The 142,925-nt window shown below is 33.1% G+C and overlaps 15 protein-coding genes, 2 non-coding genes and 1 pseudogene across 20 annotated transcripts in view; 10 read left to right on the forward strand and 8 right to left on the reverse strand.

Moving 5' to 3' along the window:
- Positions 1–2,507: 2,507 nt before the first annotated feature.
- Positions 2,508–2,990, forward strand: LOC148569691 (uncharacterized). Its single transcript, XM_088508514.1, has one exon. The coding sequence runs from the start codon at positions 2,511–2,513 to the stop codon at positions 2,988–2,990; it is 480 nt and encodes a 159-aa protein (XP_088364640.1). The 5' UTR covers positions 2,508–2,510.
- Positions 2,991–12,876: 9,886 nt separating this feature from the next.
- On the forward strand, positions 12,877–17,455 carry PYD2 (pyrimidine 2). The gene is made up of 13 exons (XM_016331750.3): positions 12,877–13,109; positions 13,204–13,377; positions 14,109–14,160; positions 14,614–14,883; positions 15,009–15,220; positions 15,394–15,514; positions 15,639–15,726; positions 15,807–15,885; positions 16,052–16,139; positions 16,235–16,275; positions 16,382–16,434; positions 16,691–16,847; positions 17,076–17,455. Exons 1-13 carry the CDS (start codon positions 13,026–13,028, stop codon positions 17,265–17,267), a joined length of 1,611 nt encoding a protein of 536 aa, XP_016187236.1. The 5' UTR covers positions 12,877–13,025; the 3' UTR covers positions 17,268–17,455.
- Positions 17,456–17,505: 50 nt separating this feature from the next.
- LOC107632328 (uncharacterized) lies at positions 17,506–18,999 on the reverse strand. Its single transcript, XM_088508119.1, has 3 exons — positions 18,835–18,999; positions 18,209–18,481; positions 17,506–17,632 (listed from the first exon to the last, which is right to left on the reverse strand). Exons 1-3 carry the CDS (start codon positions 18,847–18,849, stop codon positions 17,570–17,572), a joined length of 351 nt encoding a protein of 116 aa, XP_088364245.1. The 5' UTR covers positions 18,850–18,999; the 3' UTR covers positions 17,506–17,569.
- Positions 19,000–22,325: 3,326 nt separating this feature from the next.
- On the forward strand, positions 22,326–23,122 carry LOC107629059 (RNA-binding (RRM/RBD/RNP motifs) family protein). The gene has a single exon (XM_016331748.3). It carries the CDS (start codon positions 22,421–22,423, stop codon positions 22,793–22,795), a length of 375 nt encoding a protein of 124 aa, XP_016187234.1. The 5' UTR covers positions 22,326–22,420; the 3' UTR covers positions 22,796–23,122.
- Positions 23,123–23,948: 826 nt separating this feature from the next.
- CPK17 (calcium-dependent protein kinase 17) lies at positions 23,949–26,441 on the reverse strand. The gene is made up of 8 exons (XM_016336021.3): positions 25,654–26,441; positions 25,334–25,477; positions 25,088–25,240; positions 24,901–25,016; positions 24,627–24,794; positions 24,402–24,529; positions 24,213–24,312; positions 23,949–24,106 (listed from the first exon to the last, which is right to left on the reverse strand). The coding sequence occupies exons 1-8, from the start codon at positions 26,345–26,347 to the stop codon at positions 24,005–24,007; spliced, it is 1,605 nt and encodes a 534-aa protein (XP_016191507.1). The 5' UTR covers positions 26,348–26,441; the 3' UTR covers positions 23,949–24,004.
- A 1,344-nt stretch (positions 26,442–27,785) lies between these two features.
- Positions 27,786–27,857, forward strand: TRNAP-AGG (transfer RNA proline (anticodon AGG)). Its single transcript has one exon. It is a non-coding gene; the product is annotated as a tRNA-Pro (tRNA).
- A 95-nt stretch (positions 27,858–27,952) lies between these two features.
- Positions 27,953–30,763, reverse strand: LOC107629057 (rhodanese-like domain-containing protein / PPIC-type PPIASE domain-containing protein). Its single transcript, XM_016331746.3, has 8 exons — positions 30,316–30,763; positions 30,102–30,218; positions 29,875–29,966; positions 29,268–29,368; positions 29,038–29,148; positions 28,762–28,870; positions 28,294–28,344; positions 27,953–28,172 (listed from the first exon to the last, which is right to left on the reverse strand). Exons 1-8 carry the CDS (start codon positions 30,575–30,577, stop codon positions 28,092–28,094), a joined length of 924 nt encoding a protein of 307 aa, XP_016187232.1. The 5' UTR covers positions 30,578–30,763; the 3' UTR covers positions 27,953–28,091.
- Positions 30,764–31,572: 809 nt separating this feature from the next.
- LOC107629056 (protein CLT1, chloroplastic) lies at positions 31,573–36,460 on the reverse strand. Its single transcript, XM_016331744.3, has 10 exons — positions 35,765–36,460; positions 35,109–35,254; positions 34,847–34,884; positions 34,429–34,544; positions 34,093–34,192; positions 33,966–34,001; positions 33,669–33,719; positions 33,430–33,553; positions 32,724–32,849; positions 31,573–32,255 (listed from the first exon to the last, which is right to left on the reverse strand). The coding sequence occupies exons 1-10, from the start codon at positions 36,232–36,234 to the stop codon at positions 32,089–32,091; spliced, it is 1,374 nt and encodes a 457-aa protein (XP_016187230.1). The 5' UTR covers positions 36,235–36,460; the 3' UTR covers positions 31,573–32,088.
- Positions 36,461–43,296: 6,836 nt separating this feature from the next.
- On the forward strand, positions 43,297–44,706 carry LOC107632325 (uncharacterized). 2 transcript variants are annotated; one of them, XM_021117509.2, is made up of 4 exons: positions 43,297–43,405; positions 43,508–43,626; positions 44,088–44,369; positions 44,558–44,706. In XM_021117509.2, exons 1-3 carry the CDS (start codon positions 43,391–43,393, stop codon positions 44,326–44,328), a joined length of 375 nt encoding a protein of 124 aa, XP_020973168.1. In that variant the 5' UTR covers positions 43,297–43,390; the 3' UTR covers positions 44,329–44,369; positions 44,558–44,706. The 2 variants fall into 2 exon arrangements, with proteins under 2 accessions (XP_020973168.1, XP_088366086.1); XM_088509960.1 differs by lacking the exon at positions 44,558–44,706 and having other exon boundaries at positions 44,088–44,506.
- An 18,024-nt stretch (positions 44,707–62,730) lies between these two features.
- Positions 62,731–65,268, forward strand: LOC107629055 (pentatricopeptide repeat-containing protein At1g71210, mitochondrial). Its single transcript, XM_088508120.1, has one exon. It carries the CDS (start codon positions 62,738–62,740, stop codon positions 64,997–64,999), a length of 2,262 nt encoding a protein of 753 aa, XP_088364246.1. The 5' UTR covers positions 62,731–62,737; the 3' UTR covers positions 65,000–65,268.
- Positions 65,269–79,278: 14,010 nt separating this feature from the next.
- LOC148569692 (cysteine proteinase inhibitor-like) lies at positions 79,279–80,916 on the forward strand (annotated as a pseudogene). Its single transcript, XR_015907061.1, has 2 exons — positions 79,279–80,301; positions 80,579–80,916. The product of XR_015907061.1 is annotated as a cysteine proteinase inhibitor-like (transcript).
- Positions 79,477–79,780, reverse strand: LOC148569693 (signal recognition particle RNA). Its single transcript, XR_015908593.1, has one exon.
- A 6,779-nt stretch (positions 80,917–87,695) lies between the features above and the next one.
- On the reverse strand, positions 87,696–90,502 carry LOC107629054 (uncharacterized). The gene is made up of 6 exons (XM_016331737.3): positions 90,206–90,502; positions 89,841–89,913; positions 89,655–89,748; positions 88,972–89,088; positions 88,828–88,885; positions 87,696–88,709 (listed from the first exon to the last, which is right to left on the reverse strand). Exons 1-6 carry the CDS (start codon positions 90,236–90,238, stop codon positions 88,164–88,166), a joined length of 921 nt encoding a protein of 306 aa, XP_016187223.1. The 5' UTR covers positions 90,239–90,502; the 3' UTR covers positions 87,696–88,163.
- An 8,333-nt stretch (positions 90,503–98,835) lies between these two features.
- On the forward strand, positions 98,836–102,294 carry LOC107629053 (uncharacterized). Its single transcript, XM_016331736.3, has 2 exons — positions 98,836–99,051; positions 100,218–102,294. The coding sequence occupies exon 2, from the start codon at positions 100,239–100,241 to the stop codon at positions 102,186–102,188; it is 1,950 nt and encodes a 649-aa protein (XP_016187222.1). The 5' UTR covers positions 98,836–99,051; positions 100,218–100,238; the 3' UTR covers positions 102,189–102,294.
- Positions 102,295–104,359: 2,065 nt separating this feature from the next.
- LOC107629051 (uncharacterized) lies at positions 104,360–107,260 on the forward strand. The gene is made up of 2 exons (XM_016331735.3): positions 104,360–104,598; positions 105,171–107,260. Exon 2 carries the CDS (start codon positions 105,192–105,194, stop codon positions 107,133–107,135), a length of 1,944 nt encoding a protein of 647 aa, XP_016187221.1. The 5' UTR covers positions 104,360–104,598; positions 105,171–105,191; the 3' UTR covers positions 107,136–107,260.
- A 718-nt stretch (positions 107,261–107,978) lies between these two features.
- LOC107629050 (Tryptophan/tyrosine permease) lies at positions 107,979–113,038 on the forward strand. The gene is made up of 14 exons (XM_016331734.3): positions 107,979–108,472; positions 108,866–108,906; positions 109,221–109,313; positions 109,529–109,603; positions 109,907–109,956; positions 110,300–110,389; positions 110,530–110,586; positions 110,807–110,876; positions 111,117–111,218; positions 111,288–111,340; positions 111,546–111,684; positions 111,797–111,881; positions 112,331–112,459; positions 112,694–113,038. Exons 1-14 carry the CDS (start codon positions 108,181–108,183, stop codon positions 112,876–112,878), a joined length of 1,461 nt encoding a protein of 486 aa, XP_016187220.1. The 5' UTR covers positions 107,979–108,180; the 3' UTR covers positions 112,879–113,038.
- Positions 113,039–133,703: 20,665 nt separating this feature from the next.
- LOC107629049 (putative E3 ubiquitin-protein ligase RHC1A) lies at positions 133,704–136,174 on the reverse strand. 2 transcript variants are annotated; one of them, XM_088508121.1, is made up of 2 exons: positions 136,019–136,174; positions 133,704–134,876 (listed from the first exon to the last, which is right to left on the reverse strand). In XM_088508121.1, exon 2 carries the CDS (start codon positions 134,823–134,825, stop codon positions 133,920–133,922), a length of 906 nt encoding a protein of 301 aa, XP_088364247.1. In that variant the 5' UTR covers positions 134,826–134,876; positions 136,019–136,174; the 3' UTR covers positions 133,704–133,919. The 2 variants fall into 2 exon arrangements, with proteins under 2 accessions (XP_088364247.1, XP_016187219.1); XM_016331733.3 differs by having other exon boundaries at positions 133,704–134,873; positions 136,019–136,142.
- A 4,435-nt stretch (positions 136,175–140,609) lies between these two features.
- LOC107629048 (elongation factor 1-beta) overlaps positions 140,610–142,925 on the reverse strand; it is a 2,373-nt gene continuing 57 nt past the window's right edge. Inside the window, exons 1-6 of the mRNA XM_016331732.3 lie at positions 142,366–142,925; positions 142,147–142,263; positions 141,945–142,017; positions 141,362–141,476; positions 141,044–141,157; positions 140,610–140,945 (exon numbers count right to left, since the gene is read on the reverse strand). The exon at positions 142,366–142,925 is cut by the window's right edge and continues 57 nt beyond it. Of these exons, the coding sequence (XP_016187218.1) occupies positions 140,782–140,945; positions 141,044–141,157; positions 141,362–141,476; positions 141,945–142,017; positions 142,147–142,263; positions 142,366–142,451 (669 nt within the window). The 5' untranslated portion in view covers positions 142,452–142,925 and the 3' untranslated portion in view covers positions 140,610–140,781. The remainder of the gene's footprint in view (positions 140,946–141,043; positions 141,158–141,361; positions 141,477–141,944; positions 142,018–142,146; positions 142,264–142,365) is intronic.

The raw sequence follows: 142,925 nt of genomic DNA on the forward strand, positions 1-142,925 counted from the left end.
ATTAATGGGTTGGACTCGTCAGGCTAGCCCAATCGTCTGAGGAGGGAAGCCTTCGAAGGGATTCGCGCTTCTGGGCCTCCGTCCGACTTGTGAGTACGAGTGAATGGGGGGTGGTACCTGCAAAGACACTCCGATGCCTAAGTCAGCAAGGGTATAAGCAGGTCTAGAGAGTATTGAGACTTAGAGATATCTGAGGGGTGTCAGTGTATTTATAGTGGTGAACCAATAACCACCGTTGAAGTAAATCCACCTTTTAAGGTGGATAACCGTCCCTTTATCTTAGGGAAGTTGAGATATGGCTCCTGGAAGTGGGTGAGAGATTTTAGGGGCAGTTACTCATTTGAATGAGTGTTTATCTGCCAGCTAATCTTCGTCCCTGACTTCTTTAGAGCAGGTCGTGGCAGGAACCGACTTCTTTAGGAGAAGGTCAGTGTAGGGTGAGGCTCAATCCTTTGGGTTGAGCCTTTCGTTTGGACCTGGGCCTTAGCGTTGGGCCAGGGTATGAACAGTACCCCTACTCGAGCCCAATTTCTTTCAAAAATTGGGTTCGAGTATTCTACTCGGGGTTGTAGCCGACCTGTAGAGGAACCGACGTGATTTTTCAGAAACGACGTGACTTTTTAAATTTCTACAGTCGCGTCTAATCAAACGTCGCGTCCGTTAGGAGTTCGTGTATCCACACGTAGGGATTAATTGCATTGGTAATGGTGCACCCATTAATTATTGCTTCCGTTTTATTATTATGCCCCTAGCGTGTTTATAAATACTTTCCTTCTCTTTCATTGTTTCGTTTCTGCAAACTTCATATTCGTGCACTCTTGTTTTTGGAGGAAGCTTCGTGGTTGACTGTCGCTCTTCTTCATTGCTTCAGAAGTAAAGGTCAGTCCTTCTCCTCTATCACAAAATACTTTTTATTTGCATGTTTTTGTTTCGGAGGAGTGTTTGACCGTAGCTTTAGCCATTCCATTGGTTTTGGAAACTTCTGCCTCAGACCCTCAAAGACTTTATTTTGATTTCTTTCCTTTTTTCTTTGTAAGATTCGTTGCCCCCTTTAGAAAGATGTCTACCTTAGAGTCTCTTTCATTATGGGTCGACGGTACGGTTCTTGGGGAGGAACCTTGGGTAGATACTGACTACATCACCGACCTTCGCATACGTCATAGGCTCTGTACTTCTGATGAGGATGAGCCGAGATATGAACTGATTGCCCCAGGTCCAGAAGACCGGGTTTGTTTTGGGAGGGATTCTGAGGCAGCCCCTCATTTTTTCTATATGTATGAGAGCATGATTACCCGCTTAGGTATTTTTCTTCCTTTTTCTGACTTCGAGGTAGCTATTTTATGCCACTGTCGTGTTGCTCCTACCCAACTTCACCCTAATTCTTGGGGTTTTCTGAAGATTTACCAATTTATCAGCCATGCATTAGACTTTCCGACTTCTTTGAAGATTTTCTTTTTTCTCTTCCATATGACTAAGCTCTTCAGTGGGCAAAATAATAAACAACAATGGTGTCTTTCCGGGCTATACAAGGCCGGAGAGTTTTTACTCTTTTTGATGAATCCTTCCATGACTTCAAAAATTTCTTTTTCAAAGTTCAAGCTGTAGAGGGTCACCACCCCTTTTTTCTGGATGAAAATTCTTCTCCTCGTTTTCCCCTGTACTGGCTAGAGGCATCTCCTTGTGAAAAATATGGTTTGGAGGATTTGGATGAGGTGGAGGCGGCCATTGTGGGGTTCTTCCGAGAAGTATGGGGGAGAGCCCCTTACCTGGATACAAAAAAGTTTCTCCTGGGGTCTCCGACCTTTGTCCAGGCTCAACTAGGTAGCTTTTTGTTTATCAGATTTTCCGACCTGATGGTCGCACGACTTGTATTCTCCGACTTGTTTTACTGACTTTAGCTTCCTAATTGCTTTTTTACAGAAATGGCGAAAAAGAATTTCAGGGAGTCTTACCAGAGGGTTCAGGAGGCCAAGGCGAGCTCTCGCGCCAGAGTCGGCGGTGCCAGGGCAGCTGGTCCTTCTCTTCCTTCTCCTCCCCCTCCTCCTCACAATTTGGGGACCCCTACCCGACCTATTGTCATTTCTTCTTCAGCCTCTTCTCAGTCGTCCCCTCCTCCCCGATCTTCCCCTGAGCCAGAAAAGAAGAAGCGCAAGACTTTAGAGTCTAGATTTTCTTTTGAAGGTGAGGCCAAGGTGGATGCCCCTCAATTTGTTCGGAAGCATATCTATCATCATACTCGCATAGGTATGGATGATGCTTCTGTTCGAAACCACCTCACTATTCTGGCTCAGGAGAGTATCAGGGCGGCAGGGGTGTGCACGAAGTTCCTTGATATTTTTTAGAAGACTCCCCTTAGCTCTTTGGGTTCATCCTCGAGGGTTGAGGAGCTGGAGGGGAGGCTTCGCTTATATCAAGGACATGAGAAGGTGCTGAGGGAGGAGGTCGCCAAATTGAAGGAGGAGAGGAATGGCCTCTAGGAGAGGGAGAGGAAGTTGCAGGCCCAGTGTTCCATGTCGGAGGGCCTGAGGGAAAAGGCGCAGGAGAGCTATTCGAGTTTGTTCGAGGACTTTGTGGAGGTGAAGAAGGACTTGATGAGAGCTCGGGAGGCCTATACAGAGTTGGAGGACTCCATTGCTGACGGGGCTAAAGAAGCATGGAGGATCTTTAAGGAACAGGTCGGGGTTCTTGCTCCCGACCTGGATCTCTCTCCCTTGGATCCGGATAAAATTGTGATCGACGGAGCTATCGTTTCTCCTCCCTCTCCTCGCTATGTCACCGAGTCTGATCTAAAGACTCGGGGGCAGAGGATAATGGAGTCCCCTCCCCGACCAAAAGATGCCCCGAGTTCTTCAAAGGCTCTTGGAACTTCCACTCCATCTCCTATGGACGCTTCTCTTCCTGGTCCTAATGGCGCTCCGACCACTCTCCCTGACTCTGGTGGTGCTCCGACTGCTCTCCCTGACTCTGGTGGTGACGTCCTTCCTAGCTGAAAAAAATTTGTTGTGGTTATATGGGGGCCCGGCCTGTGTGTCCCCCTCTTTTTTTTAAAAAAATTATTTGTTTTTTATGTGGTGGTGGTTGTCTGCTGACATTTTTCTTGGCCTTTTATGGCCGTAAACAAAATATTTAAAAATACCATTTTTTGGATAAGGGTTTAGGTTATTTTTCTTTGTCTTTTTGTGTGCATGCTTTTCTGTTTTTAGGTTTCAAAAAACCTTTTTTGATCCTTGACAAACCTTTTCCTTGGCTGACTGTCCCTTTTCTTTAAGTTTTTCTTAAGAATTTGGGACAGCCTTTTGCCTTGGTGCTTTCAATAGGTTTTCTGATCTCTTTTTAGTATTCCTTATACTCAATTTTGATTTATTGAGTTCTTATGACTTAGGTTACTTTTGCGATGCGTTTCTTTACTTCTCGGTTATTCCGACTTATAAGTCGGGTGTTTTCCGAGTTTTTCACGATCTACTTTTATAACCTCTTTACGCTGACTTGTACCTCGTCGTTTCATCCTGACGACCATCTAGATCAGTTCATGGGATTTTCATGCTTTGTCGAGCTTAAGTCGGCGCGTTTCGTGGAAAGAAAGAAAACGAGAAGGAATTTATAAGAGATATTGTAAAAGATCTTTATTTATTTGCAAAGGTACTTTATTGCTACTAAGGGTTTTTGACTTTTTATGGTCCCTTAGCCTCTACTATGATACCTCATTAAAATCTCCCCTTCAGAAAAAACTCTTTTCTTTTGGAAAAAAATCATGAAGTTGGGAAAAGAGTACATCAGGGAGTAGAGTTCGCTTTTAACTATAGTACCTTTTCATATTACAAGCATGCTGCGATCTTGGTAACTCGGTGCCGTTTAAGTCGGTCACCTTATAATAACCTTTTCCTAGGACTTCACTAATTTTGTATGGTCCCTTCCAATTAGCAGCCAGCTTTCCTTCCCCAGATTTGTTGACTCCAATGTCGTTTCTAATTAAGACCAAGTCGTCTGGGGAAAAACTTCTTCGAATGACTTTTTTGTTGTATCTGGTAGTCATTCTTTGCTTCAATGCTGCTTCTCTTATCTGGGCTTGCTCTTGGACTTCGGGGAGCAGTTCAAGCTCCTCTTTGTGCCTCTGTATGTTTCCGACCTCATCATGGAAGATCACCCTTGGACTTTTCTCGTCGATTTCTACTGGTATCATGGCTTCTATGCCATAGACAAGTCGGAAGGGTGTTTCCCCTGTGGCAGATTGAGGCGTCGTCCGGTAGGCCCATAACACTTGTGGGAGCTCCTCAGTCCAGGCTCCTTTTACATCTTGTAGCCTTTTCTTTAGTCCTGCCAGTATGACTTTGTTAGCTGCCTCGACTTGTCCATTTGCTTGTGGATGTTCCACCGAGGTGAACTGGTGTTTGATCTTCATACTGGCTACTAGGCTTCTGAAGGTAGAGTCGGTGAATTGGATTCCATTATCTGTGGTGATGGAATGAGGTATCCCATACCTTGTGATGATATTTTTGTAGAGGAATCTCCGACTTCTCTGGGCTGTGATGGTGGCTAATGGTTCTGCTTCTATCCACTTTGTGAAGTAATCTATTCCCACAATTAAGTATTTGACTTGTCCTGGGGCCTGGGGAAAAGTTCCTAACAGATCCATCCCCCATTTTGCAAAGGGCCATGGAGAAGTTATACTGATGAGCTCCTCGGGGGGAGCCACGTGGAAATTTGCATGCATCTGGCATGGTTGGCACTTCTTCATAAATTCTGTGGCATCTTTCTGCAAGGTCGGCCAGTAGAACCCATCTCGGATTACTTTTCTGGCTAGCGACCTGGCTCCGAGGTGGTTTCCACAGATCCCATTGTGAACCTCCTCTAGTACTTCAGTGGTCCTTGAGGTCGGTACACACTTTAGCAATAGTGTTGATATTCCTCTTTTATAGAGGATATTTTTCACCAGCGTGTAGTATTGCGCTTCCCTCCGGATTTTTTTTGCCTCTTTTTCCTCTTTGGGGAGGATGTCGAATTTTAGGTATTCGACCAAGGGATTCATCCACCCGAGGTTTAGCCCGGTCACTTCAAAGACATCTTGTTTATCATCTGCTTTCACCACAGAGGGTTCTTGGAGAGTTTTCTGGATCAAGCTTCTATTATTCCCCCCTGGTTTGGTACTTGCTAACTTGGAGAGGGCGTCTGCTCTGCTATTAAGATCCCGAGTTATATGCCTGATCTCGATTTCTGCAAAGCGCCCAAGGTAATCCAGAGTTTTTTCCAAGTATCTCTTCATATTTGGGTCTTTGGCCTGATACTCTCCATTTATCTAGGAGGTCACCACTTGAGAGTCACTGAATATCATCACTTTTGTTGCACCGACTTCTTCTGCCAGCTTTAAACCTGCAATCAGGGCTTTGTATTCTGCCTGATTATTAGAAGATGGGAATTCAAATTTGAGGAAAACCTCTATTTGCGTTCCCCTTTCATTAACCAGTATTATGCCTGCACTGCTTCTTGTTTTGTTTGAGGATCCATCTACGTATAGTTCCCATGTAGTTGGTTTTTTCTCTTGGTTTCCCGCGTACTCCGCTATCAAGTCGGTGAGGCATTGGGCTTTAATTACCGTCCGGGTTTTATACTTTAAGTCGAACTCGGAGAGCTCTATTGCCCACTGAACCATTCTCCCTGCAACATCCGTCTTTTGGAGGATTTGCTTTATGGGTTGGTTCGTTCGGACTCTTATTGTGTGGGCTTGGAAGTAAGGCCGTAACCTCCGTGAGGCTATTACTAAGGAGTAGGCGAACTTCTCTACTTTGTGGTACCTTAGTTTAGGGTCTTGTAGGACTTTGCTGGTGAAGTACATGAGATGCTGCCCGACCTCATCTTCTCGTGTTAGTGCAGACGCTACAGCTTTGTCTGCTACAGACAAGTATAGGACGAGCTCTTCTCCAACTAAAGGTCGGGTCAGGATTGGAGGTTGGCTCAAGAACCTTTTGAACTCTTGGAATGCTTCTTCGCACTCTGGAGTCCATTCAAACTGACATCCCTTTCTTAGTAGAGAGAACAGTGGAAGGGATCTTAATGCTGATCCCGCCAAAAACCTGGAGAGGGTTGCAAGTCGACCATTCAATTGTTGAACCTCTCTTAAGCAAGTCAGGCTTTTCATCTCTAGGATGGCTTTGCATTTGTCGGGATTAGCTTCAATTCCTCTTTGCGTCAACATGAATCCTAGGAATTTTCCAGCCTCTACCGCGAAGGTACATTTTACGAGATTTAGCATCATCCCATGCAACCTTATAGTGTTGAAAACTTGCGAGAGGTCTGTCCATGGTTGTCAAACTCGCGAGTTAACTCGTAAACTCGTACGAGTTTACGAGTTTAGGTAGTGTGATCGAGTTGACTCGGATATAAACTCGTTTCTGGGTAGACTCGGGTTGACTCGGCTAGACTCGGATAAAATCGTGCAAACTCACGAGTTTGCTACCGAGTCAGCGAGTTTAATTTCGTTGCCCATTTTCGCCAAAACGGCATCGTTTTGGCCCAGAAAAAAAAACCTTACAGAAGCGGCTAACCCAAACCCGCAACCTAAACCCACACCACTAATGAAGGAGTGAACTAAAGTTCGAAACCCTAGTGACTCCCTCAACCAAACCCTCACGGCCAGCTTCACTCGTCACACCCTCCACCATCTAACGGCGGCGTTGTCTGCGCCGCCACGCAGAGGCCGGACGCCAGAGTCCAAACGGACCCCTCGCCTTCTCACCTCCCCTCGCCTCATCCCTCATCCCCCACCGCTCACCCACGCAGCGTCGCAGAGCCTAGTGAAGGACCACCACGCAGAGTCGCACAGTGCCAGAGCCCACCACCAGACCACCACGCCGTTTGCCTCCCCTCCCCTGTTCTGCCCTCGTCGGCCTTGTTCTGTTTTTCTTCACCGAAGCACTGCCGATCTGCTTCAAGTGATAAAGTCTGCCCATCTCCAAGGTAATTTTGTTAAACTAATTCAAATGCTAACAATTTTGGTTGCAATTATTCAATTCTGCAAATTTATTAAGGCCCTGATCTGCGTTTGATCTGTTGAAAAAAAATTAATGTGTGAAAAAAAACTGATGCTGCTTGCCTGCTTCTGTAATCTGTACTTCATGCTTCATGCTTCAATCATGGTTAAAATGTGTGGATAGTGCTTCTGCTATATATTTTTTTTCTTTTGTTTTCTGCTTCTGTTATGTAGTTATGTTTAGTCTTTAGTTTACTGAAATTCTGAAGTCTGAATTAGTGAATTGAAACTCTCAAGTCTGAATTGTTAGTTAGTGTTACTAACTTACTGTGTTAGTTTAATTGAAAGTCTGAAGTATGAATTGTTAGTTTAAATGAAAATGTATCTGTTGTGTGATAAAGTGAGTATTGGAGTATTGGTGGTTGACTCTGGTTGCCATTGTTTTAATTTGTTTGTGCTTGATCATATTGATGACCTCAAAGGGGGTTCATATGACAATGAGAATGGACTTTTGGGTTAACTCATAACTGGGTGATTGGTGGTATATTATTCCGAATCACAAAAGTATTGCTTGCTGTACTGCATTTGGAGTGATGATTATTGATTAAGTCTTATGATGCTGAAAATTTTTCATCTTTTAAACATTATTGTTGTAAGTGTAGCTGAAACTAGTGTTAGTTATGAATTTAGTTAGTGGATAATCTGAATCTGAATTTAGTTAGTGGATAATCTGAATCTGAATTTGTTGTTTGGGTTGTTGATTTTTAGGGATAAAAATACAAAATGTCTGAGAATGTTGGTTCAGGGACAGGGTGAAGATGGTGAAGATGGTGAAGATGATGATGTTGATGCCATGGAAGATGAAGATATTGGAGGATTTGAGTTTTAGAGTTTATTAGAAATTTAATTGTTGCTTTGTTGTTTTCTTTTGTGTTTTGGTTGTCTTATGAACCTTTGATTGTGTAATTGTGTGTTTTATGTTGAACTAGATAAATACTTGTGAAGGATTTAAATGTGTGATCCAAAGTACTTGTTGTAACTTGTAATTTTAGTATTAGGTTAATTTATTATGTATTTTGATGTTGAAATTGTTAGGTTTGAATGTCTATATCTGAGTAAATATATATATTATACATGATATATATATATATATATATATATATATATATATATATATATATATTTTTTAAATGTATAACTGGTAAACTCGTACGAGTCTACGAGTCGAGTCTAGGTCAGCTCCACGAGTTTACCTAGACTCGCGAGTTTGACAACCTTGGGTCTGTCAAGAGGTCGGTTTCTTCCTTGCTTTTTACTAGCATGTCGTCTACGTAGACTTCCATTAAGTTCCCGAGGTGGGGGGCGAACACCTTATTCATCAGCCTTTGGTACGTGGTCCCGGCATTTTTTAGTCCAAATGGCATGACCACGTAGCAGTAGTTTGCTCTAGGCGTGATGAATGATGTTTTTTCTTGATCCGACTTGTACATCGGGATCTGATTGTATCCCGAATAGGCATCCATAAACGACAAGTATTGATACCCCGAGCTAGAGTCCACTAGAGTATCAATGCTTGGGAGTGGATATGGGTCCTTGGGACATGCCTTATTTAGGTCGGTATAGTGACGCACATCCTCCACTTGCCGTTTTGCTTCTTGACTAGTACTACGTTTGCTAGCCATGTTGGATATTTAACTTCTCTGATGAAGCCGGCTTCCAGGAGTGTTTGTACCTGCTCCTCCACCGCTTGAGCTCGTTCTGGGCCGAGTTTGCGTCTTCGCTGCTGCACAGGTCGTGATCCAGGGTATACCGAGAGTCTGTGGGACATGAGCTCGGGGTCTATCCCTGGCATGTCGGAAGCTTTCCAGGCAAAGAGGTCAGAATTATCTCTTAAGAGCTTTGTCAACCTTTGTTTTAGGTTTTCTTCTAGGTCGGCTCCTATGTTGGTATTTTTTCCTTCCTCTTCGCCGACCTGTACTTCTTCAGTTTTTCCCCCTGGTTGTGGCCGCAGCTCTTCTTTGGCTCTCGTGCCGCCGAGCTCTATGGTGTGGACTTCCTTGCATTTTCCTCTTAGGTTCAGGCTTTTATTGTAGCATTTTCTTGCCAATTTCTGGTCTCCCCGTACCGTTGCTATGCCCGCATATGTCGGGAATTTCATGCAAAGGTGGGGGGTAGATACCACTACTCCGAGTCGATTTAGGGTAGTTCTGCCAATCAATGCATTATATGTTGACCCTACGTCGACGACTATAAAGTCTATGCTCAGAGTTTTGGATTTTTTCCCTTTCCCAAAAGTCGTATGGAGGGGCAGGAATCCCAGTGGTTTTATTGGCGTGTCTCCCAAACCGTATAGGGTATCGGGGTAAACTCTTAACTCTTTTTCATCCAACCCTAGTTTGTCGAACGCGGGCTTGAAAAGGATGTCTGCTGAACTTCCTTGGTTTACCAGAGTTCTGTGGAGATGGGCATTTGCCAGGATCATGGTTATCACCACTGGATCGTCATGTCCATGGATTACTCCTTGCCCATCTTCTTTTGTAAATGAGATAGTTGGGAGGTCGGGTGCTTTGCTCCCGACCTGATAAACTCGCTTGAGGTGTCTCTTGCAAGATGACTTGGTGAGTCCTCCTCTCGCAAATCCTCCCGAGATCATATGTATGTGCCTCTCGGGGGTTTGTGGTGGTGGGTCTCTTCGGTCCTCGTCATCCCGCTTTCTTTTCCCATGATTGTCCGACCTTTCCATGAGATATCTATCAAGTCGGTCTTCTCTGGCCAACTTTTCTATCACATTTTTGAGGTCATAGCAATCATTTGTTGAGTGGCCATACGTCTTATGGTACTCACAGTAATCGCTGCGGCTTCCTCCTTTTTTATTTTTGATGGGTCTGGGAGGTGGCAGTCTTTCAGTATTGCAGATTTCTCTGTATACATCCACTATGGAAACTTTTAGAGGAGTATAAGAGTGATATCTCCTTGGTCTGTCGAGACCGACTTCCTCTTTTTTCTTGGGCTCCCTTTCTTTCTCTTTTACCGAGTGGGGGTGCCCAGGTCGCCAACTTGGCTCTCGTAGTCTGGCATTCTCCTCCATGTTGATGTACTTTTCTGCTCTTTCTTGTACATCGCTCAAGGAGGTGGGGTGCCTTTTTGATATGGACTGCGAGAAGGGACATTCTCTAAGTCCATTTACTAGTCCCATGATGACTGCCTCCGTGGACAGGTCTTGAATCTCCAAGCACGCTTTGTTGAACCTTTCCATATAGTCCCGTAAAGGTTCTCCGACCTCCTGTTTTATTTTTTCAGGAGGCTCGGTGCGTGCTTTACTTTATCCTTCTGGATGGAGAACCTCATTAAGAACTTTCTCGAGAGGTCCTCAAAGCTGGTAACCGACCTTGGAGGGAGGCTATCGAACCACTTCATCGCCGCCTTTGATAGGGTGGTCGGGAAAGCTTTGCAGCGAGTTGCATCAGAAGTATCAGCCAGATACATTCGACTTTTGAAGTTGCTTAAATGATGCTTCGGGTCTGTGGTTCCGTCATAGAGGTTCATATCAGGGCTTTTGAAGTTTCTTGGAACTTTTGCCCTCATTATGTCCTCACTGAATGGATCCTCTCCTCCCAGGGGCAACTCTTCTCGGTCGCCATGGGGTTCCGACTTCTAAAGAAAGATTCTAGCTTCAAGAGTTTTTCTTCTAACTCTTTTCGTCGCTCTATTTCTTTCCTGAGATTTCGCTCCGCCTCTCGTTGTCGCTCTAATTCCTGTTCCAGCTGTTCTAAACGACCTTGGTGGCCGTGGACCAACTCCATTAGCTCGGCTGCAGGGGGTGGCCCTTCCTTTCCTGATTCTCGTCCCTCCGAGGAGTTTACATTTGGGTTTTTTAACCCAGAGGTGCCTTCTCTATGTTGGTCGTTGGCTCCTTAGTGAAGGGTTAGGTCCGCGTCGTTGTTTCCGGTATCTAGGTTTTCTTGTTCGGAATCGGACGCTGTATAACCATCTTCTGGTGAATTGTCCGCCATTACTGGTTGATCTCTCGGGTCTCCGGCAATGGCGCCAATGTTACGATGGGTAACCGGAGATTAATGGGTTGGACTCGTCAGGCTAGCTCAATCGTCTGAGGAGGGAAGCCTTCGAAGGGATTCGCGCTTCTGGGCCTCCGTCCGACTTGTGAGTACGAGTGAATGGGGGGTGGTACCTGCAAAGACACTTCGATGCCTAAGTCAGCAAGGGTATAAGCAGGTCTAGAGAGTATTGGGACTTAGAGATACCTGAGGGGTGTCAGTGTATTTATAGTGGTAAACCAATAACCACCGTTGAAGTAGATCCACCTTTTAAGGTGGATAACCGTCCCTTTATCTTAGAGAAGTTGAGATATGGCTCCTGGAAGTGGGTGAGAGATTTTAGGGGTAGTTACTCATTTGAATGAGTGTTTATCTGCCAGCTAATCTTCGTCCCTGACTTCTTTAGAGCAGGTCGTGGCAGGAGCCGACTTCTTTAGGGGAAGGTCGGTGTAGGGTGAGACTCAATTCTTTGAGTTGAGTCTTTCGTTTGGACCTGTGCCTTAGCGTGTCAGGGTATGAACAATAACTAACACAGATTATAACAAGTCCAAGCATTAAAAAAAAAAATACAAATAAACAAATCACAATCTCTTTCCGAATCAAAAGGAAATTTGAAAGTAACAAACTCATTACTTAATTTCTATACATAAAAAATATTGTCATTGAGCTCATAAAGTGAAAACCCAAACATTTCGGCCATCCAAATATACAACAAACTGAAAATTGAATGGTATAATATAACATAAAAAGAAACAACTATATCTAACAGGTATATCTTTTTTGTGAAAGAAAGTTAGACAGAATGAAGGTTAGTCCATTTTAAGATCAATGTATATCATAATACTTAAAATATCACAAAAAGAAACATCAGGTTTTTTGTTGAAATGCACCATTCATATATAAAACAAGTTTCCCTGAGGTCTGATATTCATCCAATGGGAAATTTGATAGCAAAATTATTGTTTCTCGGTTAACTCAATACTCGCAGTTTTTATAGGCATTATTGTTTCTCACTTTAACTACATTTTTAAATAAATAGCTAAACTGTTAGACTCTAAATAAACCAGGGAATCACTCTTTTAGCTTACTCTAACTAGCATATAAGGCTTAATAATAATCATCGCTTCATACAGTATTAATCTAAACAACAGCAACAGCAATATTAGTATAAAGAACAGCAACATCAATATTATTAATCTAAACATATAAGGATGAATAAAAATTATGGTCAAAGCAATATTAACCTAAACAATAAAATCATCGCTCATGCACAACAGCAATAGTAAACACACTAATTTTTTTCTTTGTTTTAGTTCTTTTTTTTTTTCTTTTTTTAATCGAAACATGTGTTGAATTTTAATTAGTAAAACTCAATCAACTTAAAAAAATATTTAATTACTTTGTTATTTCCTATAATTTTGCAAAATTTTCAATTAAATCCTTATACTTTTTTATCTTTTAATTGAATCTTTGTACCAATTTTTTTTTCTAATTAGATCTCTTTTGACAGTAATTGATTTAATAGCATAAGAACCCAATTAAAAAAAAATTAGTCCAAAGACCCAAATTAAAAGAAAAAAAAGTATAAAGATCCAATTAAAAAAAATTTGGTGCAAAGACTCTATTAAAAGAAAAAAAATATAAAAACCTAATTAAAAATTTCGCAAAACTATAAGAATTAACAGAATAATTAAACATTAAAAAAAATTTAGACTTCTTTAAATGAATAGTTTATTTGTTTAGAACAATGATAATGTTAAATTTTTTGAAAATATAAAAACTTTCTTTACCTTTTAAAACGTGAGGCATTTAAATTTTTTCATTCAAAATATATAAAAATTAGTTGATAATTTATTTGATCTATCCCGATTTTTCCAAATTTTTTGGGGACATGATTCTCGGGCACGTGGTCATAGCGGTTCAGATCACGTGACTGCAACCAAGAAGAATTGAAGAAGTGCTTCAGCCGTTGGCTCTGAACCCAAGCGTGAGTTGAGTAATCAGTGATGGCGAGCTTCGTATCAGAACTCCTTTGTCCTCTCTTCATCTTCTTCTCTATCATTCAATCTTCACTCTCTCAATCTAACCAGGTTTTTATGCGTGTTTCGTTCTCCATTCAGTTGCCATTCATGTTCTTGTGGATTCTCTTTATCACTTTGATTGGAAATTGTGTTTGGTTTTCAGTACTGTGATGCTGGATTTGAATATGAGAGTGGCTCCGCCACCGCGTGTGGAAGTGGAACCGCACCGTCGAAGTTGTTAATAAAGGGAGGCACTGTGGTCAACGCTCATCACCAGCAACTTGCTGATGTTTATGTTGAAGACGGTATCATTGTTGCTGTCGAACCTTCTATCACTGTATGTCATGCGTTTATCTCTTCAATTATTTTTATATAAGATATAAGATTTGTGGTTGCTGGTTAGGGCTAGCATTGTTTTTACTTCTGTCTTGAGCTTTCAGAATTGATTCTAGGTAGGGTTCATTATATATCAAATTGATTCTTAGCTAAGATTCATAGTCTCTTTACGAGTGATTATGAAGGAAGGTAACAGATTTGTGGTGGTTCTCTGAGAATCAATTCTTGAGAAACATCACCAATGGTTATCCAATCATGAAATTGATTTTGAACAAACATGTTAGATATATAACCATTCATGTTGTCTCCTTCTATCAGCTTAAGCTTTTGGGATAAGTGGTTTCATGACATGGTATCAGAACTCTATGTCCGAAAGGTCTAGAGTTTGATCTTTGGTGAATCCCAAAAGTGAAAAATTAAAAATAGCATAAGGCAAATAAAAAGAGAAAAAAATGCCTATGCAAAAATCAAGCAAAACTTAAAAGAAGCTCTTGCTTGAGGAAGAGTGTTAGAGATATAACCGTTCATGTTGTCTCCTCCTATCAGCTTAAGCTTTTGGGAGGAGTGGTTTCTAGAGTGGATTTTGAACTACTCCAATGATTTTCCAAGCATGCTGATGAGTTCAAATCAGATTAGTTCTGATATAGTGTGTTAAGTACTGGTGGTTTAGATGAAAAGAAAAGAAAAAGTTGTATCTTGTATGATTTGTTTCTTAATTGATTTCATCGGCAGGTTGGGGATGATGTGAAAGTGATCGATGCCACTGGGAAGTATGTCATTCCAGGTTAGGCCTTGTGACATTCAATAGATGTCGATTGTTTTATGTGTCAGTGGAAGTTCTGATAAATTTCCAGCATGTTGAGTTCCAAGCCTGTTCATTTTCATGTTTTTTATCCAGACTTGTTATGACCTTCACCTGTGTATCTTCCTCTTTTACAGTTATTGATTAAATTTTTTACTGTTTAGTCAGATAGAAATTTTGATATAATCATTCAAGTGTGTGTAGGTCACAATAATCACCTCAAAAGTTACTATATGAGTACACCTGATTGGTTGACAGTGTATCAAGATTAATCTCTACTAGTATTGTAATATTGTTCGAGTTTCACATTTTTTATGTTAGTCCTTTACCTCGTACCCTCGCACTTGTTGGATCTGAGATTCATCTGATTCAAGTTATGGTGTCTCGTTTCATCTTTTACCTGACTCTACAAATGCTTCTTTTGTTGACCAACAGGAGGCATTGATCCTCACACACACCTAGATATGAGTTTTATGAGTAGTGGAACAATAGACGACTTCTTCAGTGGTCATGCTGCAGCGTTAGCCGGTGGGACAACTATGCACATCGACTTTGTTATACCAGTGGATGGTAGTTTAACGGCTGGTTATGAAGCCTATGAAAGGAAGGCAAAGAAGGCTTGCATGGATTATGGTTTCCATATGGCTATTACCAAATGGAATGATGATGTTTCAAGAGAAATGGAGATCATGGTCAAGGAGAAAGGTCTTAATTCTATTTCCGTATTGCGATTTGGATAATCTGGTTGAATATGGGGCGATAGGTATTTCAAATTCAGAAAACTTTGGAGGAATTTATCTTATTCGTACATGTATGTTTTCTGTTTTCAGGTATCAACTCGTTCAAGTTTTTCATGGCATACAAAGGAGCTCTTATGGTCAATGATGAGCTTATTCTGGAAGGATTTAAGAGATGCAAGTCCCTCGGCGCCTTAGCTATGGTCCATGCAGAAAATGGAGATGCTGTGGATGAAGGCCAAAAAAGAATGATAGAACTTGGAATAACTGGTCCTGAGGGGCACGCCCTTTCAAGGCCTGCAGTGGTAAGTTCTCATATTTCTATTTGTTATGTCAAACCACATTTAATTGGAACATTATTAGATTGATTGTGTTTTCTTTTCAAATATCCTACAATTTGTGCAGTCTAGAAAGTATCTGTCTCTTCATGTTTTATGGAACATGAATTATTTCTACTTTGACTTGCATATCTGTGTAGTTGGAAGGAGAAGCAACTGGACGCGCTATTCGCTTGGCAAATTTTGTGAACACCCCGTTATATGTGGTTCATGTGATGAGCATTGATGCAATGGAAGAAATTGCAAAGGCCCGAAAGTCAGGTTTTCAATTTAGATCACTGTACCATTATGTTTAATATTCATTGATGTGACCTTTTTAAGCTTCTTTTTGGGTTCTCTGATGGCTTAGTTTTAGTTGGGTCACTTGTTTGTGTTGATGCTGCAGGACAAAGGGTTATCGGAGAACCTGTTGTCTCTGGATTAGTCCTCGATGAATCATGGCTTTGGCATCCCGACTTTAGGACTGCAGCATCGTAAGTGACTTCACTTGTTTATTTGTTTTTCTTTTCCTTTTAAGTTTCGAGAATGTAAGTGATATCATTTCATGTTTCAGATATGTTATGAGTCCCCCGATTAGAAGTAAAGGACACGATAAGGCACTTCAAGCTGCCCTTGCAACCGGAGTTTTGCAGGTTTCAATAATTTTTCAGCAATAAGAGTTTGATCAAAGTAGTTAGGATTCTCTCACATCCATGCAATACATCCTATCCAATTTTGATCATTTGTGATCTACATATTATGTCTGTCCTCAGCACACTATGTTCTTTTAACAATAGTTTACCTTTCGCAAATTTGCAGTTGGTAGGAACTGACCATTGTGCCTTTAATTCCACCCAAAAAGCTTTAGGAATTGACGACTTCCGGAAAATTCCCAATGGTGTCAATGGTAATCACACCTTGCACATGATTATTTGTGATCTACAAAGAATTCTAATTGATTTATTGTTTATTATTAATTTGCATTGCAACCTGAAATTATAGGTATTGAAGAAAGGATGCATTTGGTATGGGATACTATGGTGGTAAGATCATAATTTCCAGCTTAGCAATCCCTAAATTTTTTGTTGGAATTACAATAATATGGAAGAGAGGATGTCTTTTTTAACTGTAGTTTACTGTTTATCACAGGAATCTGGCCAAATATCAGTCACCGACTATGTCCGGGTGACAAGCACCGAATGGTATGTTTTGAGTTGATCTAAAGCAAGGTAATCAAACTCGAGAGTTTACCATTCATGGAGCTTAGGTAAACTTGAATTGTAAAGCTCTGCTCGTAAACTCAATCTGAGAATGTATTAACTCGAGTTTGATAACCTTAATCCCAGAGTAAAATCTGGCATCCAGTTTTTGCTTTATTGTTTTTATTTTGGTTGGAAAAAGATATTTCTTAAAGAAGCCAAGTAGTATTAATGTTTTCAATTCTTACAATCATCTCAGTGCTAGAATATTCAATATATATCCAAGGAAAGGAGCAATTCTTCCGGGATCTGATGCAGATATCATAATCCTCAATCCAAATTCAAGCTTTGAGATATCAACAAAGTCACACCACTCCAGACTTGATACGAATGTGTACGACGGAAAGAAAGGAAAGGTACTTTTTTTTTTTAATTATAACCCGGTCCCTCATGAGATTGAAGTTAATCAAATTCACAGTAGCAGCATTAGTGTTAAGATCCATTGCGGTTCAGAGAAAAAGAATGGCGAGGAAAATCAACTATAGAAGTGTTGTTTCATAAACTCAATTTGTTCGTGGTCTATTTCTTTCTCTCTTACCTTTTTTGTTGCCTGTTCCATATATCAATTACTTTTCGTTTTTCAGGGGAAAGTTGAAGTGACCATATCTAGAGGGAGAGTTGTATGGGAAAATAATGAACTGAAGGTTACTCCAGGTACTGGCAGATACATACCAATGCAACCTTATAGCTATCTCTTTGATGGATTGGACAAGAAAGATTCCACATATCTAAGTTCCCTTAAAGCACCAGTAAAAAGAGCCAAATCTTCCTCTTAAAACATTCAGCTATCCTTTTCAGTTTAAAAATAAAGAAAAATGTTACATGTTCTTGTACATGAATTTAGAAAGCATTACATGTATATAAGTATGTATGCTTCATGTTCTTCTTTTCCACTGATATAATGTACATTTTTGCTTACACTTTGTACAATAGCTCAATCAATAGTATAGAACACTTGGTTTCTGTTGAGCCTGTCTCATCTACACACAAAGTCTCACAGAAGTTATGAATGGATCCATTTATGATGATTCAATATAGAGTGCCCTTGATTTTGAAAATTCAAGGAGTGGCTTTATGATTATTCTATCACATATCGTGGCCTAATACAGCAATCTATGAAGGTTGGGATCCTTCTCCTCCCCTGCAATGAATGAGATAATACACAACATGGGAATTAGAAATTTGTTTTTCACCTATCTCCATTGAAGTCAATTCTCCTTCATCTTCCATGTTATTTGAAACAGAAATCTTAATAGTATGTTTTAATAGTTCTTACCTCAACCCATTTGTCTTCTATGGCATTGCCCTAGGATTGGTTGGTTAGTCCTATTTCCTCTAGAGTGCCGAATTAGGGTGGTCATTTTTCAAAACTTTTTAATAGAGTGACGTTTTAATTATACTAACATTTCATGTCATTAGGGTTGATGTTATGTGGTTTTGGATTACAATTCAAAATCTTAATTGTAGTCGCAATGCTGTTATTATAATATCAACTACATTGATATAACGAACGACTTAAAACTTGCTTTAGATAGCTCCATCTAGTAATGATCCATGCGCGTTGATCAAGGGGTGTATGGACCAGAACTAAGTGGAGCATATCAAATCATACTAAGAATACATTAAACTATCAAAGATTCAAGAACTTCCAAATTAAGATCTAGAATTGCATAAGAAGTTAAGAACTACTAATAACTAATAAGAAAGAAAGTCTCACCATGCCAAGAGGTTCATCTTGATGAGTATGATTAACATTAATAGCATTAGCATGAGATTTTCCTTGAGCATGATTAGCATTAGCATTAGCATTAAGAAACTCTTCCTCACTCCCAAGGCTTGCACGCTTAATTGATTCAGTCAAATCATTCTTCATACTCTTCTTGTTTGCACGTGCTTGAGCAAAAACCATTGAATAGTTTGTAGATCCTGGATCCCTCTGATCCCACCCTCCAAATTGAGGCACAGAACTCACTGAAGAAGGAGCCTTTTTCTGCTATGCAAACACAATTCAATAGCATCATAAGTCACTAATCATTATTATCATCATCATCAACATAATGGCATAGTTTTTGTTTTAATTGGAAGATCAACCTTGAACTTGTGTTGGTTAATACACCCCTTGATCAACGCACATTAACCATTACAAGATCAAGAATTCAAATCTTCCAATGTATCATTCTATAACCATTATGTTACATATTAATATTAGTAAGGGCAATTTTTTTTTTAAAAGGAAAAGATATATAAAAAAAGGAACTAATTGTAAAACTTCAAAGACGGCGAGGCTTCGCCTCTTGTTCGTGCCATGGCAGGAAAGATCATGTTTGTTTTTTTTAAGGTTACCTCCTTTCGTTCCATGGCTAAAATGAAGACCCTTTTCGAATAGAGGGGGGGGGGGGGGGACCGAGCTGCAACTATAATTGTAAAAGTTTATGTGTTAGAAACTTCATCAATAGTTTTTTTTATGCCTCTAATTTGAAGGTTTTGGAAGGGTGGTGTATTTGAAGTTTTGAACTATTGGGAAACTAGGATTAAAAAAAATTGAATTTGTTATGCCAAGTATTTTTCATATTTATATCAAATTCATAGCTTCATGATGGAGGGCTCAGCATGATTGAAGGATTTGTTTGTTGATGTATGAAATCTTTGATAAGAGTAAAAGTAGTGCAAAAAATTTTGTGGTTGTCCACTTAAGTGTTTTATCCTTCTGTTCTTAGGTTTGTATCAAAATTAGAATAAAACTTCCTAAATTTGAGGTAGATATGGTGGTTCTATTCTATGCCGTAGAATACAAGATATCTATCTATACACTAATTTTGCACCAAAAGAATTCTCATTTTTCTTATCTTATGAAAACTTGAAACAACTTACCTGCCAAACTAATTTCTGGAATGTGTTCGACTTCTTTTTTAATTCAACATGGATGTCAAAATTATAATATCATTGACTCTTTCTTTTGTAATTCCTAGAGAAACAAAAAATTATTGTACAATTTTTGTGTTGTCATTCAACTATCATCATAGTTCATCTCAGATACTGCAATCTTGTTCATTCATTTTTTCCTTTGATAATTACAAATATAAGAATGAACCTGTTTAATAAACTAAACTAATTGGTCATCTGAATAAGACTATTTATATTTAGTGTATCAAAATTAAACTCATATTATAAAGCGTAAACATTGTTGCAATTATTGAATGGGTTTGATTTGATTTCTTCTACTTATTTATTTTTTATACATCGTTAATTAAGAAAAAAGTTACACAAACATTCACTATAAGAGTATAAGATTCTTTTATAATACCATTGTATAACAATCAAACTATGAAACATACACTTCAACAATTTCAGAAACATAATAAGAGATACATTAGGATGTATCATATAAAAAAAAAGTTGAATTAGTAAAATTCAACTAATTTTGTTTCATATGAATCCAATATCTACTATCAAATATAGTGACAAATCTGTTCTATATCTAAAACGAAAAGTTCTGAAATTGAACTAAAGGAAAAAGTATTAAATTGGTCCTTACATTTGAGCGTAATTCTGTTTTGGTCTTTAAGGTTTAAAGTGTCCTATTTGAATCTAAAAAAGTTTCATTTAGCTTCAATTTAGTCTCACCGGAGGTCAAAGATAAATAATTAACGAAATATCCTACATGACAGCAGTATAAGAACAAGGTCGATAATCTAGAGAATAAATACAAGTTCCAGAGGTACAAAATCAACGTGGAAGCATCAATACATTTATTTATCATTTTTCCTATAATTAAAATGAAATATTTTCTATAAAACTAAAAAAATGTTAAATACATGTATTGATGTATCCACAGTTGATTTTGTGCCTCTGGAGCTTGTACTTATTCTCCAAATTATCGACTTTGTTCTTATACTGCTGTCATGTAGGACATTTTGTTAATTATTTATCTTTGATCTCACGGTGGGACTAAATTGAAACTAAATAAAATTTTTTTGGATTCAAATAAGACACTTTAAACTTTAAAGACTAAAACAGAATTACGTCCAAACGTAGATGACTAATTTAATACTTTATCCTTGAACTAAATTACAATCTTGTCATGCATGCACTCTTATAAATTATAATATTGTTATTTGAAAATAATCTAACTACACCATTAATTAATAATAATTTACTTTTAGCTCTCACAATATCTTTTTGATAATTCAAGGACTAATTTAGAATTTTATTTAAGGGTTGTCAATAGCCATTAAGTTATTGTATGTATAAGGCAAAATTCAAACTGACACTAGTTGAAGTAAACGAGTGAATTAACCACTTGACTAACCCAATTGAATTTAATTTTGATACATTATCAGTGTAAATAGTTTTAAGGACTAAGGGTGTGTTTGGGAAACTCGTTGGAAGAGAAGAAGCACGTTTAGACTTCTTGAAAGCTTCAACTTTTGGTTTGGCAAAATTTTTTTCATGAACGCAGAAGTGATTTTGCTACCAAAACCAACGTTTACAAGAAGCAACTATTTGTAGCTTCTGCGTTTTTCTAACGAGCTTTTAGCCATAGATACTAACAATTTATTTATCTTTTACCAACTTTATCCTTCATGTATGTTATTATATTATTTATAAAATTCTTGTTATTTCTATTTATATGAGCTCTATTTTTTATTATTTATTATTTTTATTTTTTCAACTGTTTGTTTGATATTATACACTTTTATAATTGTAATTTTTGTGTATTATGTTTGTTATTATCTTTTTATAATATAATTTATTGATTCTATTAGGTAAAGTAAATTAAACAAAAAATTAACTATAAATAATAATAATAATAAAAAATTATAACATACTAAAAAAAGAGTACTAAAAATACTAAAAATATACTATATAAAAAGATCATAAAAAATTTTTAGATTTGTTTCAATTACTATAAAGAAAATATTTAATTTTTTTATTATTTTTAGTACTCTTTATTATAATTGTAATTCTCATATACTATGTTTTAGTGTAATTTTTTATAATATAGATTATGATTCTATTAAAAAAATAAATTAAATAAAAAATTAATCATAGATAATAATAAAATCATAAACGTTGGATTCCAAATTAATATTAAGAATAAGATGATTAAGAGTGCTGGAATAAGAGTATGATGTAAAAAAATACTAAAGTAATATTTTTAGTTAATACTTCAAAAAAATGTAACATATTTGATTAAATATTCTTTTATATATATATAAAAGAATATTTTATTTAAAAATATATTTTATTTAAAAATATATTTTATCTATTTTTATATGTTATTTTTATTTTAGTAAATAAATATTAATTTTATTATAAAATTAATTAATAAGATCTATTTAAATATCTAAATTAGAATGATAGGATAATATAAAAAAATTATTTAAGTTGAGGTCTATTTTAGTAATTTTTTATCTAAAAGTGATTTTGAATGGTATAAGCCAAACAACATTTATTTTACTATAATCAATTTTGATACAAAAATTACCAAACATAAATCACTTTAACACAAACTTACTTTTTATCAAAATCAAGTTTGCAAAATCAATTTTATGCAAACTCCCGTTTACAAACTGTAATCCAAACACACACTAATCTGTCACGGTACTTAACTCCATTCAAGGGTTTGTGGATGGCCAATGGGTTGTTGCATGTATAAAGCTGGATTCGAATCTTGATACTTATTTAAGCGGACTAGTGAGCTAACCATAACCCAACTCATTGTCTATTTGGAGGGGGAATTTTTTTTTTGTTTTGAGGCTTTTAGCCCAACCCAGAAAACAAGACCAACGAAAAACCCAAAAGAAGTCACGATATAAATCCACCACCTGCCCCAAACCGGCAATTTTCCCGAGAAAATTCGAGACTCTATTTTCCTTCACTTTCTGAGCATCCAAACACCCCCAATTGTAGAAACCCTGAGAAAGCCATGGCAGCCATAAGTCTCCGGAAGGGTAACACCCGTCTTCCGCCGGAAGTGAACCGCGTCCTCTACGTCCGAAACCTACCTTTCAACATCACCAGCGAAGAGATGTACGACATCTTCGGAAAATACGGCGCCATTCGCCAGATCCGAATCGGCACTAACAAGGACACTCGCGGCACCGCCTTCGTCGTCTACGAGGATATCTACGACGCCAAGACCGCCGTCGACCACCTCTCCGGTTTCAACGTTGCGAATCGGTACCTTATTGTTCTGTATTACCAGCAAGCGAAGATGAGCAAGAAGTTCGATCAGAAGAAGAAGGAGGATGAGATTACGAAGATGCAGGAGAAGTACGGTGTCTCCACCAAAGATAAGTAGGGGAGAAAATTTTCTAGGGCTTTTGTTGTTGTTGTTGTTGAGGAAATTGCATACGATTGTGACTATGTTGTTGGAATAGAAATTGAAATTATGAGATATCTGCAATATGCATGTGTCAATTGTGCAAAAATAATCTGAATTTTGAGAGCAAGAAAAAAGGGGGTTTTTAGGGTTCTTGAATTTGAGAAATTGACTCCCTGTGTGATACTATGCATCTTTAGATTTTGAAATCGAAAGTTCTAAGTTTGCTATCTGTCAATTTTCAAAGCTATTGGGTACCAATGATTATGTAAAAAAATAAATAAAATTTAAGTTTAACCTTGTTGGCTTGCATGAACCCTAAAAAGAGATTGTTCCTAACAGAAGCTACTCTTTTCAGCTTCTACTTAAGAGGCATAAATATATATTTTTTATAACAAAATCACAATTCAGAATTCGAATTTACTCGAAACTTGGAAGTTGAACATTTGGAGATATCTATATTATTGAACTACATGAGAAACCATGTACATTTGAGATTGCATTTTCATGAAGACGATGAGGTTAGCTATGGTTATGAAAATTTGGAAAGATAAGCTGCTAATGATTACTTTTTCAACTTGCAACTTGATGATTCTTCAAACACGAGTCTCTTTATGATGGTATGGATTTTGATTAGGCTCAACAAATTGATTGATGATGGAATGGATAAGAGGATGGTTTAAGATTTGAGGTAGCATTGCTGCATGAATGAAACAGTTCAAATTTTGATTCTAAGAAATTGGTTAGGTAAGGATCTGCCATTAAATAAGTACTTATAATACCATCTGAATTGAGAAGTAATGAAGTAATGAAGTGGTTCAAATATATGAAGCTAACAAGGCACATGAACACTATGGATACATAGAAATTAATATACAAATAAACACACTTTCAACTTTATTCCTAAATTGATACAACAGAGAACTGTTACAGTTTTTCAGAGGAAACAAAGAAACAAATAAAAAATAGGAAACCACCCCCAATCAAATCACCTATTATACATATGTTCACATTTTTCAAATGTTTGTTGTAAACCCCCCACCCCCACCTATTATGCTTGTTTCCACATTGACCCATCATTCCTCAACCTATATCATATCATATATCATATTCATCTTTCTAATGTCAGTTTTAGCACCTGCAGGGCTCAAGTGATTCTGGTTTAACAATTTTTCCCGGGTCCCCCAGCTAGTACAGCGAAGATACCGAACACCTTTTCCGGGTCATTATGGCTTCTGGGTGTCCCTTACTCATCATTGCTGCAAACTCATCATAGTTAATGCGGCCGTCCTGCACAAACATGCGATTTTCGTCGTTATTTCCTCTTGAATCAAGACTCATCTAAACATGAGTTGCTAAATTAACAGTTAATTCATTCATTCAGTACAGGTCTTACATTATCAGAATCAACTTCTTGGATGATTTCCGAGATGTCTCTTCCGTCATGCATGTTAAACTCTTTAAGAGCTTGTTCTAGTTCTTCAACAGTGATGTACCTGATTTATGCCAAAGTAATGAGATTAAAACAACCCTTTTAACTACACCAAATTAGTTATCTTCAATATTGTTAATTTGCCCCACTTACCCGCTGTTATCTTTGTCAAAGTATTGGAATGCTGTATAAAGGTGTTCTTCTCTGTTCATTCTGTTCATGTGCATTGTGGCCGCGATGAACTCGTCGTAATCTATTAGTCCATTACCATCTGCATCTGCCTGAAATTTTGCAAAAGAGAAAGGAAATCTGTTTAGGTAATCATAACATAGAAGTTTGATTAGGACACAAGCTTTTTGAAGGTAAGGTTTTACTTACAGCTTCCATTAATTGCTGAAGTTCTTGTTCTGACAACTTAGTCCCTTGTTTTGCCATTCCTTGCTTGAGTTCTTCAATTGTAATGGTTCCGCTGTTGTCGGTGTCCATCCCCTTGAACATCTGCTTCAGTCCCATGATTTCTTCCTCTGATAAGCATCCAGCAATAACCTATATATCCATATTGAAAATTTATTAGTCCCATGTTCATGAAAATTTAGACAACTTCATGCTTCATGCAGATGAAGCATAAGCTTGAATAATAGGTGATTATCACCCTTAGAGCAACTTTCTTGAATTGGTTCATTGCTCTAAATTGTTTGAGCCTATTCAGGACAGCGTTGTCGAGTGGTTTATCCGGTGCTTCTCCATCCTCCTTGATCCATGGATGGTCTGTTTCAAAGATGAGAATCTGAGTAATTATCATACATGAATTCAAGCAATTCAAGCAACTAAATACTTACTGAGAACTTGGTAGGCTGTTATCCTTTGTTTGGGATCAGAATTCAACATTTTTCTTACAAGATCTTTTGCTGATGGTGAAATTGAGGGCCATGGATCACTTGAAAAGTCAAGGTGGCCTCTTAGAATGGCATTGAATATCCCATTTTCGGATTCTGACAAAAACCAGATATTGATTTCAGTTATTTCAAGATATAACAAGCCATATATATTCTCTATAAAATAATGTAAATAAAAGTATTATGAACCTGCCCAAAATGGAGGAACACCACATAGAAGAATGTATAACATTACACCAACACTCCATATATCAACTTCTGGCCCATATTTCCTCTTCAAAACCTCTGGTGCAATGTAATATGCACTGCCAACAATGTCTTTAAATACCTCTCCTGTCAAAAACAATAACAACAACAACAGTAAACAAATTAGCTAGTTATCGAAAACATGCTTCATGTAGCATCTGAAGCATGTTTTCTGTTTTCGCCTTCTGTTTTCTCTTTTCTCTTCACAAAATTCTGAAAACAACGAAACACACCCTTAATTTTCTTCTTTCCTTAAATGATACCTTGCTTGTAGAAAACTGAGAGACCAAAATCTGTGGCCTTAAGGGGCGCATTCTCATCCTTATTCAACAAAAGGAAATTCTCAGGCTTAAGATCTCTATGAATAACTCCCATTGAATGGCAAGTATGGACAATTTGGACAATGGTTCTCAACAAGGAAGCCGCGGCACGCTCAGTATAATGCCCCTTAGCAATGATCCGATCAAAGAGCTCGCCTCCGGCGCACAACTCCATGACAAGGTGAACAGACTGTTTGTCCTCATAGGCACCAATGAGCTCCACAATGTTAGGCTGCCCTGTGAGATGGTGCATGATCTGAACCTCTCGGCGAACATCCTCGATATCCTCCTTGTTAGATAGCTTCCTCTTGGCTATGGTCTTGCAAGCATATTGCTTCCCTGTGACCTTATGAGTGCACAAATGTGTCACACCAAATTGTCCTCTACCTAGCTCCTTGCCAATGCTATATGTTGATTTAACATCTTCCATTGGCCTTCCTAGGACAGGACCGACCGGCCCTTGTTTCGTCGGCTTAGCAGGCGCGGCTGGCCTTGATTGTGCCTCTCCTCCACCTTCTTGCTTGCTGCCAGGGTCTTGCCTTCCATCTTCCCTCTTGTCAACACCACCATTGGCATTGGCATTAGCATTAGAATTCTCCTCTGGGGCCTCAGTGCCTCTAGAGCAACAGTTCCCCATGGATCAAGGAAGATATAAAGGTCAAGGTGGTGGTGATGGTGGTGGAGGAAAAGAGAATAACAATAAGAATAATAATAGGAATAATGAAAATGAATATCTATTTTTTGTGTTGGGAGAAGAGAAAAAAACAATAGGATGATGAAGAAAGAGTAGTGAAGAAGGGAGAAGGCATAAAAATAATCCTAAAAAAAACATGAGGACAGTTTGATGATTTACAGATTGGAATGATGATGGAGTGGATTTGAGGAAGGTAATTGACAGTGTGATTAATTCTTGTTACTTTTTTTGTTACAATAAAAAAAGAAAAGAAAAATGTTACAATAAACTATATGTCTCTAATGCAATAATTTTTGCATAACAAGGGTGTGGAGGAATTCTCGGAGGATAATAGCAATACTAAACAGATATACCTTTTGGTATTTTATGCAGTTTTAATATTGAAACTAATACAGTTTAAGTTTAGAGTTTGGTATGTTAAAAATATCATAGGATCTTGGTTTCTAACAGTGTGTTAATTACTCTCACTTGCAACAACTAATATTAGTTTTCTGTTTGTAAGATCTAACAATAATCTTAACTTGAATTGTTACCAGTGCGTTGCACTTATTTTAAGGAAGTATAAAATGGGTAATTTTTTATTAAAAAGTTTAAGTTGTTTATATTTTTAATATACTTGTAAAGTACCAAATATGCATAAAAGAATATCAACAATTATTATTTTTAGGGTCTTTCAACACATATCCTAAGAATACATGTTGGTATTACTCCTTTTACCTAAATCTATATAATAGAGTAATAGACACCAATATTAGTGTTTTTGTTCATTAGAAATGTCTATAGTATAGATAGAGAAAATCATCCACGTGTATAAATATAATTGGATGGATTATTTGCCTTATATCTTATATTGGGAACGCATGAGATGGTTTTTGTCGGAAAAAATTGATAAAATAATTAATATTAATGATGAAGAAAAAAACTCATCATTAATACTAATTATTTTACTGTCTTTTCGACAAAAATACAATCTCAATTAAAGCATTGTATAGTTAAGGAGCCTTTTGCTTTTAAGTTTTAACTAAATTTTTATATTATACGTATTTCTAACGATAAGTATAAGATAAATGATTCATCTACGTTATAAGATAAATGATTCATTTACGTTATACACATAGTTAGGTATTTTTTCTTATTTATATCATATACTTTTTCTTTATTCATTGGAGAATAAATAACATTTCTTTTGCAAAAGTTAAGTTGGTGTGATATTTATATTTATCCGTTTAATGTTTTATTGTTCGTGTATATATTTCTTCTAACTCCTAATACATAGATTTGAATATTTGATAGCGAAAAGAGCATAGTATACATGACTATATTCTTACATCAATATTTGAATATATAAATATAAAATAATAAGGGTTTACAAAAGCAAAAAGGGCATTTGGTCTAGTGGTATGATTCTCGCTTAGGGTGCGAGAGGTCCCGAGTTCAATTCTCGGAATGCCCCTAAAAATTGTAACACATTATTCTTTTTTTTTCCTTTTTGAAACATTTCTTCTACATTTTACCCTTTCCTTAATTACCTATGATTTGTGACAAAAATAAAATGAATCACAATTCTAATAATAGGTAAAAGGTCACATTGTATTTGTATAACACAAAAACAGAATATCCTCACAAAGTAACAATTAGAAGAAAAGAATTCCAGCTAAAATCCTCTCTCAAACAAAAAAAGATTATATCAGTAAGTGGGGACTGATGGATCAACTTGCTCAGCATATGCATGAATTCCACCAGAAATGTTGTACACTTTCCTAAAACCCTGAAACATTCACACATCATCACAATTAATAACTCTTTTCCAGGTTTCTTCTATATACATATAAACGCACACGCACACGCACACGCAAGCACACGATGTATAAGGCCATATATCATTTTACCTGTGACTGCAACCACTTGGCAACCTGTAGCGATCGCATGCCATGATGACACTGCATTCAGAACTCAAGTTATTTTAATGTGAACTGAATACTGCGTTGCATTCGAAATCAGATCCAAATATGATCATAATTTGCATCACAGGAATAAGATCACTAAGCAGCCAATCTGACTACACTATCGCTGGTCGAAATGCAACATAAATTCATTTAGAATTAAGATATAGTCATACCGGTGCTTTTTTAAACATCTGTATAGAAAGGCCTCTGGAAATTCAAGCTTAAAGAGTTCTAAATGAAGGAACTTATTCAAAGAATTCCAGCTTCATTCTTACAAACTAGTTAGGGAAAAGCAGGAAGTGGCAAGAAGGACATGAATGTATCTTCCATAATCCATATCGATCCAATTTCAAAATATAAAAATTACAAGATTACTGTTAAGAGTTTGGTAAACCAATCTTTCGTACTTACCATAACATACGTATCTTTGTTAGGGTCAAAACTGGTAGCTACTTCAGGACCCCATACCCCAAACTGCCGGAGGGGAAGAACCTTAAATCCCGGCAAAGATGCTTTGGCCCTGTTTAAGATGCATGAACTGAAATGAGTTACCATGATAAACAAAGCATAGTAAATGAATACTCCACATATTCAAATGAAAGTGTATATGCCTCACTGTGAAATCTCAAAAGAGCATTAATATTGAACTCAATTAACTAACTAGTGTTGAATAAAGCATGAGCATACACTTCATCAGGCTCTCGAACATCGATTAACTGTGCCTCCTCCAGAAAGTTGGGATCCTGCATTTTCACTTGCAGATCTTGAGGTTGAATGTCTTGGAGTATTGATTCTTCCCTAAGAACACCAGCCGAATACTTGCATCATTAATCACCATAGGGCTTTATCAGAAACCAATATTTTTCATTAAATATGCATACTTTATTATCCGATTTTTAAACATATCCTTGACATACCTTTCAGATAAAACTTGCAGCAGGTGCCATCCAAATTTTGTTTTGCACCTTACAACTTTGTTTAAAGGAGCACCAAATGCAGCCTCCTCAAACTCGGGAACCTATCACATTTTTCACCGTCCGACATATATCATCCAATCACATAATCGCAGTAAAACCAACGAAAAACATTTGCTTCAAATTTCAAAAACTATATCCCCTCCTCAGCTACTTCCCTTTACAAATCAAATGGCAGATGATCAAAGTTAAGGAAAATGCAAGAACAAACACAATACACATTATCGTTTACCCTAATTTCACCTACCCGAAATAACTACATACTTTATTTGTTTACTTTTATCCATCACCGGTCACAGTTACTGTTTGATACATCTTTAGGCTAATGCATCCAGATACAATTGATATAAGAGATGGTGACAAACAAGAGGGAGCTGAATCAGGAGTAAATAAATCACCTTGCATCCGAGCAAGAAAGCTTCGTTTACATAAGGCAGTGATTCATAGAAACCTTAAAACCTTGTAAAAAAGGTAGACAATATGCAAAGGCATACTACAAATACTTTATTAAAATCCCCCAAAACAAGCTTGAATCCAGAAACTAGCATACCATTTGCCCCTTTCTGACCCATCCAAGCATTCCTCCTTCTTCTTTGGATGGACACACTGAATATTCCACAGCAAGATCACTCAAATCTTCACCTGAAACACACAACAATTAATCAATACAGAGTCACAGAGTCTATCATATAAAGTAACTCAATTTATTCACTGACATATACACCCTATCATATTCATACACAAATTGAAACTTTGTTTCATAGTCTAATTCAAAACCTGAAGAGATTCTCTGCTGAAGATCCAAGAGCAACTTCTGGTCATTTTCTTTGACCAACAAATGCTGCACCAGTATCTCCCTATTACCTTCAGGGCCAATCCCAGTGCCATATGAAGCTGTGAAAATAAAAATGAAGAAAAAAAAAAGAATATTTTACTTGTTGGGTATCCTCCATATTCATAACAAAGCATCAAAAAGGAAACTTTTAGTTACCTGAAGCGTTGGGAAGATGATGGTGGTGATGATGATGAGCTGTCATAGGTTGAAAGTGTTTGAGAGTGAAGGGAAGGGAAGGAGAGTGGAAATGGAAGGTTCTGTGGATAATTCTGGTAAGAGAAGAAGACGAAGAAGAAGAAGAAGAAGGAGGAGAGGAAGAAGAGAAAGAGGCGAAGGTTGAAGAAGAAGAAGAAGAAGAAGAAGAGGAAGAGAAGGGTATTATTGGGAATGAAGAGCGTAACACAGAAACTCTCAACATTGCTATGATATTTCTAAGCCTTTGGGAATATCAAACTCAAACTGAAAAACAAGACAACTACTTACTCAATTACTCATCTTCATGTCTTCCCCTACAGATTATGCCTATACCAGAGAGAGAGAGAGAGAGAGATATTTGGATGAAAATATTATTTTAATTTTGCAAAAAATGATACGAATAAAAAAAATTAATTACTAAATCAATAATATTATGTTATGTATATGTCTCTATGTATATTATTTAATTTATTTTTAATATATATTTTATATAAACAACTAATGGTTAATTTTTTATAATTTATATAGGTTAAGAAAATGATTTTAATCAAGTTTCTTAAGAAAAATGGAAAACAAAATTAAAAAAGTGGAAAAAGAAACCCTTTTGTTCTAATCGTAGCACTTGTCTATAATGAAAGTATGTTGCCCCTTAACTATGGAGCAAACCACTTAAAGAGGTAAAGATAGGGTTTTGCTATTTAGGACGATAGATAGTTGAAACTTGAAACTCATCAATTGGTTGATTTAGGTAAAATTTAGAAGCTACTCGAATCCGCAACCTCTTAGAGGAGTATGAAGAGACTATGCCATTTGAGCTGTAATTCATTGGCGAAATTTTCTTTATATATGTCTCTTTGTAAATAATACTTGTATAAATTCTTATATATTCTTTAAAAAATTGATTTGAAAAGTTGGACAAACTCCAAGAATATTGCATAAATGCATAGTTTTATTTTTTTTTACACATATTTTAACACATGATATAGCTTGACACATTAACACATATTTTTAATAGGGTATTTTTTTCATTTTAGTAAAGTAGTATGGTGCATGATATTAGAAATTATTTTTAATATAGAGATAAAGATGGTATTTTAGTTAAATATTATCTTGTATATTACCAAAATGATGACATGCATTCAAAATCCACCTATAAAATTCACCCACATGTAATTACAAAAAATAATAATATTTTTAACAAAAATACCAATATTTCAGTTTGGCTCATAAACTTATCAACTCAATTTATTAAACTATTAAAGGACCAATTGGAAAATTTCCTTAAGTTCACTTCTATCCCTATTTAGTGTTCAGTGTGCCATTCCACACACTTCAATAAAATCTTATCACACTGAAATGAGATTGGCTGCTAGATAAATTAGACTATGCCATACTGGCATACTTTGTAAAAGAACAAGATCTTGGAACTCTTTGTAGCACTTCAATATCTTAGTCTTGGCCCCCTTTTTTCCATGGCAAAAAATCTTATTCTTCAATCCTGTTTTCCTACCTTACACAAAATATTCAACTTGAGACATCTTCTATTTCTTCTTTCTTTATACCCCTTTGAGCCTAGCTCACCAAAAAATGCAAATTTGCAATTCACTAAAAATTGAAACTAAAATTAATATAACAACAACAATATTTTGCTTTCTTCTTCTTATATCCATCATGGAACAAATTGGATCATGAATTGTTTCTTGTAGTAGTGTACCATCTTCAATGAAATGTCAACTAATTGCAACATACATCATTCGGTGAGGAAGCATTTGAAGGGGTCCATGCATAAAAAAGTAACCCCAAAACTAGAATGATGGCCCCAGCTACAAAGCCTGTTGGAAGAGATGATCCAACCCCAAGGTATGGCAATGGCAGAGTGAACACATAGATTGATATTGGAACTGCCACACAACACAAATTGCAAATTGCATGAGTTATGTTATGTATATCTCATAACTCCCACATTACCTTGCATGATTAGTTCATATAAATTGGTAATGGTTTCCTTTCTTTTATTCATAGTTTAGTACATTAGTGTTAAAACTATGAATAAAATTATTAGATGTTCATGAAATAGCAGGTGGATTATGCTCTATGTAATAAAAAAGTGACATTTTAGATAAAAGTATAACTTCATAACAAACTCAATGATGAAATAATTATTCCATTATTTGATACAAGCACAATTCAATTTTTGGCTTAGTGTTCATTTCATGGTCATCTAATAATTTCTCACTATGAAAAGTTTATTTAAGAATTTCTCTCCCTTTATATATTTGATTATGAGGGAGTCACACCCTAAGGAAAGAAATGATTTCAATAGAGACATGATTGAAGCTATATATAGTTGATGGAAACAAATGACAGACCTGAAAATGTGGAAGCCAGACAAGATACAACAGCTGAAGAGATCTTGAGGAGATGAAGCAATGCAATATTGAATCCCATGTTAACAATAATAAACAGCATAGGTAGCAGAGGGGCACCATCACATCCTGGAACCAGAAAAGGCCTTCGTTATCTCAAGAATTACCAAAGATAAGAGCTAAAGTTTTAAAGATTTTAGACTTATCCCTCCCTTTGAAGTGACAATTGCAATTCTTGAAATCTTACAGAAGCTAGTAATCTGGTATAACCTTTTTGAAGTCTACCTCTTGCAAGTGCCAATAAGCATTTGCTTTTCCCGTTGTGTTATTTATAAATATGATGTGTGTGACACATGCTGACTCACATATCATTCACCATTGAATTGAGTGTAGCAGCAAGGTTCATATCCCATCTAAGGTTCATATATTGGTATTCTTTTTTCCATATAGAGCTTATCCTTGAAAAGTTCATCCCATGATACAAGTGGACACCAAACTAACTCATAATCCATGTTTGGTAATTGTTTCATGGCACAAATACAGAGGCATCGAAACAATAGAGATGAAGAAAATCTAATAGAAATATCTTTTGTCAACTCTCCGAACAAGTTTATATCTCTAAATATTTCTGTATTTTCTATACTAGAACAATCACAAAGCCAAACTGAAATCATGAACTATGGATAGAAAATAATGAAGTAGAGCTTACCACTTGATAATGTACCAATATTCAAGAAGCAGGCTGCACCATCTTTAAGGTAGGTTGGTAGTTGACTGAAGGGTATGCCCCATAGTTTTGAAAGGAAGGGGAGGAGAAGGCATATGAATAGTGCCTACACTAAACACATTTTCATGCATTTAGCCATCCATTTTATATTTGCACTGTATGCACTTTTATTGCAAATGAAAAGCTGAAAACAATTTCTAAGAAAACTTCAGAGTGCTTACTTGAAAAGCAGATCCATATGAGTTTACAACAAATAGGTCCACAGAGCCACACTGTTTCAGAATTCAGATAATGTTAGATAATGCTGATTAGTATATTTACCTTTCAGAGGGGGAAAAAAGTAGAAAAAAGAAAAATGACAGTTATAAATAAGTAAATTGAACGGTTTAGCAAAACATGCATCTTACGGATTGCAAGTTTTAGAGTATTAGAACAAATTAATATATATTGTTTAAGATAAAAACTGAAATGAAATTTTGACTACAAGTTAACAACATTTTTCATACAAATATACAAACCTTCAGTTTTCGATTTGCATCCAGAAAGATAATTTCCTACAAAGTATGAAAATTCCAAGCATTAAGATAGAGAAATTAATAGTTTGAAACCAAGGAAAAGGAGATAAACATCATAAATGACAATAACCTTGAGAACTGTATCAGCTGCTTGGAGAAAGAATGAAACTATCATCAAAAGGCTCCAAAATACACCACCTTCTTTTAGTGAATTCCCAGCACTTGATCCACTACAACAGTAAAAAAATAAAAAATAAAAAACATATGCATAGAAACACAAGGCTTTAGACAGTTTAGTTTGTGCCAAACATATGTAATTATAATGTCATAATCAGCTATATTCATAGTCAGTACTTCACTTGTAAGAGTGCTATTTAGAATTTGTTTTAGAAGTTACTCCCTTTTGTTTCTTTTTACTGTCACTTTTCCATTAACATGTGGCCTCCTAAACTTAACACACACTAACCTTGCTACAGTAATAATTACGCCAATGGTTACAAGAAAGCATCCAAATAGTTGGTTGAGTTTATATCTTCTCCCAAGAAAAATAATTGACAGAAGAATTTGCCACACAAGAAAACTCTGCAACAAAATATAGGCCAAATTAGCAAACTGACAATCTTTAGCTCCGCATTTACATGAAAGAAACCTATGCAGCATGTATATAGATATGAACTTAACAGAGACTTAGTTGGTACTTAAGCACCCAATTTTAATTCGAGTAAATACTCAACTCGACTCCTATCCATTTTTAGAAAGGATTATACCACTCTTAACAGAAAATAAATGACAGGACTATACCACTTTGTGGAATATATGAGTCTATTTTAAACCAAAAGGACCTTAATGTAGAAACAGAGTAGATATGTGAGATTGTGAGTTACCTGAGACAGAATTGGAATTGATGCTCCGGAGAGAATTGCTGGTGCAAGAAACAAACACCACAAGTTAGCAAATAAAAATCAGAAAAATGATTGTTTATGGGAGTGAGCATATTGCCACTTTTTTATAATGTCACTTCATGCCTTATATATATTTTTTGTATTACATTTTTGCATAATACGGAAAAATATAAGAATAGCATTATCAAAATAAAAGTGACAATATCCATTCAATTATCACCAAGGATAGAAAGTAGAAAATTACCGGCCGCAGCCATGCCAGTGGCAGCAGCAAGAGCCTCTATAATACCAATGAGAACATAAGGGGCTTTTGGCATACTCAGCATCTCTTCAGTAACAATACCAGCATGTTGCCGGATATACATTATGCTAAAATACACTATTACATATCTGAAATTATAACAATTAACACATTTTTTATTTTTCATGATTCATATGAAATGAAATAAGATTTAACCATATTATTATGCATTCATAAAAAATAAACTATATGTATAGAATACATATTGAAATACTAAATATATATTAAAAATATATGAAACAACACAGTTATTTATACACAAAATGCAATGTTACATAGGCAATAAATATTATTATTTTTTGTCAACATTTGGTAAACAATAATTTGTACTTATATTTATAAGAATTTTACACATAAAAAATATATAATTTACACATGTATTTACCAAAATTTGTATATATAAATCAATATAATTTATATTCATATTTTTTAGAATTTTATGAATTAGTAAAATTTATTTGTTAAAGATATACTGGCCAAAAAAAATTAAAAATGACCTTGAAACTCCCTCATATACAAATGCATGAGAAGTTGAGAACTAATTAGCTACATGATTAATGCAATTAGTTAGTTATGAGTTTGGAAAAAGTGAAAGTTACCCAAAGGTGGCAAGCTGAGCTAAGAAGAAAGGGTACTGTTTCAGAGGAACCAACGCCAGCTTATACAGCACCCTGTTCCCCACTCCGGTTACCACCGTCGCCGCCACTGCCACCGCCACCTCCACCGCCGTTCCCCGCTCTGAGCCCACCCTTGATGTAGCAGCTGCTGCTGCCACCGCCGTATCATCCTCCACGGCATATGAACACGGACCCGCTGCCTTCTCTCTTCCCGCTACCTCTTCGGATCTCTCCCACGCGCCAACGCCGCGCGTGGACCTCACCTCCGACTCCGCCGCCACCAACCGCATTGGAAATCTCAACGTGATCGACCTCCGCTTCCGGAGAGGATCGTAATTGTAATTGTAGCGTACTGCGGTAATCCCATGCTCCTGCCTCGGTCGCGGAAGCTGAATTCCGGCGGCAGAGGTCGTGGCGCCGCCGCCAGACAATCGGCGGCAAAATGGCTCCATAATTTGGCGGTTAATTTTGAAGGATTTGTTAAAGAAATTAAATAGGAGAAAAGAGAATGAAAATGATGAAATGAATGAATGAATGAATTAATTATAAGGAAGCATTATTATGAATTTATATAAATAAGGTTAATGTAGTGAGATCAATGATCAATGATTGAATGCGCTACGTAATGCTTTTTTGTTTGCCTACGAAACTAATCCATAGCAAATTAGATTTCAATTTAAGAGTTTATGGATGGTTAATAAATTATTATATATACAAAATAAAATTTAAATTTTTTATCCCTACTCAAATAAATTAGTAAATTAATCATTATAACAACCGAAGCTGATTTATTCATGTCTATGTAATGTTAATGTATGAGTGTGAAAGCATTGGCTTCAATTTAATTTTGTGGGGAAAAAAATGGTTATATTCCATGTGAGTATGTGACTAAGATTTCTAAACTTATAACAAATTTGGGTTATACAAAATTTTATTTGTCATATTTTTAAATAATATTTAAATTCGTCATTAATTAGATATTAATTAATTTTGGATATTTTATTAAAAATTAAAAAATTGTCTAAGATGATAATAAAAAAGAACAAGTATATGACAAAAAAAATAATACATAAGCTTTTAAATTTTTTAATTTAAAAATAAATAAATTATTGACTAATTAAAAATATAAAAATATTTTTTATTTTTATAAATTCAAAATATTTAAATTTTTTTGAAAGACTTATTTGTTTTTATATATTTTGAACGAAAAATTTAGATATTTCGTATTTTTAAAAGAAAATTATATTTTTATATTTTTAATTAATCAAAGATCTTATTTATTTTTTAATTAAAAAATCAGGGACTTATTTATTTAATTTTTAAAACTAATTTTTCAAAAATTAATATTAGTCAAGTGTTATTATAAAATTATTTTTTAAAAAATTAAGATTTAAATCTAAAATTTTAATATTTAAAATTAATAATAAAAAATTAACTAACTAATATTAATTAAAAATTTGAATTTCTATTGAATTTAATATAAACTATTAAATAATTTGACATATATAATTAACTACCATATTTAATTATCATAATTTATTTTGGTATTAGCTATTTTGTTTGCATAAATACATACACTAAGTAGCCACTTAGATTTGGACATCAAATTTGTTCACATCTTTGTATATTATTTTTGTGTTAAATTATCAACCACACACACACAATGATCAACTTCCATTTCTTCTTGTCTATTCTCTTTTGGAAATAAATCTTCTTATTTATTTGTTCTATATATATGTATCATGAAATTTATCATATACAAACAATCTTAGATTCAGTTAATGTGCTACATGCCTTGATTTAATACGAGTTATTGTAATGAGGTTTTGTATTCAAATTCCACTAAATTCTCAAAATGTCTTTCTTATTCACGTTTTACATTAATTTGATAATTGAGATTCTAATTGCATTATTATTATTTTTTAAATTGAACTTTGAATATTACAGTGGTCTTTTGACTTTTTTTTTTTTTTTTTACAATAAATCAGCAAATAAAATAAAAAAACATGTATTCTAATGCTATGTTGAATACTACAATAATTATTTAATATGACAATTTAAAGATTATCATATCATATAATCGTTACAATATATAGTATAGTATTAGAGTGCTAACTCATTATTCTATTTCTTCAAGTCATTGTTAGCAAAAGATAGAAAGACCATTATAATAAGAGAAAGTTTAGGGGCAGTACTTTTGTTGAAATTTGGCCAGTATTTAATTATAAAAAAATGATTAATTCTATACTATTAGATATTATCTCATACCATTAAAAATATTGATGATGGCTAATTGATGGCTAACATTACAAATTCTGTTGGCCCCTAGCACTCTTCTTATAATAATGCTCGGATATTAGTTTAACGGATAAAGTATATTTTTTTATTTTTGAAGTTAGTTAAAAATTTTAAAAATAAATTTTAGAGATTTTTAAATTGTATTAAATATATTTTTGGTATCTATTTTTTAAAAAAATTGAGAATCAATTCAGCAATAAATTTTTAAAGATAATTTTTAATATAAATAAATCAGATATAATTGTCATATATTATTATTGTATTAGTTTTTTTTTTTAATTTAGATGCTAAGAATATATTTAATACAAATAAAAAATTTTAAAAATAAAATTAAAAATTATTTTTAAAATTTTTGACAAATTTTAATAAAAAATATATTTTAACTTAATTTAAAAGACAATAATAATACAATTGAAATATCAAGATTCAAATCGGTGTAAGGTGTGTAGTAATTCAAATTCCTTACCTGCATATATAACAATGCAAGTCGTGTTTTAATTTGATAACACTGCTTATTATTATATATTCTTGTGAAAAAGGGCACTCAGCCAATTATTTTATTAAGGATATGATCAAGTTTAAGAGAATATTCTAAGAACAAAAGAATTCCAAATTGAAATTGACCTCTTGGTTCACCTCAGGTTTTTCTCCAAAAGTGCACGAAACCCTTATTTAATTTATTTCCAATCCATAAAGCTTGAGTCACATGCAATGATTCCAAAGGAATGGTCATCATGCAACTCACAAATTATTTGCATAGAGTTGAAATATTTTAATGGCTGCCATGCCACTAATAGTTAAAATAGTTATACACAAATTAAATATTAGTTAAGATATAGTATATATTACATCAAATAGCTCAATCACACTGGATTTAGTTTAATAAATATAAGCTTAATATTGTTATTAAAAATATGAGTTTCGCTTGCACATCTAAGTAATTTATACAACCAAACAACTAAATCATTTAATTTATGTTGCAGGACTTCGTCTTTTTTCTCTTTCTACTCATTTTTCTTTTTTTTTTGTTATTTTTTTTTCTTTCTTCATTTTTTTTATTATTGTCAAGGTCACTATTACCGTACTATCACATTCATCTCTTCCTCTTCTATCTCCTCTTTCTCCTTCTCCTTTTCATCCTATTTCTTTTTTATTTGAAATTCTTTTATTTTCTCATTCGTTCCTTTTATTTTTCCTTCTTCACCATTATTATCGTTATCACTAATAACACCAACATTTTGTTAACATATTTATTGATTCTGATTCTCTGTAGTGATCGAATGAACTGAAAATATTATCAAAACGAAATTATTGTATAATACCAAATGAACTGAAAATGGTCCATTATATAAATTTAAATTCAAAAACACCTGCATCTCAAATGAACCAAAAATATTATCAAAACGAAACCATTGTATAATACTAAATGAATCAAATATTTTTCATTATACATATTAGAAGAAGACAATGACGATAACGATGATGATTATAATGATGATGATTGAGGAGAATGATGAAAAGGAAAGAGGAAGCGAAATTCCAATAGGAGGAGGAAGAAGAGGAGAAAGAGGTGTTGTTGGTGACGACGGTAACGAAATTGAAAAATAATAAAAAAGGAGGAGGAAGAGGAGGAGGAGGAGGAGGAGAAGAAGGAGGCAAAGAGAAAAGAAACGCGTAACTCAAATCACTTGGATGAACTTAGATGTAAAATTGAGTGGATGTGGAGAATTACTCTAAAAATATTATTTATATACTAAAATTAGTTACTAAAATTAAGCATTATCATGAACTAAATTGAATTGATGTAATAATTAATTTATTAGTCTATTTAAATAAGTGTTAGGAGTTTGAGTCTCACTTTATGCATGCAATAAAGTATTAGTTAGTGACAAATTTTTAAATAAAGTTTTGATTCGTAAATATATATTTATTATTTAACTCATTTTCAATATATATTTTATATTTTAATATATATTTTATACTAATAATTAATTTTAGTGATGACTAATTTTAATATACACTTAATATAATTATAAAAATACCATAGGGGCCGGGCTATGAAACCACAATGTAATTTATAGTTTTTTTAATTTTTTTTAATTTGATTTTTTTTTATCACATGGTGTGGTTGTTCAACTGGGACCACACACACTTGATTATGATCTTTCGGCTTTAGCACTTTTAAGCAGCTTCATTTTTTGCTCTCCCAAAAGTTTATATCATTCTCCTTTATACACAACGCATGACATATCCGCATCGTTATTGGTTCAACCTGTCATTAAAATATTTTAAAAAATGGGGAATAAAACAAACAGAGAATGAAAAATTGGAATCAACTACCACAACCCCTCTTTGTGGTATGCTCTTAAATTATATGATGTGGTGAGTTCTAGTATCTCTATAATAGTCACAGTGATTATATAAATATTATAAAAATTAAAATGATATTTTTTATATTTTCATAATATTTTTTGAAATGTATTATTTAATAATAAAAATATTGTTTTAATTTTAATAATATTTTTAAGATATCATAATTATTGTAATTACCGTAGGGTTTAATTATTTTTAGAAGGCATTTTAATGTATAAAAGGAAAAAAATTATTTGCTAGTATTTTAGCCATTCATCAGTTAAAACAGTAATAAAAAGTCATCTTAAATTTTGTTATATTTTTTAAGTAATGTCAAATTTTTTTGTAATTATAGTTACTACCTAATATATAAAAATTTAAATATTATTTAATAGTTATTAGTTTATATTTTTATGTAAGAGTAAAATATATTTTTTTAATTTTTTTATATATTTTTTATGTAATATTTTTAGTATTTAGTTTAATTTGTAATATGAATAATTAAATTAAACACTAAAAATAGTTTTTAAAAATTTTGTGAACACAAATTATATCTTAGCTTAATATAAGTTATCCTTGCCATAGTCAACCAACCACGGATACAGATTTGATGACCGATGTTGTTGACCACAACTAGCAAAGACAAATTTGATGTCTTTTATTTTAGTGTTTGTTACTATAAAATAATATTTATATGCTTTATAATAAAATACATCAATAAATTTATAAAAAATAGTTAAATTTAAATTAAAATATTATTATTTTATTGACTAACAAAAAATTTTTAGTAATTTTAATAATTTTAGCCAATATTTAATTAATATAAATATAAAATTATTTTTAATAAATAAATAAATTTATGTATAAAAATTCTGATAAATATTTTGAATATATTTGATCCGTATATCTCTTATGCTTACAACTGATTTGTTACAAATTATATTAAGAGAATATAGGAAAATTTCAAATTGACAAGTGCCATCCGATTCTACACGCAATTATTTTTGAAAGTAAAAAATGAAAAATAAATATAATATATATTATATGAATTTTGCTTTCGTCTAGATATAATACATGATAAAATTTAATAATATTATTTAATTTATATAATCAACTATTTAATAGAATAAAATTTTCTTATTATTATTGTTTATTAATGTAAAAGAATTTTATATAGATAAATAACCGTATTAAAATTTATTATTTAATATAAACATATAAATTTAATTGGATATTCATGAAAAGAATTTTACACTTTCATGTATCAAAATTAAATTTTTACATATATATATATATATATATATTTTTATTGTTCCTCCAAATTTGATGTCTACCATCAGTTTATTTTTATTCGTATTCAGTTCTAATATCTCACGAATTAGTGGTGATGATCCTTCTCAATTAAAAAAAAAAAAATTGTGAAAAAATTTCTTTCTCCGTGATCCATTAATTTCCAAAATATGCTCTAGTCTTACCTTAATGACAAGAGAATATTGTACGCATTGCATTGCAAATTTGCAATTATTGAAGTATTGAAAGATATTGACAACCTTTTATTTATCAATATATCTAAATATAAAATCCATATTTTGAGTGATCATAATATAAGAAAATTGCTATATTCAATGGTGTTTGGATAAGGCAAAGAGTCATACATTATATGTACATCATAATTGACATAGGACAAAGTTTTCATTTTTAAAAATGTCAATTTTCCATTTTTTTTAAGTTAAAGTTTCCATGCGTTTATCAAGAAAAATTCAAAAGATTAAAAAGAAAATATAAAAGCAAGAATTTATGTCTATAAATATACAAATAGATATTTCCTAAGAAAATACAAAAATCAGTTTCAGAATATTTGTGTTTATTCTGATATCAATATTTTTCATATAGTTTAGCCCACACCACATATAAATAAGAAAATAAAATATCATACCAAAATTTTAAGGAGAATTTATTCAAAATAATTATTTAAAAAAATATGCTTATGAGTTCCACTAATTTGATTAAACTTGTGCAATTGTGCTCATACAATAACCTCTTATACAACGTAGTATATGTTGGTTTTACCCATAAAACTTAAGAGAAAAGGACAATTTTGTTTTGGGTCTTAGAGAAAACAAGATCATGCAAGTTTTTGTTGAATGTAATAGAGCAAAGGAGCCCAAAATTATAAATAAAGCCCAAAATCAAGAAGAAAAAGGATAAGCAACCAATAAATCCTGTCAAAATAAATAAATAAATATAAACCAAAAATAATAAATAAATGTCTAGAGTTTGAATCTCGTCTTATTTTGTCCAAAAAAAAATCTCGTTTTGTGTATGCAACCATCAATTAACTAGTGAATGATTCTTAAATAAAACTTAAATTTATAACAGATTAATTCTTAACATGTCGAATTAAAAGATACCGTAAAAAAAAAAAAATTAAACAACCAATAAATAAACTAATAAATCATTTCATCATAAAGATTCCTTAGTATTTAGGTGTAAGTTCAATTGCTTAAATTTGACGGAAATAAAATTTGAAAACTAAATAAAAAATTATAAAAAATAAAAATAATTAATTCAAAATTTGTTAAGAATTATTTTCATATTTATTTTAAAAAAATTATATTGAATGAAGTTATTGTGCCTGGAATCCAATTTTACATGTAACATAAATATCTATTTAATATGAGTTATATTACGTGTATATCAAAATAAGCCACCAAAGTTAGTCACTACTCATTAGTATAATACATGCTGGATTATAAATACACATTATAAATAAATAAATTAAACCACACATATATTTATATACAAATACATTAATGGCTGATTTTAGTGTACAAATATTATTTTTGATTTACATTTATTTATTTATTTTTTTGAAAGTTAGGCTTGACAATGGGATTATCAGCAAAGAAATCTAAAAAGATGTGAAAAAGTGACAATGTTTCGGATGACTACTGTGATATGGAGCTTGAAGAGGTAAGAGTTGGTGATGCAAGATTTCTAGAATGTTTTGCAAGTATAGTGGTGCATTATTTTCTATTTGTGATTGACACTTGACAGGTTGTTTTTGTAATGCAGATGGAGAAGGAACAAGGAGAAGAGGAAGAAGATAGAAAGGAAGGAACAATTGAGGAAGACCAAAGTGGATGGAATAATGATGAGATAGAACAACTTGAGTTACAAATGTCCCAAATCAGGTTAGATACAAATGTCTGTCTATCCTATATTTGGATTGAAATACCAATATGATTTTCTAACTTGCTTTAATGACTCTGTGGCTCATTATTTAATGTGAAACAGTTCATGTCAATTTACAGAGAGAGAAAGAGATAGATAATGAAGTTGTTTGATTCTCTTAAGCTTCTCTTCTGTGCAAGTGTTATATATGCTAATACTATAATTTGCAATTTCTATGGATCTGCTTCAATTTTGGCTGCAAAATAATTTTTGTTAATAGATTGACTCTTAGTAGTAATTTTGGGTGACTAAATAGTGGAGTTCCAAATGTGGAGGTGTTAAACTGTGCAAGAGTTGTAATTGATGTAAATGTCATAATTCATTGGATTTTTTTTTCATTGTGACTTAAGTTTTGTGAATTTATCTGTTGAGTTCAACATTAACTTAACTTTTAAAAGTTGTGCTCTTGATTGTGTTGCAGTGTCACTGCTGAGTCTCATGGTCGTAAGAAAGCCCTTCTCATTGGAGGTTTCATTGCAGACGTCCTTTTTTCTCTGGAATCTCGTAGTGTGATTCCTTCAAACCATCCGGTTGCGAATTTCAGGGAGAATCATACTTCGAGTTTCCAGAGAAAGATGGATGTCTTGATGTGCCTATGGATAAGTTTGCTGAAGAAAGGGAAGAAAAAATCAGACAAGATATCTTACGGGCATGGCGCATGATTAACCTTAACCTTTACAACCCTAAGTGTAAAGCTGTGCTGGTAATTAAATTAATTTCTCATCAGTTATTTGTTGTAACTATGTTCACATGTTAACTTTGGCTTTTTGTATGTTTATTCCACTGATTTGTAGCTAGTTGTAAATACTTTTCTTTTGATTTTCCTTTTCACATGAATAATGTCTTACCGTGTGTGATCTCATTTATCTTTTTATGGTTGGTTTTGTGTAGATTGAGAAATTGGTAGAAGCAAAATGTCTGCGTGAATTTAGGGAGAGATATCATCCTACCTATGTTGTTTTATTGCTAAATTGTCTAATCATGAGCTACATGAATTAGAAATGTACTTTGAGGGTTATCCAAAACCTTCTAAATGGAAATTTGCTGAAGTTCTATTATCAATTCGTGGTGCTTACGCAAAAAGAAAGGCAGTTTTAGTTAAAACACTTTATAACCGTTGGGTTGAAAGAAGATGCCAAAGAAGAAACTAGAAGGGGAAGACCTAAAAAAGAATCCTCGAGTTGGTAGGTATTTACTTCTGTCTGTGGTATGCGAAATTGGGTGATATAGTTAAAGTGAGAAGAATTTGGGAACTTTGTCAAGTTTGCCCTCAAAGGGAAGCGTGTCTGACTGCAATTGAGTCTCTTGCCGAATTGAATAAAATTGATGAAGCAGAGGCGGTTTTCGAGTTTATGTAAAAAAGATGGCTGCTTCATCCCAATAACCACTCACTTATGCTGAAAATTCATGCAAATAATAAGATGGTAAAAAAGGGCAACGATCTCGTTATGCTAATGGCAGACAGTGGAATCTGAATAGGCCCATTGACATGAGACGACCTAATTAAACTTCATATCAAAGCAGGGGATTGAGTAGTATAAAAGCCTACCTCTATTATCACCTCTATTAGCATACCTCTATTATCAACTTCATATCAACTTCTATTAGCATACCTCTATTAGCAACAAGAAAAACTAGAAATACTTTTTCATATCTTTTTTTTTTCAAAATAATTATTCTTTTTACTTTAGGCGTTAGGATTTAGCTATATATATATAGATTATTACTAATACAAATTTTTAAATTTTTTATTTTGATAATATAAAATAAATATATTAGAAATTAAAGTTTATATTATTAATTTTTTTAATTGATAACTTTAACCGATGTTTGCTAAACTCTACGTTTTACTTCCAATTTAATGTATCAGATACAAACATTAAATTGTTAATAAAACTAAAAATAAAAGAGAATTATTCTAAAACGATACCTATTGTTTCTTTTTAAAATTAGAAATATTATTGACCCATTTGCTAACAAGTAACAACAAATAAACTACATCAACGCATGCAAGTTATTGAGCTTGTAGTCTTGTTCTGATTACACATATCTCTTTATTTTAATTCCAAAATTTTTTTATAGCTCTTTCAGTGATTTACTATTCAATTCAAGTTCAACATGTTATGCTCTGGATCATTGTTCCTAATCTTAACTACTATATAACCAGTTTTGATACAAATGATCACGAATCTTGTTAATAAACCTCTTTCTAAAGCATAAAGTATTCTCAAATTTCTTAAACAATTATCTCACTGATTGATTTTCTCAGAAGCAATAGAACACAACATAAAAAATAATGTTTCAAAAATCTGTAATAATGAAAAACATGTTAGGTAGAGTATTGTGATAACAAACAATTAAAAAAAAAAGAAATAATTTCTAATTAAAAAGTTTAAATAACTAATTAGGGATGGCAAAATTATCTGAGACCCGAAGATTCCTACGGGGACTGCCCCGAATGGGGATCCGACTGTGGGAAATTTTTCCTGCAGGAATGGAGACGGGGGACAAAATTTTTCCGAGATAAGCACGGGACCCGAGCGGGAATCCCCGTCCGTCTCCGTTAATCCCAAAATTCATAAATTTATTGAATTGTCCTTAATAGTTGAATTATCCTAATTCTCATTTGCATAACACTTTAGTCCCTTCTTCAATTCAAATATCCCTGACGCTGTCCATATTTCATCCAACCCCTCTGCAGCCACCTCCTCGCCACTCTCTCTTCTCGCCGCATCGTCACACCTCAGCGTGCCATCACCCTCACTGCGTCGTGCTCTCTATTTGCGGTGTTCTTTTTTGTAACTGTGTCATCGTGTCCATTCTCATCTTTGTTCCCGCGTCTCTCACTTAGTCTACTGCTCTGTCCTCTGGTTCGACGTTGCGTCCCCCCACAGTGTCATTTCAAAAGAATCCACCATTTTATGGTTTAAACTTTTTATACAAAATCTTGCTGTTTTTGTATAAGATGAATACTTGCAACTCTATTCATATGGAAATTAATAATTAGTTAAAACTATCAGATAGATGAGAAATGGGATCCTCACAAAAGATAGAACTCGATGAAGAATGGAGATGGAGAGCAATATTCCCCCACAATGAGAAACGAAAACAGAAACAGAGAGCAAATATGGGGGTGGCGCTTCCTCCCTCCCCGTTGACATCCCTATAACTAACCATTTTTAGCCAACATACAATCAACAATTCTATTTTCATAGTCTTTTTTTTTATGGCCACATGTAACAAAATTCTTTGGCACAAAAGAGATACAACCACACATACGACATTTCTTTAATTTATTTCTGTAATTGGTTAACTAAAAGATCTTAACATCATATTCACTTTTGTAATCTTATACTTAAAAAATTATATTAAATATACACAAAAATCAGTTGCTAATTAATTATTACGTATAGAAATACGTATTTGACATTTACTAGATATAAGCAAGTTTGATTTTTTATCTATGATAAATTTTATATTTTACTGTGATATATTTGATTATTCTAATAGCTGATTATTTAGTTAAAAGAAATATGTAAATTAATATATATAAATATTGATAACTGATTTTTTTCATGTGCAATTAGTATTTTTTTTTAAGTTCTAATGTTGTATATTTTTTTTTCCTCTAGTGTACATTTCTTTCAAATGTCACCATTTAAAAAAAATGGAAGATAGGGTAAAGGGATTGAGGGCATAGAAAAAAATAATTACAATTTTCAATGGCATAATACAATATTGTTATAAATATATATCAGAGCATATAAATTTATGGCATAATAATTGCAAACACTCCCTAATATTGTTTCTTCCATTCAAAACTCTACTATGTCTATTTGCTTCATGTTATGAAAAATACAACACCAGTGTTATGTTTGTTCCTTCAAAGACGAAAAGAGCCTAGAAACAAACGAGCTTCTTACTCCACCATGACCCTTGATATCTGAAACAAACGAGCTTCTTACTCACTTTAACATTTTCTCAAACATCTGGTGGGCATCATTGTGACTACTGTTCCTAACAGTGTGTATATTGAAACAACATTGCATCCCTTTAACTCGATGGTTCTCCATTTATTCTATTGTACTATACACTCACGTAACTAATGCATCATCTGTGATTATGCTGATTGAAAAAATCAAATATTCGAGGATTAATTCATAAATTTGCCCCAAAAAAATAAACCAAAACAAAATCGAAACATTATTGGATAATATCATACTACTTAATATTTTCTACCGGCAACAAATGCTTATTGAAGTAAGGAAAATATGCAATTAACTCCACAATCCATGACACAAAAAGTATTGAGGTTCAAACAAAATTCACGAAAAAGAATCAAAAGGGTATGTAAACTTTACCAAGTGAAAAAGTTGGTGACTCTGAAGGAGAGAGAGAGAGTGTTGTTTTTTTTTTAAATGTAAATACTAATTTTTTTTAAAAAAAATACTCTTTCTTATTTTTTTTAGTAATTTTATTTTTACTATTAGAAATTTGTCAAATATATTAAAAATTTTAAAAAATATATTTTTATTAAAAACCTTTTTTTTATAGATTAAATAACGCTCAAACAAACACATTAATTGAAAAACCAAAAAAATTGAACCAAATCAATCTAATTGATTTGATTTGATTCGAAAGGTCTCAATAAAAAAAAGATTTAATTACTTTATTGGTTCATGTAGTTTCGCAAAATTTTTAATTAGGTCTCTATATTTTTTTTCTTTTAATTGGGTCTTTATACGTTAATTTTTTTTCAATTAAATTCCTACTTTGAGTATAACGTTTAAGATAACGGAATATTCTATTTAAAAAATGAATATTCTTATGAATTAATTAGAGCAGCTAGTTAAACATACATCTATTTTCTTAAAATACTAAAAGAACCCCTGATATTTTATCCCAAAGAAAAAAAAAAAACCCCTATCCAGCCCTAACTTGTTCTCTGAAGGTCGTGTGCCCTGCGCTTCTTCTCCATCAGTCCGTAGTCTTCATCCATAGTCGTCGTCGTTCGTGGCGGACGCTTGGTGGTCGGTCGTCTGTCGCATCCTTCTCCCTGCGCTACTATGTTCTGCGTTGCTCTGTTCTGTGGTCTTCTGCGTTGTTTGCCCGTCGAAGCCGTCACTGTGCCTCGCCTCGCGTCACCTCGCGCCTCGCCTCACTGTGCCGTGCCTCGCCGGCGCTGCGTCTCGATCTGTCTGTACTCGATCTGTCAAAATAGGTGACATTAAAATTGATTTTTTTTTCATTTTTTCGAAGTTGATGAAATGTGTTTATGTATATGTCAATTTTTTCAAAGATGATTAAAATTGGTTTGCTCTAATTTTAGTGTTTGATACTCATATAGATATTGTTTTGAAGTAACACTTTTTAGGATAATTCTTGCTTAGATACTATCATTCATTTTTTACTTAAAGTGATTGGATCAATCCTAGTTGTTGTAGTAGTAGTTATGACTTCTGAAGTTCGATTGGTGTGCAAATACAATAAGGTTTAGTGATTAATTTTAAATACTGTAAATATGCTCTTAAGTATTAATGTAAAGTTTGTTATGCTATCATTACTCATTAGATTATATTATACCAAATGTGTGTGTGATTGCCGAGACATGGATTCCAACAGTAAAATCTTCTTGATGAATTGATATATAATTTGATTATACTTAATTTATTTGGATAGTAACTACATTAAAATATTTTCTTAATCAATTGGAAAACATATCATTGATATGCTATGTCCACTCTGCAATTATTTCATAATTTAGTTCTTCTGGTATATTTTTACATGTAGTAATGTGGATTTGGTTGTATTTAATGTTAATTTTAGGGTTGTTCTTTGTCGATAGTAAAGATGCTTTTCATTCAGCTTATGAAAATGTACATAGGTATATTGACTGTGAATCATTTTTATTTTCATTAAATACTAAATACATAGCCATAAGGAATCTCAAACAATGGTTTGAAGCAAGCTGACCAAATTTCAACTAATTTTGGCCTGTTCAACAAAACACATCAATATTTATGTGAATTATTCTTCGGCTACTTTTTTTTTTAATTTCTATGCTAGTTCAGAGAGTGGAAGGCTGCAATGTGTGTTATTGCTTGTATTATTTTTCTCTTCATTTAATGTATTCTTCTTTCATAAAAAGTAAATAAATAAATAAGACAAATAAAAAAGAACTCTTAATACTGGAAGCAGCATATTTTAGTTTGAGTTATATATTAGTTTTGTTAAGTTCATAATAGTTATTTTAAACTCATTATTGCACTGATTAGTATCCCTGCATCAATTCTCTGGTATGAGTTTAATAGTGGATCCGTTGCACATATTTTACAGTTTCTTCAAAGCAATGGTGCTGATATTTTGAATCAAGGACAGGATACTAAATATGTAAAATTCTTGATTCTTGCATTGATGGTCTTAGTTTAGTGTGGTGCAAATTTCAAGGTGGACGAGGTTAAGAAGGAATTAATTGGCATGTCAAGGGTTGGGAATGCTGCTAATTGGTCGAATAATATATAAATATGAATTCTTTTTGAACTAAGGCTTTTATTATATGGTAGACTCGGTTGAATTTTCATGTTCTAGTACACAAAAATATATTGATGTCAGAGCCAGATTATATAATTGTCAAGCCTATACCAAACTTAGCTAGAGATGGTCTTGGAGCTGCATTTCTTTCTTTTATATTAAGCCAAATGTAAAATATTACATGATGATAATGAATAATTGAATAATGGAAACTGAATTTTATATATACTTATTATTACTATTTCCGTTTTATTTTATCTATTCTTTTTTTTATGTTCTTAAGATAAGGTATTTTTTTTAAAAAAAAAAAGAAAAGGTATTTTTGTTACAATTTGTATATAAATAAGCAAAAGAATGATAGTGACAAAATAAAAAGAATTATGAGAATATTTTTCATGCAGTAGAATCATTGAATAGGGATTATAGGAATATCTTTCATTGAATATTTATAGTTTTATTGAATTTTCAATTAGGTCCCTATATTTTTTTTTTCAATTAGGTCCCTAAGGGTATACAAGTAATTTCACAATTCACTAACATTTTTTTGACGTTTAATGTTAATAGGGACTAAATTGAAAAAAAAATTAACGTATAGGGACCCAATTAAAAGGAAAAAAGTATAAGGACATAATTGAAAATTTTGCGAAATTATAGGAACCAATAGAGTAATTAAACCTAAAAAAAATTGAACCAAACCAAACCACATAATTAAAATAATTTTAAATCAAATGAGTTTTTGCCAAAAAATCGAACCAAAACCGCAAATGGAACACCCTATTAAATAGTGAATCAAGGGATGATATAGTGGGTGTTTGGATTAAAGTTTACAGTATAAAATTGATTTTGCAAATTTGATTTTGATTAGAAGTAAGTTTATGTCAAAGTGATTTATATTTAGCAATCTTTATATCAAAATGGATGATACTAAAATAAATATTGTTTGAATTACACAATTCAAAATCACTTTTAGATAAAAAAAAGTACTAAAATAGACATCGACTTAAATAATTTTTTTATATTATCCTATCATTTTAATTTAGATATTTTAACCGATCTTATTAATTAATTTTATAATAGAATTAATATTTATTTACAAAAAAAAATAACATATAAAATTTAGTAAAATATATTTTTAATTAAAATTAAAAAATATAAATTTTAGATATATAATTACATTTTTCTTAAATTTTAAGTATTAAGGTTAGAATGTTAATTTAGTATTCTTTTTAATCGTACTTTTATTCTAGTACTCTTAATAATCTTATTCTTAATATTATTTTGGAATCTAACATTTATGATTTTATTACTACTTATGATTTGTTTTTATTTAATTTGTTTTTTTAATAGAATCATAATCTATGTTACAAAAAAATTACACTAAAACATAGTATACGAGAATTACAATTACAAAAGAGAGTACTAAAAATAATAAAAACAAAATATTTACCTTGATAGTGATGGAAATAAATCTAAAAAGTTTTATAATATTTTTATATAGATATTTTTAGTACTTTTAATACTCTTTTTTAGTATACTATAATTTTACTATTATTATCCCATTAAAAAAAATTAAAGGTAAAAAATTTATATAAACAAAAAATAATAAAATTCTATAAAAAATAATAATATGGATGAAAGAGTATTAAAAAAAATTATTATAAAAAAAACAACAAAATTAATCATATAAATAATGAATGATAAAATTGGTAGATAAAAAATAAATTTTAATCTAACCTAAAAAATGAACGTAAAAGCCATCATTTCTAGCTCTGGGTAAATCTAGGGGTGACAAACGGGTATAAATCCGCCGGCTCGGCCGCATAACCCGCAAAAAAAGACGAGCTGGAAAATTGAGACCACCAAATAGCAAAAGCCTGCCTAACTTGGACCGCTTAAATTGCGAGCTTCTCCGGGCTTAGCGTTTTTTTGACGAGAAGGGTATTTTTGTAATTTTTCGGTCAAAATCCAACTTGTCCCAATCCAACTTACAAAGAATGAAGATGAAAATTAAATTTTTTTTTTACTAAATTGAATGTTTTTTATTATGTTTATTTTGTTTTGGAGATAATATTTATAATTATATTTCGAATTATGTTTATTTTGCTTTGGAGATAATATTTATAATTATGTTTTGGATGAAAATTTGATTTATAATTATGTTTCTTAGATATTTATAATTACAAAGACTTTAATGTTTGTGAATATAAAAATTATAATTTTTTTATACTTTTAAAAATTATAAATTTATTAAAATAATCGTAAAATTATATATATTATTTAATATTTAATAAAAAAAGAATTATTCTCCAACGCTTCGTATCGTTACTACACGTTCTTCTTCTTATTGTTACTGTACGTTCTTCTTCGTTATTTTTCTTCGATATTTTTCTTCTTCATTATCGTCGTTATTAACACCACATCTTCCTTCTCTTCCTCTCTCTCATTCTTTTTTCATTGGAATTTCTTCTCTTCCTTTCTTTTTCTCTTTCTCCTCCATCATTAGTTATCACATTGTTGAAGATAATAAATAATTCAGGTTCAGATGGTCAATTGAACCAGTATGAAATTGATTATTGTTTTGAATTCAATCAAGTGGCTGAGGTGTGGCTCAATTTAGAAGTAAAAAATATAGCATTAAAGGAAATATTTTTCTGTATTTACAGCAAATTTGAGTGTAATACGAAGATATTTATGTGTATTTTTATTCTGATAAGTTCTGCATAATTCAAAACTCTTCGTCTTCATCCTTCTCATCTTTTGCTGCTTTTTTTTCTTATTCATCTTTTTCTTTTTGTTTTACCTTCTCAAGTTTCTTCTTATTTTACACTCTTAACAAGAATAAAAACAAAAAAATCAAACAAAGAATAAGGACTTGTTTGGGTGAGCTCTAAAAAAGATCTTTTTTGAATTATCTTTTTTTAAAAGATCTTATGAAAAAGTAAAAGTAATTTTATATTTGGGTATTTCATTATATGAAAAACATTTTTTTATGGAAAAAAGATCTTTTAAAAAAAGATGTAAATCAGGGCTTCTCAAAAAAGATATATATTTTTTTATTTTTCTAGTGCTTTTATTTTTACTAATAGAAATTTGCCAAACACGCTAAAAAAAATCTTTTTTCATTGAAAAAATATCTTTTTTTTATCAAAATAATGGCGTCCAAACAAGCATGAAGAAGTAACACATAATACTGCAAAATTATTTGGAAGAGGATGAACTTATATTCAATTAATTAAAAGAAAGAAAGAAATAAGAAAAAAAATGTAGTATTAGAGGAAACATTTTTTCTGTATTTGCAGCAAATTTGGATGTAACATGAAGATATTTGGGTGTATTTTTATTCTAATAAGTTCTGCATAATTCAAAACTCTTCATCTTCCTCCTCTTCATCTTCTGTTGTTTATTTTTCTTCATCTTCTTATTTCATATTATCATAATTTTTCTTAGGAGGAAATGATCAAACAAAAAAGAAAAAATACATAATATTGCAAAATCAATAAAAAGAGAAGGAGGGAAAAAAATGCAGCAGCAACAATGAATAAGAAGAGAAACGCAAAGAATAAGAAGAAGAAGAAGGAAGAGAAGGAGGAGGAACGCGAAGCGCGTTAGCGCGTGTTGACACGCTCAACTTGTATGACTTGTAAACCAAAATGACTTGTATATGTAACACATAAAAAAAAAAAAAGGAATTTGGCAGGTTTAGCCAGGCCGCAGTTAGATCGTGTAACATCTCAAGATATTTTGAAACATTTTACATATACCCTTTAATTTTATCAAAATACCTAAACTACCCTTTACCCCTTTTCTAAACCCTAACCCTCTCCTAACACACACACATACCCTGCTGAGAATGAAAGAAAGAAAAATAGCGAGAGAAAACAGAGAGGGAGAAGAAAGGAAGAAGAGGGGGAGAAGGGGGTGACACTGGTGAGGCTGGACGTCGCCGTCGTTGCTGCGGATCAGGTAGGGAGAGGGAGAAGGAGTTCGAAACAGGGAATGGGGGAAGGAGAAAGGAAGATGCGCGAGAGAGGAGGTGCTGTCCCTGGAGACCGTCCCTACCGCTGGAAGGGGAGCTTCGTTGTTGCTGTCGCGGCTGCAGGTATGGGGCTTCGAAGAGAGAGAGAAACACAATGGCTAGAGAGAGGAGAGTCTCGCGAGGAGGGGGAGCTGGTACGCCTCCGCCGTTGTCGCAAGCTGCGCCACCGTGCCTCTGGTCACCGGGGATCGCGCTGACGTCACCGGAAGCCGCTGTTGGAACCTCTGCAAGTTTGCCTTAGCTCAGCTTTGCTTCTGCCTGTTCTGTCCTTGCCGGTGGGGGGTCACCGGAGCTGCTGATGCTCCATCCTCTTATTTCCTTTGGTAAGACTAAACTTGTTCTACCTTGTCTTGCCATAAAGCTCTATTATTGACTCTATCCTATCATGTTTGCTGTCCCTTTTATCTTTGCTTAGTTTTAAACCACCGTAGGCTATTAGATTCGCTACCATTATTATTGGGGTTGCTCTATGTTATTGATACTAGGGCTGTTGTTGAGGTTGCTACAGTGAGAAATCGAAGTTGTTGCTACTACCTCGGTCCAAATTTCGTGCTCTTTCATTCCGTTCTACTTCAACCTTCCTTGGCACTCTGGTTTGGTTTCTTCGGTCCCTTGGGACCAATTTGTGAGTAGGCTTTATATTTATAACCGTTAATTTTGTTGGTTTATGCTATTCTGAGTTTCTAATTACATTTATAAAACTATTGTTGAAGAACTTTGATTTGATTAAAATAATTAATTTATTATAATTGAAAAAAATATTTTTATGAAGTTCATATCTTAGAAATTTTACATGAGACTATATATATATTTGATGAAGTTTTATATTATTTTAGAACATTTGATTTTACTCGAATATATACTTTTGAAGCATTGAAGTATTTGTTAGTACTTATTGACTTTGAAATTATGAAATATATTTCTATGATTGAAAAAGTATGATTTGAAAATATTTCTGATAAAAAAGTATTATCTGATTGATTTGATTCGATACCTTATATATTTGAGAGATTAAAGAATTATTGTATTTGAAACTATATGTTTTGAATTGGTTTGGGAGGCTCGTATTAGAAAACCGTAGTTAACGGCGGTTATGACGTTAACTTAGATGCATCTGACTCAGACTCCAGCTAGCAGGGGTGTTGCTAGCCTAACGTGTAGGCCACACGTTAGATCTGATATTCCGTTAGGACACATAAGAGGAAAGGGCTACCCATAGAGGTGGAGCCGCCCAAGTGTGGACTTTTGATTTGATTTCTGTATGAGAACTCCCTTATTGATTCACTTATTTATATAAATTATTATCTTCTAACTAAAATTATATTTATATGATCTCATGTGAATTATAGATGTACTGTCTAGTCACTGGGTTGTAAAACTCACTCCGTTTTTCTAAAAATATTTTTCAGGAATAAATATTTGATTATGTGAGTCTTTCTATTCAAGAGTAATGATCTGCAATGGGTATCTATTCGTTGTTGAGTTCTTAGACGTCATCTGCTCCATATGTCACAGGCAGGATCCACCCATATTTATTTTATTTTTTTGTTTGTTAAAAATATGTAATTATTTATTTTAGACATTGTAAATTTATTTAAAATATTTGTAATTTTCTTATTCAACTTATATTTGAGTCGGTTAGGCTTGCTTGGGGATTATTTCCTGAGCGCCGATCATGGCTCATTTTGGGCCGTGACAAAGTGGTATCAGAGCTTAGGTTTAATCTGTGTAATATGGAGCAAGTGTCCTATGGTAGGATCACAATTGTATAAATAGAAGCGCGCCTATTTGTACAAATTGTGGCACTATCAGAGGCCTATAGGAATGTCATCCTTGTCTTTCTGTCATTCTTGGCTTTTGGTTCTTGTCATCATGAGTCATCTGTTGATTCTTGACACCTCTTTCCTCTTCTTTGTATCCAACCTTGAGTTATTATTTGGTAGCTTTTCTTGAACTAGCTTTTGCAATGACTTTAGTTTCGGTTTTGGTTCACGATTCCTGCCTTGTAGCTAGTTTCAATCTTCCTCGTTTTTGTGAATATTTGCTTTAATATTCTTCATATTCATGTTGCTTTCTATGGTTTTTGATTTCAAGATTTCATCCATTATCTAGAAGATTCGATATGTTTTTGCTGTGAATTTTTATCTTATTCCTGTTATAGAATTGTATTTAGATTTGTGGATTGTGGATTTACTTAGCTGCTGATTTAGATGCTTTGTTCTGGATTTCAATAAAACAAGTTTGTTCTTCTTATGTTGATGATCTTTGAAGTTAACAGAATTTTGAACCACTCGTGATTCTTTCTTTCGAATCAATAAATTTAAAAACTGTTATTCGGTTGCTCTGGTAGAAGAACTATGTGACAAACATATATATGGAGTGTTATTCTTGTTTGCTAGATTGGAATTATAATTTTCTCTGTTTAGGTGTGGCAAATTTTTTTATTATGTATTAGCTGATTTGAAGATCTTTTTCTATCTGAAAGTTTGATTGAGCTTTTTGTTTGATAATTTGTTCTGCTATGGTTTTGTTTTTTGAACGTGGCTTTTCTTTCGAGGGTACTATTTCTTCTGGGAACCTTCAAGTTCTTCTCTTTTCAATCTTAGGATTCCTTTAATTCTAAAATTTTTGGATTTCAACTTTGACTCATTTTGCTTCTGTATACTGACAACGCTTCATATTTTTCATGGTAAGAAAACTCAAAATAGCGTGCAAATTATGGGGCATGAATTTTGTGTATAGAAATTTCTGTGTAGTAATTACTTCTTTAAAACCCGTGCTTTCTTTTTCTTTTTCTTTTTGTTTTCCTACTGGTTGATGCTGCTTTGGATTAATACTCTTATCTTGCTGTGAAAAATAACTCAAACCAGTTTAGTTTATTGTGTATTGAATATTGTATTGAATTTTGAAGAAGGTCTTTCTTTCCTCCTAAATTTGTTTTTCAATCATGTTCTGAAATCTAAAATTCTTTGTTGTTTTTCAACGCCCGAATTGAGCATTGTGTTCAATACCTTTCAAAAGTTTTGAACTTATACTTGTTGGTTAGTTCTCTCTTTTTATGCATTTTATTTGTTTGATTTTTGAATACTGTAACATTATTTATTTTATGGGAAAGTGCTTTGAATGTTTAAGATTCCTTCCTTTATAGATCTTTGTTTTAAACTTTTAATCAATGCAAGTTTTACTCTCGCACTTCTGCAATGCTTTGCTTGTTTGGATTTTTATTGAAGACTCTTTACTTACAAGTTCCTAATCTGTTTACTGATTTTCAGTTGTTTCTTGTTTTAAATTTATAATCCAAAAAAAAAAAAAAGCATTTTGCTTCAAGTTACTTTACCTTGTGCAAGTTAATCATGTTCTGGTTTGAACCTTGAATTGTTGCATATGTTGGGAGTTTTATTGTTAAGTGTTATATTAATGGAGTGCATGGGACAATGCTACTTTTTTTTATGATTTTTTTTATCACCATGAATTAATTGGTGTAATCTTTTCCAAAAAAAAAAAAAATTCTTTTCTTCTTATTAATTCTTACAACAAAGACATTGACACGTACCACACTTGTCATTTCTCTTGCCATTCATGTGATATAGTTGCTTTTTGGTTTTTGTATTTTGTGTATATACTTAAATGCTATTCTTGTGACAGAAAATACAAGAACGTTTGACCTAAAGTAGAGAGTTGCCAATAAATCTCTTATACTTTCTAATACACTGAAATTGCATCCTTTCCAGTTTGTCTTGCCAGATCTTGTACTTTGATTTTGATAATCTAACTGATATTTTACATTAATTTTATTATAGTATACTAAATATTAATTTTGTAATTTTGATTGATTTTTCTTATATTTTGATAATAAGATAATAAAATATAACATGAGCTAAATGTTTCTTAGAAAGCTACAAGCTTACAATTTGTATACATGTGCACTCAAGACAATAATATATATGAAGAAAAAAGTGATAAATGGATTTCTACTATGATTGAACCCAAAATGTGGTTATATGACTAATATTAATAGAGATCATTGAGATTTTCTAAGTAACAAGCAAGTCAATTTCTTTGGTGATTGGACTGTTGAGTTTCTTGATTTGTATGTAATGGTTATTTTTGGGTTTCTTAGTCTCACTTCTGGGTTGGAAATTTGTGAAAGGCTCCGTATATACCAAAAAAAAAATTTTTTTTTCTTTATATATTTTCCAAGATACGACAAGGATTTGGGAGATATATTTTCAAATATTTAGATTTAATATATGTATTTGAGTTTGTCCTAAGTTTATGAGCTTTAAGTTCACTTGACTATTTATGAAGGTGAATTTTTTTTTTGGTGTTTTATCTTTATAAAAAATATGACCTCATACCAATTTTCTAAAATTCTTTTACTATGTGTTGGATTATATTTTAAAAAAAAATAGTTATTTTAACTGATTTTAGTATATTAATTGGCAGTACTTCAAAGTTTAGTTTTATTATTATCAGTATTTTATTTGTGAATTTATTTAGAACTTCATACTAAGTCTAGCTGCATGATTATAAGAAATCACATGACTGTATTTTACCAACAGCGATCATAAGGAGTTAAATACCTAAATGTATATGTAAATTCTTGCTTAAGGAACAACAAGGAGATCAATTACATTTCTTGCCATGTATTACATAACTTTCTACTATTTTGAGTTAGGAGATATCAAATTTTATATTGATGTAATTATTTAAGGTCCAAAGTCATGGTAATAAACTAATAATCCCAAAGGTACTTAGTCGAAGATTTCTATAGAAAGGGAAAAGAAGCATGCCGACTTTGTGATAGTTACTATTTTTTTATTTTATGACTGTTAAGTTGTCTATTCCAGAATGTGTTATCTTATTTTAATTTATGTTTTGCTTGCTTTCTCTGTTGTTGATTTTGTCTTTTTACTAATGCATATCCTCGCTTGATTGTGCATCTAGTATCCCCCAAGGTTCTTGAAAAAAAAAAAAAACCCTTGCCCTTGATTGCTATTAATCTTAAATTCATAAACCTTGAATCTTTTTGTTTCAACTTGAATTTGTGTGACGTGATAACTTTATGCTTTTATTATTTCTTTTGAAATGTTCGTCTCATATTTTTCCTTGAGGATGTGAAATAATTCTCTTAGTTTTATTCATTGTTGATGGATGTCTTATTTGATTGTGTTTCTAATCTTTCTTTTAAATCCTTGTGAACATTGTCATCGACTTTAGTGGCCATCTCTTGTGAGCTTTGTACTTCTTTTATTCATTTTGAACTTGTTCCGACCTAATACTCCATCTTCCCTTTTATTGCTTCCATCGAAGTCCCTCGATTCAAATTTCCTTGTTAATATGTGGCTTAACTCTCTTTTGACACATTTCATTGTTTCTGTACATCCTTGTTTAATTATTGCGATCTTACACATCCTTTCGAATTCCTGCGAACAGCATCTGAGATGCTTGTTCTTCTCTTCCTAAGTTTTGTATTCCTTTGAGTAAACTCGAGATTCTATTGGTTAACGTGTAATCTCTAGATACAGCGAGCAATACGTTAGTTTTAGGACATGGCGACGTCAAGAAGATTATGAATTAAGAGTATTTCGAGGAGGAAGTTAAGGAGATTTTGGTACAAGTTGAAAAGTTAGTGTTGACGTTTGACTTTAGAATGTACTTTGGGAGTGATGGACAAAGTGAAAAGCGCCATGTGTGTTTGACTTATCAAGAGAACAAGAGGGCGTAAATGTCAACCGCATCATTTTAACACACACCTATGCTGTAATTTTTGCACCTGATTATACTTCTTTCTCATGTTTGGAAAAAGGGCTAAAACCATTTAACATTTTTCATACAGTATCAATTTTCGAGGGCGAAAATTTTTTTTTAAGGGGGGTAGAATGTAACATCTCAAGATATTTTGAAACATTTTACATATACCCTTTAATTTTATCAAAATACCTAAACTACCCTTTACCCCTTTTCTAAACCCTAACCCTCTCCTAACACACACACATACCCTGCTGAGAATGAAAGAAAGAAAAATAGCGAGAGAAAACAGAGAGGGAGAAGAAAGGAAGAAGAGGGGGAGAAGGGGGTGACACCGGTGAGGCTGGACGTCGCCGTCGTTGCTGCGGATCAGGTAGGGAGAGGGAGAAGGAGTTCGAAACAGGGAATGGGGGAAGGAGAAAGGAAGATGCGCGAGAGAGGAGGTGCTGTCCCTGGAGACCGTCCCTACCGCTGGAAGGGGAGCTTCGTTGTTGCTGTCGCGGCTGCAGGTATGGGGCTTCGAAGAGAGAGAGAAACACAATGGCTAGAGAGAGGAGAGTCTCGCGAGGAGGGGGAGCTAGTACGCCTCCGCCGTTGTCGCAAGCTGCGCCACCGTGCCTCTGGTCACCGGGGATCGCGCTGACGTCACCGGAAGCCGCTGTTGGAACCTCTGCAAGTTTGCCCTAGCTCAGCTTTGCTTCTGCCTGTTCTGTCCTTGCCGGTGGGGGGTCACCGGAGCTGCTGATGCTCCATCCTCTTATTTCCTTTGGTAAGACTAAACTTGTTCTACCTTGTCTTGCCATAAAGCTCTATTATTGACTCTATCCTATCATGTTTGCTGTCCCTTTTATCTTTGCTTAGTTTTAAACCACCGTAGGCTATTAGATTCGCTACCATTGTTATTGGGGTTGCTCTATGTTATTGATACTAGGGCTGTTGTTGAGGTTGCTACAGTGAGAAATCGAAGTTGTTGCTACTACCTCGGTCCAAATTTCGTGCTCTTTCATTCCGTTCTACTTCAACCTTCCTTGGCACTCTGATTTGGTTTCTTCGGTCCCTTGGGACCAATTTGTGAGTAGGCTTTATATTTATAACCGTTAATTTTGTTGGTTTATGCTATTCTGAGTTTCTAATTACATTTATAAAACTATTGTTGAAGAACTTTGATTTGATTAAAATAATTAATTTATTATAATTGAAAAAAATATTTTTATGAAGTTCATATCTTAAAAATTTTACATGAGACTATATATATATTTGATGAAGTTTTATATTATTTTAGAACATTTGATTTTACTCGAATATATACTTTTGAAGCATTGAAGTATTTGTTAGTACTTATTGACTTTGAAATTATGAAATATGTTTCTATGATTGAAAAAGTATGATTTGAAAATATTTTTGATAAAAAAGTATTATCTGATTGATTTGATTCGATACCTTATATATTTGAGAGATTAAAGAATTATTGTATTTGAAACTATATGTTTTGAATTGGTTTGGGAGGCTCGTATTAGAAAACCGTAGTTAACGGCAGTTATGACGTTAACTTAGATGCATCTGACTCAGACTCCAGCTAGCAGGGGTGTTGCTAGCCTAACGTGTAGGCCACACGTTAGATCTGATATTCCGTTAGGACACATAAGAGGAAAGGGCTACCCATAGAGGTGGAGCCGCCCAAGTGTGGACTTTTGATTTGATTTCTGTATGAGAACTCCCTTATTGATTCACTTATTTATATAAATTATTATCTTCTAACTAAAATTATATTTATATGATCTCATGTGAATTATAGATGTACTGTCTAGTCACTGGGTTGCAAAACTCACTCCGTTTTTCTAAAAATATTTTTCAGGAATAAATATTTGATTATGTGAGTCTTTCTATTCAAGAGTAATGATCTGCAATGGATATCTATTCGTTGTTGAGTTCTTAGACGTCATCTGCTCCATATGTCACAGGCAGGATCCACCCATATTTATTTTATTTTTTTGTTTGTTAAAAATATGTAATTATTTATTTTAGACATTGTAAATTTATTTAAAATATTTGTAATTTTCTTATTCAACTTATATTTGAGTCGGTTAGGCTTGCTTGGGGATTATTTCCTGAGCGCCGATCATGGCTCATTTTGGGCCGTGACAGATCGGGTGGGATGGAATTTTAGGACCAATTTACTAAGTGGAGCGGGACAGGCTTTCGGCAGAGTGGGGCGGATTCCTCTGCTTGCCACCCCTAGATAAACCTGGGTTTGAGAGTAAAATCACGTTTGCTTTTAGAAGAAGAAAAAATAATTAAACTAAAAAGTAAAACTTTCAAATAAAAAACTAAACATAAATTTGATACTCGAAACGCTAAGCTAAACACACGCTTAATATTGAGAACTAAGTTAGGTTTGTGTAAAATTAGAGCGATTTTGTTAGGTAATCAATAACTCTTCTAAACAAGGTGACCAATAAACTCTAAAATTAATTCAATAAAGTAAAAAAATATTCCATTCTAAATTACCTCTTAAATCTTAACCATTTGCACTCTTAATGAATTGAACATCTAACTATTATTAATTGTGCATAAATAAATTAAATAAAAAAATAATAATCTAATTAAGAATAATTAATATAATCATCTACATACTTATTAAATTAAATATCTAACTATTCATTATTCACATTGTTTAATATTTTCATTGTCTTCTTATACTTTTTCAAATTAAAAAAAGAGCGTAGATTAGGTTTGAAGAAGGAACATCGACAATGCTACAGCCACTAAAACATATAACCAAACGCAGATCTCTCCTCTCTTCTTTCCTCGTTCACAACAACCACCCTTCTTCCTTTCCTTCTTCTTCATCATCTTCTTCTTCTCATAACTCCCACACCGTCTTAAGAAAAATAAACCAAAGCGACGTCGCATCTTCCATCAAGGACTGGTTCAACACGCTTGACCCACTCATCACCCGAATCTTTCAGATTCTGTCTTCGACGGACTCCTCCTCCTATAACGACGACGCCGCCGTCAATGCCTCTCTCTCCACCCTAACACTCCCCCGTCTCGATGAGTCCTTCGTCCTCACCGTACTCCACCATGGCACCGCCGCCGCACACGTCTACCCCTGTCTCCGCTTCTTCCATTGGGCCGGCCGCCAGCCCGACTTCCACCACACTCGCGGCACCTTCTCCGCCATCTTCCGAATCCTCGCTCGCGCCCCATCAGTGGAAGACCTCGACGAATTCCTCCAATCTTTCCGCCGCCGTGGTCCCGCTTTGTGTGGGAGTAATAGGTTAGATCATGCTGTTAGGTTGGTTAGGGAATTTGGGAATTTGGGACTGGTGCAGTTGGATCATACTTATGAGGTTTGTATAATGGACCTTGTGCAGGGTGGCCGGTTGGATGAGGCCTTGGAGTTTTACAGACAAAAGAAGGAAGATGAAGGATACATACCTGGTTTGGGGAGTTACAACGTGTTGATTTACAAGCTCTTGAGGGAGAACAGACTCATCGAGGTGTATGATTTGTTTACAGACATGTCTGAGACTGATGTTCCACCGAATACGGCTACCATGAATGCTGTGCTGTGCTTCTTTTGTAAGGCGGGAATGGCGGATGTCGCTCTTGATCTATTCAAGTCGAGGTCAGAGTTTATGCTGTCCCCAAATCATATGGCTTATAAGCACTTGATACTTGCTTTGTGTTGGGACGGAAACGCCAAGGAAGCATTCAATGTGTTGAAGAGCTCGATCCATCACCGTTTTATTCCAGATACAGGGACCTTTACTAGGCTTGCTAATGTTCTGTGTAGAGAGTGCATGATTGATGAGATGAAAGAGTTGCTCCATTTTGCCTTGGAATGGAAAATTATGCCTAATGCTTCCACGTATGACAACTTTATAATGGCATTGTGCCGGGCGGGAAGAGTGGAAGATAGTTATTTGATACATGGGGAACTTAAAGGTGCGTCTTCTAGCAGGGCCTATGCAAATATGATAAAGGGTTTTAAAGAGTTGAATAGGGGAGATATTGCTGCTCGTCTTCTCGTTGAAATGAAGGAGAAGGGTCATAAAGTGACACCGGCTCTATGTAGAGTTGTTGTTTGTTGTTTACTTCAGATGGACAATTCAAGGTCTCGGTTTTTCAGTTTGTTTGAGATGCTGTCCCATAATGATCGTCAACATTATATTTATGATTGTTTCATTGATGCGGCTGGGCATGCCAGGCAGGCTGAGTTGGCTTGGAAAGTGTTTGAGTTGATGCAGAGGAATGGCATTCAGCCTACTTCATCTTCTCTAATTCTTATGTTGAAAGCTTATTTGGAAAGTGGAAGGACTTATGATGCTCTTAACTTCTTTAATAATGTTTGGTCCCGTGGATTGGCTTCTAGAAAGTTATATAATTGCTTGGTTGTTTCTCTTTGCAAAAGCAAGAATCCTGAACCTGCGTATCTGCTCTTACAACAAATGTTAAGAGACGGTTTTCATCCAAGCATTGAATGCTATGAGAATCTTGTACTGGAGCTTTGTTCATCGAAAAGATATCATGAGGCAGTGAATCTTGTTAATGTGTATGAGAAAATGGGACGTCAATTAACCTCTTTTCTCGGTAACGTACTTCTTTATCAATCTATGTTTTCACCGGAAGTTTACAATGCCTGTGTTCGTTTAAGAGGAGTGAAAGAGGAGGGAAAAACTGATTGGTCAATGCTTAGCTTTGTTGTTGGTGCATTTTATGATCATCGTAGAGTTAGCCATGTTGAGGACTTGGAGGAACTAATAGCAAAGTGCTTTCCACTTGACATTTACACTTACAATTTGTTGTTGAGAAAAGCATGTAAGAGTGATATGGGGCAGGCTTATGAGTTGTTTGAAAGGATGCGTCGAAGGGGCTTTGAGCCCAACCGGTGGACTTATACCATCCTGGTTTATGGTTTCAAAAGGCATGAGATGAGAGACGAGGCTGAGAGGTGGTTTCAAGAAAGTAAAAGGATATTATCCAACAGAGAAACCAGAATGCTCATTTAAGGAACAATTGATCAGTATGCGTTAGATATGCATTGGATTTAGTTTTTTTTTCCTCTCTATCATTTATTAATATTTCATCCTGTGCAATCCTTTTATGTTGACTATTCCCCCCCCCCCCCCCCCCCCAAAAAAAAAAAAAACTTCTTTTTATGTGTGGAAGCAATAGGAAATAAAATAGTTTCCACATTGTATTTATCACATTAGATTTACATAAGCTGTGATATTTGATTTAACTTCATTTTTATCTGATACTGTTTTTTTTTTTGCAAGTTTGATGTATTGCATCTTAACCTCAATGTTATTGTTTCTGGTTTCTCCGGCCAACTCAAAGGATGGTGGGATAACTACCTTTCTGATGGCCAAAAACAGTCTATCTTTTCAGCCATAAAGCTCAATGACCAAAACGAACCCACCCATTATTGGTGATGACGGGGAACCAATCCATGATGCTGTCAACACCTTAATCTTTACCATAGCAAGCCACTTCATAGGTGATTCATCTCTTTGGAAAGACCGATCTGCTGAACTGCTTTCCAATCTTTGGTGCAAAATTTTGTCTGACTTTCGATGGTATAAGGACACCTTTCTTACTAGAGTCTATACCAGAGAAGACAGTCAACAACCTTTCTGGAAAGAAAAATTTCTTGCTGGACTCCCCAAATCTCTGGGAGATAAAGTGAGGGACAAAATTCGTAGCTTAACCCCAGACGGGATAATACCCTATGATGAGTTAAGTTATGGTCAACTCATTTCTTTCATCCAAAAGGTTGCTCTGAAGATTTATCAAGATGATAAAATCCAAAGACAACTTGCTCGTGAGAAAACCCAAAATCGTATTGATCTGGGAACTTTTTGTGAACAATTTGGTCTTCCTGCTTGTCATCCACGGAAATCTAAAAGACCATCCAATCGAAAAGTTTTTAAACCTAATCCTGAAAAGAATTTCAGAAAAAACAGAAAAGGTTTCCAAAACCTCAAAAATGAGAAAAGTTTTCAAAACAATTTTCAAAAATACCCACAGAAAAATCCCATTATTTGCTATACATGTAAAAAACCAGGACATATTAGCAAATATTGTAGGTTAAAAAGAAAGATTAATAATCTGAACCTTGATCCTCAGATTGAAGATCAGATTAACAATCTTTTAATTGAAAGTTCTGATGATGACTCTGGACGAGAATCCTCGGATGATATCAACAATATCCAAATAGATGATGTTGAATCATCCTCAGATTCCGATGTCAAGCAGATTAGTGTCTTATCCAAAGATCAAGATCTCTTGTTTGATGCTATAGAGGCTATTGGTGATCCAGAACGAAAGAAAAATTTTCTTTTGAAATTAAAAAGATCTTTACAAAAAGAGAAAAAACCCAAAAATTTGGTCCTCAGCAATAAATATGATGTCAAACCTATTTTCAAAAAATTAGAAAAACAAGTTATTCGCCCCATAACCATTCAGGACCTCCAGACTGAGGTTAACAATCTTAAAAGGGAAATCCAGAAAATCAAAAGAAATCAAGACAATCATCAGCTCATTCTCTCGCAATTAATGCAAGAAGAAAAATTTGGTGATGAAGAACTTGATTCTCTTTTAAACCAAACTGAGTGTTTTAAGGAACAAGAAAATAAGATTTCTAACGACAACGAGGGAAAAGAAATCCTGAGAATAATAAATGTATTCTCTTTTATGAAGCATCGTGTTCATATCCGAATTGTCGTTAAAGATTTTGTTTTCGACACCATTGCACTCTTTGACTCTGGTAGAAGAATTTGGTGATGAAGAACTTGATTCTCTTTTAAACCAAACTGAGTGTTTTAAGGAACAAGAAAATAAGATTTCTAACGACAACGAGGGAAAAGAAATCCTGAGAATAATAAATGTATTCTCTTTTATGAAGCATCGTGTTCATATCCGAATTGTCGTTAAAGATTTTGTTTTCGACACCATTGCACTCTTTGACTCTGGTGCAGATTCAAACTGTATTAAGGAAGGTCTTATCCCCACAAAATATATCGAAAAGTCTACTGAACGCCTTAGCTCAATAACGGGTGAAAGGCTAAGTATCAATTTCAAACTAACTAATGTTTTTGTAGAAAAGGGTAATCTTCGAATTCCCACCGAATTTGTTATAGTAAAGGATATAAAAAATGATGTAGTCTTGGGGACACCTTTCATAATCCTTTTGTTTCCTTATCTGGCAGATTTTCCTGAACTAACCTCTTTTGTGGGAGGACAAGTAACTTTCTTTGAGTTCCTAGACTCGCCAAAGCAGAGATCCCTAAATCTAATTGAATCCAAAACCAAACAGATCTGCTTTTTAAAAGAAGAAATCTCTTTTAAAACCCTTGAATCACAGCTTTCTCAACCAAAGATTTAAGATAAGATCAAAAATCTTTCAAATCAAATTGAAAATTCTATCTGTTCTGATTTGCCTCATGCCTTCTGAAATAGGAAAGAACACATTGTTGATCTCCCCTATGAAAAAGATTTCAAGGAATCAAAAATTTCTACAAAAGCCCGCCCTATTCAGATGAATGAGCAGCTTTTGCAGCATTGTCAAAAAAAATTAAAGATCTTTTGGATAAGGGATTGATTCGTTCTAGCAAGAGTCCATGGTCCTGTTCTGCGTTTTATGTTAATAAACAAGCTGAAATAGAACGAGGAACTCCTAGACTTGTCATCAATTACAAACCTCTGAACCAAGCTTTGCAATGGATTCGTTATCTTATCCCAAACAAAAAGGATTTGCTTAATAGATTAAACTCAGCAAATATTTTTTCAAAATTTGATATGAAATCCGGTTTTTGGCAGATCCAAATCACAGAATCAGACCGATATAAAACAGCATTTACAGTTCCATTTGGACAATATGAATGGAATGTAATGCCTTTTGGTCTGAAAAATGCCCCATCTGAATTTCAAAAAATTATGAACGATATTTTCAACCCATACTCAAACTTTGCAATCGTTTATATTGATGATGTTTTAATATTTTCCCAAACTTTACATGAACATTTCAAACATGTTAAAACTTTTATGTACATCATTCAAAAAAACGGTCTTGTTGTCTCTAAATAAAAAATTGTTCTCTTCCAAACAAAAATCCGTTTTCTTGGTCATATGATTTTTCAAGGAACTATAACCCCGATTGAAAGATCAATTTTGTTTGTAGAAAAGTTTCCGGATTATATCCTTGATAAACCTCAACTCCAGAGGTTCCTAGGATGTCTCAATTATGTCTCGGATTTCATCCCAAATCTTAACAATCTCATTAAGCCTCTCCATGATAGGCTTAAGAAAAATCCTCCACCATGGACAGACAAACATTCTGATATTATCAGATTTCTTAAAACTAAAATCCGCAATCTTCCTTGTCTTTACTTACCTGTTCCTCATGCATTCAAAATAGTGGAAACAGATACATCAGTTTTAGGATACGGGGGTATCCTAAAACAAAAATTGCATGATAAAGAATGTATCATTGCATTTACATCCAAACATTGGAATAGTACTCAACAAAAATATTCCACCATCAAAAAAGAAATTTTAGCCATTATTTTATGCATCACAAAATTTCAATCTGACTTACTCAATAAAAAATTTTTAGTCCGAGTTAACTGTAAATCGGCTAAAGATGTTTTACAAAATGATGTTAAAAATCTTGCATGAAAACAAGTATTTGCCAGGTGGCAAACTATATTAAGCGTTTTTGATTTTGATATTGAGCACATCAAGGACAACTCAAACTCTCTCCCTGACTTTCTCACACGTGAATATTTGCAGGGAGACAAGCAAAGAGACGATGCCTAAAAAGGCAACTTTAACCTCAGTAAGAGGCAGAGGCGTTCGCCTAGCCCTACCCGGGCCAATCAGAAGATCTGGGTCCAGCACCCCAACAGGGTCATCTATCCAACAACCTACTCAACAATCTGGGTCATCTACCCAACAACCCACCCAACAATCCATTGAACCAACACACAACCAAGCCAAACAAACTAAGGCAGACTATGCCTTCCCAATCGAAACCCTCTTAGCCTTACAAGACCAGGGTCTCACTAAACTCAACAAAAAATCTTGGGCTGACATTTGCAGTGAATCAGATGAGGAAATCGACTTAGCTCAACTGATATCCCAAATGGCCAATCATAAAACAGTCATACATATAGAAAAAGAAAAGGCTATTGTCCAAACACCCCAAACATCCTCAACCACTACCAAAACACAAAAAGTCCAAACCAATTACATGTCCACAAACAAAATCTCAAACATTATCCATATGGAGCCTGAATTCTGGGATAGCTCGTCAAACAAAGTCATCCCAAAGATTTTTCCTACTGGATTCCACTTTAGGCCTTTGGCACCCAACAAAACCCACCAATTTTATGAATTCATCTTAATAGATACTGACTCAGTATCTATTAAACATTACAAGGACAAAACCAATCCTGAATTTATAACCCATTCAACTATCCAAATCCTCCGAATTTTGTCCCCAAAGCAATTTGGGAACAATTTAAACAAAATCCAAAAATTTCCTCAAAATTATGACCCAATAGGTTTTAATTATTGGGACTACATGGAAGCCTGGACTAAAGTATTTTGGTTTCAAAATATTCAGTACAGACATTCATGGTTAATCTATTTTAAAAGAAAAACCAATTATGTTTTTCGAAATTGGTTCTACCAATGGTGGGACTTCTTTGGGCCAATCCCAGAAATTCTACCCTCACCAACAGATGAAGGGTATAAACTTTTCCAATCAAAATTTAACAGTCAGAAAATATGTGTTCCTGTAATATTAAAATTTTTCTCAATATTTTCACTGGCATGGGTATTTTTCTGGCAATACAAATATGCAAAATCAGACCACGCAAATCACTTCCAATCTTACAAAGGCATGGTTACGTAAAATGGTGGTCACAATTTGATTCATCACTGGCCTATCCAGACAAGGTCAGAGAATGGTTCAAAACCAATCCACATAGTCAAAAGATTTCAGATCCCGAAACGGCTTCATTTCTCAATCAGAAAGCTCAAATAGCTGCAGCTCTTGCAGGAGCTCAATCAAAGGAAACCTTGACAAAACATCTTCAGCATATCATGCAGATGATTGAAGAAGATGAAAAACACAAAGAAGATCCTACTTCGTCAGCAGAATCCTCAAGCGGTTATAATCAAAATGAAGATGACTGCTTTGGAATTGATCTTGGAGAGGATTAGTCTCTAATCACCAAATACATGTAATCAGAAAAATCAAAATTATCAACCTGTACTGTAGAAATAGTACCGGTTACCTTCATATATACTGTAGACACAGTTGAATCTTCATCTATAAAAGGAGGCCTCGTTCTCATTGTGAGGCACCCTTGAGTTTTACATAAGATAGAGAGAAGTTAGAGAGAGAAGCTCTGAGAGTTCCCTTGTAAGCTCTTCAGCTCTTCTTCTTCCCTCTTCTTTCCTTTTCAATCTCAATCATTTAATAAAATTTTTTATCCAATTCCTCAATTTATTGTTCTTCATTTTTACTTTTCCTACATCTGCATTTGCATATGCGTGCGGACTACCGCCGCATCTAACTCTCCATACTAATCTGCATATGCGTGCGGACTACCGCCGCATCTAACTCCATATTTACTTTCTTGTTCTTGCATATCATGCTACATCCATACTGACTTTTATTTTCATTTTCACGCCTTCTTCCCCTTTCCCTCCTTGATCCTCTCCGGAACATCTGGTATATATATATATATATATATATATATAGCATCAAGCCACGTTTCTAATTTTCTTTCTTTTGCTCCCTCGGAGCTGCGGCCAAATGATGATGATTAATTAAAAAAAGAGGTATATATATATGTTACTAAGTGTCCAGATGATATATAAAAGCCAATTTCTTTTCCCTTGTTTTCAAATGGCTTGTTGAAAACTTTTTCATTATAATAATAATAATAATAATAATAATAATAATAATAAAATAAATATAAATAAATAAATAAAATTAATTTAATTTTACTTGTTAAAATAGTTTCTAATAAATAATTCAAACTAATAGAATAAATTATAATTAAATTAAACTTCAATAATTATAAAATTTTATTTAATTATTTTTGTTAAAAATAGTTTTTTTAAAAATAAAATCTCAATATAATATAATAACTCATAAATAACTAATTATTTAATTTTCAAAAATTTCGGATGTTACAAGAAGCTTGAGGAAGGAGATCAAACGGCGACGAGAGCTAGAGAAGAAGCTCTCAAAGCTGGAATCTAACCTTTAAAACAGGGACTCCCGAATAGCTAGGGAAGATACCCCGTTAGGAGGAGAAGATCCTTTCACAAAAGATATCATGCGGGCTAGAGTTCTTAGAAATTTTAAAAGTCCCGACATGAACCTATACGACGGAACAACTAACCCGAAGCACTCCTTAGCAATTTCAAAAGCCGGATGTATTTGGCTGATGCTTCGGACGCTACCCGCTGCAAAGCTTTCTCGACGACTTTGACAAAAGTGGCCATGAAGTGGTTCGACAGCGTGCCCCCTAGGTCGGTTATGAGTTTCGATGACCTAGCGCGCAAATTTCTTACCCGATTTTCTATTCAAAAGGATAAGGTCAAGCATGCGCCCAGCCTACTCGGAGTCAAACAAGAGATCAAAGAACCCCTCTGAGACTATATAGAAAGATTTAACAGGGCATGTTTGAAAATTTAGGACCTATCCACTGATACGGTGATAATGGGACTATTCAATGGCCTCCGAGAAAGACCTTTCTCCAAATCTATCTCAAAAAGACATCCGACTTCTTTAAATGATGTTCAAGAGCGAGTTGAAAAGTACATCACCATGGAAGAAAACGCCAGGTTACGAGAGCTGAATTGGCGACTTGGGCACCCTCATCAGTTAAAAGAAAAAGAGGGGGAGCCCAAAAAAAAGAAGAAGTCAAATCCGAGAAGCCAAGAAGGTACCACAACTATACTCCATTACGAGTTTTTCTAGTGGACGTCTACAGGAAAATTTGTCACACCGAGAAGCTCCCTCCACCGTGCCCAATAAAAAATAAAAGGGAGGAAGCCATAACGAGTATTGTGAGTACGACAAGCTATATGGTCACTCAACAAATGATTGTTATGACCTAAAAAAATGTGATAGAAAAACTGGCCAGGGAAGGTCGGTTAGATAGATATCTCATGGAAAGGTCGAACAATCAGGGAAAAAGAAAAAGAGACGACGAGTATGTCGACCGAAGAGGCCTGCCCCCGCAGACTCTAGAACGACACATTCACATGATATCGGGAGGATTTGCGGGAGGGGGCTGACTAAGTCGTCTCGGAAGAGACATTTAAAAGAAGTCTACCAAGTCGGGAATGAAGGACCCGACCTCCCGACAATCTCTTTCACCAAAGAAGATGGACAGGGCATTGTACCCGAGCACGACGACCTGGTAGTAATCACCATGATCCTTGCCAATGCTCACTTGCACAGAACCTTGGTAGACCAAGGTAGTTCAGCCGACATACTTTTCAAGCCGGCATTCGACAAATTGGGGGCTAGAAGAAAAAGAGCTGGAATTCTACCCGGATACTCTTTTTGGGTTAGAAGATACTCTAATCAAATCCTTGGGGTTCATTTCCCTGCATACCACCTTTGGGAAAGGACTGAGGTCAAGAACCCTAAGCGTGGACTACATTGTTGTGGATGTAGCTTCAGCCCACAATGCCCTAATTGGCAGGACAACTCTAAATTGGTTGGGAGTCATAGTCTCTACTCCTCACCTCTGTATGAAGTTTTCAACAAAGGATGGAGTTGCCACCATTAAGGGAGACCAAAAGCTGGCGAGAAAATGTTACAATGAAAGCCTGAATTTACGAGAAAAGGACAAAGAAGTCAATACAATTGAGGTCGGAGGAGTCAGAGTAAAAGAAGAACTACGGCCACAGCCTGAAGGAAGAACGGAGGTAGTCCAGATCACAGAAGAGGTCGGAAAGGATACCAACATAGGAGCCAATATGAGAATGAAGTTAAAAAATGAACTCATAAGACTCCTAAAAGAGAATTCCGATCTCTTTGCTTGGAAGGCTGCGGAACGCCTGGAATAGACCCCGAACTCATGACGCATAAGCTGGCAGTCTATCCCGGGTTCCGACCTGTCCAACAAAGAATGCAAAAGCTCGCACCAGAACGAGCTCAGGTAGTCGAAGAGCAAGTTCAAGCTTTGTTAGAGGCCAGATTCATCAGGGAAGTCAAATATCCGACATGGCTGGTGAACGTAGTGTTAGTAAAAAAGCAAAATGGAAAGTGGAGAAAGTGTGTTGACTACACCGACCTCAATAAAGCCTGTCCAAAGGACCCCTACCCACTTCCCAATATAGATGCTTTAGTGGACTCCAGCTCGGGATACCAGTACCTATCATTCATGGATGCCTACTCGGGATACAATCAAATCCCGATGTATAAGTCGGATCAAGAAAAGACATCCTTCATTACACCTAGAGCGAATTACTGTTATGTGGTCATACCATTTGGATTAAAAAATGCAGGCACCACATATCAAAGGCTGATGAACAAGATGTTTGCACCCCATCTTGGAAGCCTAATGGAATTGTACGTAGACAACATGTTGGTAAAGACCAAAGAAGAGACAAATCTCTTGACCGACCTCTCACAAGTCTTCAGTACTATAAGAAGGCATGGGATGAGACTAAATCCCGCAAAATGCACATTTGCAGTAGAGGCGAAAAATTTTTTAGGATTTATGCTCACAGATAGGGGAGTTGAGGCTAACCCCGACAAATGTAGAGCAATCCTAGAAATGAGGAGTCCGACCTGCATAAAAGAAGTCCAATAGTTGAATGGCCAACTTGCAGATCTGTCCAGATTTCTTATGCTTGATAAGTTCCATCGGTCGTATATATTAGAGCACACAAGTTTATAAAACTTATGAGAATGTGTAATGTTTTCCGAACTTGATAACGTGAGCTTGTGACCTGAGTGGGGGAATTATTGTGATGAAACATGTACTTGGATATTCTTGGTTGGGCTAAATAGGTTTGCAATATGTTGTCCAGTCCTCTCCAAGTTGAGAGTTAGGCCTCGGAACTTGGGCGTAGGCTGGAGGGCAAAGGGATAACAGGCTGTTGCACCCTCGATCCACATGGCCTGGTATGTCTTGCTCATAAACCATCACTTTTTTTTTAACTAATTTTCTTTTTAACAAAAACTTTAGAGGCAGATGATAATTGAATTTTTTTTAACAATTAAAAAATATTTTTCGTCCGTATATTTTCTTTTGCACAACTATTAAATGATGAAATACTTTTTTTAACAACTATTAAATAATATTTTTCATCCGTAATTTTTTTGAAAAATACTTTAGAATCAAACAAAAATTAAACTTAACATTAATAAATTATCTAGCTAATCAATTTAATCCTTAAAATTTTTAAAATTAATTAATTAGGTCGAGTTTTATAATTATCTACTTTGACATTGTTAATAAAATTACAATAACAATGTCGTGGAATTATGGCTTTTGAATTTTCTTCACCAACATATTTCGATATGTTGTAAAATAAATAAATAAATAAATAAACAAGGAAAAGGTAATAAATAAAGAAATATAATTAGATAACAATATTCACCATAATTACTATCTCAATATAATAAAGATGATTAATATATTTACTAATATTATATATAAAGAGTGAGAGAGAAGAATATTTAGACTTGTAACATAAAGAGAGAGAGAATTATTTTATTGCTGTGTGTTATTTCAAGCATGGCTTCTCCTATTTATATAGGTAACAAGCCTTTGTTTTTAACCTTTCATTAATTTTAAATTTGTCTTGAAAAGTGATTCCTTTGATATGGAAAAGATTAGCCGCCCAATTTATAAATGGGCATTTATTCCATTCTTATCACAATATTCCTCCTTAGATGCCAATTTAGGATTATTGCCTCGTTAAAATCTTACTAAAGAAAAATCCAATGAAAAAAAATTTTAGTGAAGAAAAAAGAGTATAATATCCTTTGCGATGGAGACTGCCTCGTTAAAAACCTTGTCAAGAAAAATCCAATGGGAAAAATCTGACCAAGGAAAAAAGAGTACAGTCTCCCCCTCTTGTTGACATCATTTAATGTCTTGAAATCGGTGCATCCCAATCTCATGTACCAATCTTTCGAAGGAGGATTTTGGGAGTGACTTTGTAAATAAATCTACCATATTGTCACTTGAGCGGATCTGTTGGACATCAATTGTCCCTTGATTTTGAAGATCATGAGTGAAGAAGAATTTAGGAGAAATATGCTTTGTTCTATCGCCTTTGATATATCTGCCTTTAAGTTGAGCAATGCATGTTGTATTATCATCAAACAGAACAGTTGGAGTTATCTTTTGATCAATCAGTCCACATGATGATAGAATATATTGGATCAGACTCTTGAGCTAAAAACACTCGCGACTTGCTTCATGTATCGCTATTATTTCAGCATGATTAGAGGAGGTTGCTACTATCGTCTGTTTCATGGACCTCCATGATATAACTGTACCACCATATGTGAACAGGTATCCTGTTTGAGATCTCCCTTTGTGTGAATCAGATAAGTATCCTGCATCTACATAGCCAACTAATTGTGACTTGGATTCATAGGGATAAAACAATCCCATATCAACCGTTCCATAAAGATATCAAAAGATTTGTTTGATTCTATTCCAATGTCTTCTGATTGGAGAGGAACTATACCTTACTAGTAAATTTACAGCAAATGATATGTCAGGTCGTGTAATATTAGCAAGATACATTAGCGCTCCAATAGCACTAAGATATGATACTTCAAGACCAAGGATATCTTCATTTTCTTCTTTAAGGACGGAATTGATCATTTTCCACATCCAAAGATCTTACGATCATTGGGGTACTTAATGGATGTAATTTATCCATATAAAACCTCTTCAAGATTTTTTTTTGTGTATGTTGTTTGATGAATAAAAATCCTATTTTTTGTATGCTCGATCTGCAGGCCGAGACAAAATTTAGTCTTTCCAAGATCTTTCATTTCAAACTCTTCTTTTAAATTTTTTATAATTGTTGGAATCTTTTCAGGAGTTTCAATGATATTTAAATCATCAACGTGCACAGCAATTATAATGAATCCAAATGCAGATTTCTCTATGAAAACACATGGGCAGATATCATCATTCTTAAATCCATTTTTGAACAGATACTCAGTCAGACGATTATATCACATTCGTCTAGATTGCTTTAGACCATATAAAGATCTTTGCAATTTGACTGAGTATAATCCTTGAGAATATTCATTAGATGGTTTAGATATCTTTAATCCTTCAAGGACTTTCGTATAGATATCACGATCTAATGAGCCGTATAAGTAGGCTGTTACCACATCCATTAAATGCATATGTAATTTATGATATGCGGATAAACTGACCAAATAACGCAATGTTATTGCATCCACTACAGGGAATATGTTTTTTCATAATCTATACCGGGCCTTTGTGAAAAATCTTGTGCCACAAGTCGAGGTTTGTAGTGTACAACTTCATTTTTCGCATTTCATTTTCTCACAAATACCCATCTGTATCCAACAGGTTATACATCTTCTGGTGTACGGACTATAGGTCAAAAGACTTCATGTTTTGCAAGTGAGTCTAACTCAGCCTTCATAGCTTCTTCTCATTTTGGCCAATCATTTCTTTGTTGACATTCTTCAACTGATCTTGGCTCAAGATCCTTACTTTCATGCATGATATCTAATACCACATTATATGTAAATATTTCATTGACAATTATTTTATTTCGGTCCCATTTCTTTCTTGTAAAGACATAATTTATAGAGATCTCGTCATTTTCACAATTTTCAGGTACCTGAACGTCTTCTGGCATTAAAATTATATCAGAATTTTGGACAACTGCAGGTGTCTTTACTATGTCTTTTTCAACAGGAATAGTATTTACCTCTTTTCTTTTTCAAAAATTTTTGTCTTTGGAACCGACAGGCCTGCCACGCTTCTGGCGTGAATTTGTTTTGGTGGTTATTTGTCCGACTGGGACATGAATTTGAATTGGAGCATTTTTAGTTGGTAAGGATTTGGTTGTCCTCTTTGTATCAGAAAATGCATCAGGCAATTCATTTGCTATTCTTTGCAAATGTATAATCTTTTGAACTTCTAATTCACATTGCCCTGATCGAGAATCTAAATGCATCAAGGATGATACATACCAATTAAGTTCCTTTTCAGAAAGCTTATTCTCTCCCCCTAATGTTAGAAATTTTGATTCATTAAAATGACAATCCACAAATTGGGTTTTAAATACATCTTCAGTTTGTATCTCAAAATACCTCACTATAGAGGGAGAATCATATCCAACATATATCTCCAATTTTTTTTTTTGGGTCCTACTTTGGTGCGAGAAGGTGGTGCAATGGGAACATATATCACACACCTGAATATTCTTAAATGGGAAGCATTTGGCTGCTGACCAAAAGCTAATTGCATAGGAGAGAACTGATGGTAACTTGTTGGCCTCAAACGAATAAGTGTTGTGGCATGTAAAATAGCATGCCCTCAAGCTAAGGTTGGGAGATTTGTTCTCATAAGCAATGGTCTAGCAATTAATTGGAGGCGTTTAATAAGTGATTCTGCTAACCCATTTTGTGTGTGAACATGAGCTACTGGATGTTCAACGCTTATTCCGTTAGCCATGCAATAAGCATCAAAAGTTTGGGAAGTAAATTCACCAGCATTATCAAGACGAATTGCTTTGATTGGATTTTCTGGAAATTGTGCTTTTAATTGAATAATTTGAGCAAGTTATCTCGCAAACGTCAGGTTGCGAGAAGACAATAAGCACACATGTGACCATCTTGAAGATGCGTCTATTAAGACCATAAAATATCTAAAAGATCCACATGGTGGATGAATAGGTCTACATATATCGCCTTGAATCCTTTCTAGAAATTTAGGAGACTCAAATCCAATCTTTACTAGTGATGACCTTAAAATTAGCTTTCCTTAAAAACATGCAGCACAACGAAATTCACTATATTTAAGAATCTTTTGGTTCTTTAGTGAATGTTTATGGGAGTTTTCAATAATTCTCCGCATCATGGTTGTTCCCGTATGACCCAATTAATCATGCCAAATTATGAATTCATTTGACCAAACATGCTAACATAATGCATTATGGTGACAGTTTGCATACATTTTTTTTCTCAATCATATTTTAAGAAAGCATTATGTAATTAATCATACACAGATTAATATTTAATAATTAATCATGTTGAGATTCATTAATAATTTTAATATTCTATTTCGTATCTTTTTAATAATTATCATTATTCTTTCTTACATTTTCGTGGATCAATAATTTTAATTTTTTTTATCTTATATTCTTTTAAAAATTATCATGATTCTTTTTTATATTTTGTGAATGTTATTATAGTATTTTATTTTCTCATTCATGAGTTTAAGTTTTAGAACTAAGTATGCTTAACATAGTGCGTTCTAGTACCATGTTAAGCATTGTTGAAATTATTTTCAGAATTGCTTAATTCAGAATTGCTTTCAATTTTTTATTTCACCATTGTTGAAATTATTTTCTATCGCACTGCATCGTCATCCACTCACATTGGCGTTCTTATCACTCCCAACACTTTCACTCTATGTCATTTTGTTGATTCTCTGTTATATTGGTTTATAGGTCTCTCTAGTAATTGAAAAGGAAAAAACAAAAAAGTCAATAATTAACTTGATTCTATATTTTCCTCTCTGTTATCAACTTCATCTCGACTTTCTTCTCTGCAAATTCTTTTCGCCTTAATTTTGTCCCTATTGCTCCAGTAACGTTTATTTCAAATACTGACTCTCCACTAATTTTGAGAAGCTTATTTGCAGGACTTCATTTTCAATTGTGGGGGTTTGTCTGTAGCATTTGTTTTTGTGACTTACTGGGATTGCAACAACTTGTCTCTGATCTTCAGCAGGTAACTGAGCTGTTGGTTTTCAAGTCTTTAGTTGGGACTTTGTTATCTATTTCATTAAGAGATTTTCGAGTCTTAATGTTAGATTCAATTCTTCTCATACAGAGTTCAGGAATTGAGAACACAATTTGCACCTTTTTATGTTATCATCACGCTCCCAGCTAAACAGCAAATCGATTCATTTATTCAGTCTTACTTCAAGTGAGTTAAATACGTTGCTTTTATTTTGTCCTGATTGATCATTTGCTATGTACAATTCATCTGGAGGTAAAAACTGAAATTTATTACCAACTTTTATAATGGCGCTATTTCCTAGGATTAATTGCATATGTAAATGCTGATAAAGTAATCAACAAATCACAAAGCTCGATTAAACAAAAAATACAAGTAACAGTATTGATATAGAATAGTATGTGTAAATTATATAGTAATGTGTGATTGCAGTGTATAACAAAAAATTGTGTTAAATTGAATAAAACAAAAGTTGATGGTTCAATGGTTAGGCACACCCAGCATTGTGGATTAGTGGTGCAGCAGCTTGTGATCCCTCCACTGTTGGGAGCCAGAGGTATTCGCTGCTCTGTTAAACCAGCCTGACGCGGTGCCCTCTAGCCTACGAGCCAGGACACTCGAGCCTTCGCTCGAGAGCCATGGCCCAACTCTCAACTTGGAGCGGGCAAGCCAGCATGGTGCAAGCTTCTAATCCCACCAAGCGTAGCCTAAACCATGTTCCATCACCTTGGTGCCCTCACTTGAGTCACAAGTTGGCGTTACTCAACTCGGCGGACTAAACCAACTCTCTTAGACATTAAAAATATTTATAAAACTTTTTTATTACCTGATGTGGGACAAATTTGGTGTTATCTAACGATAAACGTGAGATTTTCTAATTATCGTTAACTCTTAACTTCAAGTACTTTTGTTAATGGAATTGTAAATTACAAGTATTAATCCTTTCTATCAAATCATTGTAAGACTATGCACCAATAAAAACACGTGCGGGTAATTACATGAGATTTAGATATTAGTATTTAGATATGCTTGGAGGGTGCCATTATTAACCACTCAAAACGTTGAACCTGCAAGTCAAAGTGTCAAACTATATATAAAGGGACATAGATATTTAACAAACCAAGATCACAATTCATGTAACAAATTATAAAGTGGTGAAGAAAAAAGAAAAGAAATCAGAGATAAGAGAAAATGGCTACACTAGGTGGCAATCGTGTGGTTGAAGGAAGCCAGAACAGCATTGAGATCCAGAACCTTGCTCGCTTTGCTCTTGAAGAACATAACAAAAATTCGGTTCTTCTTCTTCGTCTTCTACTTCTGTTTCTAATTTTTTTCCCAGATAAAATAAATAATTCATTTTAATTTGGGTTATTTTTGTCACTTAATTAATGTCTTGTGCTTTATGTTAGTATGTTAGTGGGGTTATTATTCAAAATGGGGTTTATTATTCTATTTTTATGTTTGTATGATTTGAAGTAATACTTTTAGTTCGAATGAATTTGAGAAAATATAAGTGATTAATATTTTTGTATTTGAATAATATGTTTATAATTTCTAATTTCTGCTGCAGAATTCAAGCTTGGAGCTTGTGAGGGTGATAAGTGCAAAGGAGCAAGTAGTTGCTGGAAGCATATATGAAATAACTATGGAGGCAAAAGATGGTGATGAGAAGAAACAAGTTTATGAAGCCATGGTTGAACTTCAAGGAGCTGCAAGAGTTCAAGCTTGTTACTGATGATGATGATAATGAAAATGATAATGCTGCTTCAGTGTCTAGAGCACTTATCTAGCTATGTATTTAATTTTCACTAATATATGTATGGAATAAATGTAGCTATGCTCTGAAATACTATAAATGGGTGTAATATTAATATATCATCAATAGAATGTATAAAAAGTTAAAAATTACTTATTGATGGAACATGGAAGTTATAATTGAGAGTAGGGTGACATTTACTTGCTGACTTGCATCATTGCATGCTTTACAACAGAAAATTTTTCTGTTTGAGTTTCTTTATGACCTTAAAACATGCTAACTAAAGTACTATAGTGTAAAGAAAATAAAACTATCCTTCCAATAGAAGTTGTTATTTTTTGCAGATTTCATATGTTAGTTTAATTATAATTGTTTATTTACTGTGTTTCAATAAAAAATAACAAAAAAGAAGAAATGACACTCATAAGGAAAAATGCATGCACATAAGCTGATAATAATTGTTGCATAGGCAGGGAGATATTGTTAGTTCTGCATTATATTGTCTATAATATATAGTTCTACAGTCAAGATAAGGATATACCTGCAATATAATGCAGAACGAGGTCTATTTGGTATATATTATGATTGGTGTGAATTATTTAGTACATATCCCATTACCTATGATCTCTTCCTTGCTCCTGTGTTTTTGAATAGTGCCACAGATTTAATCAAATTTGAAGATGGCTCATAGAGTGCATAAGATATCATCATAATTGGATTAAGCTATAAATATTTTTACATTTTGCAATAACTGTGGTGATAGAAAAGTTTGGTTTAATGTCTTTTTTTCTTTTTTAACAGTGAATTTTATTTTGGATCTGTATTTTATTTATTCGGTGAATGACAGCTACAAGTTTCACTGCTCCATGTTAAGTAGTTAATTAAAGCTCTTCTTCATCTTTTTTGAGGCTGTATCTTGATGGAGGTAGGTAGTCAATTAAAACTTTTCTTCATTCTTTTTATTATTTTTTTAATAAATTATTAGAATCATCATTTTATCTTTCTAATTTTTTATGAGTTCAGTTATGTGTTTAGATAAGAAATTGTAGATTTAATAATCAGAATTTGGAATTTTTACGTGAAAGTCACCATTATGCCATATCTAAGAAACAGATTTACGAAAGTCATTTTCGCAATTTTCAGGTACCTGAATGTCTTCTGGCATTAAAATTATATCAGAATTTTGGACAACTGCAAGTGTCTATCTCTACTATGTCTTTTTCAACAGAAATCGTATTTATCTCTTTTCTTTTTTGAGAATTTTTGTCTTTGGAACCGACAGGCCTGCCACGCTTTTGGCATAAATTTGCTTCAATAGCTACTTATTCTATTGGGACATCAATTCGAATTGGGGTATTTTCTGCTAGTATATAAGATTTGGTTATCCTCTTTGTATCGAAAAATGTATCAGGCAATTCATTTGTTATTCTTTGCAAATGTATAATCTTTTGAACTTTTAGTTCACATTACCTTGATCGATGATCTAAATGCATCAAAGATGATGCTTTCCAATTAAGTTCCTTTTCAGGAAGTTTATTCTCTCCCCCTAATGTTGAAAATTTTGATTCATCAAAATGACAATTCGCAAACCGGACTTTAAATACATCTCCAGTTTGTATCTCGAGATACTTCACTATAGAGGGAGAATCATATCCAACATATATCATAAATTTTCTTTGCGGTCCCATTTTGGTGCGATTAGGTGGTGCAATGGGAACATATATCGCACACCCGAATATTCTTAAATGGGAAACATTTGGCTGCTGGCCAAAAGCTAATTGCATAGGAGAGAACTGATGATAACTCGTTGGTCTCAAACGAATAAGTGCTGCGGCATGTAAAATAGCATGCCCCAAGCCGACGTTGGGAGATTTGTTCTCATAAGTAAGGGTCTAGCAATTAATTGGAGGCATTTAATAAGTGATTCTGCTAACTCATTTTGTGTGTGAACATAAGCTACTGGATGTTCAACACTTATTCCATTAGCCATACAATAAGCATCAAATGCTTGGAAAGTAAATTCACCAGCATTATTAAGACAAATTACTTTGATTGGATTTTCTGAAAATTGTGCTTTTAATCGAATAATTTGAGCCAAAAACCTCGCAAACGCCAGGTTGCGAGAAGACAATAAGCACACATGTGACCATCTCGAAGATGCGTCTATTAGAATCATAAAATATCTAAAAGACCCACATGGTGGATGAATAGGTCCACATATATCGCTTTGAATCCTTTCTAGGAATTCAGGGATTCAAATCTAATCTTTACTGGTGATGGCCTTAAAATTAACTTCCCTTGAGAACATGCAGCACAACAAAATTCACTAGATTTAAGAATCTTCTGGTTCTTTAGTAAATGTCTATGGAAGTTTTCAATAATTTTCGGCATCATGGTTGTTCCCGGATGACTCAATCGATCGTGTCAAGTTATGAATTAATTTGGGTTAGTAAACTTCTGGTTTACAATGGCATGTGATTCAATTGCACTATTCTAGTATAATACAACTCACCTGAAAGTGAGGGTAACTTTTCTAATATAACCTTTTTATTTAAATCATGGGTTGTGATATACAAGTACTCATGATTTTTCTCATTCATTGTTTCAATATGATATCCATTTCGGCGAATATCTTTGAAACTCAACAAGTTTCTCAGAGACTTGGTAGATAATAGTGCATTATTTATTATGAATTTTGTTCCTTCAGGAAACAAAATTATAGCTCTTCCGGAGCCTTCTATCACATTGTCCGAGCCAATAATAGTATTAACATATTCTTCTTTTGACACAAGATTGGTAAAATATATATCACTTTTGAGAATGATGTGCGAACTTGCACTATCCGCAAGGCAAACATCTTCACTATATATCTTTGTCATTCTCTTCAAAGACAAATAATAATAAATGAGTAGAAATATTTACGCAGTAAAATTATTTCCTTGGTTGAAAATATTTTTCTAAGAAGTATAGTATATACTAAAAATTTCATTATTATTATCTTGGCACATTCAGTAATTTTGAAATTTAAATGCATAAAACTTAACAAGTAGTTTCTTACATTATTTATTCATATGAATACTTAACAAACATACATATTAAGCTATTTCATCATTGATCAAATGACCAATATTTCCTTCAAGATCCTCAAAGAAATCAGATACATCATAATGAGTGGTGGAATTTTCAGCATCATTTGAAACAAAATTTGTTTCCTTTCCTTTGTCATCTTTTTTCAAAGATGCTTGATAAAGATCGACTAGGTGCCTTGGAGTACGACAGGTACGCAACCAATGGCCCTTTCCACCACAACGAAAATATTTATCTTCAGTTGATTTATTTTTGCCATTGTTTCTTTCTTTATCCCACTTCTAGTGAGATCCTTTCTTGTGAACATAATTCATTTTCCTTCCATAATTTTTCTTGCTACCAAAGTCTTGCCATTTACCTCTTCTGGGGTTATGATTTGCCGCATTTGTTTCAGAAAATGGGGCAGTGTCAGCTAGGCGCGCTTCATGATTTTTTAAGAGTAACTCATTGTTGCGCTCAACAACAAGAAGGTAAAAAATTAGCTCAAAATATTTTTAAATCTTTTTTCTCGATACTGCTGCTGCAGGAGCACATTTGAGACATGGAAGGTCGAGAAAGTTTTCTCTAACATATCAGGCTTGAGGAAGTATCATATGATTGTACATTTTTTCAAGGTCTTTCCACAGATCTGCAGGATCTTTTAATGTGAGATATTCATTTTTCAATCTTACGTCAAAATGACGACAAAGGAAAATCATGACTTTGGCTTTATCCTTCTTAGATGTATTATTTTCAGTCTTAACGGTATCTCCAAGATCCATTGAATCAAGATGGATTTTAGTATCTAGTATCCATGATAAATAATTATTCCCAGATATATCAAGAGCATTAAATTCAAGATGAGAGAATTTCGACATAATGAAAATTTGTTACCTGAGTCTTCCTAAAATTTGATCAGAGTCTCGTGCTGATAACGTGTTGTGAAATAAATAAATAAAGAAGATAAAATAAAGAAGTGTAAATAGAAGACTCTAGTATTAGTATTTACTAATATAATTATCTCACTATAATAATAGAAGTAACTTATCTATTCACTAATTTTTTTTTTTTTTTTTTGGTTTACCCAAACGGTATCCCTCAACCCGACAGGTTAAGAACTAATCCGTCGCGGATCTAAGCTCCATTTAAGGGTCTGCCGCTGGCCAATGAGTTGCTGCATGCACAAGGCGGGGTTCGAACTCCCGACACTTGTTTAAGCGGACGAGTGAGCTGACCCAAGTTGGTTATTCACTAGTGTTTTATATATATATATATATATATATATTGCAACTTAAGAGCTTAAAAGAGAGAAATAGAGAATTGTATATGAAAGGAGGAAGAGTATTTTATTGTTGCTGTGTGTAATCAACGGAGGCTTAACCTCCTATTTATACATGTACAAGAGTCCTCTTTTTCCTCTTTCATTAAATGTAATTTCCTTGGTAATATGACACTTCACTAGAGGAAAGTTAAGCCATCCAAATCATACGTGGTCAATGGTCATCCATATTGTAACATTCTAAAATTTTTATTAAAAAATATTTAGTTAAAAAAAAAAGTGATGGTTTATGAGTAAGACATACCAGGCCATGTGGGCCGAGGGTGCAGCAACCTGTTAACCCTTTGCCCTCTAGCCTACGCCCAAGTCCCGAGGCCCAACTCTCAACTTGGAGAGGATAGGACATCATATTGCAAACACATTTAGCCCAACCAAGAATATCCAAGCCCATGTTCCATTACAATAATGCCCCCACTCAGGTCACAAGCTCGCGTTATCAAATTCAAAAAATGTTACACCTTCTCATAAGTTTTATAAACCCGTGTGTTCTAATATATATGACCGAGGTGAGACTTGTCAAGCGAAGAACTTAGAACAATGTTATAAATATTTGGAAAAAAAATTGATCTCTAAAATCTATTTTTTAAAATATATATATATCTAATTCTTTTCATCTCATTTTTAAATCTTTTAGAGGCTTATTTGTTGTTAATATTTTTTGTAATTTTTTTTGTCAACAATATAAATTTTTGAGTACTATTTTAGTAGTTTATTTTACATAATTATAAAATTCGACCTAATTATTGAAATTAAAATTGATAAGGAGGCTTATTTGTTCTTAACAGTTTTTGTGAATTTTTTTGTCAATCATATAAATTTTGGGGTACCATTTTACTAGTTTATTCTAGATAGTTATAAAATTCGACTTAATTAATGAACTTGATTGGCAATATTATTGATAACGCGAACTCTTAACTTGGGTTTGCAATATGTTGTTCTGTCCTCTCCAAGTTAAGAGTTGGGTCTCGGGACTTGCACGTAGGTTGGAGGGCAAACCCTCGACCCACATGACCTGGTATGTCTTGCTCATAAATCATCATTTTTTCTTTTTTAATTAATTTTTTTAAAAAAAACTTTAGATGTAGATTATAGTTGAATTTTTTTTACAATTAAACAATCTTTTTGGTTTATATATTTTTTTTTGCACAACTATTAAATGATGGAATACTTTTTTTTTAACAACTGTTCAATAATTTTTTTCATCCATAATTTTTTTTAAAAAATACTTTAGAATCAAACAAAAATTAAATTTAATACTAATAAATTATCTAGCTAATCAATTTAATCCTTAAAATTTTTAAAATTGATTAATTAGGTCGAATTTTATAATTATACATTGTTAATAAAATGACAATAACAACGTCGTGCCAATATGGTCCAATAGCTTTTGAATTTTCTTCACCAACATATATCGATAATCTTTATTTTAATTGTTACTCAATAATTAATTTAGTCATGAGTTTGATAATATGGTAAATTAACTTAGTGTCTTATGTAGATTATCTCTTTGACGAAATTAGTAAAATCCTAAAATACTAAATGGCCTAAAGTGTCACGTACTGTAAAATGGGACTGAATTAATTAATAAATAAAAATTTGAGAACCAAATTGATTTGATCTCAAATCATACATTTACTTTTATCCTATTAATGATATAGAAAACAATTTTAGGATTAAAACATGTGTTTACATGTTTATAAACCCTTTAAATATGTTTATAAAACTCCATTTTGTTAGTTTGAACTATATCTAAAACCAAGCAAACATGCATTTTGCATCTCTAGTCTGTGTGTGAATTGGGATCAAATTTTCTGGTTTGATCTAGATAGAGATTATTCAATTGTTTCTTTTTCAAGAAGAAAAATCATGAGATAACATTCAAATAGATAAAATTGCTTTATCTATTATACTCTAGCTAGAGTATCACGTATATTACTTATTTTATACCTTATCTTTATTTTATGAGTATCTGCCAACTTTTTCTAGGATGATGATTATGTCTAAATCTGCACAATGACGGGTCTCACTTGCCTTTCACCGTTTATATTTATCCATGAATCATTCCAAAGAGAATACGCCAAAACCATATTGGATTTCCATTGTGAAATCTTCATAGCAAGATAAAATTCTATTAACTTTTACATGAAGACAATCGTATATAAATTTTTATCTTATAATAAACTATTATTATCAGAGAAAGTTATTTTATAGTTTATAGTCCTAAAACCAAGTGAGGATAAGTTGTTTAACTATCTTGCAAGAGCTTGGAGAATTAAATGGACAATCACAAAAGAAATCACTCATCTTTTTTAATACATAGCTAGTGAATGTTATAAAGAAAGTTGAATAATGTTGAGTCCTATGTTTCAGAAGAAACTTGTAGAGTTTGAAAAAGAATTTTAAATGATCAAAAAGAAAAATCCACTTTAACTGATATATCCTTAGGCACGATCATACATAACATAAAAATCATACTCGGAAACGGAGGACGATTAGCTAGGGCGACAGGTGCTACAATGAAACTGATTGCAAAGAAGAGAAATCGGCCACATTAAAATTACGTTCTGGAAAGGAGTTTGATATCCAAAAACTGCTCAGCAATAATCAAACAAGTAGGGAATGTTGGGGTCGCACGCATACAAATATATTTAATCGGAAAGGGATTGCTTAAGGGAGACACCTTCATCAGATTTTGAACCATAAAATCTAATGCAATGCCTACCGTAAGCAATCCCTCCATCAGATGATAAACTTGATAACTTATCAAATTACATTAAGGTGAAACATTTCTAAGAAGAAACCATCTCTACATTTTTTTTAACTCTAAACTAAGGTAGTAAGGAGAGTAATCATCAAATGCAATCTCCATCCTAACCTTCCTAAACACTAATGATCTGTCATAACTCTCTAGTCCTAAAAGTTCTAACTCTAGTTCTCCAATCAGAACTTACAAATCACACTATTTCATAGTTAAACTAATGCTGAGTGACTCACCTATGTTTCTTCGTCATAATCTTCGTCGTCTTCATCTATCCTTCCGTTTATGTTCGCCAACTGAATGGTGTCGATGCTCATTTTTTCCATGTCCGAAAAGGACCATCCAGGGTATTCCTCGTGCTTCTCTTCTACTCTCTGTTTCGCAGATGAGGTAGTCGGGACAGGAGTTGGTGTATCTGATGAATCCATTACTGGGACTGGAGCTTGTGTGTCCGATGAATCCATTACTGGGACTGGAGCTTGTGTGTCGAATGAATCCATATCTTCATCAACTGGAGCCATATTTAAGTCGATATTCCTTACACACGCTTCGGCTTGCCTGCTAACTGACAAACTCGGCTTAACTTCTTCATGTTCCAACACATTTTCCGGGCTTTCACTGCTGTGTGTGTGCTTGCCATTTTGCTTCAATACATCAGATTCATCTTCAAACTTGACATGCAAAATCATTTCATGATCATGATCTGCTGTTCTATGTCCTCGGCCACGACCTCTACCTCTCCCCCTACCCCTTCCTCTGCCACTAGTATTTCTGGCCTCTAGCTGCGCAAATTATCAGATAACATAAAAAAAACTGATATATTACTGCGGATTCATACAAGAAAAAGGAGAAGTCATATAACTTCTAATTTGAAGTAATTTAAAACATTTGATACATTACCATCTTATTTCTCTTTTGCTCCTCATCGCTGTCATTATCATCACCTTCCGCAACTTTCCTGATGTAAGATACAAGATAAACAAAATTCAGCGATAATAGAACATTTTCAAAATAACAAACAACAGAATCAAGCAAAGCACAAACCTCCTCTTAGGGATAGAACGATCATCACCCGTCGCACCAGAACCACCTAAATCAGGAACCTTGTTGAGAATATCTTTCAGAAAATCAAACACATTAAATGTCTGGACACAATGCTTTCTGCAAAGGCAAGGATTCAAGTAATTGAAGCTATTAGATACTAGAAAGAGGAGCATAACACTTGAGCAAAACATTCAGAAAGCAACGCCATCCCAAAATTTTATATGCCTTCGACCTTTTCCATTGGTCTAATTATATTTATGTATTCGATAAATGGAAGATTATAAAGGGGAATTTAATCTTAAACATCTTTGGATATCAAACCAAAAGAAGAACATGAAAGGATAATGTGACTAAGCAAACTATCAATAGAAGCCTCGTTCGGTAACTATCTCAGGACAAAAATACAAAAACATGTTTTGAAGACAGATGCATACATACACAAGGAAAATTTGCCGAAATTTCTGTCCACAAAGAAAAAGCTACGAACGATGGGGACAGAGACAAAGACACAACTTTTCTGTCTTATCAGTATTTTTGTCCTGAGACACTTACCAAAACAACCTCGAAGATCTCCTATTCTTATGAACATCATTGCTATCACCAACCAAACAAAAAAAGGAACCTACATGTCAATATATCCTTAACACAAAATAAAAAATTGAAGCCAAAAGAATATCACTTACAAATGCAAAGCAGTCATGGTCTTTGCCCCTCTCCTAAGAGTTATATCATATGTCCTATTACACAAATCTTGCAGGAATAGCTCTAATGCTTTAGCTGCCATTATACACAAACAAGAGATAAATTGATACAAATTCCTCAAAACATATAACAAGAAAAAATAAATACACCAATAAGAGACTACTTACAAACTAGAAGAGGCACAGCCATAGCAATCTTCCCTACATCCTCATCAGCTTGCATGATTTTCTTAATCCTAGCCTGTCAATAATGAACAAAATAGCACAACAACCAATTCATTAACAAAGGTCAACAATTCCCACACATAATTTATACCCATTTGAGAATATATCATAATATATAACAATAACAATAAATAGAAAACAAGTTTACACATTAAAACATGAATAAAGGAAATTCCAAAACCAAACATGAACCAATACAATGGAAACAAACCCCCATAAAAGAATCACAATGATTACAAATGCAAAAGATTAAGTTACAAACTTTCAGCAAAAGGGTATAAGAAAACGAGGAAAAGGCCAGAACTTACAGCAGGGAAACGTGTATCCAGTTTCTTCCTCATGTTTCTCTTTTTCAGTTTTTCTAGTGAAGACAAGAAAAACCCTTCTCGGGTGGTTTATATGAAGAAGAAGGAAGAGATAAGAGTATCAAACGAAGAAGAAGAAGAAGAAGAAGAAGTGAAAAGGGGAAAAGTTTTGTTTGTTATGGATTTTGAGAATGGAGGTTCCACAAAGCGGTATTCTAGGAGACTCCTACGGTGTAAACCTTTTTTGTCTTTTGATTTTTGAAACTTATCACGTTGACCACTCCTTTCTTTTCAGTTTTCAAGCTCCTAACTAATTAAGATAAGATAAAATAAAAAGAAAATAAAGATTGTAATCATTAAATAATCATTCATAATAATTTTAATGGTGTGAAATTTTATTTAATAATTTATTTTTTTTTTGTTGATTACATGCTGACCAGAATTTAACAAAGTTACATGTCTCTAAATTTTTTAATAAATATTTTTAAAATTTATATATATATTGTTTGAGATTTGCTAGGATTTTTTGTTAAATAAATAAAAAAAATTACTTAGGAAAATATGTAATTTATAACATTTTTATAAAATATTTTTTTATTATTTTTTAAAAAAATCTGATTTGTTATGGTCCAACCCTAAAAAAGAATTATTTGTATAAAAATATTGATATTGTAATATTATTATTTCTGTATTTTCAAAATATTTATTGTTGAATCGATAAAGTTTAAAATTTAAAATTTTAAGTGATTAATTTATTAGTCTGTTTAAATAATTTATTGACTAACAAGTAACAATAAATTAGTTTATGGCCTATTAAATAAAAGATATTAGAAAAAATTAAAAAATCAAAATTTATATATTAAATTTAAATTTAGACAAATTGAACTAGAATAATAAAATAAAAAATCAAAATTTATATATTCAATTCAAATTTAGACAAATTGAACTAGATATAATAAAATAATTTATGTACATATAAAATATATTTTTAAAAATAAATTTTTTTGAACTAACTTTTTACTAAAAAATCTCTATTAATTTACTGGATTTTGACTAATTTGTTGGCAAATGGTTTTCAGTTAATTCAGTTAAATCCTTTGATTCGGAAAATCATTAATATCTCTTATATAATCAATGGTTAAGATGTGATGATAAGCTTTTTTAAAAAAAATATGATTAATGAGATAAGTAACAAATTTGAAATATAGTCTTAGTAAAATATTACCAAAAATCATGTAACAAATTTGACACTGAATCTTAATCGAGATAAGTATCCAACCTATTTTTTTGGTGGCCTTCATTTGATCTATGTTTAGTATTTTATCGTTTAGTGTGCAATTATGTCTTGAATATGTAATATATTGCCTGCCATAATAATAATAATAATAATAATAATAATAATAATAATAATAATAATAATAATAATAATGAATATATTGACATCATTGTGGATATACTTTGGATAAAATATACTTTATACATGCCAAAAATAAGTGTGTTTGATATAAACAATCTATCTAAATCATTAGTAATATTGAATTTCCGTAAAAAAAAAATAGTAATATTGAATTAAAGTATTTGGATTGCTGTCATGTTTTTTTTATTTTATTTTATTTTATAATTTGGTTGCTTCTTGATATGTACCCTATACCTCGGCTAACAACCCAAAATTAAACTCATTTAATAACCCGGAAAAGTCAAGTCAGAGCTCGGCTACATAATCTGATAACAGCTCTCAACAAGTCAAAAACTATCTCCAAAATCGTTACCACAAAATCCGGACGAGCTTAACAAAGCTCGGAACCACAACTAACAGGTCAAACGTTAGCCTTGTGGATAACTTCGGTAAATCTGGAGAATCCCGAAACTAACTCCAACTAAGCAACCTCAAACGCCTATATAAACAGATAGGTAACTCCGGAGTAAGACAGGTCACAAAACTCAGTCTGATTTACTTCTCTTATTTTCTCATAACTCACATTCTTACTTGAGCGTCGGAGTGCTTTTTGCAGGTGCTCCCGCCGTGGTGTTCCAACTCAGCCGACATATATCTCTTCCACCTGAGCACAGTAGCAGACAGAAAGAGTCGCTATACCTCGGCTCTATACGCACGGAACATTTGGCGCCCACCGTGGGGCCCTGAGTTAATTTAACCCCACTTTTACTCCTACATTGCCCTTTTTTCTTTTCTTTTGTGCAGGGATTTTGACCTTTCAGATATGGCTGAAAACGGAGCTTAACCCTTCAACCAAGCCGAGCTCCTAGTCCAGATGGCCGAGCTCCAAGCAGAAGTCCGAAGACTTGCCGAGCTCTCCACACAGAATAACGCAGGAAAGCACGAGGAGAGTAGCTCTAAAAGCTCGGCCCTGGGAAACTCAGACCCCTTGAGCATCACCCCGCCAAAGGAAAAGCTGACGCTAGACAACCCCTTCTCCGAAGAAATCACAAACTTCAAGATGCCGAAGAATTTCGTGTTGCCTAACTCCCTGGAGCCTTATAAGGGGATTGGTGACCCCCGAGCTCACATTAAAAAATTTCAATCCATGATGTTCTTCAACGGCGCTAATAATGAGCCTATACTTTGTCGTTCTTTTCCCACTTACCTTGATGGTGCTGCTTTACTGTGGTTCTCTAAATTATCTGCAGGATCAATTTCTTCCTTTAAAGAGCTGGCGAGGTCTTTCATTAATTACTTCGCCGCATCAAAGATATACGTACACGGATCAGACTACCTCAGCACTATCAAACAAGGACAACACGAGAGCCTGAAGGACTGTATGACACGATTCGCCAAGGTAACTATAGAGATTCCAGACCTCAGTTCCGAGGTCCACCTGCACGCACTTAAAAGCGGCCTCTGTCCTGAAAAATTTCAAGAGACTATAGCCGTGACCAAGCCAAAGACTTTAGCAGAATTTCGAGAAAAAGCAGTTGGACAGATGGAAATAGAAGAGCTTAGAGAAGCTCGGCGGATCAATAAACCAACTCAATCAAAAGAAGATTACCAGGAGGATCTTTTTGAATCAACAAATTGATCGGCAGGGACTTATACCCTTCAAGCACTACTAGGCAAAGAACTATGGCTCGAAGATGTACTCTTTTCTCTACTCACACGACTTTTTTTACACCGGATTTTGCTTGGAGAGGTTTTAATGAGGTTCTTTCATCCTATACTTTCTATATTAAGAGAGTAATCTTTAATAAAAAAGTATATTATTTTTAACTTCATCATTCTTTATTTTTATCCATGCCTTTAGTTCAGCTATTGTTTACGCTCTACACATATTATGGCAAACTAATATTAAAGTCGGCATACAAAAAACAAACCGACAGTTATAAGTCGGAACCAATCTAACAAATCGACAACTATAAGTCGGAATCACTTCAAACAAACTGATAATTATAAGTTTGAATCAATCAAAGCAAACCGACACCTATAAGTCGGCCTTAGTCCAACAAACCGACACCTATAAGTCGGCCTCAGTCCAACAAACCGGCACCTATAAGTCGGCGTCCGTCCAACAAACAATCACCTATAAGTCGGTAGGATTCCAACAAACAATCACCTATAAGCTCGTTCAAAAACATATTGAAATAAGCAATCCATTTTCCAGTGACAAACTTGTCCAATTTTATTTTCAAGATTATCAGGTTGATCTTGGGGCTGCTATAATTTCAATTTATAGGTCGGAAGCTCAACCTGTTTAATTGAAAACTTTCACAGGTCAAGCTTGGGGGCTGTGATCTAGTCATTATAACTCGACAGATACAAACTATAATTTGGAGATTAGATCTGATCTGTCCTTATAAGTCGGTCACGTACGCTATAGCTCGGCCACTTACAAATTCAAAATAAAGCAGTTCGTGATCCATCCGTATAAGTCGGCCGCGTGTGCTATAACTCGGCCACGTACAGCAAATTCAAAAAATGCAAGCTCGGGACATCATGCCTACAATAGCCGAGGTATACGAAGAAACTAGAAGCTCGCCTATGTTTCCTCTGGAACACAAGGCAAGCTTGGGGGCTATGATACGTACCCTATACCTCGGCTAACAACCCAAAATTAAACTCGGCTAATAACCTGGAAAAGTCAAGTCAGAGCTCGACTACATAATCTGATAACGGCTTCCAACAAGTCAAAAACTATCTCCAAAATCGTTACCACAAAATCCGGACGAGCTTAACAAAGCTCGGAACCACAACTAACGGGTCAAACGTTAGCCTTGTGGATAACTTCGGTAAATCCGGAGAATCCCGAAACTAACTCCAACTAAACAACCTCAAACGCCTATGTCATGGCCAAAATGAGCCATGACTGGCGCTCAGGAAAAAGAGTTCCCTAGCAAGCCTAACAGATTCGAATATAAGATAAATAAAAATGTTACAAATACTTTTTGAATAAATTTACACTTTCTAGAATGAATAATTAAATAATTGAACAAAAATAAAATAAATAAATATAGATGGATCTTGCCTGTGACATATGGAGCAGATGACGTCTAAGAACTCAACAAGGAATAGAATCCATTGCTGATCACTACTCTTGAATAGAAAAGCTCACATAATCAAATACTTATTCCTGAAAAATATTTTTTTAAAAAAAGGGGTGAGTTTTGCAACTCAGTGACTAGACAGTATATCTATAATTCACATGAGACCATCTAAACATTATTATGAAAATAATTTTAGTTAGAAAATAATAATTTATATGAATAAGTGAATCAATAAGGGAGTTCTCATACAGAAATCAAATCAAATAGTCCACACTTGGACGGCTCCACCTCTAAGGGTAGCCCTTTCCTCTAGTGTGTCCACACGGAATAACAGATCCAACGTGTGGCCTACACGTTAGGCTAGCAACGCCCCTGCTAGCTGAGGTCTGAGCCAGATGCATCTAGGTTAACGTCATAACTGCCGTTAACTACGGTTTTCTAATACGAGCATCCCAAACCAATTCAAAACATATAATTTCAAATACAACCAATCTTTGATCTTTCAAATATATAAGGTATCGAATCAAATCAAATCAGATAATACTTTCTCATCCAAATCAGATTCAATCATATTTTCTCAATCTTAAGGCATTTCAAAATATTTCACAATTCCAAAATAAATGAATACCAACAAAATTTCAATGCTTCAAAAATACATATTCGAATAAAATCAAATGCTTTAAAATAATATAAAACTTCTTCAAACATAATATATAGTCTCATGTGCATATTAAAATGAGTTTAACAAGGATAAGCATTTAGTTCTAATAAATCAATTATTAAAACTAATTTAAAATCATTTGATAATACTCTTTGTAAGTATAACAAGTTCAAGCACCGTATATCCAAATAATTATAGACGTAAAGCCAAACAATTATAAATTTAAAGTCTACTCACAACGTGGCCCTAAAGGACCGAAGAGACCAAAACCGAAGTGCGAAATTAACGGGTGAGGATGATCGATGTAGAATGAAATGAAGTGTCACATGATTTGGATCGGGCAGCGGAAAGTTGCGGCTGCAACAACAGCAGCATCCATTTCTTATTGCAACGTCGATGATCATAGCACCCAGAGAAACTATTGGATTCAAATTGAATGGAAGACAACAAGAAATAGTGCTGGAAAATCCAAGGTAAAGCAAAGGTTCAATAAATTCAGAATGGCAGGATACGGAAGTGAAACATATTCAAGGGAAAAATAGCGAACCAGAACGGCAACAATGGCAGCGGACAGCTCGACGGTAGCAAGGAGGTACGACGGCAAGGTGGCAGCGCTGCTTCTTCTCCCTCACGAACTCGCCTCCTTCTCCCTCCTCTGTTCGCGGCTCACGGCAGCGACAACAGCTTTATCAACGGCGACGCAGCAGTGGTGAGGGAACGGCGGTCTCCGACGGCATGCTAGGCAGTAACCAGGCGTGACAGAGCTGGTGGCGTCCTCTCCTCCATCGCGTTTCCCGCGGCGGCAGCTCTCTGCCTCAACGTCTCACTCTCTCCCCTCTTCGTCAGCGCCGGCGGCGACACGTGGGACGGCTGCTCCACGGCGGTGAGGTGCGACGCCGGCGTGCTCCAATGCGACGGCAGTGATGGTGGACAGCCTCCTTCTATTCTCTTCTCCGTTCCCTCACTCTCCCCTTTCTCTTTTCTTTGCTTCCATTACTTCTCCCTCTTTCTCTGAATTGTGTGTGTGTATGTATGTAAGAGAGAGGGTGTGAGATTTATTTTGAGATTAGGGTTAGGGTTTGGTTTGGGAAAAAGGAGAGTAAGGGTATTGTAGGGATTTTACAGCCTATATAAACAGATAGGTAACTCCGGAGTAAGACAGGTCATAGAACTCACTCTGATTTACTTCTCTTATTTTCTCATAACTCACATTCTTACTTGAGTGTCGGAGTGCTTTTTGCAGGTGCTCCCGCCGTGGTGTTCCAACTCAGCCGATGTATACCTCTTCCACCTGAGCATAGTAGCAGACAGAAAGAGTCGCTATACCTCGGCTCTATACGCACGGAACACTTCCCATTGTTGACAATGATAAGATATATTTATAACTTACAAGGTAACTTATGTTATCTTTCAAATGATATTCTATTTATAAATTTTACAGGTGTCTACTTTGATTTTCATTTAAGGTGGTATATAATTAGGGTGTTTAAATTCAAATCGATACAGATTAAATTGTTTATCTAATTCAATTCAAACTAAAAATCGATTAAAATCGTATTAATTTAGATTTGATTAGATTTTATTTTTTGCAAATCGCTGATTAGATCGGATCGAATTTTCGAATCTATTTTTCATAATCGATCAAATTCAATTCAAACCGCACAATATGCTATAATATTATTATTTTATTATTATATTTATAATTATACTTATAACATGATAATTTATTATATATTTTTATATTATTCATGTATTATTATTATTTAATAAATATTTTATGTTCAAAATGTGATTTATTTATTTATTTTAACTAACCTGTAATTTTATTTCTATTGTTATGTTATCGTTAGTTTTTAAAATATTGTAGAGACTTGTTATGTCATTATTGGTTATTTAAAATTTGATGTTGAGACTTGTTATATATATTTAATTTTTTAATTTACAAAACCGCAAATTTAATTCAATCCAAACCACTTGAAATTGATTGGATCGGATCGAATTTAAAAAAAAAAAAAAACAATTCAAACTGCACTACAAATAAAATTAGTGTTTAAATCGAATAAGTTTTTGACTTAAAATCGATCAAAACCGCATCCCAAACACCCTTAATATATATATATATATATATATATATATATATATATATATATATATATACTTTCAAATCTTGTTTAAAAATTGTGAGGAAAAATAATAAAAAAATATATTAACAAGGAATAATGAAAAAAATAATGACATGTTTAGACCACTTAAAGATATTCACATTCACGGAATTAAAATTAAAAAAAGAAAGATTATAATATACTATTAGACTTTTATAATTTAATTCTTGAATATAGTAATATAAAATTATCATCTGAAAGTAAAATTGTATTACTTTATTGATTTTTTATGTATGTAATTATGATTAGTTTATCATGTAAAATAATTTTGATATTTTTATTCAATCAAAATTAGACTTAATTTGGTAAAAAAAATTTTTTTATGAAAATAGTTTATAAAAGTTAATTTTTAAAATATGATTTTTTAAAAGTTAGTAGCATTTATGTTTGGTAAATCAAATTAAAAATAGCTTTTGATCAACAATAATTATATTTAGTAAAATAGGTTTTAAAATTTAAAAATATTATAATAGATATAAATGTAAGCATTAAAATTTAAAAATTAGTTAACATATGAGGTTATACTAGACTTTTAAATTTTGAAAAGCACAAATCAACTCTAAAAAGCCCTATCTTAGGTAATTTTAAAAGTATTTTGATCTTTTAAAAGTTACAAACACAAGCACATGATCTTTTTGATTTACTAAATGCAAGATAAAAGTCTAGTATAAAAAACTTAAGTTTTTAAAAAATACAAACACCTTTTCAAAAAACTTTACCAAATCAAATCTTATTCTATTTGTATAATTATTTAAACGATAGTTAAGATTAATGATTACAAATGATATAAATTTTTATTGTATATTAATGGTAACACAAAATTCTTTTACATTTCTATTATATCCAAATTATGATATTTTTATTATATTAATTTTAAGAGGTCATTTTTATTCTTATATAAATAAAGTACATACTATGATGTCTATATATATTTACCTAATTTATTAAAAAGAGATAAAAATTAATATTTAATTTAAAAATATAAAAATAAATAATTTTTAAATATTTAAAATTTATTATAAAAAATAAGTTCAGCCATTTTGACACTAAAAAATTTGCCTGTAAATAAATACATAATAAAAGAATTTAATTTCTATGTATTCATACCATCAAATTTTTTTTGGTGTCTTTCATACCATCAAATAATTTTATCAAAGATCTAATAATATATTTTTATATTATTAAAGTGATTAATTAAAAAATTATTTTTTTTGGTGACAATTAAAAAATTATTTAAACGCGTAAATTTATATTTTTATTTAAAAAAATAACAGAGAGAATTAGGAAGAAAAATAATTTTCTGACATAATCCGATTGGTATTTTTTTTTTTTTTCAGATCTGATTTTTTCTTCAAAACCCTAATTCTGCCAAATTGAGTTTCAGCCTCGAAAAACCTATCTTTCTCTCTCTTCCATTTCTCTCTCTAAACGATTTTGCAATTCAATAGCAATCTCTCCATCGTCATCGTCGTCATCATCATCATCTTCATCTTCTTCTTCTTCTTTAACGTTTCCTTCTCTGAAACACCCAGGTGCCTACCTAATCCTTCTTCTTCATCCACCTCCCTCTCTCTATCTCTCTCATGTTTTCATTTCCCCTCTTTTAATTTTCTATGATCTTACTTTGCCACGTTGATTGGATTGGAGAGTGAGGATTAGGAATCTCGTGTTTTAGATTTAGGGTTTCGTGGAATAATTGAATTATGTTATTAGAATTCCGCATTTGCCTTTTTTGAATTTTGGTTTGGATTGAATTGGTTCAATATCGGGTCTCCGTTTCGATCCTTGATTGCGTGAATTGTGTGAGGCTCGTTGTTTTTTTTTTGGTCATGACTCGTTGGTTATTGTTGTTCAATATCAATGCTTTTGAATACTGAATTTGATGTATGCATGTATGTATTGGGTTCCTCATTGGCAATATGTTTGATTCTGCCAGAAAGTGTGAATCTTTTCGTAGTTTTCGTATTTACATATCGAAAGTTTTGGAGAATCTCGGTATTATACGATGTAGCTTAGCAAATTTTGAATTTTGATTAGGGAGGATTGATACGTCAGAGAATTTTAGGGACAAGGTTCATTGGAGCCGTTAGCAGAAGATCATCATCATCTTTTTTGTTGTTTGCTATGTTTTGGATCTGAAAATGATTGTAATTAGTCTAATCTCTTACTTGCATTAGATTTATCAGTCAATATGACTCGAATGAAGAGGATGTAATATGTTTTTTTTTTAGGATACAGGAAGAATAAACACTGAATAAGAAAAAAAAAACTGGTTTTCTCCCTCATTTCTATTGTCTTATGTCATATTCTTTTGATCCGTAAAGTGATGTATGCTTTAGTAAAGCTTAATACTTGTGAAAAGTTATTGGCCTGTGTTGTAAATAAAGAATTATAATTAAGTCCATCCTTCTGAATTTCAGTTGCTCTTTTTTTTTCCCCTGATATTTTTTTCTCCCCCATAATTTGATATACTAAATTGAAGTTTTAAAACAAGTTTTTCATTCTCATTAGTTTTATCAATAATCTGTTGATTTCATTTTACTAGTGCTTAGTCATTTGCCAACAGGTGTGGTGTTGATGTAATTGTTGCTTTCTTTTTCTCTCCTTTGTGAATAGAATATTATTTGGTAAATATATAGTACTCTACCCATTTAGCATCCGATTAAAAAGAACAATGTGGTTTCATTAAATATTGTAGGCCAGTTGCTTTTCTAAGGAAATGTCTCCTTCATCCCGATCCAAGTCTAAAGACAAAAAGCCAACCAAGGAAGCTCAGAAGGCTTCTGCAAAGCCATCAGGGTCTGGTAATGGAGTAGCTGGCATTCCAGCAAGTGCATACAACCCATTACTAGGAACGTTTCATACTCTTGAAACCTCAGCAGCATCTACCTCCCCAATACATTCAAATGGTCGATTCCGGAACATAGATGAGACAGAGGGACATCCCATTGGGTCTGTTGTTTCGGGTGTTGAGTATGATTCTGTTTCCAACAATGGTAGTTGGTCCGGTGAGTCTGAAGACCATAAAGAAAAAGGTTCTAATCCCCCTGTTAGACCAGAAACGGTACCGGGAGCTGATAATGATAAGCGAGAGAAAATCCGCCAGAAGAATGAGAGGAAACATCAGCGCCAGAAGGAAAGGCGAGCGCAAGAGTTGCACGAGCGATGTAGTGGTTATCTTATGTCCAGGAAGCTAGAGTCTCTTGCTCAACAGCTTGTGGCAATGGGATTTTCTCATGAACGGGCAACAATGGCATTGATACTGAATGAGGGAAGGGTGGAGGAATCAGTAGCATGGCTGTTTGAAGGTGGTGAAGAAACAGAAAGTCAGAAGGATAAAAATGTAGGTACGGGCAATTTGAAAATTGACATCTCAGAAGAGCTTGCCCGGCTTGCAGACCTGGAAACAAGATATGATTGTTCAAAACAGGAGGTTGAAAGAGTGGTTGTTAACTGTGAGGGTGATCTTGATAAGGCTGCAGAGTCCTTAAGAGAGATGAAGCAAAATCATCCATCTGCTCCACCAAAGTTAGAAGAACCTGGTGATCCCCTTATTACTAGCAATGGTAAGCAGTCAGGAGTTGTGAGTCCAAGGCTACAAACGAAACCTGTTCCCCCGCTGAATCAACCTAAAAAAGATGAAAAGGATTTTAACTATACAAAGGGAGCAGCTACATTAGGAGTACCGTCAGAATCCAATAACAGAAATATACAGCCTCTTAAGAGAATACAACCCAAGTCTGAATGGGCAAAGCCCCAACAAGCTACCACACCAGCTGCTGATAAAAGGTGGCCAGGTGCAGGATCTAATCCATCTGTTTCTTATTCATCGGAACCGCCTTTGCAAACTTCTCCCCCACTTTCCAAGACTGAAGCTCGTTATATGGCTGTTGGAGGTGATTTTAAGAACCTTCAGTCCAGTGCAGCTAGGGAACCAGTAATTGTGATGCAGCGGTCCCAAACTGTAAATGGAAAGCAGGTTCCAGCCACAAGCATGAGTTCCTCTCCCCCTGTGTCTGCTAGTTGGTATCCAAGCAATGGTGTAGAAGCTATGAGGTCTAATGGCTTTATATCTCACCCTCCAACCAGTAGAAGCCTTAGTCCAAACTTCCTCAATTCTAATCAAATGTATCACCAACTTCAGTATCATCCTCCACAACAGTTTGTTGCAGCCAGCAGTAATTCAGTAGATCCCCAGGCAACCAATCGAGGGAATAACATGTGGAATAGAGGAGGTCCATCATCATCGCTAGCTGTTGCTTCTTCGCTAGGCCTCTTTTCCGGACTAGGATCAGCAGCCACATCAGGGGCGTCTTCACCGGTAGACTGGAGCACTGGCGGGTCAATGCAGTTTGATTATACGTGCATAGACTGGTCGTTGGATAGAAATTTGACTTCACCAAGGTCGCATTCTTTGTGGCTAGGGCTCTCACCTTTTTCAAAGAGTAGTGCTAGTCATAGGTACGACTCTAATGCTTCTGGAGTGGTTGCTCAACAGGCAATGAGATCGGTACAATCAAAAGGAAGCATTGTTCCTATGCCGGGTTTTCATGAAGGCGGAGTAGCTTCTGGTGAATCATCGTCTGCTGGCCGAGAATGGAGTTCTCCTTTTGAAGGGAAAGATCTTTTTAGTTTACCCAGACAGTTTGTTTCTTCCCCTTCTCTGTAGTGTTAGGAGAGAAAAATCAAATGAGAATAATAATGAAAGAAAGACTGAAAATGTGCATGGATTTGATGTTGGTTCTTAATGATCATACAGTTGATGATTGTTGGTGGTAAACTTTCTGTTGCAGAGTACTTACTTTAGCACACACATGCACTTTCATTGCGTTCACACTTCTCACTCATTTTAATATTGCTGTCTACTGTTGCAGCCACAAAACTAATGAGACAAATTAAACTGTGCAGGGAAAAATGGATAACTGATATGTTGCAAAATCTGTTGGCTCTGAACTGTTTATATGGTATTTTTTGTGCCTAGTTTTGTGGTTCCAGCAGTATTCCAGTTTTTTCATTAATTTTAGAATATATGTCTAATAGCATTATTGAACCACTCTTGGATTAACCTAATATAATATAATAAAGGAGGATATTGAGAACTTCAAAGTTGGTCAACAATGTGCTGTTAAAAAATTGTAAAGAACTGAGTAAGGAATGAATGTCCAACTGCATGCATTTTTAGGCTAACCAATAAAAATCCACAGTCACTTTATTGGTGGTTGCATTTAAAATAAGTATTCAACTATTGGTTTCTTGTGGTATCTCTTGGTCCAACATGACAAAGATTAATCTATTTTGGATCGAAATTTTATCAAGGGTTTAACTGAACTAGGGAGTTAATTATTAGACCAATTTAAATCAAAGAAAAATTAAATATATTAACCATAAGAAAAAAAGGGTTCAACTGCTCAAGTGGTTTCATTGGGATTTAGATGGGTTAATAATAAATAAAATAAACCCTGATTGAATTTGATGCCTTGTATTAAATGCCTATCTGGTGGCCTATACAACAGATTTTGGTACATAAAGGTCATAAACTTCAATGCAAATAAGAATGGTTAGCAATGTGCACTGTACAATCTTTTCTTGGAGGGTTCTGTAAAATCAACCAGCTAATTTTGGCCTCTGACTCTATGTACTACATTTTTTTTTACTAAAGATAGGAGATTTGAACCTACAGCCTCTTAATTGAGTACGAGGAGACTCTATACCAGCACTCTATGTACTACATTGGAGATACGCTTCTTAAAATTCGTATTATTGTTATTTTTTAAAAAAAATTTATCTAGTCAAACACTAGTGTATAATAATAATAATAATAATAATAATAATAATAATAATAATAATAATAATAGCTTTATTTCGGTTGTTAAAATTTAGCGTATTTTGGGGAACAAATAAATTTGAGGATAATATTTTGATTTTTTAGTAGAAGAAACTGAGAGTTATTTAATGTTGAGTCAAATGTAAGGTAAATACAACAGAAAAATATTGATTCTCTAATGTTTGTGTTAAAGTTTTTTCCAGTCATAAATAAGGAAGAAAAATAAAAACGGTTGACTTATAATATATAATATTTTTATAATTTAAATATTTGTAAAGTTATTATAATTATAATAAAAGTAAAAAATGGTAGAGAATTAATTTGTTAGGCATGTTGTTAGTTAAGGTTTGACTCTCATTTTAAAACGGAGAGGAATTGGGGAATCAAATTTTGTTGACCAATATGTGAGCCTTGTATGAGGTATTCTTTCTTGATTATTATAATAATTCACATTGAACATTTGATTAAACATGATTTTTAGTAGTTATTTCGATTTAGTTTACTAAGTAATTCCTATTATTTTTTTCAAATTGTATCACGTAAACAATTTTTATATAGAAATATACAGTAATTCCATAATTTTATTAAGACCACCACCAATGCTACCACTTGAGTTTTCCCCCCACAGTAGTGTGTACCAATAATCCTTTATTATTTCATTTTTATGGGCATTTTTATGATTTATTGATAAGATAAATGTTTTATATAGTTAATAAATTCACTTATTCAAATGATTATTTTATTATATAATTAATTTCTAATTTTTAATTTTTAATTTGATTACAAGTGAGACCCAAATTCAAGACCTTTAAATAATAGTAAAAAAATTATGTCATTTGAGTTATAATTTTTTGACGTCTTTCAAGATATTATTATTATTATTATAAGGTCATTTTGGTCTTCACAGGGTACCTATATTTATGCTACTTAATAAGACAAAATAACCAACATATTCTTACAGTAAAAACTATCTATATATATATATATATATATATATATATATTTCTCATTATTACAGGAAGGAAAAAAAAAGATAAAATTAAAAGCCACAAAAATATTTTCGGACATATTCTGTTTGGTATTTTTCTCATTTCTTTTCAGATCTCTGTTTTCGTCGAAACCCTAATTCTACCAAATTCAGTTTCAGCCTCGGAAAACCTATCTCTCTCTCTCTCTCTCTCTCTCTCTCAACGATTTTGCAATTCAATATCGATCTCTCAATCTTCCTCAACGCTTCGTTCTCTGAATCATCCAGGTACCTACCTTCTTCTCCCGCTTCCTCTGTGTGTGTGTGTGTGTCATTTTCGCTATATTGATCATATGTGATCTATTGTTGCCACGTTGATTGTGTTAGCAATTAGTTTAATTGCTACTTTAGATCCATTTCTGAGAATACTGGAAATTATTGAATTTTTCATTTCTCTGTTCTTCTTTTTAGATCTCAATAGTGTTGTATGCTTCAGTGAAGTTTTGCACTCGTGAAAAGTTATCAGATTGTGTTGCAAATACTAAATAGTGAATCCTTTTGAATTTGCGTGGTCTATTTTTTTAGCCTGATCCTCTTTTTTTTTTTTCTCCCTGGTAATTTGATATTATCTAAACTGAGGATTCGGAATTAGTTTTCGTTGTAATTCGCTTTATCAATTAGCAGTTGATTTAGCCTTGCAAGTACTTGTTCGCTTGCAATTAGGTATGACGTTGATGTGAACATTTTTTTTTTGAGGGAGGCTTACATGTAAATGTGAATATAATGTTATTTGGTTAATATGTAGTGGCAAATTAGAGGCAAGAATGTGTGGTTTAATTTAGTTTCATTAAATATTTTAGGGTTGTTGCTTTCTGAGGAAAATGTCTCCTGCATCCCGATCTAAGTCTAAAGACAAAAAGGCAACCAAGGAATCTCAGAAGCCTTCTGCAAAGCCGTCGGGGTCTGGTAATGGAGTAGCTGGTATTCCAGCAAGTGCATACAATCCATTACTAGGAACGTTCCATACTCTTGAAACGTCACCAACAGCTACCTCACCAATACATTCTAATGGTCGATTCCGGAACATAGATGAGACAGATGAACATCCTGGTGGCTCAGTGGTTCCGGGAGTTGAGTATGATTCTGTTTCAAATAATGGTAGTTGGTCCGGTGAGTCTGAAGACCATAAAGAAAAGGGTTCTAATCCTCCTGTTCGACCAGAAACGGTACCGGGAGCTGATAATGATAAGCGAGAGAAAATCCGCCAGAAGAATGAGAGAAAACATCAGCGCCAAAAGGAAAGGCGAGCACAAGAGTTGCATGAGCGATGTAGTGGTTATCTTATGTCCAGGAAGCTAGAATCGCTTGCTCAACAGCTTGTGGCAATGGGATTTTCTCACGAGCGGGCAACAATGGCGTTGATACTGAATGAGGGAAGGGTGGAGGAATCAGTAGCATGGCTGTTTGAAGGTGGTGAAGAAACAGAAAGTCAGAAGGATAAAAATGTAGGTACAGGCAATTTGAAAATTGACATATCAGAAGAGCTTGCGCGGCTTGCAAACCTGGAAACAAGATATGATTGTTCAAAACAGGAGGTTGAAAGAGTGGTTGTTAACTGTGAGGGTGATCTTGATAAGGCTGCAGAGTCCTTAAGAGAGCTGAAGCAAAATCATTCATCTGCTCCACCAAAGCTAGAAGAACTTGGTGATCCCCCTATTACTAGCAATGGTAAGCAGTTGGGAGTTGTGCTACAAACAAAACCTGTTCCCTTGCCAAATCAACCTAAAAAAAATGAAAAGGATTTTAACTATACAAAGGCAGCAGCTACAATAGGAGTACAATCAGAATCCGGTAATAAAAATATTCAGCCTTTAAAGAGAATACAACCCAAGTCTGAATGGGCAAAGTCCCAACAAGCTACCATACTAGCTGACAAAAGGTGGCCAGGTGCAGGATCTAACCCATCTGTTTCTTATTCGCTGGCACCGCCTTTGCAAGCTTCTCCCATACCATCCAAGACTGAAGCTCGTTATATGGCTGTTGGAGGTGATATTAAGAACCTTCAAACCGGTTCGGCTAGGGAACCTGTTATTGTGATGCAGCGATCTCAAACTGTAAATGCAAAGCAGGTCCCAGCCACCAGCATGAGTTCCTCTCCCCCTGGTATGGCTGCCAGTTGGTATCCAACCAACGGTGTAGAAGCTTTGAGGTCTAATGGCTTTATATCTCACCCTCCTACCAGTAGAAGCCTTAGTCCAAACTTCCTCAATTCTAATCAAATGTACCACCAACTTCAGTATCAACCTCCACAACAGTTTGTTGCAGGCAGTAGCAATTCAATAGATCCCCAGGCAATAAATCGAGGGAATAACATGTGGAGTAGAACTGCTCCATCATCATCACTCCCTGTTGCTTCTTCACTGGGTCTCTTTTCTGGACTAGGATCGGCAGCCACATCAGGGGCATCTTCTCCGGTAGACTGGAGCACTGGCGGGTCAATGCAGTTCGATTATACAAGCATAGACTGGTCGTTGGATAAAGGCTTAACTTCACCAAGGTCGCAATCTTTATGGCTAGGGCTTTCACCTTTTTCAAAGAGTAGTGCTAGTCATAGGTATGACTCAAATGCTTCAGGAGTTGTTGCTCAGCAGGGAATGAGATCGATGCCTTCTAATGGGAGCATTGTTCCCATTCCTGGTTTTCAAGAAGGTGGAGTAGCTTCGGGTGAATCATCTGCTGCTGGTTCTCGGGAGTGGAGTTCTCCTTTTGAAGGGAAAGATCTTTTTAGTTTACCCAGACAGTTTGTTTCTTCCCCTACTCTGTAGAGTGAGAGAAGAGAGAAACTGAATGAGAATAATAATGAAAGAAAGACCCAGAAAATGTGTGTGGATTTGATGTTGGTTTTAATGATTATACAGTTAATGGTTGCAGTGGAAAGAACATTCCAAGAGCATTTTCTTTAGCATACACAGTCACACATGCACTTTACATTCACACTTCCCAGTTCCCCCTTTACTGATCTAAATATTCTGATGTCTAAACAAGCATGGACATTTTAGAGTATTTGTTACAGCCACAAAACTAACATGACAAATTAAACTCTAAGAGTGCTAGTGGTGGTATCTGTTATGGTGCAAAACCTTTGGCTCTGAATTGTTTAATTTATATTTTGAGCCTAGTTTTGTGGTTGCAGCAGTATTCCTTTGTGCATGAACTTAAAAAATGTGGGCTAACTGCATTACCGAACCACCCTCGTATAATTGGTTTAATTCTTTATCTATATTTAATCTTAGGTGGAATTGGGCGTACTTTACAGTTAGTCAACTAATTATGTACTCCAAAGTCCTAAAAAACAAAATGTTACTTTACAATCCGCTTATAAAAGATATTAACAATGGAGTGCGGAATGGATACCCAATTTCCAACTGCAAGCAATTAGCAACCAGTAACCATACACAACAATGATTTTTTGTTTTAATATATAGATGGATTAATAAACCTGTTTGATGGCTACTATTAAAATGCCTTTTTTGAGGGTTTAATTTGATCATATGGCTAATTTATAGAAGTTGAATAACATTAAAGGTATGTTTGGTTGATGAATAAAAATAAGGTGAAAATATATAAGATAAACTATATATGTGTGTGTGTGTGTGTTGAAAATGAATATTATAATTATGGAAAGAAAGCATGGCCCACATTATCTGCAGGAAAGTGCAAAAGTAGAGATTGATAGCCTTTCATTGCTTTCAGTTGCACAAGCATAACTAACATGAAACCTGTTGTTTTTTTAGTTCAAATTTGCTCTCAAAATAACAAAGATGTTGAATTGAGTTAGATAAAAAAGGGTTACTAAATATAATATTACATATGATGTTTTCTTCTTCTCATGCTTCTTCATTCCAAGTTCCAACTCCATTCAACAAACCAAGAAAGCAGCAGCATCAACAGCTACTATGGAAGTCTTATCATCCAATTCAACAAACCAATCTTCAACAAAGCTTATTCAGTTCTGTTCATCTTCCTTATCCTTTGAAGAGAAACCTCCACAAGTGCTTCTTACAGAAGCAGTCTCAATCCATACAAGAGGAAGAACAGCAACAATTTGAGTTTGAGAGGCTGTCCTCAAACCTTAACCAAGCGACTTTGAAAAGGGAACCTGGTTGGTACTCTGCATACTCTCCTATTTTGTCTTCTGTCTAGTTTTGCCATTGTTAAGAAGTTCTGTGTCCTTAAAAGACTCTGTGCTAAGTGTTTTGACAAAAAACATAAAGGGCAAAACAATCTAGATAGAGATGTTGTGTCTTACACCCTGTTTCTAGTTTTTGGACAGACAGAAAATTTAGTAAATTTTGTTCCGGATAGAGAAATTATGTTAGTTTCCATATCTGTCTCCTTCTCCGAACCGATTTGTGTTTCTCAATGTCTTTATATTTTTGTCTTGAGAATATTACTGAGCCGAAAAATCCTTCAGTTTTATCATTTGTTATATTTCTTCTGAGATATTGAAACTTTAATATATTCAAAAATTTCCCCTTTGTGTTAATTTTGGCAGGAAGCTTATCCAGTGCAATTTTGCTTGTTGCAGGCACCACTGTGAGCCTCTTTTTTTTCACCTTTTTCCTTACAATATTGTGATCTAAATTATGAAGAGATATCCTTTCTTTTGAACATAATTAAAGATGATTGAATATGATTTTATGTGAATATTTGAATTACTATTCTCTCAATCACGGTTATCAAACTCAAGAGACTTGAATTGTAAAGTTCAAGTAATAAACTTGATTTGAGAACCCAAACTCATGAATTCTTACAAGTTTGAGTTAGCTAAATATTCGTCGTAGCACAATTTTCGATATCTTTATACGCTTTTGCCTGATTGTGTTTGTTGAAGCAAAGAAATGTCACAGGTTGGTGCAGGGATCCTTGCAATACCTGCAGTGACACAAGAATCAGGATTTTTAGCATCTGCAGTTACTTGCATTGTTTGTTGGATATTCATGGTAACTATCACCAGCTGTGTTATGTATCATTTCCAAATAGTATATTGTGATATCGAGACACGAATCACATGTTCTAGCAAGATTTTTCATTGTAGTAGTCTATTCCAGCTTAGTTATCTTTCAGAGGCTTGTAATTTTTTCTTACATGCACAACTGTTCATAACCTCAATTTTGCATGGAAAGTTTTTGCACATAATACGTGAAAACTTTTGTAGGTTTCAACAGGGTTGCTTATTGCTGAAGTAAATGTCAAAACCATGTGTGAACTTGGTTCTGGTGGTGTATCACTGGTAACTTTCTCTACTGCTTTCCCTTGCTTGATATTTTCTGTGATTTTATTTATCTAAAAATAAAATAGTTTTGTAATCTTCAAACAAAAATAATGCTGGATATCTTTTATCAGGATTTTGGTTATGCATACTAAAGTTCTATATAAGATGGATATTTAGATATGACAAGTTATCTTAGAAAGCTTGAAACTTAACAGTTAACAGATTTGTGTTATAATGTTGGAGTTTTTCATCCTCTAACAAATTTTAGCTTTAAATTCTGCCTATTTGGATTATTGGTAACTTGATCTTAATAAAGTTCAGGTATCCATGGCCAAAAGAACTTTAGGAACAGCCGGAGTTCAAATTTCAAGGTAAGTTCATAAGTCATCTTTGTAAAATTTCATTCACATCAACTATGGGAAACCAACATGCATAATATATCTCAGATTCTCAATTGCATCAATATGATATAATTGACTTAAAGAGGCATTAATTCAATGGAGAAGAGTTCTGCACTAATTCATACTCAAGTGACTACATTATCATGAAACCTTTCTTGCTTGTTATTTCTTAAACTTTACTTCTTTTGACTTTTGTATATGTATATATACTTCTTTCATCTACTTCTCTAAGATCAAATCTTTATGGTCTCAAGTAACTTCATTCAAATATTTTTTTAAAAAATAGCTAACAAGAATCCTCATTTTCTTGCAGTTGGTCATATATCTTCATCCATTATGCACTTCTTGTTGCCTATATAGCGCGATCTTCAGATATCTTAACAAATTATCTGGGCATTCCAATGTAAAAGTCACTACCTCTGCCTTAAATTGTGTCTAGATTCTACCAGTTGTGTTGTAACATTTTTTCCTACACCATCTTCATTCCTCTGCATTCAAATCTTGAAATCTTGTTATATGCTGATTCCAGCATTTTGGCCACAGATGGGAAAGTGCAACATTGTTTTCATTGATATTTGGAGGCTTATGCTTCTTTGGAAGGTTAGCTTGGCCTTCTTCCCTCATCTTCATGTAGATTTTACTTGCTTGATGTTCCCCACATTAAATTTACAATTATTTTTCACTGTACAACCTTATGACAAATTTGTATCATGCTATGCTTATTGTAACTAAGATAGTTAGAATGAGTTATTGAAATTCTAGTTCTAGTTTTTAATTTTGTAAGGTCAGAAAATTGACAAGGCTTAATTGTAATATGTAGCCAGCGATTTATTGGTGCGATTAATGGTGTTCTAGTAATCGGTCTCATTGGTTCCTTTGCTGCTCTTGTGGTAAGGTTTCTCATGTCGAAAACAAGTTGTTCTTTTTTTTTTTCTTCCTTTAAATTCTGTGTCTTTCACCCTTATTGCCATTAAAATGTTTTATCAAGATGAATTGTTTTCTGTTTTTTCAATTCAAGAGTTCATTAGTAACAAAACTAGTACATGATTATTCATGTCATAACAAACAGTTACATGGTTTATTAGCCTTGGTTTCATATCAGAAAATAGAGATTAATTTTCCTATCTTAGGCAGTTGCAAGTGGAGATGTACACTTGGATGCTCTTCTGAAAGCCAACTTCCAAGCTGCTCCTGCGAGTATACCAATTATTGCACTATCGTTTGTTTACCAGGTAACATCACCAACTTGCAGCTGTTCAACAATGGACAAAGTGTAACACTTTTGGCATATGCTTGTTCAGAATGTAGTGCCTGTTGTTTGTACAAATCTTGAAGGAGACATGACAAAAGTAAGGTGACAAATCTCATCATCTTTCTTTGCTCCAATATTTATTCCAATAACATGATAATCGAGCTTTTTCGCCTACTTTTGCTGATGTTGAAGTAACAAAATAGAAATACATGATTGAATGTCTGTAAAACTTTGTTTTATGCAATATAGAGATTCAGTCCAAATAGTTTTTCTATCCTTTAATAATATCAATTTTTTTCCCTTGTAGGACTGCAATAATCCTTGGAACTGGGATAGTTCTTGCTCTATTTCTCATTTGGAATGCTGTTATCCTAGGAACTATTACTGACAATTCAATGGGCGTCGATCCATTACAACAATTGCAGTCGACGAGTGGAGCAGTTGGAGTAAGTATATGACAGCCTCAACTGCATTTTGATATGCATATGCTGGAGTAATTTGATGGAAACATTTTTCTTTTTCTTACTGAATTTTTTCTTCTCTAACCAAATTCTGCAGCCTATTGTTGCAGCCTTCTCATTTCTTGCAATCACCACATCTTACATTGGATTTGTTTTGGGTTTATCAGACTTTCTTGCAGACTGTAAGTGGAGCAATATTCATTTTCTTTCTCATCTTTAATAGTTAATTTGAGCAAACCACCATTTTAATCCTCAAGATTTGTTTGCTGACAAAATGGCTCCTCAAAGATTCATAATTATATCATGGTATCCAAATGAATATAATTTTCATTTTAGTCTTGAGTAGACCATTGTTTATGAACATAACACTAACCATTTTCGGCAGACTTGTCAAGCGAAACCAAACTTTCGGGTACATAGGATCATCATCAATTGTTAAGGGACCATTTTGTCGAAAGACTAATCTTTCGAGAATGACTTATATTGTATGTTTAAGCAACAAGTATGCTGCAAATTTGCAAGACTAGAAATTGATATGAATCTAATTTGTATTTTCCAATTACCATTTGCTTTGCTTAGAAATATATATCTGAATGAATCTTTTATTGCATTATTATGATGATTTTTTCAGTGCTGCAACTCCCAAGTGGTCAGAACAAGCCTCTGCCATACATACTGACTTTAATTCCACCATTAATACTAGCATTGTTGGACCCAGAAATATTTTTCAAAGCCTTGGACTTTGCAGGAACATATGGAGGTATAGAAATAGTGTCATCCACATTTGTTGATATATAATCATCAATGTAAATTAAACTCTTTAACTCGTGAACTCTTGCGAGTTTACAAGTGAGAGTTTGTTTAGGTGAACTCATGAGTTTGATTACCCTGATGCTTCTTAATTTCACAACATGTTAGTATGTATTTGTTGGATTTAAATCAGATTCTAACACAGCAAGTATTTCTTTTCTTTTGTTTCCATTGTCACTATCAGTGTTGGTGCTTTTTGGAGTTATTCCAGCTGCAATGTCATGGTCTGATAGGTACTCAAATTCATCATCTGCATCTGTGAAAATACCTGAACTAGTTCCTGGAGGGAAGATAACACTACTACTGGTGCTTGGAGGATCAGGATATGTGGTTCTTTCTGAATTGATTCAGAACTTTCAGCACCTTTGAAGAAAGTCATGTAGCTACTATGTTCTTCCCCCTCTCTTATATAAGTTTTCTATTATTACTACAATATATGTTACTGTATAAATTATTCCACTTTGGAGAACCTGCTAGCTGTATAAATTGATTGGAGATCAAGAAAAGAATAAAGAAACATAATAAATAAATGATGGATACTACAACAACCAAAGCTAGAGATATGGATCATCCCAATATCATAATATCTTGTTTATTGTAAAGCATATATGCACTTAAGCCATTAAAATCATTTTTCTTTTTAATGATTTTGCTCATGAATTAATGGTAAGTGAAGACACTAATTTGACATGGTTACTTTAGTTTTTTGGCTTCCAAATGAAGAGTGTGTAATATAATTTGATAGCTTAGGGTGAAAAGTGGAAATAATAAAACCTTGTTATGATTTTTCTCATATTTGTTTTATTTAAAAAAAAAAAAAACGAAGAACATTGGAGCAATGATTGAGTTGTTTTCGTGTGACCTTAGGATCACGCTTTTGGGACCTCAATTTTGGTCGAGATGTTGAGTTTTATTTCTTGGATGATACGTAATTCATTTTCAAATGATGTCTGCAACTGCAAGTATTTCAATTTCCTTGAAGAATTTGAATGCATAAGCCTGGTTTCTTCTTCTAGCTTTTGTAGGACTTTGATATTTGTCGTTGATGCCAGTTGAGAAATAAGTGAAGGGTTTGACAATTCACAATTATCGTTACAAACATAATCTCCATAGTCTTCAAAGACTTCGATAGCAACGACCAATAAATATTGTCTTTGGAGAGAAGTCATATAATTACTTGTATCATTCCAATTGTATTATTCCTTAGTTGGTTCAGCATAGCTGGTGTCCTATTTGTCGTGTTAAATTTCCACCTCAACACAGCAAAGAGGACATGAGTTATGCTGAGCCAACCAAGGAATAATAGTAATACAATTAGAATGGTAAATATTGAATAAGGACCAGAACTAACAACACCCCAACTCTGTTCAGGAACATCAAAATTGGGGTGCCTTCCAGCCATTCTCTGCCTCATGAAATTATCCATAGCATCTACAAAACCATAAAAGCATCGAAAAAATCAACCTTCTGGACTTATGTTGAGCTTTATTACAAAGAGTTTTATTAGATAGTAACTGTATCTAACAATGAGTTTAATTAAGAATCTATTCTTAATATATAAAAGTAGATACATAAGTTTACCCACGTTACTTTTAAACCATTTCTCTTGTCCTACTAACGCCATGTCAGCAGCATCGCTTACTTGGCAAAATTTTAGAATCAACCACCTAAATCTTGCCAAATCAACTATTATTTCCAAATCAGCAAAAAAAATAAAATATACAAAAAAAATATACAAGTAATAAAAATATATGCAAATTAGGCTGCAAAATTATCAATGACAATAATTAGAAATTAATAGTGTCTAACCAAATTTGTAACCTACAAAAATTCATATTCCTATATTTATTATATTTTACCGTTACAAACAATCTATTCTTAATAAATATCCATATTACAAATGCTATAATAATCTATTAATCATAATAAATTTTACCGTCCGCGCATTGCGCGGGTCTCATTCTAGTATTTTTAAACTTAGGTGGTGTATTTATACTATGGTGGTAACTATTAAGCCTAAGATTTAGTTAATATAATATTGGATAAGATATTCAAAAGGAAAAAAAAAGATAAGACTAAAAATGTGATTTATACGAAGTCTACTATATATATTATATGAAATAAAACTTAATGTGTATATATATGTTAAAGAAGAAAAGTTTTTATTATGTATGTGGAGTGAATAATAAAAAATTTTAGGAAAAAAAATTATTAAGGGAAAGAAAATATGTTAAAATAAAAATTCGTATAATTGCTCTTCCGTAAATGTATAATGATTTTTTTACATTAAATCAAGTTAAGTTGGTTTAATGATTAGCTTACTAGTCCACAAGTAAGTGTTGAAAATTCGAATTTTGTCTTGTGTATATAATCAGGGCGAAGCTCGAACCCTTTTTAGGAGGGAGCTAACATGGAAAATACAACTAAATAAAAAGCAAAAAAATAAAATTAGAGAGGGGCCAAATTATAAAATTAGAGAACTTTATAAATAAAATTTATTTATTTGGGAGGGGCCATTGTCCCCTTCATGTATACTAAGCTTCGTTTCTATATATAACAATTTATTGATCAGGAACAAACCCTTAAAAAATTATAAACTCAATATCGTAGCGAATTAGTTCTTGATCTGTCGGATTAGAGAATACCGTAAAAATAAAAAAAAAATACTATTTTCCCATATTAGAGGATGGATATTGCACAGGTATGTATAAGATGCGGTCAAAATGATATTGCCAAAATTAATTACTAGAATTTTTGGAGAGAAAATTAATTTTGCTTTACCTGCATTTAAGTCATTCAAACACATACAATCAAATGTTTAATAAAAAATACTACGTGCATATATAGAATTTGCTAATATATTTGTATATGTATATATATTATTTAATTTATTTTTAATATATATTTTATATTTTAATATATATTTTATAGAGGTAATTATATTTTAGATTCAATTTAATAAACCTTTTATTTTTTAAAAATAATTTATTAAAATTGATTTTTTGAAATATAATTTTTTAAAAATTATAGTACTTATATTTGGTAATTAAATAAAAAATAAGTTTTAATGATAAGCACAAACAACAACAATTTTTAAAATCAAAATATTTAAGATTAAGGAAGAAAATAAAGAAGAACATTTAGTAAATGACAACTCAAGCATTAATAAGATAATAAATTGAATCAAATAACATATATTTGAATTAATTAAATTAAATAATTGATATAACAAACCAATTATAATTGTTTGGATTAATAAAGTAAGTTAAATAAACAAAAAATATCTTATAAATATATCATGTAAAAATTATAACATTTTTAAAAATTATTAATCAAAATACATAAGACGAAAAAATTAATATAAATTAAAACAAAATCAATTTATTTATTTCAGTTAAATTAAATAATTAATATAATTGATTAGTTATAGTTAATGCACTCAAATAAAATATTTAATAAGAATGATAAGAGCAATTTAAAAGAATGAGACTTTAGTTAAGACTTAGAAATGTATAAGAACTCAAACTGTAATTTGAGTCTTGGGATGAATCTAAGCATTATTTGGATTAATTTAAGAAAATTTAAAAGAATATGATATATTTTATTATCTGACAATAATATATGATGTCTGGTTGAATTTTTTAAAAGTTTGTGAATCCGATTGTGAATTTTAAGAATAAATAAATAAGGAATGTGATTTTTGACATGATGTGTATCAAATATATTATTATTGAATGTAAATAGATCAAAGTATGATTTTAAAAATGAAAAGGTGTCAATATGTGAGGGTAAAATATTAAATTGATCCCTTATGTTTGGGCGTAATTTTATTTTGGTCTTTAAGGTTTAAAGTGTCCTATTTGAATCCAAAAAAGTTTTATTTAGTTTCAATTTAGTCCTACTGGAGGTCAAAGATAAATAATTAACAAAATGTCCTACATGACAGCAGTGTAAGAACAAGATCGATAATCTAGAGAATAAGCACAAGCTCCAAAGGCACAAAATCAACCGTGGATGCATCAATACATTTATTTATCATTTTTCTTATAATTAAAATGAAATATTTTCTATAAAACAAAAAAAAATGTTAAATACATGTATTGATGCATCCACGGTTGATTTTGTGCCTCTGGAACTTGTACCTATTTTTCAAATTATCGACCTTATTCTTATACTGCTGTCATGTAGGATATTTCGTTAATTATTTATTTTTGACCTCACGGTGGGACTAAATTGAAGCTAAATGAAACTTTTTTGGATTCAAATAGGACACTTTAAACCTTAAGGACCAAAACAGGATTACGCCCAAACGTAGGGGACTAATTTAGTACTTTACCCCAATATGTGATTATAAAAAAGTATGTGATATAAATCGTGATGTGATGTTATTTTGATGAAACACTTGCACCTGGTAAGGATGATGGTTTTTGTCTCGTCCATAGTGAAAACGATAGTTTTGTTCTGCTCACAACTTGAAGATGATAATTGTTCTTGTGACAAATGCGATTATATGAAATTATAATCTTGGTTATAACTATGGTTATGTTTGATTAAGATTATGATTGTGATATAACAATTGAATTGGCAAGGATGGATGCTTTGTTCCGCTTGTGTGATTATGATTGAGTTATGATTATTGATTGGTAAGGACATGGGTTTTGTCCTGCTTGCGTCACTAATGAGACACCTGCATCTGACAAGAATGATAGTTTTGTCTTGCTTGCTCAGTGCTGCGTGGAGATGTAGGGATGGTGGTTTTGTCCTGTCCACATTCTTTCTGATCGTAAGAGTGGCCGGGCACGCAATTTCCGTATTAACTAGCCTCCAGGAGAAGGTGATAGGGCACTCTCCCTACGAGACCAGTTTATGATACGTACGAGATGTTTCTCTTGGGGATGCACGACAGAAAGACTATATCTGGGTTAGCTACTGGATGTGTCGGGTACACTTGAACTCACGACTAGTAAGACAGACATGCATTATACTGCATTTGTTTGTATACTGTTTGAAATTATTTGTTTGTTTGTACTTGTGTAATTGGAATATATGTAATTGTTTGCTTGTCTGTGATTGAGATTGTTGGTTTGGAATCCTAGTGAAGTGATAGTAGTTTTTTAAAAAAGAGATTGACTAGACGATAAATCTAGAAAGAGATAAACAGTGAGTAATATTTTCCATTATTGGACATAAGAAAAGTAAATAGTAGTAAAATTAAATTAGTTAATTATGAAAAAAAGGATAATTTAGATTAAAAAAAGAGTATTGAGGGATATGAGTTGAGAGAATAGCAGTTGAATTCTAAAAGTTTGGAAGACAAAAAGGAATTCAAAAGATAAAGATTCATAAGACGAGCATTAATTAATTGCTGTAAGACAATTTTTATTTTATATCTTTTTATGACAATTTTAAAATTCTCTGCTGAGATCGCGTGATTTGGTTCTCATCCCCTATATTTCAATATTTTTCAGGAAACAGATAAAAAAGTCCTTAAAGAGTTTACTGAGCATTGAACGTGCATTACTTTATTTTTAAGAGTCAATTTGAATTTAGTTATTTTTTCTCTCGCTGTTATTTTAGAATTCATTCTTTTAAGAGTGGCAAAAAAATGTATTTTATGTTGTATGTATATGAGTAAGTGTATAAAAGTATATGAGATATATTTAAATTCATGAAAGTGAATGTAATTGTTTGAGTCGTAATAATTGTTGTATTATCTTAATATATATAGGGGTTACCTGAAACCAGACTGATTAGCCTTGAATGTGTAGCCCAAACATTTGTATTGTTGAATAGGAGGGGGTGGTGTTCATACCCTGGGTCGAGCTGTCCGACCCGGGATGATTAGCGACAAAGCGACCGACCTCTTTAGGTCAAACCATCCGACCTCTTCCCAAAGAGCTCGGCCAAATTGACAAGAAAGCCCAAAGAAGGCCAAAAATCAAGGAACACAACCCAAATCCTAAGGCAGCCCAAGCCTACAGAGAGAAGAGCGGTTCCCTTGAAACTAAGCTGACCTCACCCAAAGATAAGATAAGATAAGATAAGATAACTAACTTATCTTATCTAAAAAGGTCACTCCATACCATTATAAATACACTGGAGCATCCAGGTATAACTCATACTCTGGTTCTACTAAAAACCTGCTTAATACCCTTGCTAACTTAAGCATCGGAGTCCCTTGCAGGTACCCCCCACCCTCCGGTGACAAAGGATCAGCAGCACAGCCAGTCCAACAAGTCGGACGCGACAGCTCCGGCCGCCACTCACCAGCCAGACACGTCAGCACCGACCAGTACAGAAGATCTCATCTGAGATCGACCTACAATTTCAGGTAACCCTCGGAACATTGGCGCCGTTGCCGGGGAATCTGGAAGTCATCCCATCACCATGGCGGACGACCATGACAACGACCACGATTCGGATCTAGAAGACAGAATGCCGCATAAGAACGCGGACACTACGCCAAAAGATACTCCTCAACCTAACAAACACAACGATCCACCAAATGTGGGAGCCGTGGAGGCACTTCAAGATCGCTTAAAGCAACTCGAAAAAGAGGTGGAGCATCAACGAGAAGCTGAGAGAGACCTACGAAGGGAAGTTAGGCGACGCCGTGAGTTAGAGGACAAGCTCTTAAAACTAGAAGCAGATCTCAAGACCAAGACTACTCGATCAAGTCACGACGATGACTCCCGTAAAGACCAAGATCCATTCACCAAAGAAATCATGAGGGCCAAAATCCCAAAAGACTTCAAACTTCCCGACATGACTCTGTATGATGGCACTACAGATCCTGGCCATCATCTCAGCAATTTCAGAAGTAGAATGTACCTCACCAACGTCTCAGATGCAGTTCGCTGCAAAGCCTTTCCGACTACTTTAACAAAGATAGCAATTAGATGGTTCGACAATCTACCTCCTAGGTCCATCTCAAGCTTCGATGACTTAGCCAAGAAGTTTTTGGCCAGATTCTCCATTTAAAAAGATAAGGCTAAGCACGCCCCAAGTCTATTAGGAATCAGGCAAGGAGATCGGGAAAGTCTTCGCAACTACATGGAAAGATTCAACAAAACATGCCTGGACATACAAAGCCTACCAACAGAGGTTGCCATTATGGGCCTCATCAATGGCTTGTGAGAGGGACCTTTTAGCCAATCTATATCGAAAAAACACCCCACATCCCTGAACGAAGTGCAAGAGCGAGCAGAGAAGTACATCAACATGGAGGAAAACTCTCGACTAGGAGAGACCTCAAAATCCAGACTCACCTACCCCTCCCGGAACAAGGATAAAGAGTCCAAAAAGAAAGAAGATCGACATGTGGAAAAAATAAAAAATACCACAATTACACCCCTCTTCGGGTGTCCCTTGTGGATGTCTACAGAGAAGTTTGCCATACTGAAAAAATACCCCCAGCTCGACCACTCAAAGGCAAAAAAGGAGGAGGAAATTGGAATGAATATTGCGAATACCATCGAATCCGCGGGCATTCTACCAACGAATGCTTTGACCTAAAAAATGTCATAGAAAAAATAGTAAGAGAAGGAAAATTAGATCGGTACCTAGCCACCCGAGACAATGAGCAAAGAAAAAGAAGAAGGGACGAATATGTCAAACGAACTGAGCGATCACCTCGTACACCAGAAAGACATGTCCACATAATACACGGAGGATTTGCGGGAGGGGGAATCTCCAAATCATATCGCAAAAGATATCTTAAAGAAGTATATCATGTCGAGGGAAAGGAGGAAGTACCCGACATCCCCACAATCACTTTTACCAAAGAGGACGCATCCGGCATCATCTCAGGGCACGATGATCCCATGGTCATCACTATTATATTAGCAGACGCAAATCTTCACCGCACACTGGTAGACCAAGGAATATCCACCGATATTTTGTTCAAAACGGCCTTCGACAAACTCGGCCTGGAAGAAAAAGAACTCAGAGCATATCCGAACAGTCTGTTCGGACTGGGGGACACTCCAGTTCAGCCACTTGGATACATCTCACTACACACGACTTTCGGAAAAGGCAACCAGTCAAGAACACTCAAGATAGACTACATCGTGGTCAACGTAAGTTCAGCCTACAATGCCTTAATAGGTCGGACAACATTAAATCAGCTCAGCGCAGTAGTCTCGACTCCACATCTATGTATGAAGTTCCCAACTATAGAGGGGATAGCCACGATAAAAGCAGACCAGAAGACGGCGCGTCGCTGTTACAACGAAAGTCTAAACCTCAGAGGCAGAGGAGAAGAATTCCACACCATTGAACTCGGTGGAGTTCAGAGGCAGGAAGAACTCCGCCCACAACCCGAAGGTGAAATAGAAAAAGTCCAGATCGGAGACATCCCGGATAAAACAACCAATATCGGTACAATCCTAAAAGGAAACACAAAAAAATCACTCATACAGTTCTTACGAGATAACGTCGACATCTTCGCATGGAAGGCCGCAGACATGCCAAGCATAGACCCAAAGTTAATGTGCCACAAGCTGGCAGTCTACCCGGGATCTCGTCCAATACAACAGAGATGAAGAAAGCTCGGACCAGAACGATCCCAAGTTGTGGAAGAGCAGGTACAAGCTCTACTGGAGGCAGGATTCATAAGAGAAGTCAAGTACCCACTATGGCTAGCTAACGTCGTCTTGGTGAAAAAATAAAATGGGAAGTGGTGAATGTGCACCGACTACACTGATCTCAACAAAGCCTGCCCAAAAGATCCTTATCCACTCCTAAGTATCGACGCTCTGGTAGATGCCTCCTCCGGATATAAATACCTCTCGTTTATGGACGCATATTTGGGATACAATCAAATCCCAATGTATCCACCCGACCAAGAAAAAACTTCATTCTTAACCCCCAAAAGCAAACTACTGCTACATCGTCATGCCTTTTGGTCTTAAAAACGCGGGAGCTACTTATCAGAGATTAATGAATAAGGTCTTTACGAATCACATCGGAAAAATCATGGAAGTCTATGTGGACGACATGTTAATAAAGACACAAAGCGAAGAGACGATATTTTCCGACCTAACCCAAGTATTCGACACTATAAGAAGGCATTGCATGCGACTCAATCCTGCAAAATACACCTTCGCAGTAGAAGCTGGCAAATTCTTGGGTTTTATGCTCACACAAAGAGGAATCGAGGTAAATCCGGATAAATGCCGGGCTATACTCGACATGAAGAGCCCGACTTATGTCAAAGAGGTACAACAACTCAACGGAAGGTTGGCAGCCTTGTCCATATTTCTAGCCGGATTGACAATAAGATCTTTCCCCTTCTACACCACTTTAAGGAAGGGAAAGAAGTTTGAATGGACAACGGAGTGCGAGCAAGCCTTCCAAAATTTCAAAAGATTCCTGGGACAGCCACCTATCCTAACTCGGCCACGGGAGGGAGAACCACTCATATTGTACCTCGCGGTAGGAAGTCGGGTAGTAGCCTCAGCACTAGTTCGAGAAGACGACAATGGGCAACAACCCGTATACTTCATCAGTAAAGCATTACAAGGATCCAAGCTGAACTACCAAAAAATAGAAAAATTTGCCTATGCTCTCATACTAACATCTCGACGACTTCGTCCATACTTCCAAGCTCACACCATTAGGGTTCGGACCAACCAGCCCATAAAAGGGATATTGCAGAAAATAGACCTAGCAGGCAGAATCTTGCAATGGGCAGTCGAGTTGTCCGAATTCGACCTTCAATACGAAGCTCGGACAGCCATCAAATCACAATACCTGGCCGACTTCATTGCAAAATTTACAGACACCCCGGAAATCCCCACAGAATGGAATCTCTACGTGGACGGCTCCTCAAATAAAACTGGAAGCGGCGCGGGTGTGATAATTGAAAGCGACCAAGGAACCCAAATCAAACTCTCCCTCAAATTTGGGTTCCCTGCCTCAAACAACCAAGCTGAATATGAGGCACTACTAGCTGGTTTGAAGCTGGCTAAAGAGGTAGGAGCTCAAAAACTCATCATCTTCAGTGACTCACAGGTGGTCATTTCACAAATAGCAGGGAGCTACCGAGCCAAGGATCCCACCATGAAAAAGTACTTGGATAAAACCAGGGAATAGCTCGGACAACTCGGGAAATATGAGGTCCGCCACATACCTCGCGAACAGAATGCTCGAGCTGACGCACTCTCAAAGCTAGCCAGCACCAAACCAGGGGGCAACAACAGAAGCCTCATCCAGGAAAAAGGTTGTTCTGTTTTATAATTGTTCAAATAGACTTCTTTATTGTATTTTTAATTTTTATCTTTCATAAGTATATTATAATAAAGTGTCATGGGAGAATGACATATTGTGGTGAATATTTAATATAGAATGAATATTCCACCCGACTCCTGACAATTGTCTCGAAAGGACAACGAGGCTAAAAAAAAAACATTCAATCCGGTCCCTGATCTATTTTTTTGGGACTGATTAGCCCTTATGCAAAAAAATAACATTAACTTTTTTTGGCACAGGAATCTCGTTATCTTTTTGCGTTAATTGTCACGAATCAGATTGAATTTTTTTTTTGTTAAGGACCTCGTTATCTTTTGAGGTAATTGTCAGGAGGCCGTTTTAAATTTTTTTCCTTTAATATATTAGATGAATAATCTGCTTAAGATTTATAATTAATACAACAATAATGGTTAAATTATCTAATGTTATATGAATTAAATATATTTAAAATTTATTATAAATACACAACCTAATTTAAACTTACTCATCTACACACCATGGCTTATCCAAAAAATATAAAGACATGTTAAGTATTTTGAATATATTAAAAGAATATTATAATAAAAATAATTTAAATAGTAAAACAACAAAAAAGTACTATAATATGAATAATTCAAATAATAAATTGAAGGTTTATTAAGCGAAAAAAATATTACTAGTAATTTATAATATGTAGGATCAACACGTTATATTTGTACATTATTTTAACAATTAATTAAAAAAAAAAGTATTAGAGACCATTACAATCCTACTAATATGTTAATATTTTTTAATTAAATAATTAATCATTAAAATAATTGAATATATAATAAATAAATAATAAATTTATATATTATAATATAATAAAAAATTATAAAATATAAAATAAATATTTTTATATATAATAATTAATTTAATATACATTTAATATAATTAAATTTAATAATAATGACATAATAATTTATAGCATATGCATAATAATGTCATGTGCATGGATGTAACATATAGAAAGAGAAGTACACTCGGTAGGTATTGTTATATAACATTAGCATGTGCTGTGTTACAATGAGGTAGAAAGAAATTAAAATAAAATAAAATAAGAAAAACAACGAATTTATTTACAATAGTATTGTCTACCACGTGATAATGCATTCAATTGTTTTGAAATTAAAGTGCTAGACTGAAAAATTAAAATAAAAATAGGTCAGGAATGACTTTGTGCCCATGTGATATAGAATCCAATTAGTTACTCCATAATTAGTGTCAATGACAAATAATAACATGAAAATAAATTCAAATACATCGTAATTTATTATTTTTTATTATTAATTTTAGTCAAGGGTCTAATATTTTTTATTTAACAGCTAAAGTTGTAAAATTTATGAGTTTATGTACATTCGTTAAACTCATTTAAGTTCAAACATAGACTCATACAAGTTTACTTTTATCAATCTTTTTAAAATAAAATATATATATAAGATAAAAAAGTACTCAAATCAATACACCATCTATATTAGGAATTTAAGATCTATCCCTTAACCAACATTCTCAAACTTGCTAAAAAAATGTCTAACCAATTCAAAATCATTCAAATAGTCATATATAATTAAAAAATATATATAAATAAAGAATATAAATATTAAACAATGTAAATAACAATTAAAAAAATTAAATAAATTATTAAAATCAAATTCTTAATTTACTAAAATAATTAATTTTTAAATTTAAATTATTAGAGTTAGGCAATATAACCTTCTCTTAATATATTGTCACATAAATTAATATCAGATATAATAATATTTTACCTTATTAAATTCGACAATTCAATCAGATATCCTTTAAAAGTTTACAATATTTAGCCTTTTATTATAATAATTTAAAAAAAATAAAACAAACACATCTAAAAATTATGAATAGATTTAGTATTTTTTAAAAATTAAATACACCTCTAAAATATAAATTAAATAAAACTGATAAATTTTAAATTTTAAATTTCTATTTCAGATTTAATATATTTAATTATTAATATATTACAATTTATTAGTGACTATTAATATATTACAATTTAAATACACATCTAAAAATCAAATTAATCAAAATTTAAAATTTTGATTTTAAAATTTTAAAATAAACTTTAAACCATCTGAATATTAACTAATCTATTCTATTATATAAAAATCGGATGTCTGCACTTAATGATGGAGCTGACGTGGCATGCTCTGGATAGTGTTTCCCGATTTAATTATTTTAACTCATTCAATACAATTTATTACCATGACTTAATTATATCAGCTAATTGATTTGATTAGATATTTAAATATTAATATAATTTGTTATAATATATATTACTTAATTAATTTTACTACATTAATTGTAATTTATTATATTAGTTAATTAATTTATTCATTTATAAAGTATGAAATAAAATAAATAATTTATTATTTATTCTAATTGAATTCATTAAATTTAATTATACATTATATACGAATTAATAATATTTTGTAAATCACTTTATATTATATATGTATTAACAAAATATTATATATGTCTTAATGTGTTAATTAAATATTATATACGCACAGAAAAATAAATACAAAGATGATTTATATAATATTAATAATATTATATTAGCACAGTAATTTTTTTTATTTTGATATCATATAGTATTGATAATGATAATATTATTATATAGTATTATATAAACTTTCTAATATTAGTATAGAAGATTGGAAAATTATTCCTTATGGCAATTACTCTTAGTGAAATAGTGTATCTCTTATATAGTATTGATAATTGTTGCTTAATTTAAAGTAATTGTATGTTGATATCTTAAATTTATTTTTAATATTGACCTAAATAGATAAATCTAATTGAATTGAATGATTATATAAAATATTTTATATTATTAATATACTAAAATTAAATTTATTTTTCGGTACAGAATTTTATAGGTAAATTTTATACAAGATTAAGTTATTTTTTATTTTTTTATTTATTTTATCTATGTTACTTTATTTAATTTTAAGTAGCGTCATATTTACAATTACCGCCAATATGATATTTTATAAAATATGAAAATCAATTTTTTTTATAATTTAAATATCAATGTTTGAGTTAATTTTAATTTAACTTTTTTAAATTAATGTTATCTTTCATCTATCTATCTATTCTATTATATAAAAATCGGATGTCTGCACTTAATGATGGAGCTGACGTGGCATGCTCTGGAGAGTGTTTCTCGATTTAATTATTTTAATTCATTCAATACAATTTATTACCATGACTTAATTATATCAGCTAATTGATTTGATTAGATATTTAAATATTAATATAATTTATTATAATATATATTACTTAATTAATTTTACTACATTAATTGTAATTTGTTATATTAGTTAATTAATTTATTCATTTATAAAGTCTGAAATAAAATAAATAATTTATTGTTTATTCTAATTTTTTTTGGTGACTTAAAAGAAAATAAACAAAAATTAAGAAAGAAAAAAAAAACAAGAAACTGCTTAAGAAAGGCAGTCCCGCTGAATACTACTCTCAAATTCTTTCCAAGGCAATGGAAGCTCCACTTGGGGAGAAATAGTCCTCATTGCAGTCTTTGCCATGATGTCTGCTACTGTATTTGTATCTCTCAAGATCAACCGAGATCAGCACGCCATTTCCAAGACATGATATCTCGGATTTTTAAATTCATTAAATTTAATTATACATTATATACGAATTAATAATAATTTATAAATCACTTTATATTATATATGTATTAACAAAATATTATATAGGTCTTAATGTGTTAATTAAATATTATATACGCACAGAAAAATAAATACAAAGATGATTTATATAATATTAATAATATTATATTAGCACGGTGATTTTTTTTTTATTTTGATATCATATAGTATTGATAATGATAATATTATTATATAGTATTATATAAACTTTCTAATATTAATTAGTATAGAAAATAGGAAAATTATTCCTTATGGCAATCATTCTTAGTGGAATAGTGTGTCCCTTATATAGTATTGATAATTGTTGCTTAATTTAAAGTAATTGTATGTTGGTATCTTAAATTTATTTTTAATAATGACCTAAATAGATAAATATAATTGAATTGAATGATTATATAAAATATTTTATATTATTAATATACTAAAATTAAATTTATTTTTTGATACAAAATTTTATAGGTAAATTTTATACAAAATTAAGTTTTTTTTTTATTTGTTTTATCTATGTTACTTTATTTAATTTTAAGTAGCGTCATATTTACAATTACCGCCAGTATGATATTTTATAAAATATGAAAATCAATTTTTTTTATAATTTAAATATCAATGTTTGAATAGAAGAATTTAATAGACTCAGAAAGGGAGAAAGAGAGAGAGAGAATTAGTAATGGGGACAAAAATATAATAAAATTTAGGTATAGATATTTTTTTTTGCTTCCCACGATATTCAACAAGTTAAGGACTAATCCGTCATGAATTTGAATTCCATTTAAGAATCTACAATTGGCCGGCAACGAGTTGCTATACATATGAGACAGAATTCGAACCCTCAATACTTATTTAAGCAGACGACTAAGTTGATCACTTGATCAATCTAAATTGATTTAGATATATTCAAAATTTAAAATTAGAACTATCTAATACATATCGATAAGAACTAGAAATATACACACAATCATTATTATAATATTTAAAATAATAAAAATATAATTTCATACACATAGTATAATATTTAAAATAACAAAAAAATATTTATAAGGACCTTTTTTATTTTTAACATAATTAAATATTATTTTTTATATATATTTTTAAATAATTATTTTACTTAATTATCAAATCTACTTATTATAATTTTTATAGTATAAATAAATTTTTTAACCAAAATAATTACAGTATATTAATACATAGATAATATATTTTTTTATCTTAAACAATTTTTAAAAAATCACTAATAATTTAAGTTGTGTTTAATTAAAAAACTAAGTTTTAATTTAATTATTAATTAATTAACTAATATAATATAATTAATTATCACTAATTTTTTAGTGTATTTATTTATTTTTTATATACTAAATCAAATTTTACAATATAATTATTATTATGTGTTAAGTTTAACAAAATATTTTTTAACATAAAATACAAAAGAACTATTTATATTTTATTTTGAGACAAATATAATATAATAAGTGGTATATATGTATATAAATATTAATTTTTTTAAAAAAATTTGTGGGGGCAAATGTCCCCTTTATATTAAACGTGGGTCCGTCTCTGGCTGTGAAGGAAGATGGGAGTTGTGAATAGGTAAGCGGTGATGGACTCAGCAACAACATGACAGGAGCTATGCGGTTTTTTTGTGAAAAAGTCGAGAAGAGGAAGATTTTAGGTGAGGATGATTGAGTTTATCTTGCATGTAGAGTATAGACTGAAGCTATGAATCATGTGTGATGTGAGGCAAATCCTAATTCCTAAAAAGTGTTTATACGTATATATTCGGGGGCAGGTACACCCTAAACCCGACGATACCTGTCTTGAGCAAAATCTGTCCCGACTCGGGTCAAGTTATTACCCTTTTCATTCGGGTATGGACGGGTCGGGTACCTGCGTATTCAAAAACTCCTGCCAAGTCTAACCACGTATTGATACTCCTTTTATTAAGGGTTTGTCGCTAGCCAATGGATTGCTATATACACAAAAAGAGATTTCTAACTCCTAATAGTTGTTTAAGCGGACGAGTGAGAGGATTACTTAACAAACTCAAATTGATTAAGATAAATACTAATTATTTTTAATATTTTAATATTAAAAATTTTGATAGTTTGATTTTAATTATAACTTTATAAAATATTTATAATAATAATTACTATATATATTATTTAATTTTTTAATAAAATTTTTAATATAATTTTATGTATTATTCCGTACAAGGTACGGGAACATACACTAGTACCATATAAAATTCTGAAAAAAGCGGAGCAGTCACATTCACCGCATTTTCCTAAACCCAGATGCGCACGCCGTACGTGGTTCTCATCCGCCACTGTTCACCTTCTTTCTCTACGCTCAACCTCGACGCGGCCTTCCCCCTCCTTGGCGCTCATCCACACCTCTTCCTTAGCGCTCATCTTCGTCGCCGCCTTCCTCCTCCTCGTCGCCGTTTGTCCGCATCAGCGCAGTCCGTGTCGAAAAGTACCTAAGGTTTGGATGTTCTGTTCATAGAGTTTTTCTCTATACATTCTCTGATACCATTGTTTTTTTATTATTCTGTATAATATTCTTTTTTAATTAAAAATCGAATAAAATGGCTTGAAGAGATTCTCATATATATTGCAATATTGAATTATTTTTGCATGTGTAATTTATGTATCTTAAAAGTGTTTACGTTCTTCACTGAATTTTGGATGTGTTTAGGAGAGTTTTAGTTGTCTGTAAGGGGTTATTATGTATTTACGTTCTTCACTGATTTTGGATGTGTAAACAGATAATTTTGTATGTGTACTATGTAAGAAGGAGATAGAGTCGGTGGATCATTTATTTCTCCTCTGTGAGTTAACATGGCAAGTGTGGTGCAGTTGGTTGAGATCTTTTGGGGAGGTGTGGTCTATTCCTGGGACCATAAGGGAACTGTTTGAGCGGTGGACTGGTACGCATAAGCGAAAACAAGATCAGAAGAAATGGTTGTCGGGATTCTTTGCAGATATTTGGAACATTTGGGTGGAACGCAATGCAAGGATTTTTCAGAATCAGGAAACAGGAGTGGAGTTCGTAATAAGGAAAACGATGCTGAGTTACAATGAATGGACTGAGAGTGATTCTTTTGGTGGTTGATAACGTTGCCGAAAACTACAGGGATTTTATATTTTATGGAGTACTTGTTGTTTCTTTCGTGCTCTATATTAGTGTGTTGAGCTTATTTTGATTAAAAAAAAAATTGTATGTGTAATACTATAAATTTTGGGGGTGTAATAAGACTAAAGAGAAAAGTTTAGGGGACAACACTTTGTTAAAATCTGGCCAGCACTTAATCATCAAAGAAAAATGATTAATCCTACATTATTAAAAGTCATCTCACACCATTGAAAATATTGATGATGACTAATTGATGGCTAAACATCAGAAATTCTACTACTCCTAACACTCCTCAAAAATAAATTTAAAAGAGCGTGTTGTACAAAGAGAAAAAACATTAAAAGAAAAAGAAATAATAACAAACTATAAAATGGATAAAAAGTTAGAAAAAATTTAATTTTTAAAATTTAAATTAATTTTAATTACTAATGTGTACCTAAAAAATATAAATATATTTTAATTAAAAAATAATTAAATAATATTAAAAATTGACTAAAAATTAAATTTTATTGTATAAATAATATTTTTCTAAATTCGATTACCTGTCAAGCACAACACCCAATATAATTAAATCAGATCGAATGAATGCTGAGTTTTTTTTGTTTTATATTTTTTTATATATATAATCAATTTGAATGTCAAGTTTCAACCATTAAAATAAAAGAATGTGAGAAATTTCTTGAGTTGACAAATTATTTTTACTGTGCCTTTCAAAAATTGTCATTATCATCACCTTAATTTTATTTTATTGATTTTAAATTTTGAAACACGTTTAAATAATAAGAAAACTTGAATTAAATTAAAATTTAAACTTAAATTTCAGTTATCATCTTAATTTTTTATTAATTTTAATTCAAAATTTCAATAGCAAGTTTTAATAACAAAAGCACTCGAATTAAAATTGAAATTTGAAGTATATCTAACAATGTGAATTTTAGGAAGAGAAAAAAAGCGTATATAAATAAGTAAATAAAATATATGAAATATTAATAATTAAGAATTAGGTGTAGTATGTAAAATATGGCATGCAAGAAATTTTCAAGTTTTTTAGTAGAAGGACACCTCAGCTGATCTGATCCTCTCGTAACTGAGTATGAAAGAAGACATGAATATTTAAACGGTTGAATTTGGATGACTCATCCTCCTCCAATATACCAGTCCAGAAATTATTCATTCTTCTTTCCCACACAGCATTTATATAGTTTTGTTTGTTAGATGAATAATCTATTTTTTGGTTTATTATTATTATTATTATTATTATTATTATTATTAGATTCGAACTAGTTCTAATTTTATTTTGAGTCTTATTTTTTCTTTTTCTTTTTTATCTTATCCAATATTATATTAACAAAATCTTAGACTTAATAGTTATCACCGCAGCATAAATACACAACTTAAATTTAAAAATATTTTTAATTAAACACATTGTTATCAGTTGGATATAATTACTATCTAATAAAAAAATTTTATAATAGAACTAAAAATTCAAGTCCAGAAATTGTGTGTCGACAATTTGACTTTTCAATTTTTATTCTCTTCAGTTTGGTATTTTAAAGTAACGATGTTTTGAGGTATTGGGAGATAAATTGAAAGATTAAGACGAATATTATGTTTGTTAGTTTAGTATTAAAATTTCAGTTTATATTTTCAAAATTTAAGTATTTTAGTATTTCTAAAATTTTTAGAGATAAAGACTAAAACTTTAATAATAATTTATATTTAAAATATTTTTATTTTAATTAATTAATTCTAATTTTATTTTTAGAATTAGAACTTCATTCTTATTTAGTTGTTGTCTCTCACTTTATACTAAATATAATATTAAAATTTATTTCAATCTCTACTTTTTAGTTTCAGTCTTTTAATCTCTATCTCTCTCCCAAAATGGGACAATGGACAACCGAAAAAAACGAGATTATTGCAGAGTCCATAAGGTAGCGTTTGTTTTGAAGTACTGAGACAGAGACTGAGAGACTGAGACTCAATATCGTGTTTGTTAGTTTAGAGATTGGTACTAAAATTTCTGTCTCTGTCTCTAAAATTTCAGTATTTCAGTACCTCCAAAAAGTAGGGACACAGGGGACTGAAATTTTTAGAGATGGAGACTGAAACTTTAATAACATTTTATACCTAAAATACTTTCATTTCAATTAATTAATTCTAATTTTACCCTTTGTGCAAATTAAATTAGAATTTCATTCTTGTTTTAATTCCTGTCTCTCATTTTGCACCAAACAGAATAGTGATATTTATTTCAATCCCTGTCTCTTAGTCTCTATCTCTCAGTCTCAGTCTTTCCGTCTCTATCTCTCCACCAAACGCTACCTAAAGAATCATGGAGGCAAGAATTAAAATAGCATTCCGAAGATTTCAGGACTTAATCGCAATGACAAGAGTTGTCGCTTAAGATGGACCAATCATCTTAATCCAAGCATCAAGAAAAGTGCATTAACTTCGCAAGAAATTCATAAAATCATTACAATCCATCAATATTTATATTTTTTCTTGGACACCATTCCCGATCATGATTGGTAAGTGCCTTATTATGAACATTAATCTTTTTATTATGTTAAATTATTGGAAAATTATCAGGTGTACCGGAGAACATCGGTATTCCAGTTGTTTTAACCATTGATTTCAATTAATATATATTATATATATTTTTTATAATTAAGTTCAACGGTTAAAACAACTGGAACACCGATGTTCCCGGTACACCTGATAACCTTCCTTAATTATTAACTGAATTATGAATGTTATGTCGCAAATAGTGTGGATTTTCAGGCAGTCCTAACATACAGGTTTCAATATACCATCGCCATTACTGTCACCATCACTATTGCAATTTTTTTTTGGACACCATTTCCGATGAGTGGTAGGTACCTTGTTATAAACTTAATTTTAGTATGCAAACAACTGGGTTAGTTGAACATTTAATATAAGAATCTAATTGAGTAATAAACATATTATTGAATCTCATTGTTATTTAAACATGGCAGATAGCTATATATAAATGACCAACCACCTAACCAAATGAAGAAGGTATAGAGATAGAGTTATATTTATAAATAATGACTTATTAGAAAAAGTTATAGATAGTTATATTTAAGCTGCTTTTTATTGTCTTTGATAGCAAAGTTTTTTTAAGTGGCTGAGTCTCATCTTGATTAGGATATTCCCTTGAACATTCTAACATAATTCAATGTCTACAAAATAAATGCAGTAGGATTTAGTAATACTCACTCATGTTAACTTGCAATCTATTTATTATTGAATGAGATATGAAAATAAGATGTTAACCTTACTTTAAATCTTTAATAAGAAAAGTACTAAAACATGTTTGAAAGCATATACATGCATATAGCACATCTCATACAAGTGATACAACCACAAGTGCTAGAGAATGATGCTGCTTGTGAGTGACACATTGTCATAATAATTAATGCAAAAGGGTCCATCTCTTCTTGCTTTTTGGACATGACAAAATTACAAAGGCTTGTCTATCATCAAAAGTTGGCCCCCACTACATGACACTTTTCCATTTCTTTATTATGATTTGTCTTTTTCATTGGCACTTATCCTAAGATTATTCATGCAAAAACAGGCATAAAGTACTGTACAGAGAACTAAGCTACTTTGACTCAATCTTCCTGCTATAGATAATAATTACCATTTTATTTTAAATGAAACTATGTAAGTCAGGTTCTTACCACAATATTTAGAAGATGAGTCTAGAAAAAGGATTATATTTGACTTCTCTAATTATACACTTAACCAAAACAAGATACAAGACAAGACACATACTTATCAAATTAGACACATGAAACCTTATCACAATTATATGGACAAGATGAGTGATAAATTTTCAGCACTATCTGTAGTATCTTTTTTTTTCCCCTTTAAAGGTTTATGCTACAAAACATGGAATAAAACTAGGTTCAAAATATACAGAAAGTATATTCAAGAAGCTTTCATATTTTCAATGAACCAGACACAATAAACCAAATACTCTGATAATGCAGCTATCTCATAATGCAGCTATCTCAGGAACTAAGCAGCATGAAAAAATAAAAATTGTACAATGACAGGTAAAAGCTTCAAAGAGAATCAACTAAGCAAGCAAATTGCATGTACAAAGATTGTAACAAACTTCTATCTACCATCTTCCATACATGAGATAAAGTTTAAAATGCAACATTTTTAAAAAAGCTCTTTCTCCTCCGAATTTTAAGATACAAGCATTATTGGACAGTCTATTATCCATGATTATCATTTGAACTAGAAGAAGCTTCCATGATTATTGTTTTAACTGGAAGAACGGAACGGCCACAGAAATGATAGAGGATTTCTCCTTCCTTGGCTCTGATGGCTGCTCTCCCTGCTCCTGGAGCTGCTCTCGCTGTCACCACTACTGTTGGCGTTCCTTCCACCCCCACTTCGACTACCACGAGAACTAGCATGTCCTTGAGGTGGAAGTTCAACACGGCAAACAGGACACGAGTTATGCTGAACCAACCAAGGAACAATACAATCAGAGTGGTAAATATGGTTACATGGCATCTCTCTGGCTTCAGATCCCAGTTCAAATTTCTCTTTACACACGGGACAGTGTGAATCTTGGCGAAGATGCGCACTCGTGATCTTAATAGTAGGCATTGCGTCAATTGAAGTACGTGCAGCTGGGGGTGGACCACGCCGTTCATTCATGGTGAGTTGCTCAATAAGTTCTTCAAGTCCAGGGCCCATAAAGTAGTCACCGAAATCAACACCCCTCGGACCACCTCTTGGACTGCCGCCATTAGCCAAGGTGAATCCAGGAACTTGACCGTGAAATATCAAATAAGGACCAGAACTAACAACACCCCAACTCTGTTCAGGACCCGGGGCAGGACCAGACCTCCCTCTAACATCAAAATTGGGGTGCCTTCCAGCCATTCTCTGCCTCATGAAATTATCCACAGCATCTATAAAACCAAACCTTGGATCAGGACCCCTCCGCCCCATAAAAGCATGCAAAGCATCGAAAAAATCAGGCATCTGATGGAACTCCCCCATCTGTGATGATGGAAAGGCATGTTGAGGCGCAAATCCTTGCAATTCATTAAGTTCTTGAACGAACCCTCCATCACAGTAGGGACAAACAACATCCCTCCCTCCGAGCACAATTGGCTGCCTGCATTCGTAACACCAGTGCGTTGCTCCACTTGACATTCTTTCTCTTTGACTAAAGCCTCCAATTCTGCACCGGATTTCACTTCCCTTCTGTACAAAATACAGAAACAACTAATAGATCAAAACTAATTATAAAATCGAAATCAATCAATAAGTAATACAACCTTGAGGATTCAATTGGCTTATTATAGTGTTGATATGTACATCCTCATCAATGAAAGCTTTCTTCAGACAGCAATTGGATTGAAAAGAAAACAGAAAACCATGCAAGAAATAAATGAAAATGTAGCATTTTTCCTTTAAAAAATAACTAAAAATGCATGATCGAGTTGGACGCAGATGACAGCAGCATAATTCTGTTGCAAAAATAACCTAGGATTGGAAATGAAAATACAAATCAAATACAGTTTGTTGTTGTTTTTGTTGTTCTAGAAGACAATTAAGGCTTTATTCAGCATATAAAAGCACATAAGAACACTAATTACCAGTAAAGGGTAACTCGGGGCTAAGAACAGAGAGCTGCAAGTGCAGAAATCACTTGAGTATCTCTTTTGGATCATATCATGATTTCTGAGGCACAAAAGCAAGTTGAAAAAAAAAAATGCAAGTAACTAAATGCAAACCACTCTGTGATATTGAATGTATTCCTCAAACAATTGTCCAATTCAACAATTCCAATAAAAAATTTCATGTGCAGTAAGACAAAAACTTGCTTCAATCCATCATCACAACAAAATTCAGTTCGGGAATCAGGTACACAAGTCACACAAAAGGGGCAAAAAAAAAAAAAAAGTAAAAATCTCTGCATATTGAAAAATAGGTCATTTCTAATAACATTATTTTTTTTAAATCCATCACCAAAGACAAACAAGGGAGTAACAAAATTCTTTCACAAATCACAGTTTACTCTCACATAAACAGCAATTACGATTCAATAATAACATCAAATTCAGTCACAGTAGAGAGAAAGCATCACACACATACAGAGACACAAAATCCAAAACTGAAAATTGAAGAGTAAGCAGAAAATCCCAGCTCAAATCAAACTGTTGTTATAATCAAAGCACTAATTTTTAATTCAATTGGGTTCCCAAGTAATCAATACACTTCAATTCCACGGAACCAAATCACTGACTGAAGGGGGGAAAAAGGGTTCCCAAAAAGCAAAAAGTACGAAACTTTTGGAAGATAAGGCAGAATCAAAGCTTCAGGATTCGTCAGAGATAACTTACCAAAGGAAATCGAAGCTTAGAAGGCCAAATTTCTGAGCTTCGGAGAGAGAAAGTAGAGAGAGAAAATAAGAAGACGAAGAAGAAGACCCTTTTTTATGGTTTCTGGGGTCATCCACTGAGAGGGGAAAAGTCTTCATTTTTTACTTTTATTTATTTATTCATTTATTTATTTATTAGTAATCTGAACTTTTTTTTTTCACCGCTGGGGGCTTGAAGAAGAACTTTGATTCTTTCGTATAATAAAATACTATTTAAGTAGATAATAAATAAGAACAAATAAAAAATAAATTGATGATGGATTTTCCTAGTAACTACTTCCCAAATGCAATAGAAATTATAATCTACCTAACTTTATTTATTTATTTATATTTGTATATATTTATTCTTTTTTTGACATGTACCTAAACATATGGCTGCTTGCAATGAAATGAAAATGAAAATGAATTTTCTAATAAATTTAATGTAAATTTTGTTGTGATTACATTAAGGTGGAAAAAAACATCTAAGAACTTTTTAATCTTAAATATTGTATGAACATTTTATGTAAGACAATAAAGTAGCATCCGAGTTAACTAAAAAATGGTAACAAGAATAAAAAATAAGGGAAAGTATATTTTTTGTTATTTTATTTTAAAATTATTTTATTTGTATTAAATATATTTCTAAAAGATAAATTTTTAAAAAATTTAAGATCAATTCAACAATAATGCATAATAATTATGTTTAATTTGTTTCTATTAAAGATTATTCTTACGAAATTATTGTTGAATTGGTTTTAAATTTTTTAAAAAAAAATTAGCTGTTAAGAATATATTTGATATAAATTAAAAACTTTTGAAATAAAATTAAAATAAAATAAAATTTAAGAATATTTTTAAAATTTTTGCTAAACTTTAAAAATAAAAAGTATATTTTATCCTAAATATTAATAACAAAAATTGGATTTTTTTAAATAAATAAAATAAATTTAATATTTCTCAAGCGTAAATATTTCTAAATTTGTATGTATTGATAAATATTATATTTAACAATAATTAGTTAATTTAAAAAAAAAACTCACATTGAACTAAAAAGAAATATTTAACAATAATTATTTAGTTTACAAAAATTGTGATCCTTTTTAATTAATGAATTTATCAGAAATTGTATGAATGAATCTACCCCCACATAGAGGGTGGAACATTGAGGTATGAAGCCAACTTGTACCGAAATTGAAAAGGGAAAACCCTAAAAAGCAACGACAAGTTTGATGAATGATGATGTCCTGTAATTGAATTGTTTGTCCTATCTTTCACAATTCACAAATGAGTTTATGCCTCCTAAGTTGTAAGTAACATTATTATATTTTATTATTATGCCCCCTATTCTTTTTTTTAAATTAAAATTATACACTAACATGTAACCTGTGCTACTAGGTTTGCATTATATATTAAGATATGAAACGGACTTATTCAAGATTTAAGAGTTAAATAAATTATACATGTGTCAATGTGTTTAAACTAGCTATATATATAATGTATGTATGTGAGTTATTTTAGTTTGACCATATTATAATAATTATGGTGATATGATATTTTAAAAAATATTATTAAAATATAAAAAATATCATTTTAACTTTAATAGCATTTATATAATTTTTATAATTATCGTAAGATAATTGTGCTAGAATTTATGATGTATGTATATATGTTTATGTAATTATTGGTTTTGGATCTATCAAATAGTGTTTTGATATTTCTCATGAAAGAAACATCACTTTACTTTTTTTTTTTTGGGTGGGTCAATAATTTAGGTTTTGCTTCTTTTACTAAACGAATCAGAGTAATGGTTTAGTTCTATAAAAGTGAAGCTCTTGATTTTCGTTAAATAGTAGAGTTTTAGAGTCAGCATCATTTCTCTCACCCTTTCAAATATCAAAATTTCAACAAAATATTTTAAAATAATAAAGTTTCAAACAAAAAGTTGGACTTTACATGAGAAATATGAAAGTTAGGAAAAATTATTGTTAAAATTTATATTTCGAAATTTCTTATTTTATTTTTTTGAAGGGGATATTTCTAAAGGTTAAAAAAGGGCAATAAAATTAGCAATGAAATCAAGCTTGATTAAAGGAATTAAATGATCAACTTTGATACTTGGTATGCAATGGTGCAATAATTGAGAGCATGAACTATTTTATTTGTTGGTGTGAAGATCATAAACAATTTATTTATTTTTTGGATATTGAGAGCACGAACAATTGAAAGCAAATTTTGGTGATCTCCTGACTCAACCCCAATTTATAGAAATTGCTAAATCCAAATTCATTGGTCAATTATTATGTAATTAATCATACAATATTAATATGTAATAATTAATTATGTTGAGATTTGTTAGTATTTATAATATTTTATTTCATTTTTTTAATAGTTATTATATTTTTTATATTTTTGTGAATTAATAATTCTAAAATTTTATTGTATATTCTATTAAAAATTATCACGATTATTTCTTATATTTCTATAAATGTTATATATAGTGTTTCGTTTTACCATATATGAATGTAAATTTTAGAGTTAAGTATGCTGATGTGGTACACTCTGGTTCCAATATACATGTTGATGCTATTTTTTGAAAAATATTATGTATTAAATAATTAGATTTGTTAATGATTAATTATGGTGAGATTTGTCAATTATCATTATATCGTGTGTTTGCTTTGTCCAACTGTATCTTAATAAAAAATAAAAAATTCTTCTACGGACACCCCTAAATACACCTAAATACCATCACGTGTCACCAGTTTTATTCTTAACATATATTCTTAAAATAAATTTAGATATAATATATATTATTATTTATTAAAATAAAAAATATTTTAAATACTTGATATAATTAAAATAAGACATTAAAAATAATTAAAAATTTTAATTTATATTTTAATATCAATAAAATATCAAAATATCATTACGATTTATCTTAAAAAATACTTGATATTTTATATGTATGCGTGTCCCCGTGTCATGTAAGATTTTAAAATTCGCGTGTCGGCGTATCCCGTGTCGTGTCGTGTGCATCATAGATTATCATTATATTATTCTATAACAGGTTACATCATAGCCAAAAATGCTGACATAGTACATTATGGTGACTGTTTGCATACATTTTTTTCTCAACTATTTTTCAAGAAAGCATTATGTAATTAATCGTACACAAATTAATATTTAATAATTAATCATATTAAGATTCATTAATAATTATAATATTCTATTTCATATTTTTTTAATAATTATCATTATTCTTTCTTATATTTTTGGGATTAATAATTTTAATTTTTTTTTATCTTATATTCTTTTAAACATTATCACGATTCTTTCTTATATTTTATGAATGTTATATATGGTATTTTATTTTATCATTCATGAGCTTAAATTTTAATTATATTTTATGAATGTTATATATGGTATTTTATTTTATCATTCATGAGCTTAAATTTTAAAGCCAAGTAAGCTAAAGCCGGTCTACATGTTGATTTTATTTTTGAAAAATATTATATATTAAATAATTAAATTTGTTAATATTTATTGATTAATTACAATAAAATTTGTCAATAATTATAATATTATATATCATACCCTTTTAATAATTATCTTATTTTTTTTCTATATTTCTATAGATATTATATATATCTTTTAAATAATTCTTAATTTTTTCTTTACAATGTTTTGAATATATAGTATATCTTTTATTTCTGTCTATTAAATTTATCTAAATATTTAGAGAATTATTTGTTAATATTTTTTAATAATATATTATTATTTACTACTACTTAAATTAATATTTTATACTACTCAAGTTATTATTATTATTATTATTATTAATTTGATAACATTTAATAAATACATATAAATCTGCTTTAAAATATTTTAGTACATTTTTTCTTATAAACATTGAGTTATTTGTTTATTGCATACTACACCTTTTCTTTATATAAGTACTTTGTGAATTTCTTTATTTTATAGATTTTTGGTATTAGTATAAATAACAAAAAATATATGAAGTTATTTAATATAAAGTAAATATATTATGAATAACTTATTTTAAAAACACATTTTAGACATAATTATGAAAAAATAAACATTTCCTGTACATTATACATGTATACATACACTAGTAACTTTAAAGATATAATATTTTTCTAATTTTAATGGTATGTTTGACAATAATACAATATCCACCAAGTTATTTTCCCCTTAAAATTATTAATTCTCCACTATAATCTTTTTTATTATATACCCAAACATAGTAGATCATTTAAAAAATAAATAAAGAAAAAAATACAAAACTCTTTCCTTTATTTTCCAAAATGCATTGTATATGAATTTTCATTCAACTCTGAAATCATGGTTTAAACAAAAATTACAAGCTAACTTTAATTCAAACCATAATTTAGTATTTTGCAAATGAAAATCCAAACATATATAGAACTCTTAGAAAGAAAGCAATCTATTCATGAACAGACAAAAACTTGGACCAAAGTTCCTTTCATGATGATTGTCACCAATTTTTTCAATGCTCATTCCCACATATTTTGAAAGCTAATAATTAGAAGTTGCACCAAATAACAGATACTTAAATATATATATCTCTCTTTCAATTCCAACAATTCTAGTAACAAAACCATCATTGAAATAGATCAAACATACTAAAAGATGAAAAAGTGAGGGTGGAAGGGGTATCGACGAAAAACAAACTAATCAGCCGCTTGAAAATGGCAAGATGACTTAAATTTTGTTGAATGCAACAATGTCGCAGCTCTGGATATACTCGTTGCATGGCTCGACAGTGAGATGCTCCTCGATGAGGGAGTCGACAGACACAAGGTCATCAACAATAGTCATCATGATCTGTAGCTTCTTGATGCCGTATCCAACGGGAACCAGTTTGGCTGCAATAATATCAACAAAATTTTGTCAATATAACAATGTATAGACTATAAATTCACCAGTTGTGAACAAGAATGAGTTGACGAAAATATTCACATACATGCTCCCCAGAGTAGACCCTCCATCTGAATGCTACGAACAGCCTCTTCCAGCTTCTTCATGTCTGTTTCGTCATCCCAAGGCTTAACATCAAGCAAAACGGATGACTTTCCACCTACAGAAATGTCATTAACATGACGAAAAGACCATCGAGAAATTTTCAACCTATAATTCTACCATATAAACAAACACATTCCTAATTACAACAACTAGAAAGGGAAGTGTATTGAATAAGTATATTCATTGATCTTAGATTTATATGAACGATTAACACAATGATTTAAATGCACAATTCGATCAATAGTAGAAAAAAACTTACTTTCTTTCTTCTTCGCGGTCTTCTTTGCAGCCTCCCGTTCCTCAGCTGCCTTCTTATCCTCCTCTGTCTCATCACCGAAGAGATCAAGATCATCATCATCATCAGCAGCCGCGGCCTACAAAAACCAAATGAACCACAAAGACCCAATCAGCTTAAATAGTTCACCTATTGGCTTCTGTACAACTACGGCAGCTGTAGTTTACAGTTCAAATAAGGTTGAGCATCTATACAAAGTACAAACCAACAACTCATTGCAGATTTGCCGGAAGCATAACTCGAATAGCTCAACTAACAATCCCACTCAGGGAAACTATGTAAGTAAAGAACTAAACATACGAATATAGCTACAAAATTAGGCTTCATTCTTTCTAAAATTTCCAAACTTACTCAAATGGGCATAACATAAAACAAATCATTTGATTTCAAACTCAGAAGACATCACTAGAACACTACATTATACATCAAGAAAAATGCATCAAACGTTCAAACAAGTAAAAGGCATCAACCAAGTAAGTATAATGGAAAATTGCATATATATAACAATAAATAAAAAAAGGGATTAAGGTAGATGCATCATGCATACCGCTTTGGCAGGTGCAGCTTCAGCTGGAGCACCTTGGCCAGCAAATTTCACACCTTGAGCTTTGCCAGGGAAGCTGTTCATTAAAAAGGGAATCAATTTTTCATATTACTTATCTAGAAATTCTAAATTAGCGTAAACAACAATAAACAAATCCAAATTTGAAGCAACTAAAAAATAAATAAATTGGGAACAGGGAACAAACCTTGCAGCAAGATGGGAAGAGACAACATCGAACCACTTCGCAGCACTGGGAAAAGAGCTACCTGGCTTCTCCGAAACAAAACCATACACTTTGATATCATCTTTTGTCAATTGATCCCTGCAAATAGAGAAAGACCCAAATAAAATTGAATCACCCAATTTTCAAAATCGATGAAAAAGATTACTTTTTTAAGTAATTGAAGGAAATATTAATTGGTACCCAGAAACATAGGCCTTCCCAGAGAGGAACTCATCTAGGGTTTTGAGTCCAGACTCTGTGTGCAGATCTGAGAAGGTAACAGCCATTGGTAAGATTTGGGAGGCTTCGAATTGAAGTGCAAAGAGTGAAAGAGTATCACTTGGTGTGTGAGAGTAAAAGAGGCGTAGATCAATTCAATGGCTGATATTTATATTATGAACGCAGAAAACCCTAAATCAGTCCCCACTTGTGAGCTCAATTTCTCAAAATATATGCTTTCAATATGCTATTATGCTCTCAAAATTACATACTAGTGCTCACTTCAAAGGAAATAAAAATAAAAAAAAATTAATTTCAAAATCTATTTACATTTATAATTTATAATTAATATTACTAAAGGAAAAATTTTTCAAAGAATTTTACTTTAACCACCAATTAATTGCTTAATTTTATATTTATTTTAGAATGTAAAATAATAATAATACTTCATAACAAATACAACAATAGATATAATCCTATAAGACATGCATCTAATTTTAATATACAGTGTTATGAACAATATTTGAATAAGTTCAATTAAG

Source organism: Arachis ipaensis, chromosome B3, assembly GCF_059453495.1.
Source record: "Arachis ipaensis isolate K30076 ecotype BB chromosome B3, ASM5945349v1, whole genome shotgun sequence".
In the NCBI taxonomy this organism is placed as follows: Eukaryota; Viridiplantae; Streptophyta; class Magnoliopsida; order Fabales; family Fabaceae; genus Arachis; species Arachis ipaensis.

What these genes read in the sequence shown, in the direction of transcription:
- LOC148569691 (XM_088508514.1), top strand. Translation starts at nt 2,511, where the DNA reads ATGTCGGAGGGCCTGAGGGAAAAGGCGCAGGAGAGCTATTCGAGTTTG.
- PYD2 (XM_016331750.3), top strand. Translation starts at nt 13,026, where the DNA reads ATGGCGAGCTTCGTATCAGAACTCCTTTGTCCTCTCTTCATCTTCTTC. An exon ending in CCCTTTCAAGGCCTGCAGTG is followed by an intron (nt 15,221 to 15,393) that starts GTAAGTTCTCAT and finishes ATATCTGTGTAG; the next exon opens with TTGGAAGGAGAAGCAACTGG. An exon ending in TTGCAACCGGAGTTTTGCAG is followed by an intron (nt 15,886 to 16,051) that starts GTTTCAATAATT and finishes GCAAATTTGCAG; the next exon opens with TTGGTAGGAACTGACCATTG.
- LOC107632328 (XM_088508119.1), bottom strand. An exon ending in AAGATGAACCTCTTGGCATG is followed by an intron (nt 17,633 to 18,208) that starts GTGAGACTTTCT and finishes CATTCATTGCAG; the next exon opens with GGGAGGAGAAGGATCCCAAC.
- LOC107629059 (XM_016331748.3), top strand. Translation starts at nt 22,421, where the DNA reads ATGGCAGCCATAAGTCTCCGGAAGGGTAACACCCGTCTTCCGCCGGAA.
- CPK17 (XM_016336021.3), bottom strand. Translation starts at nt 26,347, where the DNA reads ATGGGGAACTGTTGCTCTAGAGGCACTGAGGCCCCAGAGGAGAATTCT. An exon ending in AACAGCCTACCAAGTTCTCA is followed by an intron (nt 25,017 to 25,087) that starts GTAAGTATTTAG and finishes TCTTTGAAACAG; the next exon opens with ACCATCCATGGATCAAGGAG. An exon ending in TTCAGCAATTAATGGAAGCT is followed by an intron (nt 24,530 to 24,626) that starts GTAAGTAAAACC and finishes GCAAAATTTCAG; the next exon opens with GCAGATGCAGATGGTAATGG.
- LOC107629057 (XM_016331746.3), bottom strand. Translation starts at nt 30,577, where the DNA reads ATGTTGAGAGTTTCTGTGTTACGCTCTTCATTCCCAATAATACCCTTC. An exon ending in GTTCGAGAGCCTGATGAAGT is followed by an intron (nt 28,871 to 29,037) that starts GTATGCTCATGC and finishes CATCTTAAACAG; the next exon opens with GGCCAAAGCATCTTTGCCGG. An exon ending in CCAAGTGGTTGCAGTCACAG is followed by an intron (nt 28,173 to 28,293) that starts GTAAAATGATAT and finishes TGAATGTTTCAG; the next exon opens with GGTTTTAGGAAAGTGTACAA.
- LOC107629056 (XM_016331744.3), bottom strand. Translation starts at nt 36,234, where the DNA reads ATGGAGCCATTTTGCCGCCGATTGTCTGGCGGCGGCGCCACGACCTCT. An exon ending in GTAATTATTACTGTAGCAAG is followed by an intron (nt 34,193 to 34,428) that starts GTTAGTGTGTGT and finishes TTACTGTTGTAG; the next exon opens with TGGATCAAGTGCTGGGAATT. An exon ending in CATATGGATCTGCTTTTCAA is followed by an intron (nt 33,554 to 33,668) that starts GTAAGCACTCTG and finishes TGTTTAGTGTAG; the next exon opens with GCACTATTCATATGCCTTCT.
- LOC107632325 (XM_021117509.2), top strand. An exon ending in TTACAAATGTCCCAAATCAG is followed by an intron (nt 43,627 to 44,087) that starts GTTAGATACAAA and finishes ATTGTGTTGCAG; the next exon opens with TGTCACTGCTGAGTCTCATG.
- LOC107629055 (XM_088508120.1), top strand. Translation starts at nt 62,738, where the DNA reads ATGCTACAGCCACTAAAACATATAACCAAACGCAGATCTCTCCTCTCT.
- LOC107629054 (XM_016331737.3), bottom strand. Translation starts at nt 90,238, where the DNA reads ATGAGGAAGAAACTGGATACACGTTTCCCTGCT. An exon ending in TGGATACACGTTTCCCTGCT is followed by an intron (nt 89,914 to 90,205) that starts GTAAGTTCTGGC and finishes CATTATTGACAG; the next exon opens with GCTAGGATTAAGAAAATCAT. An exon ending in CGTTCTATCCCTAAGAGGAG is followed by an intron (nt 88,886 to 88,971) that starts GTTTGTGCTTTG and finishes ATCTTACATCAG; the next exon opens with GAAAGTTGCGGAAGGTGATG.
- LOC107629053 (XM_016331736.3), top strand. Translation starts at nt 100,239, where the DNA reads ATGTCTCCTTCATCCCGATCCAAGTCTAAAGACAAAAAGCCAACCAAG.
- LOC107629051 (XM_016331735.3), top strand. Translation starts at nt 105,192, where the DNA reads ATGTCTCCTGCATCCCGATCTAAGTCTAAAGACAAAAAGGCAACCAAG.
- LOC107629050 (XM_016331734.3), top strand. Translation starts at nt 108,181, where the DNA reads ATGATGTTTTCTTCTTCTCATGCTTCTTCATTCCAAGTTCCAACTCCA. An exon ending in GTTCCTTTGCTGCTCTTGTG is followed by an intron (nt 110,877 to 111,116) that starts GTAAGGTTTCTC and finishes TTCCTATCTTAG; the next exon opens with GCAGTTGCAAGTGGAGATGT. An exon ending in GGAGACATGACAAAAGTAAG is followed by an intron (nt 111,341 to 111,545) that starts GTGACAAATCTC and finishes TTTCCCTTGTAG; the next exon opens with GACTGCAATAATCCTTGGAA.
- LOC107629049 (XM_088508121.1), bottom strand. Translation starts at nt 134,825, where the DNA reads ATGTCAAGTGGAGCAACGCACTGGTGTTACGAATGCAGGCAGCCAATT.